We start from the raw sequence: 141,745 nt of genomic DNA on the forward strand, positions 1-141,745 counted from the left end.
GTGGGGGGCGGAGGGGGGCAGGATTTGCCTGGGGAAGCTCCCTGCAGGGAAGGGCCTTTGAGATGCAGCAGGGGACTCCTTTTCCAGGAGGGACCTGGGGCACAGGTGGGCGAGTCCAAGCCGACCTCGGCGGCAGCCGGATCTCCATCCACCAGGCTGGAGCAGAGGCGCAGGAAGAGGCCTCCCCCGGGCCTGCCCCAGGCTGCCCGGGGAGAGCGGCCCCCGCCGAGGCAAGAGGAAGGAGGCCGGCCACCTCGCCGGGCTCAGAGGCCGAGAGGCGCAGCGGGGCCTGGGGCCCGGGTGGGGGCGGGGCGGGCGGGGCGGGGCGAGCCCGGGCCCCGCCCCCGGCGTCACGGCCTCCCAGAGGGCGTCACCCCCGCCCCGCGCTCCAGGTAGCGGCGGCCGCCGAGCCCGCCGCGGCCCGGGGGCCGGGGCGGGGGCGGGGCGGGGGCGTTCCCGGGCCCCCGCCCCGCGGCCCGCCGCCCGTGATGATGTCACAATCGCGGCGGGCCCCGGCGTTCCCGGGTCGGCTTCGGGCGCCGATCGGAGCGGGCAGCGGGCTCCTGAGTCATGGACTTCCCCTGGCCCCTCCTCTACCACTCCCACCGCCGCGCCGGGCCCCCCCGCAGGGGCTAGCGCTCGCGCGGCGGCTCCGAGGGGGTGGGGCTGCTGGGAATGGCTGTGCCCCCTTCGGCTCCTCTGCCGTGCTCGCCCTTTTACCTGCGGCGGCAGGCGCCGTGCCCGCAGTGCTCATGGGGCATGGAGGAGAAGGCGGCGGCCAGCGCGGGCTGCCGGGAGCCGCCGGGCGCCCCGAGGGCCGCCGCCGTCCCTTGCTTCGGCATATCCGTGGACCAGGACGACATCCTCCCGGGCGCCCTGCGCCTCATCCAGGAGCTGCGGCCGCATTGGAAGCCCGAGCAAGTTCGGACCAAGGTAGCCGAGCGGGCGCGGGGCCGGCCTGGGGCCCTGTCGGGGCTGGAGCGGGGATGCGTGGACGTCTGTCCGTGCATCCTTCCGGGTGGCGGTCCCACGGGTGCGCAGGGCAGGGTTGCAATGGTGGTTTGGGTGTGTATTTTGCTTCGTCTGTTCTGGCCCCGAAGCAGAGCCAGGCTCCCACCTCCCTCGGCCCCCACAGCCCCCCTCCCCGGCCCCCACAGCCCCCTCCTCCCGGGGCTCGCGGGCCGCCGGAGGTCCACCTGCCCACCGTCAGCAAGCTGCGCGCGCGGGCCCCACCCCCTGTCGCCGCCCGGAGGAGCGCGCGCGGCCGGCGCTGAAACCTGAGCAGGCAGGAACTTTTAAGGGAGCCCCCCACCTCCACACACACACATCCCTGCCCCTTCTCCAGCCGGCGGTGGGAGCAAAGTCTCCAGGCTCTGAGCGGTTCCTGCCGGTCCCAGGAGCCACCGTGTGGCATTCCGGCTAGCCCAGGGCCCCCGCGCTGGGTGGAAACCCTCCCCGTCGCCCCAGGCTCAGGCTCAGCACCCCCACACAGGGGGCCTCCCCACCCTCAGCTGGGCACGTTCTCGGGGACACAGGTGTGGGCAGAGCCGCCCACGGAGGAGCCTCAGGCAGACTCCCCAGCTGATCTGCATCCTCTGAAGAGGCTTCACCTGCTCACCCTCCCCCGCCAGCCCCTCTGGGAGCTGCGTGCTGAGGAAGGAGTCCTGAGCCGGGCACCTGCAGCTAGTGCTGGAATGGCGGGGGCTCGGTGCTGCCAGGGCCTTCTGGGTGGGGAAAGGCCGTCCCCCGACTCAGTGCGGAGGCTAACAGACACCTCTTGGGAGAATGATGGGTGGATAGCATTTTCAAAATAAAAGACCCACTTTGGTTGAAGACCCACAAGGGATCCAGCAGGTCTGAAGTTAATTCCAGCACTGATGAACGCGCTACCTGCCAGTCTCTCCCCTCTCTGGGCCTCAGTTTCCCCACCTAGAATTGGTTCAGATGTCCTCTAAAGCCCCTACCAGCTCTGTCACACTGTGCCCTATAAATTCCATGGTTCATTCCTCCTTGTCACCGTACCCAGAGAGTCTGTTTTCCCCAGCCCATGGCCTACTGTCTCTTCTGGTTTGAAACTCAGAGGCCCTAAGGAGCTCTGACCACCAAAGCCCTCGGCTGGGTGCCAACCTCCGCACCTCTGCTGCTGGATGGGGCGTGAGGTGCAGCAAAGAGTCCCCGGCTGGGCAGATGGTGAGAGGCAGCTGGGTCAGAATGTACTTGTCCTGGGCAACTCCTGCTCCTCCCTGGCCACATTCTGGTCCATGGAGGTTTCTTTCAGGGATGGAGACGTAAGAAGGGGGGAGGGGGCTTCTCCCACCAAGGAGTGTGGAAATTCTTCCACTGCCAAGTCCCATCTGCCAGACCCAGGAGAGGTGAGGGTGCCTGAGCCGAGGTTTTGTTCTCGAACTCAGGCTATCCCAACCACTGAGGAGGGTAGGGCATTAGGAACAGTGCTGAGCTCCTCTTAAGTTAGAGGGCCAAAGAATGGGGGGGTTCTGCGTGGTTGTGCTGGGCATGCAAATGAGCACCCCATGCTGGAGCTGGGGAGCCATGGGGCAAGAGCAGAGACCCTGCCCCACACGCTCTTGTGTTCCCCCTCCGCATGCCAGCGCTTCACCGATGGCATCACCAACAAGCTGGTGGCCTGCTACGTGGAGGAGGACATGCGGGACTGCGTGCTGGTCCGGGTGTACGGGGAGCGTACCGAGCTGCTGGTGGACCGGGAGAATGAGGTCAGGAACTTCCAGCTGCTGCGAGCACATGGCTGTGCCCCCAAACTCTACTGCACCTTCCAGAATGGGCTGTGCTACGAGTACATGAGGGGCATGGCCCTGGGACCCGAGCACATCCGGGAGCCCCGGCTCTTCAGGTGAGAAGGTGGCCCGGGGTACCATTCATTCCTACGATTCCTCAGGCCTTGGCCAGCTTCCTCGGCATAGAGTGGAGTCCATGAATGAGTCATAAGGTCTGTGAACTTCATTGCATGAAAAGTGTGTGTGTGTGTGTGTGTGTGTGCGCGTGCGCGCACGTGCATTGCTCTGCAGAGAGGGGCCATTGCTTTGAATGGATTTTCAGTGTCATCTGCTAGAAGGAGGACCTGCCTCTTAGGGAGGCAAGTGAGAATTTGGTGAACCTGAGACCAAAGGACCTGGTTCCCTAAATGCAGCAGGGCTCCGCTTCCTGGCCTCATGCCTCAGCCCTTTTGCCCACCCCATGTCTGACCTGGAAACCTCTCAGAGCCTTGGAAATGAAATCTGAGCCAAATCCCCAGAGCGCCCAGGATTTCCTGCCCCTCCCCTCCTGCCAGGAGCTCAAGCATGCTAGGAGAATGGGCCCTATCCAGGGTGAGCTTGGGTTTAGCAGCCCAGAGAGACACCAGCCCTCCCCCAGGCTGAGCTCCTTCCAGGTTCCCTGACAAATTGGGAGCCCAGGTTTGGGCAGCTGCCAGGCCTTCCTTCCAGAGGCCCACAAGAACCCATGACCCCCTGGGAGCCCCTCCCATTGAATGCCTGGGTGTGTAGGACCCAGGAAGTAGACTTAACCTTCAAGCACCGTGGATGGCTCTGTGGGGTCTGAAAGGGGGCGAACTAAAGAGGAGCCCAGAGTGCCTTTCTCTCTTCTAACCGTTCTGGGCAGGGATGTCAGGCAGAATCCCCCACCCCCACCCCCGTGCCGCACCTGCGTGTGGAGCCCTCCGACTATAGCGAGGTCCCAGGCAGGCTGAGGTTGACTCCTGACCCTGGACAGTAGCACAGGGGTTGGCCTGGGATCCTTGGGATCAGTCCTGTCCCACCCAAGGAGAAGGAGCCTTCCAAATACCCCCAAATACCCGAGGAGAAACAATAAAAGCCCATCTAGGGAGTAGACCAAGAAGTTTCTTTGCTTCCTTACCTGTTACCCAGTTAACCCCAAGTAAGTGCACCTGGCCCTATTTGCGGAGAACCCCTAACAGGCCCTCCAGGGACTTAGAAGGGACTCTGAGATGCCTTCCCCCCTAGTACTCCAGAGCACTGCTTCTGGCCTGGTCAGGCCCTAGGATATTTATGTTGAGCTGTATGTTGTGTGTGTGTGTGTGTCTGGAGTTAGGGGGACATACAAACCTGTTCAGTGGTCTTCTCAGGCTCCCGCTGAGTGCCCAGCCTGGAGGTAGGAGGTCAGAGGAGGGTGGGGGCCCGGGGAACCGTGGCCTGGCTTCTCCCACGCTATGCTCCTAGTTCTCCTTCAAGTCTTTGTAAATAAGCTCAAATATTGGCAGGTCCTCCCCAGGTCACTCCCAGTCTCCGGCCACCTCTGTGAATATGGTGCTGTTCCTTGTTCTCTCGTGGAAACAGCACTGTCAGGAAGATTGAAGATGGATGTAGGTTCGATAACAACTTTACATTTGGGGGAGAGCCAGAAACTGGGATAGGTGTAGGAGGTAGGCTCTTCCCTGATGATTTTCCAAGGATAGACCATTATCTTTCTCGGGTGAAGGTGGATCTCTGAGGGAAAGGCAAGGAGGAGGCCTTGGGGAGCCACGTCCTCATGTTCCCCTGAACCCCACCTCCCAACCTCTGCCTGCTGAGGCTTTGCAGCATAAAAATGCTGAGTGTTGAGGTTACTTTCATTGCTTTTCCAGACAACAGCCCTATTGATATTCAAGGAAACGCTCTGTTCATGCTCTAGTCAGAATCTTCCTTTGGGAAGGGAAGGCCTGGGTCTCAGGTCTATTTCCCTGCCTCGCCTAAAACCCTGGCGGGTTCCCTCCTGCCCCGGGGCCTCTAGCCTCTGAAAGCACAGCCTTCATCGCTCACCCTCTCGGTGGCTGCCACACCCCCTGCCCCCTCCACCCTTCAGGAGGTGGGAGCCTGGGGGGCTTCCGGAGGAGACCCTAGACTGCCCTGCTATCCTGTTGGGTGATGGCCTGCCCCTTCCCAGGACCTGGCAAGGGGAGGGGTGTCCCTGGAACAGCTCAGTAACAAGGTTTCAAACAGCCAGTGCCTTTGTTGTCTTTCCCAGTGATTATTATTCGAGCAACAGGCAGAGGCGAAGGAAGCGTGAATGTTGGAGGCTTGGCAGCCAGGCTGGGGGTGGGGCCCCAGCAGGGACAGCTGCCAGAGGACTGGGGGAGCCCAGCTGGGACGCAGGGCCTCAGACGCTGGGGTCCTTATCAAGGCCCTCCCTCTCTGACCGGTCAGTCCTCCATCCGCCCCCGCCCTCTCCCAGCCCCCTTCCCCACCGCCCCCTCCTTTTCTCCCGGGACCTTGGATAATGTCCACAGGAGGACTTGAAAATAGAACGCTGGTTTGTTTTGCGTCCTTGGCGCCCAGCCGCCAGCATCAACTCCCTGCCGCAGAGGAAGGGGCTGCCCTGGGCCGGCCTGCTTCCCTCCCCACCTTGGCCAGGCTGATAAGAGGCGGGCATTTCTTTCCAGCCTGGCATCACCACCCCCCTGATCCCTCGGTGCCCTGCGTTCACCTCCCCCTGGCGGCATGGATCAGAGTCCAAGGAGGGAGGAGGGCCCCTGCCCCCATCCCCAGGTGACCCCTCTGTCCTCAGGGGTTGCTGTGGGTACACGACCTTGGGGTGGGGCAGGGTCACTGACCTGTGGCCGGCGGCCTACTGCTTTGCCTTCCTGCTCCCTGAAGCAGCCCCAGCTCTGGTTCTGGAAAGGTCACTGCTGGGCTAAAGGCCTTACGTCATTTTCATGCCTTCTGCTAAGACCTTCCTGCTGCAGGAGCGAGAATCCCTAAAAGAGCTGTCCCACACTCAGTCCTCTAACTGGCCCGCAGTCCTCACCCTGTAGGACCCCTTTCTGGTCAGGAGGGGCTGAGCTGGGACGGGCCTGCCCCACACTGATGTTCTACTCTTCTGTTTTCTGTTTAGGCTCATCGCCTTAGAAATGGCAAAGATTCACACCATCCACGCCAACGGCAGCCTGCCCAAGCCCACCCTGTGGCACAAGATGCACAATTACTTCACCCTTGTGAAGAACGAGATCAACCCCAGGTACAAAGATCTGGGAGGGTTCAAAGCTGCCATGGTCTCTGCTGCCTCCATGTTATCCCGCCTCCATTCTTTGGGCTCTGTCCCCCACCCCACCCAGAGGCTGAGGGGCTCCAGTCCTGACTGCTGAGTCTCTGTCTCCAAGCAGAGTTGGGCCGATCGACTGAATCTCAGGAACTTAGATCCACAGCTTTAAGCTTATGTGCTTATTTCACTTTGAGTCTTCTGGTTGTGGTAGAGACGAGGGTTGGGGACTGCGTCTCCCCCTTTACTTAAAGGAGACTGAGGCTCAGAGTCTAAGCTTTACCCAGTGTTGGGGGCTCATCAGAGGCAGGGTCCTGTTTCCTAGCCCAGGGCCCTTTCTACCTAAGCTGCTTTCTGAGCAACCAGAAGGGAGAGCCTGGCCTCTGAGAATGGGGTGAGGCCGACCGAGTTCAGTCAGTCAGAACTCAGCTTGTCAGTTGACAAGCCCTTGGGACATCAAGACTCCTGCTACTTGCCTAGACGCCTCTCGTCCACACATGCCCCTGAGGACCCTGCTCCTCACCTTGTTCACACTGACAGCTTAACAGTTTCCTCACTGGCACTCCACCCATCCTGACAGTGCCTTTCCCCAGGGAAGCCGGGGCTCCCAGACAGCTAGGCTCTCTGGCCAGCAACCTGAGAGTCCTTCTGGCCTTCAGCTGCCTGGCTCCCCAGCATAGCGTTGAGGCATAGAGAGTTGGAGAGAAGAGTGGGTCACCCCTGTCCCCTCCAGGGGAAGGCAGTAGTGAGTCTCTGATCCCTCCATGTTCCCTGCTGGGTTGAACATCTCCCTTGTTCCAAAGGTTCATGGGAGTAGGGTATCTCCTTCCCTCCTCTAAGATGACAAGACAATAATTAACTCTGTCTCAAATGTGTGTGTCTGTCTGTCTCTCACACACACACACACGCACGCACGCGTGACTTTATCTGGATCCTCCCACTTAATGATTATCAAGCACTGCTTTAGGACTATTTGTCCAGGATGGCCCACATTCAGACCTTCGATGCCAAATGTTATCTCTGGGACAAGGACTGCCTATCGCTTAGGGCTAAAACAACACATGGAGAGCAGGACCCTGGGGTGTCTGAGTCAACAGGACCCTCTGATCATGCAGCCCACCACTTTCATTTGGTAGATGGAAAAACTGAGGCCTGGAGAGGGGGTGGGACTTGCCCAAGGTCGGTGGCAGCTCGAGGGCTAGAGTCCAAACCTGCTGCTCAGGCATGACCCTTGCTACTTTAGCTTCCTTTGTACTGTCACTGTGTAACCTTCAGGGGTGACCTTGTTGGGAGCGGAGTGGTCCCTGGAGAAGAGCTGACCGACTACCTTTGCTCTTGTCATACATTTGACCTTGGCAAATCAAGTTGTTTAACTTTTCGGAGCCTCTTTAGGGGACGGTGCCTGCCCTAAACTGCCTAACCTTCCCCAAGCGGGGCTGTGATGAGCAGTCACCTGGATGAGATGAAACTCTTGAGCTCTAGTCGCAGTCTAATAACCCTGATTTAGTCAATCCTGCATTTCACAAACATCAACTGCGATTTAAAACAATGAAAAATACGGACGTGACATTGGCCCTGCCCTCAAGGAGCTTAGGAACCATCTGGGTAAATAGGACCTGCCCATGCGAAGCGACAAAAGAAGGCAGGGCGTGTAATGCATGTGGCGGTGGGAGAACCAGGGCCAGTCTTCCTGGCAGAGGTAGAGGGGCAGAGCTGGGAAGGGAGGCCGCTCAGGCTGGCGGAGACGGTGTGAACACACTTGGCTCATGGTGGCCAGTGGATGAGGGTGGCCGGAGTGGGCCTTCAGGAGCGATTGGGAAGGGCTGTGGGAAGTGGTTTGGAGCTAGACTGGAAGGACCCTTCCAAGTCAGGTTAAGGAGCCAACATTTCATTTAGCAGTCATTGTGGAGGCCTCTGAGCAAGGGACCATGACTGTGGTTTAGGGAGAAAGCTCTCTGGCATTGTAAAGGACAGAATCAGGTGGGATTTGGGGAAGTGGGGGTAGGGATTGGAGGTAGGGCGACCAGCTCAGGGAGTGTTGTAACTGAATGGGCAGGATCCACGGGCAGCTTCATGGTGGTGGTGGTGGATGGAGTGGGGGGCACGGAGAGTGGGGGATGCATCAGGCACCCTGTGGAAATAGATTTTGGTGGCCTTGGTGTTTGGTTGGGCATAGAGGGTGGGGGGTGATCGCTGCTTTGGGGGCATCAGGAGGAGATGGGGATGGGTTGAGTGGTTTAAGGGTGGAGGTGATGAGCCAGGAAGCTCCAACGCTCAGTCCACTGTGGGAGAAGGTACTTCCCTCCACCCAGATCCGGCGAGCTGAGTGGGTATTTGGCAGGCAGGCAGAAGTGTTTTCATCAGGAGGAACCCCCAGGTTTCCGGGGGGGGGGGTGTGACAGCTTCTGTGACACGGTGGTGGCCGCTCTTCTGCCAACTGCACAGCCCTGAGAAAGTCTAGTGGGCTCAGGGCTGAAGGTAGCGAAGCTGGCGGGGTTTCAAGTGCTCAGGGGAGGGAGGCTGCCCAGGGAGATAGAAGGCCTGGACCGCTCCCACAGTAACCATCTGTGTGGCCTTGGGGTGGGTAAGGTGGGGGTCAGGGCCTGGGCAGCAGGTATCTTAGATGTCAAAGGCATGTTTTTCAGGCTGAGACCAGAGCAAACCAAAGGAGCCCTCCTAATTCTTATCTTTAGATGGTCTTGGACCAAGAAAAGAAAAAATCTTGAAAGGTATCTTCTTAAGGAGAGCCGAGACTGAAGTGCGTTTATGCAGACCGGTTGACAGAGATAAACTCCAGTGAGGCTAAAGGAAGCCCCCCTCCCCCCAGATCCACCCCCCTTGTTAGACTCTCCCCAGTTCAGAGTGGCCTGTGCAGAGCCTCTGAGGGGCACCGAGGCCCTCACAGTTAGGAGGTTCCGCTTGATTTTGCATCCATGGACAGGCTGAGGACTGCTTCCCTTGGGTGAGGGGGAAGAGGGTCCAGCTGTGCAAGAAACATCTGGAAGCTGGAAGGCCTCTGCCCTCTTCCTTGAGCCTCCATTTCCCCAAAGATTTGCACTAGAGGCCTAAGATCCTCTCTAGCTTTGACCTTCTCAAAGCCTGGGAGGGAGCCTGCCGCTCATCCTTTCCCAGGGGGAGAGGGGGATGCCTTAGTTGCCGAACGCTCTTTGCCATGTTTTGGCCTCTGGGCCGCGTGAGGGGCTGACGGGGCATCCTTCGGGAGGGTCGGGAGGACGGATCTCACGCTCATCCTCCTGCATGTACTCTGGCTGCCTCGGATAAGAAAGCAAACAGGAGCTACATGGAGACAGACGAGAGATAAAACCCCAGCCTCCTCCCCTCCACCCATTGGTGGTTCTGGGGTTTTAAGGGCTGTGCTATTTGGCTTTTCAATGTACACAGTCCTGTGTGCTTCCTGGGGACCAAAGTTCAGAGCATCCCAGCACAGCGTGCCCTCACCAACTTCCACATGGCCTTTGCTACCAGCACCGATTGACCCGTCCATTCATTCATTCCTCAACGTGGGTTTCTTTCAGCAGCAAGGCCTTAGGTGCTGCGGGATGGGGCAGGGCAGAAAGAGGGCTGGCCTTTGTCATCTGTGTTCCTGCCTGCAAGTTGCCCACACATGTGCGGTCTGGGACAAGGACACACATGCCCCTAGTTCAGGGTGGAGGAGACAAGTCACCAGGGAGCTTCAGAGCAAATGCTTGATTGAAAGGCCTTAATAGTTCCTTGGTCTTGTAGGAGTGAGCCCAAGAAGCAGTTTGTTTGCTTTCTTAAGTGGGCCTGAGTGGTCTCTCTGTGAGATGAGAAGTTAGGCTTTATGAGCTCTCTGGTCCTTTCCACCTGTGACACCAGCTGCTAGAAGGGGAGGGGGACCGGCCAGGAGTGTCCGTGCCCTCTGCAGGGCACTGTGATGCCTCCGCCAGCCAGTCTTGGAACATACCTCCTTGCAGGCATCTTCCCCAGCGCCCTGAAAGCGGCTCTGTTCACAGCCCTCCCCTCTGCCCTTGTTCTCGTGTGGATGCACATTCCCCCCTCCTGTCCTCTCTCTGTGCCTCCTTCCTTACCTTCCTCCCCCTTTCGTGAAGTGGCAGGGATGCCATTGGATCGGGGACATACAAGCTTTGCAAAATGCTTTTACGCCCGTGTTTTAATAAGCTGCTTAGGGTGACTGCAGGAAGTCAGGAGATCAGGACGCGTTAGCGCCAGAGGACAAAAGTGAGGGTCTGAAGGGCGGGCCCTTTGTCCAGGGGTCCTCTGCAGGAGCAGGAGGTGACAGGGCCAGAGCTCAGGGCTCCAGAGGCCCAGTGGCGGCCTGTCTTACTGTCAGCCTCCATTCTGGCCGCTGCCCAGCCTTTCCGCAGATGTCCCCCAGGTGGAGGTGTTGGAACAGGAGCTGGCCTGGCTGAAGGAGCACCTGTCCCTGTTGGACTCCCCTGTGGTCTTCTGTCACAATGACCTGCTCTGCAAGAACATTATCTACGACAGCACCAAAGGTACGGCTTCCCGGGCTCTGGCTGGGCTGCAGCTGGGCCGGGCCTGAGTGATCAGCTGCCTTCCGGGTGCCGGTCCTCACACTGGCCCTTGAACAAGCAAAAGGCGACCTTCCAGTTTAGATCTCAAGTTAATTTAAGAGAGAAAGGGAGGGGCACCTGGGTGGCTCAGTCGTTAAGCGTCTGCCTTCAGCTCAGGTCATGGTCCCAGGGTCCTGGGATCGAGCCCCGCATCGGGCTCCCTGCTCGGCGGGGAGCCTGCTTCTCCCTCTCCCACTCCCCCCGCTTGTGTTCCCTCTCTCGCTGTGTCTCTCTCTGTCAAATAAATAAAGTCTTTAAAAAAAAAAAAAGAGCGAGAAAGGGAAAAGGAAATAAAATTCCACTTAGAAAAACCTATGCCCAGAAAGAACTCAAAACTGGTTTGTGGAGGTCCTTGATGTGAGGCCACCTGACCCATTCCCCGCCGACAACATTTTGGGCTTCTGAGGGCATCTGGGGTGGCCCAGGCCCTCCTAGAGACAGAACCTTCCTGTGTGCCTAATGAGAGCTCCAGCCCCAGGGAGCCCTGGCCTTTATTTCTGGTCCTCGGCCATGCTGAGGACAGACGTCTGTAGATGAGCGGAGCTTGAGCATCCACCTGTGTGAGGGACAGCCGGAGGGCAGATGGACAAAAGAACAGTGTCGAAGGCGGCCACTGGGGAGGGTGGGGGCTGGGTTGCCACCAGAGGCCAGCCAGAGTCCGTGCGTGCATTCCGGAGGTCTGTGGGGACTTGACCAGGCCATTCCCCTATCTCCGGGGACCGACCCTCATCCCTCTCTCCTGCCTCGCAGGTCACGTAAGGTTCATTGACTATGAGTACGCCGGCTACAACTACCAGGCCTTTGACATTGGCAACCATTTCAATGAGTTTGCAGGTGAGAAGGGTATTGCTGTTTGGTCTTTGTTCAAGATACTTTCCTCGTGATGGATGGCCAGGTCCAGGGTGAGGATGAGAGGGGGTTCTGGCCTCGCTGGGTAGAGACCTGACAGGCCCTGGCCTCCACAATCTCACGACTTATGGAGGAAGGCACAGCTTGCCTTGAGGGAGCACCAAGTCTCATGGGGGAGGCTGGACCCACACACACACACAGCTGACCCCTGCTAGCCCATCTGGCAGTTTGGTACAAATCAGGAGAATGTGCCCTCCATAGGACCCCTAAGGACACTAGGCTTGGCATGTGAGTTAGAAAAAGACCCCGGAGTGCCTGGCTGGCTCAAGAGCGTGCGGCTCTTGATCTTGGGGCTGTGAGTTCAAGCCCCACATAGGGTGATTACCTTAGAAAATTAAAAAATCTTAAGAAAAAGGCCCCTTCCCCTGGGCAGACGTAGCTTCTGCCTGCCCCTTCACCCAGGCTGCCTTCTCCCAGCATCACCTGCACGATCGTGAGTAAGGGTCCTGCATGCAGAGCAGGAGCAGAACGAGCTAGTGGCCTGATGAGAATCATCTAGGAGGAACTCGTGAAAAGCATATACTCTGCAACTGGACTGTCCAAGTTCAAATCCTGGCTTTGTAGCTTACTAGCTGTGTGACCCTTGGGCTGGTCACTTAGCTTCTCTAGGCCTCTGGAAAGTGGAGATATTAATAGTACCTACTTCTTCCCATCAACGTGAGACACACACACACACACACACGTAGCACATGCTAAGCCTCATGCTGGTGTTTGCTGGTACTAGGCAGGGAAGCCAGCCGGTAGCTAAGGGAGACCGGCGCCGGAGCGGATGGGGTTGGATGAGGGCTGTTGTGTTGCGCTAGCCAGCTCAGCAAAGGCCCAGGATCTACAATAGAATCATTTGTGTGAGGAAGCTGGGCAGGTTTTTCCAGCTTGAGGGCTTCATTGTTAAACAATGTGATGGGACCAGAGAGGCAACCCATGGATGAAGCTGGACCCCGGGGCTGGAGGGACATCATCCGACTGGCAGTGTGGGGTGCTCAGCGTGACGGGGCCAGCCCCTGGGATGCAGGACAGGTGAGACACACCCAGACCAGCTCCAAAACTGCCACCTGGCCCAGCCTCAGCCACTCCCCAGCCCAAGCCTGGCCAGTTGTGCCCCTTCAAGAACCCCAGGTGATCAAGTCTGGCAAGCGCTCATTGCACCTGAAGGTATGACTGCCCAGGGTGGCCAGCAGCTGCATCTAGGAACCCATAGGACGGTGGGGCCTCAGCTGGGCAGAGCCGTGATGCTGTGGGGCGTGGCACCGAGCAGAGGCCGTGGGCCTCTGAGCGCGCAGCTGCCAGACCCGCTGGCCTTTCCAGAAGGGATCAGTCTGAAGCATTTTAAGCCCTCCTCACCCACCACATAGAGCAAGGTCCAGCTGGAATTTCTCCAAAGAGGCAGATTGCATCCTGCTCCCAGGTTGCGAAGGAAGGAGGAAGGCAGGGAAGGAGATTGGGAACTGGGGAGGGAGAACGCCTGGGTTCTCGGGAGCAGGGAGACCCCGTTCTGGGAGGCAGGGGTAAGAGTTCTAACCGTGACCTCACCTCTACCTGGCTGACCGGGAGCGAGCTTCTGCTCTCTGGGCCTGAGTTTCTACACCTGCACCAGGGGATTCTTGGGGCCCCAGGAGACTGTGTTTCTCCAGGAGTATGAGGGAAGCTTGGAAAGGAGAGGGAGGAAGAGACCACGGGCAAGGTGGCCAGGTCCTGGTCCTGTCTTAAGTGAACTACGACTCTCCATCCCAGCTCGAAGGCAAGCCGCTGTCACAGGGCCCGGGATGTGGCTGGTGCGCGTTGGGCTGGCAGCTCGAGGACTCAAGGAAGGGCAGGACCGGAAGGAATCGAAGCCACCCGGTCCAGGGGTTCCAAGCCTGGCTGCATTTCCGAATCATCTGGAGAATTGGACAGGGGGCTAGAGGTGCCTGGGAACCTGTGTTTTTAGCAAGCTCTGCAGGCGAGGTTTTGAAGGAGCCAGCTCAACACTGGTCCAGGAGGCAGAGTCGGAGACCCCACGCTTCTAAATGAGAGACTCCAGGCAGTGGGAGGGAAGGCCTTGTGCAGGGCTCACTGGTCAGCATCCCACCAAAGGGGAGGCCCCTGACGTGGTGCTGTGACAGAGCACCTCCTGTGGGCCGTAGTTCCTATAAAGGGCACGGGGGTACAGTGATGCTGTCTTAGGGGTCCCTGTCACATCCAAGACCATGCCTCGCCCTACAACCAGTCTGCCTCTGTGCTTTCCTCCAGCCCACGGAAAGCAGCGCCCCCAGCTCCACACATAGGGTAAGTTTGGTGGGCAGGAGGCTGTATTCCTAGGCACAGCCCGGCAGGATGTACGTGGAGGTTTTGAGGGGAGCGGGGAACCCCCGATGAGCTGGAGGAGCCCCCTCCCCAGGTGGGCCCACCTCCCAGCAACTGCCCCGTGGCTGCTTCCCATCAGGTGTGAACGAGGTGGATTATTGCCGGTACCCGGGCCGGGACACCCAGCTTCGGTGGTTGCGCTATTACCTGCAGGCACAGAAGGGCATGGCCGTGACCCCCAGGGAGGTGGAGAGGCTCTATGTGCAAGTCAACAAGTTTGCCCTGGTAAGTGTGAGCCGGGAGGGGCCGGCAGGAGGGGCCCACCCCAGCTCCTCCGCTCCCACAGCCCAGGGTGGAGGAAGCAGAGGCCGGGGTGAGGCGTGAGGTCCTGGGACCCCAGGACCCGAGGTGAGGTCTGGGAAGAGCCCTCTTGGGCATCCCCAGAATACTGAGATGCCCTGTTGCCTGCTTTTCCGTACCCTGTCAAGTCTCTTTCTCCTTTCTAGGAAAAGACTTCCAAGAAAGAGCCCAGCTTCCTGTTTTAGCAGTTCTCTCATTTGGACAAGCAGTTCTCTCTAGCATCTAACTTTAGCCTTTCATGCTGCAGTTAAACGCCTTTTTTTTTTTTTTTTTTTTAAGCCTTTGGAGGAGATAAAGAATGTCAGTTCTAATCCTCCTTGTTAGCTACCTTCACTGACTCAACTCCATGTAAGCCTCTCCCATCAGGCTCTTCCTGCTCAAGTTACTGAGCTGTCAGTTCTTGATTTTGAGTGCCATTTATCCAGGGTACCCGGTTCATGCCCAGTCTCCTCCGGTGTGTGTCCAGGGGCTTGCTAACTAGTCTTACTAATGTCAGGCAAGAAGACAAGTCCACTGCCCTGGATTTCACAATACATCATGGAGCTTAAGTAGAATCTTTACTTACGTGTCATTTTGGATTACCTCTCCTGGTTTCCCTCATTGGCACAAAACCGATTCTCCATCAGGTTCTTCCCCTTAGCTCTTCCACTTATGCCTTCCTCTTGCTAAAGGTTTCCATGTAATCATTGACATGTGGCTAATTGATCTATGCCCCTTGAAATCCTGAAAAGTGGGGGGAGGTGCTATGCAGCCAACCCCAGGGCGAGCAGGATGTGGGGTGGGGGGGCCCTGGCCTGGGATAGTCATGATGTCACTGCTGTTTGCCCATGGACAGCTGAGAGCAGGCTCTGGTTTCTTGAGCCTGGGGTGGGGTGGTCTGGCCCCGAGGGCGCCTCTGGCCAGAGGGAGAGCAGTTGAAGGCTTAGTCAAAGCCCAGACTCGGGGCTTCTTGCTCCCACATCTACACTCCTTTCTCAACCCAACCCATCTCTGGACAGAAGAGGGAAAAGGGGTGGAGGAGGTCAGTTAAAGGGCTCCTCCTGATGACCGTGGGACTGGGCCTGTGCTCTGGGGCAGGGGTTCATCTTATCCTGGTACCTTGGCCTTGAAGGCCCCAGGAGATTCCCCTGGGCAGGGGAGAAGCCAGGGATGGAGCTATGCTCAGGCTGGGGAACAAGCTGAAAGTTCTAGAACCATTACGCTGACCCCTACCTGGAGCAGGTAGAACTCTGCCTTTTTCTCAAGGGAGTGAAGCCCCCAAGTGCAGTCCAGTGACTTGACCTCCAGAATTCCCCTGACTTGTGCCAGGGAGACCCCGTTGTGTCTCGGCCAGTGTCCTAGTTCTGTGTCTTCCAGGGTGACCGTTTCCTCTAGCTCCATGGGGTTCGTGACAGGCATGAGTGGTTGCCTTGCTAACTCATTTTGGTCCCTTTCCAGGCATCTCACTTCTTCTGGGCACTCTGGGCCCTCATCCAGAGCCAGTTCTCCACCATCGACTTTGATTTCCTCAGGTGAGTGCAGGGGGTGAGTTGGGGTGGTGGGGAGGGGGGAAAGGAGTAGCTTGAGCCAAGGGTGTGGGGGCAAAGGACAGCCCAGGGAGAACATCCAAAGTCCCTTCCTCTGCTCTGCTAACTTGTCCCCATTCCAGCCACCCCGTATCCAGGGGAGTCACCACTCTCGGGGAAACATCTGAGCCCAGAGCACCACTCTGAAAGTAGTCAAAAGTTCTTGAACCCTCCCCTTGTGCCTTGTAGGAGATTTGCTTTCCCTCCTCCATCTTACGACCTAGGCCATTGCTCTTAGCCACAGAACCTGGTGGTGAAAAACCTGTTCATTTTATAGCAGAGAGGACAGAGTTCTTCCAGAGAGCAAAAGTGACTCCCTGAGGTCACTCAGGTGGTTGAGCGCTTACCATGTGCAATATTGGGCCCGGCTCCTCCTTCAGTGAGGTACTAGGGTCCGCACCGAGACCGTACCGGATTACTGACTCCTGGCTCCATCATCAAATACACATGTCCTTAAGGACCAGGAATCGTTTTGTCTAGCGTTTCTCCATACTGGTCTAGTCGTCTTGCCCTGTCCCCCTCCCTCAGCTGGAAAGGAGTCACTACCCTGACTTCACAGTGTTCACAGCGACTGGAGAGATCCAAGTCAAAGGCACAGTGAGATCTCACTCACACCTAGGATGGCTATTAGCAGATAAACAGAAAACAAGGGTTGGGAAGGATGTAGAAAATCAGAACCCTTGGACGCCACTGGTGGGAACGTAAAATGGCGCAGCTGCTGGGGAAAACAATACCGTGCTTCCTCAAATAGTTAAAAATAGAATTCCTGGGCGATCCAGTATTCTTGCCGCTGGGTGTGTAGCCAGAGTTGAAAGCAGGGGGTCAGAGAGCTATTTGCACACCCACGTTGATAGCATTATTCACAACAGCCAAGAGGCGGAGCAACACCATGTCCATGGATGGCTGAATGGGGAAACAAAGTGTGGTCTACACACAGTGGAATATTACTCAGCCTTTTAAAGAGAAGAAGCCATGTCACATGCTACAACATACGAACTCTGAGGACAGGCTAAGTGAAAGAAGCCAGTCACAGAAAGACCAATACTGTAGGATTCCACTTATATAACTAAATTAGTCAAGTTCATAGAAACAGAGAGTAGGGGGGCACCTGACTGGCTCAGTCAGTAGAGCATACGACTCTTGACCTTGGGCTCATGAATTTGAGCCCCACATGTGGTGTGTTTACTTAAACTTTTTTTTTTAAAAAGACAACAGTAGAGTGGTTTTTGCCAAGCCTGCACCGCGGGGAGGGAGATACGGGAAATTGCTGTTTAATGGGTACAGAGTTTCAGTTTTGCTAACTGAAAAAGTCTTGGAGAGCTTTAAAGGGATTTAAAGAACAAAACAACAACAACAAAAGCATTTGGGGAAGGGCTGCTCCAGTCCAATCTAAGAAGAAAAATAAAGTTAAAAAAACAAACTTCCGCCTGCCCTGGGGTTGAGCTGGTGAGACTTGCTCACGGTGAGAGTCCCCCGGGTCGGGCCCACCTGGCTTTCCTTCTTAGCCGGGCTCCTGTTCTCGTCCTCCGGCAGGTACGCAGTGATCCGATTCCACCAGTACTTCAAGGTGAAGCCTCAAGTGTCAGCCTTGGAGATGCCAAAGTGACCAGCTTCCCCATCTCTCCCTTACCCATCTGCCCGGCCAGACCTGTTCTCCAGGGCTCTGTCCTGCTCTGGGGGCCACACACTTGGACAAGGTGGGAGAGGGGACAGGTGGGTGTCCAGGAAGAAGGCTCCACCCCTGCCGCCAGCCCCCAGTGGATGCTGCTGGAGACCACATGCTTTTGTTTGGAGGGGCTGATAGGACCCAGCTCTGGGGGGTCCCCTTCACCTTGCCAGACTTGGGGGGAGGGGGCTGGGGGGCTTGGGGAAGTGCCTGTAGTCAGCCAGGGCCTGGACCACAACCACCCCTGGGAAGCCCAGTATTCCTGGCCTCAGGCCAGGCTGGAATCGGGGCTGCCTTAGATGTGTCTTTGACATTCCTGGCTTGGGGAAAGGGGGAGGTGGGAGGGCTCCTTTCTACCTCCAGTGCCCTGAGCCTCCAGCCCATCTCCCCCTGCATGCCTCACGTGGGAGGTGCTGATGAACCCAAACCAGCATCATGCCAACTCTGACAGATGGATGTACATATCTTGGGGGGGATGGTCTAGAACTGGGTTTAACGGCTCCCCCCAAAGCCGCCTCATCTGAGATCCCTCCCTTTCTCCAAGCCAGATCCAATCAAACCACCCCTTCCCAGACCTCTGCCCCAGGCCCTGTGCTCCTTCACCTCCCGTGCCCTTTTTGCTCTGTGCTTGTGTTCTGTCTCTCTGCCACCTGCTGGGAGGGAAGGCAAGGGGGTGGTGCCCTCCTGGGCCTCCAGAGCCCAGCTCTGCTTCGTGTTTGGCCGGAGGGGGACGGAACCCAGAGGGGGGTGGCCAATAGCAGCCAGCAGCTTCCTGCCTTGTTCCCTGCCCTGCCCTCCAGGGCCTCAGTTCTAAGGATTTGTCTCCCCCTCTCCACCTTCTGTCCTGAAGTTGACCCAAGCACTTCCCACTAGGAAATGAGTAGTGGGAGTCAAGGGGCCGGGGCTAGGGACTTCGGGGCTCACCGGGCATCCAAGAGCCTGGGTAGGATGGGTCGTGAAGGTGCTGAGCTCATGGCCCCGGACTCTCAATGGCCTCCACCTTCTCTCTGCCCTCACAGCCTCCTGGCTCTGGCCCAAAAAAAGTGATTCATTTGTAAATTATCATGGTTTTCTGCATTAAAATGGCCATTTCTGGACCACTCTGTGTCTGAGTGCCTACAGTGAGGATTTGACTTTGACATAGAGGGGATGATGGATTAGTTCCCCCACAGTGGGGTGGGGGGTTGCTGCAGCCCGTGCCTCCAAGGGTCCCTGAGGCTGCACGCTTCCTACCCCACCCTCCGTGCACCTGGCTCGCAAGGCCTGGGCTCCTGGTTTGGGATAGGTCTGGACCGGTCTAGTGCCTCCACCACTCTTCTGCCTTTGACCGTCTTGCTAGAATAAGGGGAGCCCAGGAGGACACTGCTACTGGGGAAGGGAGCTAGGCTGGGGCCTCACCAGGCGGGAAACCGGTGAGACCCTGCGGGGACGCATTCAGGACCTTCTTCCTGGGCCGGTTTTGGCTCCTAGCCGCTGAGGGGGCGGGGGTGCTGCTCTGCTGGAGAGCAGGCAACGATGATTTCTGGAATGAATCGGTTACTCTCTCAGATGGCCAGAGGGAAGGGAGAGCAGAAGCTCAAAGGAGAGCCGGGGTACCCCTCTCGGCAGCCCGGGCTGCTGAGGCAGCGCTGCCTCCAGGGCCCCCCGGAAGGTGCCCAAGGCCCCCCAGAAGGTGCCCGGTGCCCTGAAGAGCGGGGAGAGCAGTGGCTGCCTGCCAGGTAGACTCTGGCTGTTTGGCTTTTGCCGGCGAAAGTACCGGCTGCCATGGAAACCGCTGGAGGAGAGCTAGCCCCAGCAGCTGGGGCCTTCAAGGTCATGGTGATCCAGTATGGCCAGGGGCCCTCGGGGGTAGCCGTACCAAGCCCAGGAAGGGTACGGGAGAGGACGTGGGGGAAAAGGTGGGCCCCGGCCTAGGGACCGTGCTGGGGCTGGGCAGGCAGGGCCCCTCAGGGGTACCATGGGGTCAGGTGCTCGTGGGCAGGGCCTTCTTGTGGACTAAAGGGCAGTGCCCACCCTGCTTGTTCCTCTCAGATCCACCTCTGGAGCTGAGGGGAGAAATAACCACTGGGAAGGCAGCTTCGTTTCCAGCCTCCTGGGGCCTTGATGTCACAGCGTTGGAGACGGTGTTGCAGTGGTGAGCAGGGAATGGCTGGGACGGGGCCCCCCAGGTACCATCCTGTGCCCCTACGGCCCCGGCCACCACCTGCACCAAAGGAGAGAACCTGCAGGCACCATCCCACTGCCTTTGAGAAAACATCCTCATTCCTCCAGTGCTCCCGGAGAGGGGGCAGGTGGGGGCAGGGGTGTGTGGGGGGGTAGTTTAGGAGGCCCCTCTCCCTCAAAGCCTGGAGTCCTGTCTCTCCTTTCACTGCCACCCGAGACTAACCAGCACCCCTGCCCCCCTGGTTCCAAGCACCAGGCCGTGGCAACTCCCGGGGGCGCTGGGCTCTACTCTCTCAGACCTTTGCTGGACACACAGCAGGAGCTCCGGGCAAAGCACACCAGGGCAGAGGTTGCTCTCGGCTGGGCTCTGACCCTCGGCCTGTGCCTCCTGCAAAGAGAGGGCAGAGAAGGCCCCAGCCTTCTGGTAATGACCAGGACCTTCTGTTCCTGGCCTCACTGCCTACCTGACCGTATCCTGCCTATCCTGGGACAGGAGGGATCGGGCTCCAGGGTACCAACCAGAGGTCCTCGTGGAGGGCACTGTCCATCTTAAAAGCATGCAGGGCATGTGATTCCATCCCAGCAGCTGGAATGAGGGCAGGACAAGGGTTCCTAGAGTGGGAGGACGACAGTATTGGCCCCAGGCTCCCCTGAAGCCACAGAGGACCTGGGAATAGGGAAGTGAGAACTCAGGACTGGCAGGGAATGAGGGTGAGCCTGGCTGGGAGGGTCCAGACAGACTGCCCTGATTTGGTTAGGAACACAGTGTGGGAGGTAGTGGAGTCTGAAGTTCGGGAGGACAGTGCCAAGTTAAAATGAGCAATTCTCCCCACGACCACTAGAGGGCAGGCGCCGCAGTCAGCCATGCTCCTCAAGGACCACCTGGGTCTTTTCCTGGGGGGCCAGGGAGGCTGGGCTGTGTTTGTACCCTGCCTGAGATAAGATGAGGAGGCCTAAAGCTCTGGGAAGAACCCGCAAAGGCCAGCAGCCAAAATGCCAGGACCTAATTCCTGGGGAGGGGGGGGGTCTTCACTCCCCAGTTAGAGGCCCTGGAATGAACCACACCTAACTTCTCTCACCCCCACCCTCTCCTATCTCCCTGGTTGTGAACACACGACCTCTATTAATCCAACCCAAGTCTCACTCTTCCACTAGAATTACCCTTCAGCTTTGCTGCCCCCATTCCATACAATGGGATTAATGTTTGATAAGAGTTGGTCCTTTTGTTGATCACTGTTAAAAGGGCTGATGACGAACTAAAACTTAAGTCTAAGGGGCTGTTATTTCTCTTAGTGTGGTCCGCCTTTGAAATCCTCATTCAAAACAAAGGTCATCGAGCCCTGAAGCACATCGTTAGCGACCTTGCTTCATTACTCAGTAGCCCGGAGGGCTCCTAAATGGGCTCAGGGCACCCATGGGAGTCCTTTCCTGGGAGGAGGGTCCACCACCTCCCTTAGGTATTCACTGGGCTCCTATCTCCAAAAGGAGATAAGAACTACGGTGAAGGCTTAACCGACGTGTTTTCAGAGGAGGACGAAGCCCAGAGGGGAGACCTGACACCCACCTCCCAGCAGAGGCCATGGGGCTAGTCCTGGCCTCCTGACTGCTTCCGGGCTCTCACTACTGCCGTCTTTCTTAGGACGGGGGTAGACAATGTGTGGTGAAGTCTAGCTTACCTCATGGAGGCAGGGGCAGGGTCTTCTCTGGGGTGCAGGCTCTCTGGGTGGCATCTGTCACTCCAAAGGCTTGGCCTGGGCTTCACTGGCCTCCGAGGTTTGCTCCCAGATCCCATGCCCGAAGCTCCCCGGAGTTGCCACAAGGGGGCAGTGGTGCCCGGGCTGGCGGCACATTTAGGAATTCAGGCTCCAGGCCAGCCTCCCCGCTCCCCCCGACCCCCCACCACCACCGAAGTAAGAACCAGATTCTGAAATGGTCTGTCTTTATTATGCCAACAGAAAACAAAAAAATTCCCCAAGTGTAAACAGGAGAAAGGTGCTGGTTAAGTTACTCATCATTATCTTATTATTAACAAAATAAAGCACTATCTATGTTTACAGTCATAAAAAAAAGAAACAGCCTGGAGAGAAGTTGGGCTTGAGGGAAGGGGGGGATGGAGAGGAAGGGGAGATTGGGGGGGGGTTAGGCACAGATGCCACATCTGCCCCTGTGGGTTTGGGGTTCCCTTCCCACCCTGACCCAAGGGCTGTTCAGGATCTTTGTGGAGTCAGGTGCCAGTGGGATTTTTCTTAGGGAAATAATTTGTCCATGTGAGCAGGAGCTGAGGCAAGTTCCCCAGTGTGAGTGGGGGAGGGGAAAGGAGCAGGCAGAGGGGCAGTCTTATCCTCACCAACCCAAGAATGGGGAGCCCCCCCCACTTCCACTCCCTACTCACCAGCTGCCATGAGGAGCCCTGGCTCTCCAGGGCTTCTGTCAACTGTCAGGAAGGGGGGCACCATCAGTCCTCCTGTCCCCAACTCCCGGCACTCAGGCTGGGACCAGGGGCTGGGGCACGAAGACCGAGCCCCTTGGAGGCTGAGCACATTCCCCTGTTGCTCTGAGCTAAAAATGGCTCTGTGGGAACGGCCCGGCAGGGGAGAGTCAGGGAGGGAGTGAAGGGACAGGCAGGGGAGGTCAGGGCGGCTGGTGGGCCCCGGGGCTGACCAGGGGCCTCACAGAAACCCAGACTGGCCAGCGGTATCAAAAGGGCAGAGGCGCAGACCCCAAGAAAGGGAGACCAAAGAACAGCCCTGCAGAGAAACGAGGACAGAAACACACACGAGGACACACAGAACCTGAGACACCCAGACTGACAAAGAGGTAGCAATTTGGGGACAGTGAAGCACGGAGAGGCCCCCAGAGAAGCAAGAGTGGTATCAAGAGACACCCACAGGAACTCAGCAACAGTGCCTGGCACGGAGCAGGTGCTCAATAAAGACCTTGCGCGATGAGTGAACAGATGGAAACACGCGTGTGCACGCACGCACACACACACACAAACACACGCGCACACATCTATACTCCGCAGCCAGAGGCACGACAGGCTGGGCAGAAGATCAAGACAGCGAGGGACAGCCAGACCTTTTTGCACAAAGTGATCCTGTGATAGAGGAGCGATGGGGGGGGGGGGGGGGGGGGGGGGGGGGGTTGGTCCTACAGGGGCTGGTCCAGCCAGGACAAGAATGGAAACAAAGCATGTGGCCCCAGGGCGACAGGTCTGGAGCTGCCATACCCCGGGGGTGAGGAGACCTGCAGGAGGGGAGGGTCATACAGTGTCTGCTGGCCATGGGCCCCATGGGCCAAGGCGCTCAGCCCCCGACCACTCTACAGGTCCTGCCCGGTGAGGCCAGCAGCTCCCTGGGCGTGGCCGCAGGGCTGGTGGGGGGGCATCTCCCCCCAGGAGGCTATCTACAAGTGCACAGCTGTGCCCCTCTCCCGGGCAGGCCCAAGTCCAAGTACCAACAGAGTCCAGGCCGGCTGGCTGCGCCCATGGGCTGGGGGCCGGGTCTTCCCCGGGAGGAGGCCGGGCCCACCCCGCTCGGATCAGTCTGTGAGCACCACCAGCTCCCCGTCGCTCTTCTCGTCGCCCTCCGAGTCCTCGTCCTCGCTGTACCGGTACAGCTCACCCTCTGCCACCGAGTGCCTGTCTTCCGTGGCCTCCCCCTCCTCCCTGAGGCTGCAAGTGTTGACGATGACAGGCATGTTGGGGTCCAGGCTCCGGGGCACGTAATGCTCCACCAGGGGCTGAGCCAGGGGCATGCCTGCCACCCGAGGGTACAGGACGTCGGGAGAGCTCATCTGCAGGTGGCCGGCCTGGGGACTGCAGGGTAGAGAAGAGGCACGTTGCAGAAGGACCCTCACTTTGCACCCCCATAAAGCTCCCCGCACCCGCTTTGGGGTTGTGCCCTCCCACCCCACCACCACGCTTTCGGCTCTGACACACACACACACACACACACACACACACACACTCCACCCCCCCCACCACCCCCCAGCTGCCTTCTGATGGCCACATTCACGGTCAGCCACAGCCCAGCACACACGTGCGGCCTCAGGGCCGGGAGCGTGTTCCACAGATACTCCCGGGGGAACGTGTGGGACTCAGCATTAGGAAGCGATAGACTTAAATGCCCCAGGGGGGTTCCCGTTTACATGAATCCACGAAAGTGCTTGCTTCTGACAAGTCAGGCACCCCCTATATGAGAAGCACCTTTGTTTTTAGTAGCCCTGAATTTTTTCACGGAGTTTGTAACTCACAGGCACGTTTTCCTCCAGGTACACGTGGCCAGCGCCCCCCAGTCAGGTACAACCCCTACCCTACACCCCTGCAGCCCCACGGGTGGGCCCCGGGAGACACACACGACGCCCACGCACACGTGCGCTCCAGGCCAGACAGCACCCCCGGAGACCCCGACGAAGGCCGCCACACACCAGCATCAGCCTGCGCAGCGCAGGGACGCGTGCACGGTCCCCACCACCCAGGGAGGCGCAACTCACGGGGTCACGTAGCTCTGGCGGGCGTCCTGGCGCCGGGTCCTCATCAGGGCTTTGTACTCGCCCACCCGGAGCCGCTTGCCCTCCACGATGCAGGTGCGCTTGGGCCGGGGCTTATACTTGTAATCGGGGTACTTTTCCAGGTGCTGCCGGCTCAGCCTCGCCTGCTCCTCGTAGTACGGCTGCTTCTCCTGGTTGGTCATGGACTTCCAGCGGGAGCCTGGCCCGGGCCCCGGGGTGGGCGGTCAGTGTGGGGTTTTGCCCACCATCCCCAGCCCCCCTGCAGGCCCCAAGACTTGGGTCCCCAGGTGAGTCCATGAGGTGATCTATGTGCCGACATTTAGCAAGGAGCTGGCCCAACACAGGTGCTCCTTGGAGGTCCCTTGAGCAAATGAATGAATGAAGCTGGCACGTGCTACCACGTCCCAGACTACCCAGCAACTTCTGGGAGGCCTCTGGTCTGCATGATTTGCATAAACAAAAGAACAGCCCCCCTGGCCTCCTGCTTAAGACAAAATACCTTGTCAACTGTCTCGGCTGACAAGAGACAAGAGCCTCCATCTTGAAGACAACGGCCAGCTTCTAGCCCCACCTGCCCTACATCCCTCCTTGACCTCCAGTCAGGACATAGAATTTAAAAAAAAAATCTTTCTACTGGGGCAGTGGCTGGCTCAGTCGGAAGAGCATCTGACTCTTATTTATGAGTCTGAGCCCCATGTTGGGTGTAGAGATTAAATTAACACTTATTTAAAAATATCTAAAAAATATTAATTTTTATATATATGTAATATATATATATATATAAAACCTTTCTAAGGATAGCCCGAGAACACCAGTCCTTCCTCTTTCTTGCCAGAGCCAGAGTTCCAAGGGTCTGGACCAACAGCAGAATAGGTTAGGGAGAGATCAGGGGCTAAAGAACGCACGCACGCACGCACGCCTGAGTTCTTAGGTGCAGGTGCTAACCAAAGAGCCCTATGACGATACAAAACCCCAGGACCCAGCCTCCGCACATCCGGCCTGACCCCTGTACCCCAGACTCCTCTGAAGGTCATCCTGACAGCTGTCTCCTGGAGCCCTGAGAGCTCCCAGACACCCCACCACTGGCCCTTACCCAGGATCTTGCTGATGCTCGAGTTGTGCATGTCCGGGAAGGCTTGGAGGATCTTCCGTCGCTCATCCTTGGCCCACACCATGAAGGCATTCATGGGCCTCTTGATGTGGCTGCTGCTGCGGGACTCAGGAAAGTGGCGGGAGCCTGGGGGACAGGAGTGGAGTCAGCCAGGCGGGGCGGCTCCTCTGGGGTAAGGAAGGAGAGGCCTCCGCGGCTGGCAGTCATCTCCTACTTGATCCCTAGGGGGCGATGGCGGGGCTCCCACAGCCGCCATTGGACACCAGCAGCAAGACCTCCGCAGAGGCCCAGCCGGGGACTGACAAGGGACAGACACACGAGGGGACTCCAGAGACAGACTATGGGAGAAAAGGCATTAGGGATAGAGACGACCTGACCCACCCTGGGCCCCGTGGGAAGCAGAGGCGGGCCCTCCTGCCCACCAGCCTGGGGTCCTACCGTCCATGTCGCAGCCCAACATGGCTTCTTCCAGGGGGTGCACACAACTCTCCTCCAGCCGCTCCTTGGCCGGGGACGTGTCCAGACTGATGAGGTCCTGGGGTTGACAGAGGAAATCTACATCGGCCTCTCTGCATCACCCCACTGCCCTCCTTCCACCCCTCCCTCTGATGGCTTTAGACTTGAGTCTTCCACCCCAGCCACTGTCTGTTGGTGGTTCCCTGCGCCCCGGTGCAGGGGAGTGGGGGGCCCATACCTTGCGGAAAGGAGCGTTGGGGGAGCTCTCTAACGCCCCACTGTGGCCATGCAGCAGCTGTCGAGCATCCTGAATGGCTTTGGTGACAGCGTCCCCTTCACCAAGGAAGCCTATGGGAGAAGCGGGGAGGCTGAGGGTTCGTAGAGAGGTAACCCTGTTCACGGGGGGTTGGCATCCCCTCTCACCCCTCTGCACTGCACATCCCCAAGGGGGCGCTGTTTACACTGGCTGTTTCCCCGTGTGCCAACGGACTAGAATGCAGACTGGCACTCCCTGAAATTGTGCGACTCCGTGGCCTGGATCCCTGACGTGGGGGTGCCCAGTCAGATCTGGGGGCGGGCAGGAGGTAAGGGAGCTTCTGAGGCACTGAGTGTGGAAACAAAGAGGCCAAAGACAGCAGGTCTAACCCTTGTTTTCCAGAAACCTGTAACCCCACAGAAGGGAAGGACATGCCCAAGGTCATAAGACGCCCTCCTGGCAGGAAGCTTACCCAGTGGCAGGCTGGGCGGGCTGGCCTGCAGGTCCCGCGTGGGGGCCCCATGGCTGGGGGGGCGGGGCCCACAGTTGTTCATCTTCAGGCTGGGGGAACTGGAGGCATTGGGCAGCTCGGGGGCCTTGGGCTTGGCCGTGAGGTTCAGAGGCTGGGAGGGCTCCTGAGGGAGACCCAGAGATCAGAGGCTGAGAGAGACACCGAAGGAGACCCCCCCCCACGGACGGACAGAGGGGACACGTGGTAACAGCGAGAAAGACAGGCGTACCGGGAACAGACAAGGAGACGCAGGAACAGGTGAACAAGGACGGAGGGCCCCACCACCCGCTAGGCAGGCAGCCCCAGCCATCCCAGGCGAGGGGTGGAGCAGTACCTGCAGGGGGTGGTGGGCAGCCACGGCCCCGGGCCTCTTCACCACGGGGGCAGGGGGACTGTGCAGCAGCGGTAAGGGGTACTCCACTACGGAAAAGGCGGCAAGGAGAAAAGTCCTGGATGAGCACAGAACAGCAGACGGCCTGCTTGACGAGGTCCCAGCAGCACCAAGGGGACAGAAGCTCGAAGCTGGCCCAGTCGGCTTTCAGCCACGGCTTTCCCCAGCCCCAGAGTGCCAAGGCTTCCCATGCCCTCATCCCCCACTGCCCCGCCCGCTGGTCCGCATCTTCACCTTTGTCCTGCCCTTTCCAACCCCCGGAGCCTCGGGGTCCAACACAATGGTGACCCGAGGCCAGGTACACCTCTGCTCACTCTACGGATACTCGTGGTCCGTACCTACTACGTGCAGGTCTGAAAGCCGCTCCCCGCGTGTTAGCCTGTCTCCTGCGGTAGCTCACAGTAATCCCTAGTGAGTGGCATACAACAGGGGCTCGGTACATCACCCCGTTTTGCAGAGAAGCGGAGACTAAGCAGATGAAAAATGGGTTGCCCACATAGCTCAGAAATGGGAACAAGGACCTGTGAACCTAGGTCCTCGAGACTCCATAGCCCATGCTTTCCCCTTTACGTGGCACCCACCTTCATTCTCCATCCTACCGGGCCCACCTCACTCGCCCTCAACCCAGCCCAGCATCACGGAGCTGGCCGTTCAGGTGGAGAGCTAAGCTGCGGACACAAATCACTAACCACATGGCCGGTAGGGATACAGGCTGCATGGGTGGCATGCCAGAGAACCTGGTTCCAGCTGGGGTGCCCGCAGCAGGCTTCCTGGGGAGAGCGGCAAGAGGTGGGCTAGTGGCTATGGGTGGGCAGGCGGAGGGCGAGCACTGAGGTGAGAGCCAAGGCGTGGGAAAGGAAACTGGCCGGGACAGGCAACCTTGGGAGTTTGTGGACTCCATGCTGTAGGTGACAGGGCACCATCTAGGGCTTGTGAGCTAAGGAGGCGTGATGCACTCAGCTTGGGGAAGGGCCCTCTGGAAGCCTCCAGGCCCCCTGGTTACTAGGATTCTGGAGCCAACAAAGCGGGTGGCAGTCTGGCCAGCTGAGGTCTTCCACAGCTTGTTTCCTGCCTCCCTTGTCCAGAAGGCACGGGCTCAGATGCACCCCAACGCCCCCACCAGGCCCTGCCCTCCACATTCCAGCAGCTCTATTCACCCAGAGCTGCAGTGGGTTTGTGCTGCTGGCCTGCTCCCCCTTCCTAAACTCCCTACCTCCCCAGGTGGAAAATTCCTGGAAGGCAGGGCCTAACTTTTTCAGTCCTTTGTGTCCCCCCACCCAGAGTGCCTGGTGTAGAATGAGGCAGGAGCAGAGTCCGTGACCCACGAACTGTGCCCATAGCCCAAAGGCCTTGGTGGCAGGCCCACAGGAACTCACCTGCCTGCTCTCGCACACGGAACAGGGACGGTGGACCAGAGGGGCTCGACCTAAAAGCTGTCCCCACTCCTGGGGCAGCTATGGGCAACATCCCTGCCCTGTCCCATGACCCTTCACCAGGAATCCATGATCACGGCCTACATATTCCATCTGTGCCTCTGTCCCACCACCTCTGCCCAAGTGCAGGCTGTCATGCTGTCCCCAGAAGCCCCTCAGCAGCCCCCCACTGGTCCCCGCTCCAGCTGGTACCCCATCCCTCTCTGTTCCCCATCACCCAGTCGGTGTGACAACACACCCTCCGTTCAATCGTTCAAGCATGATTGCATTCTACAAAATAAATTCCCTCACCGGCCTGTCCCACGACCACCCAGTCATGCGCTCCCCTCAACTCCAACCCCCTGCAGCTTCTGGCAGCAGGCTCCAGGCCCTCTGCCTCAGACTGCCTTCCACCCTCAGCTCCCAGCTTCACCCCCCCAGTCTACCTCCTGGGCACCAACTAATTTCTGACCTCCTTAGAAAGCCTTCCCAGATTCCCCAGTTACTGGCATCCTTTCTCCCTGCTGAGACCATAAATTCCTGGAGCTCAATGTCCATTTTTATCATCACCCTTCCCCCACCCCGTGGCCACCTGACAACACAGCGTCTGACAGGTGGTTGGTGCTCAGTCTGTGTTCGCTGAATTTCGGGGGCGGGGCAGAAGGGGCACGGTTGGGGTAGAGACAAGAGTGAGAGTCTGGGAAATGTAGACACCTCAGTGAATGTCCAAGATGTTACTATTCTGGTCCAGTAAAGGGACCAGAGCTGGGGACACTGCATCTAAATCGGCCACATCCGCTTACATCTGCCAAGTACTTCATGGTGTTCAAGTGCTATTGCTGTTCATTCTCCCAGTGAAGTTCAGAAAGAAGGGATTCTTCTTCCACTGGACAGATCCAAAAGCGAGGCCCAGGAAGGCCACATAGTAAAGGAATGCATGAGCACGGTCCGGGGCTCCTTCAGGGACCTTAGGACAGCCTCTGCTAATGGCTGCACCCCCCCCCCCCCACTCACCTGGTTTGCAGGGGATGGGCTGAATGGGCAAGGCCAGCTGGGAATCGGGGGTGACAGGTAGAGGCTGGTGGCTCGGGGGAAAGGCCGGGATCATGACATAAGGCATGTTGACCTGCTGAGAGCAAAGAAACCCTGTGTGAGTCCCTGGGGGCCCACACAGCTCAGCCCAGGACACGGCATGGGGACCCAGACACAGGAGGCATGCAGACCAGTACAGGACCAGTCTTCGAAAGGCTCCACCAGACCCCACATCACCTCCCGCTACCTGCCCTCAGCTCAGCCCCAGTTGGGGACGAAGGTACTCTGGCCCCTCCCTGAAAACAGAGGAAGACGACGGGGGCACGGGGGCACGGGGCCAGAGTGGAAATGAGCCCCCTCCTCGGGGCCATGCCCGAGTGATTCTGCTTACTCTGCACCCCGTCCCTCCATCCCTGGCGTCACCTGCTGCGCCTCTGGCCACCCCGCTCTTTACCTGGATCTGCTGCTGGAGGAGGTTGATCTTATGTTGCTGCTGAATCAGCTGCTGCTGCTGTTTGGCGATCTGGCAGCAGGGAAGAGCAGGGGAGGGGGGAGGTCACGGACATTAGCCCCAGCCCGGGGCCTGCCGCGCCGTGCCCTCCGTGCCCTGAGCGGGGCAAGCACCAGGACAGTCCACCTTCAGAGTGTGTTCTCCCTTTGCAGGGAGCTCACTCTCCTCTGAGGCCGCCACGGGAGGTGAGCGGGAGGTGAGCGGGAGGTGAGCGGGAGGCGAGGCGGGTGCTCCCTCGCAGAGCCCCGCAGGCCCCTTTCACCCCCTGGCTCCCCCCAGGGCCGAGTCACAGCCAGCCTGGGGCCCCTGCCCATGGCCCCTCCCCTCCCAGGCCTGCCCCCGCCCCCAGCCTCGCTCGGCCTGCACTACCAGGTCTACCCCCACAGTGCTCCCCTCCAGGCCCCGATGGACCCCCTCTCCCCTAGCAAGGGACCTACCTGCTCCTGCTGCTGCCGGGCCAGCTCCATCTGCTGCTGTTGCTTCTCGAACAGCATGGCAGCCATGTTCTTCTGCTCCGAGTGCGCCGTCAGGAGCTGGTCCCGCAGTGTGGACAGTTGGTGGATCATGACCAGGAGCTGGAGCTCCTTCTCTGCCAGGCTCTCCTGGGTTCCTGCTCCACGATGAAACGGCCACCGGTGAGAATTGTTGTTTTTCTGTCCATCTGTCCACCCACGCATCCACCCACCCATCTGACGTTCATTGGGCAACTGCTACCTCCCAGGCCCCTGTGAGGGGCCGAGTGACAGAGGATGGAGACACGATCCTTGCCCCAGAGGGGGCTTGCTTGCCTTCTGATGACCACCTGCCCTAGAAGGTCCCCACCCGCTGCTTCCAGCCCCTGGAAATGCAGACAGTGGGACACATCTCAGTCCCACATCACTTCTCAGAGGTCCTCAAGTGCCCCGAGCTGCAGGGTCAGCGTGGATGACTGTCCCACAGGAGGCTGTCCCGGGGCTGTGGGACAAGTAACCGACTTCTCTGCACTTCGTCTTTTTTAGTCTATCAATGAGCACAAGAACGGTCCCTTCACAGGGGTGCCGTGAGGCTAAGATAATGAAGGTAAGGCTTAGTCCAGAATCTGGCACACGGCCCTCACCCAAAAGGACCACTGCTTCCTGCCCTCCCGCTGAGCTCATGACAGCGCAGCCGGGCCAGGCTGCAGGCCACTCGCCTCAGAATCACTCAGGGAGCCTTCGACAAATACACAGGTCCAGTGCCCAGCCCCTGGGGTTCACATTCAGCAGGTGGAATGGAGCCTGGGCATTGGCACGATCTTAAAGCTCCCCCTGGGGGTGTGACTGACCACACTGGGAAAACAGCGACACTCACGAACCAAGCAGCAGCCCTTGAATTCAGTTAGTGAGGTCCCGGTGGCCTAGAATTAATTTTCAGCAGTGAAAGGGCACGTCCAGCTTGTTTGATATAGTTAGATACAGTTAGATCTGGGAAGTGGCAGTGACCTGCCTGAGGTCACAAGGGTCCCTGTACGAGTCCAAATTCAGGGGCGCCTGGGTGGCTCTGTCGGTTAGGTGGCTGCCTTTGGCTCAGGTCATGATCCTGAGGTCCTGGGATTGAGCCCTACATTGGGGTCTCTGCTCAGCAGAGAGCCTGCTTCTCCCTCTCCCTCTGCCTGCCACTCTGCCTACTTGTGCTCTGTCAAATAAATAAATAAAATCTTATTAAAAAAAAAGAGTCCAAATCCATACTCATGGAACGGGATTCCCACCAGGCCTCTCCTGCCAAGAGGCCAGACTGAACACTCAGTCCCCAGGGGAGGGATGGTGCTGACCGCCAGGGCCAGGTAGGAGCCAGGAGGGCATAGGCCAGGTAGGAGGGGACTAAGAGCCCCCCAAACTGCCGTATAGGCCCAGACCGCATCGCCCAGCTAGGAGAAGGGAAAGGGTTCAGACATCCTCCCCTGCCTACCCACATGGGCCTTCACCTTTGACATCTTTGGTTTCCACAGAGCTCCTTCCCAGAAACCTCTCCTTCCAGTCACTGGACAGCAGCTTCTCGATGGCCGGCACGACTAGAAGATACCAAAGGGATGAAGAGCAGAAGTCCTAGCACCTCCCACCCCACGCCCACCTTCAACCTGGGCAGACATCTTACCCTGCTTTTTTATTTTTTCCCCCCAAGATTTTATTTGAGAGCAAGAGCGAGAGAGCAAGCATGAGTGGGGGGAGGGGCAGAGGGAGCAGCAGACTCCCCGCTGAGCAGGGAGCCTGATACGGAGCTCGATCCCAGGACCCTGGGATCATGACCCGAGCTGAAGGCAGACGCTTAACGACTGAGCCACCCAGGCACCCCTAGACTAATCTTACCTTCTTTTAAATGTTGGTTGAAGTCTAGCTTCTCCTGGCTTCCAGAGGCGGCCTCAGAAGCTCCTGGTCTCTTGGGTTCCGGGGACCCATTGCTCTCAGGGGAGCTGCAATCCTACAATATACACTGAATGTCACTGTCACCCTCAAGAGAAGGGGGCAGATTGCAGGGGGAATCGAGTAGCCCGGGGACGCACACCCAGCCCCCTGGGTGGGGCCCCCCCCCCCCCACCTTCCCAACCTTTGGCTTAGCCAGATATAGCGAAGGCACAGAAGGTTTGCAGACCAGAGACCTGGATCTCAGTCCCGGCTCAGTGACTCACGAGGCGCTTGATCCCACATGAGACTCTGAACTTCTCTGAACCTGACTTACTTCCCTCTTCTGAAAATGGAAATACTAATACCTCCCCTGTCAGGACTGTTGCTGGGATCAAGGACGTGAACGCACGTGAATGAGGTTCGCTGCTGCAGTCGAGGCCAGCGAGCTATTAATCACCACTTCCTTGCACACAGCCTTATCTGCAGCTGGGTGGGTGACTCCTGGGACCCCCCCACCCCTCCTTAGGACACCACCCCCGCCAATTCTCCTCACCAGAGTCCTCTCCATTCTTTAAGGCCTAATTCGGGGCGCTACTCCTCCAGGAAGTCTCCCTCATCACTACCCCGACCCCCTAACCCCTCCCACGGACCCCTCCAGGCTGGATCCTTCCTCAGGGCCCTAAAATTCTCATTTTCATTCTTTTGGTTTTAGTTACATATTATCCTTTCTGCAGCTCTTGCATGGAATCGGGATTTTTAAGAACTGCAAGAATCCTTCTTGCTCATGTTCAGATCGCCTTCATCTTAAGGATGAGGAATTGTATTGTCTTTAACAGTGGTTGATCTCAGGCTTGGGTAATAAGGCTGATTTTCTCAAATCATATGGTAGATAAACTCTGAGCAGATGTATCCTGTCTCTCCAACTAGTCCTCAGAGGTAAGGACTGGTCACACACGGGGGAGCAAGCACAGGAGCGAGGCCACGTACCACTCAGACAGGTGGCCTGACTGAACTTGGCAGCCCCTCCCCACCCGCCAAAGTCTTGCCCCAGAGACAGACGGTGCTTCTCCTGTCTGCCCAGCTTGGTAAGTGGGTGCCCGCCCAGCCTCAAGGAGAGGCCGGGTATGGCACGTCGGTGTGGGCTACGGAGGCAAAGCGGGGACACTGACCCAGGAGCCCCGGGGAAAGTGCCGGGCACCTGGGCTGGAGCTTGGGAGTCAGCACTGTCCTGGGGAGCCCGGGCTGGGTCTCCGGGCTGGGGTTCAGCTGCGGTGGCCGAGCCCTGGAGGGCCTCATGGCAGGGCTCCTTCTTCCCTTCGGACTTGATGGTGCAGTTCACCATGGTGCCCACGCCATCCGGGGCCAGCTGGGCAGAGCCAGGGCTCCTCATGGACATCCTGAGGGAGAAGGAGCAGAGGGAAACTGATGGTGGATACGGCAACTCCACCCTCACCAAATGCAAACTTCCATTTGGAACCCACAGTGAAAAAAATCAAAAAATATTCTTCAGTCCTGTGCTTTTTTTTTTTTTCTTAAATGGTAAGGTCTACAGCCAACTGGGCCCAGCCTTCAGCAGGCCCTGCCTACTGCCATGTTGGAGCTGGTTGGCTGAATGGTCCACCAAAGGAGGGCAGAGATTTTCAACTGGCAGTTTCTGAGCCCAGCAAAGTCAAAATCATATATATGTGTGTCTATTTGTGTGTGTGTGTGTGTGTTTGTAATTAGCTAACAAAATTTAAAAATCACGAGACCTCACATAATCTGGATTTGAACTTCTCTAGTAGTTGGTCTGGGGTAACAACTGGCTGGAATTAAGTAGCAGGTGCTCCTTATGGACAGGCCAGTTTTCCTTAGTCCCTACCATTCCCTACTGACCCCCAAAAGGGGAACCAAGTGTCATCTACCCTATATATATATATATATATTTATCCTTTTTTTCCTCTTAGAGAAAAGATAAAAGTGAACTGTTTTTTATATTCATGTATCTACCAAAAGTAGGAAACTAACAGGCTGAGATGTAGGGCTTGAAGAAAGATGTTTTCCTTCAGCTAGCTAGAGTCCCTCATTTAGAGTCTCTCTCATTGGCCCCTGTAGGCATTTGCAATCCCTGCTGTAAGCAGCCTTTGCACCCACTGCTCCCATCACGGCATCCCCCAGCATCCCCCAGCATCCCCCCCCTCCGTGTCATTGTCACCACTGCCTGGGACACCAGGAGTAGCTGGGCGAGCTGAGGATCCTGGGGGGTGAGTGCTGGTGGTCAAGCCAGGCTCACAGCCAAAGCAGCAGTGGCCCCCAGCTCACCTGCTCCCTATCCAAAATCACTGGGACAAGACCAGCGGGGACACCCAGCAGCAAGTTCTAGGTATCCGTAGGTCCTACACCCACTACGTGACCTTAGGTAAGTTACTGAACCTCTCCACACCTGTCTCCTCATCTGTAAAATGGGCAGTTCTGAGGACTAGGAATTGCTAAAATTTACCTGTTTAGAATGTTTCGCGGCACTAGTAAACACCCCTTATTAAAACACCGTAGAAATGCAGTCCCTACAAGGGACCCACAGTCCAAACATGGCCTGGGGGCTTGCGTGGGAGTTAGTCAAGGGTCACTTGCAAATCAGAAACTCCGTGGGTAGAGCAGGAATCTATTTTAACAAACCCTTCAGGTGATTCTGATACCCACCAGTTTGAGAAGCACTGTTAAATAAAAATTTAAACATTTTTGCATGGGCATCACATTTTGGGGGGGGAGTGTAAGGCAAAAATCAGATACAGCAAAACAGCCCTTAAAACTGAATTGTGGGTGTAGCATATTGTATATCATGTCAACTCCCTACAACAAAATGTTTCTTGTAACATAGGAGTGAGGCCCTGTGCTGGAAACAGGAGTCCCTGTGCACTATTTTACATTAAACAACTGAACGGACATTATAGTTGAATAAGGTGTATTTGATATGACCCCATCTAAACCAGAACAGACCTCTCCCGCCACTTTCAAAGGGCGGGGTGCCCTGGGGACCGACGTGGGAGCCGGGACAGGCCCTGCAGGGTGAGGAGAGTGGGGCAGACCGGACCCGAAGAACGCTGGCCCGGGAGAAGAGGCTCCGGGGTCCGGCCCCGGGGTCCCCTCTCACCACGCAGGGGCCTGGCCAGCGTCCAGGAAGCCGGCGGCTCGGCCCATCCGGGCACAGGGAGGGGCGCCCAGCCAGGCCCCGGGCAGGGGTGGGGGGTGGGGGGCGTAGGGGCGGGGCGGGCGGGGAGGGGGGTATTATCCCGAAGCTGAGGGCAGCAATTACATAACAAACAAACCCCGGGCTCAAGCTGTGAATTAATCAAACCGCTGAAAATAAAACCTTCCTCTCAGGAACTTCAGACAAAAGAAATGAAAACAACCAGGCTGGCTGGAAAATAAAAGGCAGCGGGGCTGAAAGGGGGACAAAAGGAAACCAGACAATAGGGTGTTGGACAAAGGCAATAAAGCCAGAGGAAGTGTGACAGGCGAACAATGCGGGCCTGTGCGCTTGTGATCCCGGGCCGCTCCGCGCCACCTCGTCCCACACCCACCGCTCCGCCGGGCGTGGGCAGGCCACCAGGGCACCTCCTCACTCCCCACTCGGGTCCTAAGGGGTTTTCGCCTCCATCCTGTCCCCAACTTCAGGGCCTTCCAGCTCCTACCTCAAAGCCTTTCTCCCATTGCAGCCCAAGACCCCGGCCGCGCAGTAGGGCGCACGGGAGCGGTCCGCGGACCCGAGGCCCCGGTGGTCCGGGCCGCTGCGTCCCCAGGGCAACAGGCTGAGCCACCATCCACCTCCCCCCCGCCGCCCCGGGCTGAAGGGGAAGGCAGAGGAGGTGATTAACAGCCCTAATTGACTCTAGGACTGCACTGCCCACCACCATGGCCACGCACCATCTGCGGTCACGGAGCCGGTCATCGGCCAGTTCCCGGAAGTGTCAACTGCACCCCAGTTTCCAAGGCTTGGGATGAAAACCAGAATGCAACCTAGCTCATTAATAAATGGTTATTGATTAGATGTTGAAATTACAATGTTTTGGATACATGGAGTTAAATAAAATAATACTGTTTTCACTTGTTTCTTTTTACACTTCTTCATGTGGTTACTGGAGAATTTAAAATTACGCATGAGGCTCACGTTGTATTTCTGTTGGAAAGGGCTGCATTAGGACATCTCCCTTTGAGCTCTGATGGCCTTTTTACCCACACTTAACCCCCAAGAGTACCTCCAGCTAGGCACTGGGGATTATCTTTATACTGGGGAGCTTGCCTCCTGGGGCTCCCAATGGCACAGCCCCCGCCCCGCCCCCAACAAAGAAAAGGACTCCCAGTGACCAGCCAAGCTGGCTTGGAGGTGTCCGTCTGTTCACCAGGGCATGGTGCCCACCAAATAACCCGGCCAGATCCTGCTGCCCAGACAAGGCCCCTTCCATTTCCACAGGCGTCTGCCTCAACTTCGGGCACTGGGCCCTGGCTCTCGGTTGGTCTCTCGGGACCCATTTGTTGATGGAGAAGCAACAGCCTAGACCTGAGGGGCTCCTCCCAGGGTCTCACGTTTCGGGGCGGGGGGGCGGGGAGAGGGTCCTTGGGCAGCTCCTTCCCTCCCTCCCGAGTTCCTAGAGCACAGGCCTGCTCAAAGAGCAGCCCCTTTCCCTGCCCACAGAGATGGGAGTCCCTCGGAGAGTGTCAGCGCCAAGCTCTGGACCCTAACCACGCTGCTCTCTTTTCTCTGTGTGGACAGCAAAAGCTGCATGTGATAAACTAAATGAGGAGAGAACGGAGAACCAGGTGGCAGTACGAAGTTGATATGCAGTCCCCGCTCTGCCACTCTGCAGAACATGTCCCTGCACGGGTGACTTCACCTCTGCAGGCTCTGCTGGGAGGACAAGGGTATTTGGGGGACGATGGTGGGTGGTCCAATTTTGGGTTCCCCAACCTCGGTTCAAATTCCTGCTCTGCCACCAGCTGATGTGTGTCACCTTAAGCACGTTAATTAACTCTGAGCTTCCTCGGTCTCATTTGTATAATGGGTATAAGAATCCCTATCTCACCAGTGCCCGTGAAGATTAATTAACAGAGGGTATCCATTAAGTTGTCATATAGCCCAGGATGCTCCTAGAGTCAGGTGGTTGAGAGAAAAAGTTATCAGGGGTGAGACAGACCTGGGCACATCTAAAAGCCAACTCTGTCCAATCAATTGCTGTGCTATCTGGAGCAAGTGACTTAACCTCTCTGAACTCATTTCCTCCTCAGTAAAATAAGAAAACCCAATATGAAGGGATGAGTCTTCCACTAACACTCCAGACTTTATAATATGTGCCTGTTTTGCATTCTTAGGACACCATAAACTTGGCCTTTGGGGTACTTATCACAGTTGGTAAAGATACCTTTACATGCTTCATTAATTTCTGACTGGCCCAGTAGCGTGAGAACCCACCCACACCCCACACCCCAGGGCACTGTGGAAACATACCCGTTTTTGCTCATCAATGTAGCCCCTGAGTCTAGCACAGAGCCTGGAGCACAGCAGGTGCTCAATAAATAGTCATACAATCCGAGTATAATACAGTTCGGCAAAATAGCACAAGGCAGATCCGGGCACATAATAAAGCAACAGCTATTACAAATCTTCCTCGACTTATGATGGGGTTATGTCCCAAAAAACCCATCGTGAGTTGAAAATATCGTTAAGCCGAAAATGCATGTACTCCACCTAACCCACCCAACGGCACGGGCTTAGCCTAGCCCACCTTGAACGCGAACACTTACACTAGCCTACAGTGGGCAAGGTCATCTAAACCAAGCCTATCGTATAAAAGTGTTCAGTATCTCATGTAATTTACCGAACACTGTCCTGAATGTGGAAGACAGGCACAGTCATTGTGTGTCTCGTGGCTGCCTGGGAACCACCGCCGCCCACCATCACGAGGGAGCACCGTGCGGCGTAACCGCCAGCCCGGGGAAAAGATAAAAATTCCGAGTATGGTTTCTACTGAATGCCTATGGCTTCCTGACCATCATAGAGTCAAAAAACCGTAAGTTGAACCGTCATCGGTCAGACCGTCTGCGTTATTACGCTCGAGAAGCTGCTCTCTGCGGCACACGGCCCACCCCCACCCGAACTCAGCCACCTCTTCCTTCCATCTAAGCTCTTCCTAGGAGCGACTTAAACCCCCCAGCACCAAAGCCGGTCCATTTCCCTTTGCCTTTACCTTGGGACAGGTAAGAAACACTTCCCACACCTTTTGGAGCTTATTGGAGTCTTCCCTAAAGTCTCTTCTTTTCCGAGACTAAAAAACCCCTCCCATTCCTTTACCCTTTCCTCAAAAAAGCACGCTCCATGCTTCCCTTACCCACGTGGTTTTTCAGGAGGTCTGAGGTCAGCAACCACACCTAACCCCTCTCTCCAGAGGCCTAGAAGCCCAAGGACCCCAGGCGCACAGGAGCTCTGAGTTACTGGGCTCCCCCAGCTCCCCCCCAGGTCCAGGTCAGAGGCCACAAGCCCACAGGACACTGGGGTCAGCCGCCCAGCCAGGTGGAAGTGCTCCTGGGAACCCAGTCTTCTTCCTCTTGCCCAGCCTTACTCGTATTTTATAAATGGAGAAACTGAGGCTCAGGGAGGACCAGTTTCAACAGTCCTGCTTCGGAGCTAGAGGCATGGGGACACGAAACCAGCTGGGCTACGAATCAGCACCCCTGCTCTGCCCACCCTTCCCTTCTAGGGCGCCCACTCCCCAGGCCCCCTGCCGCCTTCCCTCTTGGCCTTATCTCTCACCTGAGCATCCGTAAGAGGCGAAGGCCTCATAGGGGGAGACGGTTCAAGCCATCCTCACCCCTGATGGGGCAGAGCCTTGAGTCTGTGAGCTGGTGGCAGAGAGGCCCTGGGCTCCCCAAACCCTGTGCCCAGCGCAAGGCACAGAGAGGCACCCGTGCTCCCGAGGACCAGCGGCTCAGAACACGGCTCTTCCAGGGCAAAGCTGACTGCAGGTGCCGGTCCTCTCCCTTTTCTCCTCCCCGCAGCCAACCCTCTCCTGGGCCCTCCGACCCCCACCCACAGGAGCACGGCGCACAGGCCCCCTTCTACCCAAAACAAATCACCAGCCGCTTCCTCTCCCAATCAGCCAACGACCTGGCCCAGCTGGACTGGAATCAAAGAAGTTTTCACCCTTAGCCCTTCCTCCCTCTATAACGACAGCCCCCTCCCCCCGCAAATATCTAGATGCAGATAAAGATAGAGATAAATTCCAGTCATCGGAGCATGACGGGTGACTCAGACCCTGGGGTACAGGAAGACAGCCTGAGCAGACAGGCAGACCCCCCGAGGAGGGCCATGACCACACTTCCCCACAGGGCCCACACCAAACGTACACTCTACTGCAGGCTCCCACTCCCAGGCTCGCCGAGTGGGTGGTGCCAACGGGCACCGCCAGGGAGAGAGAGCCCCACGGCAGGGGTGGGGCAGGGCCTGAGTCCCTGGGGAATGTCACTTCCTCTCAAAGCCCCAGAGGGTGGCGAGCCTCAGGCAGCCCCGAACAATAGCCCGAGGCGTGGGTGCCCAGAACGGTGCCCCGGTGCCACATCCTGCCATTCTTCTCCCTGGCCGCACCCTGCCACCCTTCCTGGCTACGCCCGATCCTATCTCTGATGTTTACTCAGCGCTGGGAGCTGGGCTGGCTACAGGCTTGGGGAAAAGCTTTCCTGAGAGGCCCCGCTCACCCTCTCCAGCCTCTGCGGGCCCCAGGGGTACCCGATCCAGGGCGTGTGCTGGTCTGGTCTACCCCAGCTCAGGAGAGGGCCACGGCCAATACCCCCCGCCCCTGGGCTGTGCTGGGTAGGCCAAAATGGTATTCACCTGGCAGAGCAGCCGATACCAGCCAGTGTAAACTCTGTGAGCAACCGGAGCGTCTGCCCTCCAGCCTGCGAGAGCCGGCAGCCTCCCCCGGAACCTCCGGCCCAGAAGCCCAGATCCGGCCTGAGTTCCACCGACTGCCAGTTTGAGCTGTGCCCCGGTCCAAGGGCACAGCAGACTGAAGGAGCCAGGGAGAGACTGGAGCTGTGATGGTCCCATCCATGGCCCCACGTGGTTGTCCCTATGTCTCTGAGGCACCCGAGTCTTCTCCCAGGCCAGGAGGAGAGGCCAGGAAAAGACAGCAGGGATAGACTGCAAGTGCTGTTGAGGCTCCCAGTGGGATGCACGCCTGCCCCACCGTCCTGGGTAAAACGGAGTTTACCAGGTGTTTCCTGGAGTCCTTTCTCTGGGGCCCCTCCTGCCTTTAGGACCGCATTCGGTCTCCAGCCCACCCACAGTGCAAGGGGGCCCCTGCAGTGTTCTTGTCTCCCAGTGACCACGTCGAAGGCCATGTCCTGGACAGCGGAATGGGTCTGGGCTTCTGCACCAGCCAGGCCCAGCCCAGGGCCAGCGCACAGCAGAAATGCTGCAGCCGAGGCTGACTGGCTTGTCAAAGGCCTTCTTTTGGGGATAGCCCCGAACATGAACCAAAGGAAGGAGAGGCCAAAAGAGCATTCAAGGGCAGAGCACTCGCTTGGCTTGTAGGCACCAAGTCAGGGGCTTGCCATGCATTTCCCCCGTCTTCCCCAAGGCCCCGCTGAAGCCAGGCTTCCGTGATGCCCAAAGCAAGGTCTTTTCCCGTGGGCTGATCCACCGTCGCTCTCCCTCTACCCCAGACACCAGGTCCCAGTCTAGCACAGAAAGATCTGTCACTGTCTTCCCCGCTCACAGGATTCTAGTTGGTTTTGCCTTGAGTCATGGCCAAGGAAAAATTAGTCAAAAGAAATCAAGGCTGATTTGGACTTGGAGAAAAGACTTGACCTCTCAATAACTTCGTTTCTTCGTGTGTAAATGGAGATCCCAATACCTGCTTTGATTAGAAACTAGCAGATACTCAGAGAACCTGGCACAGAACAGAAGCTCAGCGAAAGCAGGAGGGAGAGGCCTAAAGCAGGAAGGAGGGGCCCCCCTCCCCACGCTGCTTCCCTCCCCGGCCGGCCTGGCAGGTCCCAGGCTCTCGGGCCCCCAGCTCTCTGGGAGAAAGGAGGGCAGGGGTGCCCCTCCGGCGTTGCTGGGAAGTGTGCTGCTTGGCACAGCCAAAAGAAAATGGTTTCTGTGGCCCCCCGGACCTGTGTTTGAAGCCTGGCTCCATCGCATACTACTAGCTGCTAGCTGTGGGACCACAGCGAGGTTTCCGTTTCTCCATCTCCAAACTGGAACAAATAATAACTGTCTTGTAGAATTATTCAGAGGACCCAGTGTGATGTTTGTAAAAAGCAAAAAAAAAAAAAGGGGCGCCTGGGTGGCTCAGTCGTTAAGCGGCTGTCTGCCTTTGGCTCAGGTCATGATCCCAGGGTCCTGGGATCGAGCCCCGCATCGGGCTCCCGGCTCTGCGAGGAGCCTGCCTCTCCCTCTCCCACTCCCCCTGCTCGTGTTCCCTCTCTCGCTGTGTCTCTGTCAAATAAATAAATAAAATCTTAAAAAAAAAAAAGAGTTTGCTCCCTGAACGCTCCCCATCGCCCTTGGGGAAGCCTCCCCCACCCCTGCGTGGCCAAACACACAGAAGACCCACAACCCGAAAGGACAGTGAGGCGTGTCACCCTCCTCCTTCTCCATCTGCTCCCTGTAGGTCTCCCTCCCTCTGGCCCTGTCTCAGCACCCTGCCTGGGCCGTCCCCAGCTACCCTGGAATCTCCGCCAGCCAGTGCCCACCCTGCATCAGGCACCAAGGCCCCAGTGTGGACAGGCTGAAAGCACCCCGAATGTGCCAAGGCAACCCCACGTCCCCAGCGCCACTGTTTATCTGTCCATGCCACCGTGCCTGCCCTTCCCCAGCCGACGACACAGCAGCTCTGCAGCCCTGAGGAGCTCCCTCATTTCCTCCAGAGCCCAAGCGGGTGAAGTGTTGTTCCTATGAACCCCTGCAGTCCCCTGCCAACCCCAGGAGGGGACAGGGGCAAGTGGGACCGGCCTGAACACAACCGAGTTCTCCCACCAGGCTAGATGAAGTCTCATTTGGGCCAGGAATGCCCCCAACTGGGGCCGGGGTGGACTGGGCAGCTCTCGGCTCTTGCTTGGTGTCAAGGCTAAGCCACCTGGACAGAGTTCTCATGGTATAGAGTGACATGGAGGCTCAGGAGCCTCATACAGTCGGTTCAAACCCAAGCATCCCTCTCACAAGTGGCCAAATCAGGCCAATCACACCACCTTCGAAGTCTTCTACTTTGCTTACCTACAAATGGACTAGTAATATACAGCCCATAGAGTGCTGGCAAGGAGTAAGGAGGCGATACAGGAAGCCGAGCCAAACCACTCATCAGAATCTGAAGCTGGAGGGTGAGAAGCAGATGCACCCGGTTCCCACTGCTCCACGGAGGAGCCCAGTGGATGCCTGAGACTTAACCTCTTTACAGCTCAGATTCTTCACCTGTCAAGGGGGCCAACAAGACCCAACTCTCATGGTTGCTGGAGAATTAATAAGTAATGTATAGGAGCGGCCCCCGGCTAGCTCAGTTGGAACAGCATGCAACTCTTGATCTTGGGGTCATGAGTTCGAGCCCCATGTCGGGTGTAGAGATGCCTTAAAAAATAAAATCTTAAACAAAAATAAGTAGTGTATATGAAATACTCAGCAGGATGCCTAGCACCAAGCAGATGGGTACCTCATCTTGTTGCGGTTGAATGAATGAATGAATGAGCCTCCAGGGAACCTCCGCCAGGCAGAGTGCTCAGCCCAAACCAGTATAGATTTCAAGCACCCTTCTTAAAAGTCATTTCAAATATCAGCCTCCACACATCCATAAGCCCACAGTCCCCTCTCCAAGTGGGCACCTGCACATCGCCTCCTGAGATCCCGGGGGGCTCAGGAAAGATATCTGATTCTTTTCCCTCTTCCTGCCTCAGCCACTCACTGCAGGGGCAGAAAAATGGGTCCGTGATCAAGATGGGTAGTTCGCACAAGAAAGAGGATTCCACAAATGCCGGTCACCTAGAAGGCCACCAACCAGGCAGTGTTGACAGGAAGATAGCCTTGTACCCAGAAGGCCGGCTTGCAAATAATCAGCAAATCCAGTTCGGCCTCATCCTCTCCTCCCTGGGATGTGCCTCCCCGCCAAGGCTCCACAGTAGATACACCTTGAGAGAAGGTCTGGGGGCTTCCAGAGCAGCTCAAGCATCTAGCTCCCCAGCTTGAGCAGAAAGTGGAGAAACAAGGTGCCCGCAGCGCTGCAGTGATGGGGGAGGGGGGCCCACGGGCCGGACCTGGACACATCGGCCTCACCTTTTTGCACTGGCTCAGGTCTGCCGCCTCCCCCATTACCTCCCCTTCCCCCACCCCAGGCTTAGGGTGGGTGGCCACCTGCACCTGGGGTAAACCTAATCACCACCATCTCCCCCAAGACAAGCTCACTCATCGGAAACCCCAATTCAGCAGCTCCTGCTCAAGCAGCATTCATTCTGCAAGCGAACAAAGTGTTCCGTTCTTTTTCTCTGCAAAGGCCGTGTTTCCTCTCCCATTATCTACCCCATCGGCAGCCAAGCCTGCCACAAAAGCAAGATTTCTTCTTTCTTTTTGTTATTTTCGTGGTCCCCTTTATTTATGGGTGGTTGTTCTTTCTTGGCTTTGGCTCCTTTTCAAAAAGGCAGGGAAGCAAGGGGAGGAGAGGGGTATGATAGTGAGTCTCTGATTTCATCCAAAATGCTCATCAAGTGATCCCCACACGGTAGCCTGCACCCCAGTCTGCCCGGGACCCCACCTGGCAGCACCAGCACCCTTTGGAAATGGAAGCCGGACCACCTCAACCAGAGTCGTATCTGGCAAAGGGATGGGAGGAGGTAGGATTCTGGTAAGGATCCTGATGTCTGGAGCTCACAGTGCTAACAATAAAATAATAAGGGGGATATTCAAAATACCTGACAAGTGATGGGCATTGACCCATTAGATGGGACTCCTGGGACAATCAGATGAGTTGGCAGATGCCAGCCACCACCAACTGGCTGACACGCTGGTGCAGATCTGCTAAAGACCCCCTCTGATCACAGCTAACATTTACTGAGCCTCTGCTATGTGCCAAGCACTGCTGGATGCTGGAGACACCCTCACTTACATTAATTTATTTAGTCTTCACAGTAACCATCTGGGGCACACCCATTTTACGGATGGAGAAGCTGAGGGACGGAGGTCATCTGAGCCCAGCAGTCCAGTGTCTGAACCCAGCTCTCAATCAGACAATAGGAAGCAAGCAGACAACATGCCAAGTGTCATCCTTGGGGATGAGCCCTTTTAATTTTCAACAATCCCGTGAAATAGTTACTATTACAATCTGTTTTACTGATGAGGGGACAGAGGCTTAAGGAGGTTTAAGCAACTGCCCAAACAATTACTGTTTTCTCTGCTGCGGGCCTGAGGATTCAAGAACCACGGAAAGCCATCTCCTGATGAGAGCCAGAATTGCCTGTCCTCCACCCCCAACTTCTGCTGTTCCCATGATGGAGGTCAAGGGACCCAGGCAAGTTCTAGTTCAGCTGATATGAGATAAGTCAAAGGCAAACTTGGGGCTGATGAAGCCCTGGTTTCACGGGTTTGCAGGCCTCTCTCCCTCCTGCCAGTTGCATCAGGAGACCAGGTCAAAGCATGGGGGGGGGGGGGGGGGGGGCGGGCTCTGCTCAATGCAGCCTCCCCACACCACTTACAGACATAAAATGATTCAAAGCCACTGTCCTACCAGGTATCTTCCAAGGAAACAAGGGGCAGCACTGAGGAAGGCATGGGGCTGCTCCAGCCCGTGAGCTCCCTTGTAGCCACCACTTCTTTGTTTGCCAGCCACCTCTCCAGGCCACCTACCCCCATGCCTCCACACCTGCTCCCTTCACTTCCCATTCAAGTCTGACTTCACGGCATCGAGCAGAACCGTGTGCTCCGAAGTCCCTTGCAACACATATGCCTAAAGAATGGTTGCACTCATTCTTATTTTCTTATCATTTTTTTCCCCTGAATGTAAAAGGAATGTGTGCTCATTGTAGGAAATCTGCAAAATTTAGGATAACACAGAGAAATGTGAAAGCCACCATTTCCCGTCAATCTGGAGGTGGCCACTGATCAGAATTTGGCAGATTTCTATCAAATCTTTTTTCTATGCATAGTTTTCTTTTCCACTATTGACCTCACAAGCAAGTTTTAGACTATTCCCCGCCCCCTTAACAGTCTATCCGAGGGAGTTTTCATGTTCCTAAAAATCAGAAATTATTGGAAACGCTTTATAAGATCAATTGTAATGTTTGTACATCTTCCCTTCTAATGACAGCACCGTGATCTCTGTACCCAGTGCACAGGGTTGAAATGGTCCAATTCTTAAGAAATTTCGTATCACTGAAACCTTCTCTTCACCCTCAAGGTCAGGCACCTTCCAGACACCTCCGGTGGGTCACAGCCATTCCGTTCCTGCGACAGATGGGAAGGAAAGCACCCTGACAATCAGCGGACAGAGCAAGGCAGCAGAAGGACCTCACCTGCCTCCTCTTCATGGGCTGGGGACAGAGTAGCAAAGGAAGTACAAGATGGAGGGTGGAGGCCAAGATGGGGGCCCGGAAGCTTGGGCCCAGGGTCTGACTGCTTCTACTACAGAGAGGGCCTGTCTCAGCATTTCTCAGGGCTTTGACTTCCCCTTAAAAAGATGGGAAAACTACAATGAGATACCACTTCACACCCACTATGATGGAATTTTTTAATTTATTTTTTTTTAAGATTTTATTTATTTATTTGACAGAGAGAAAGCACGAGCAGAGGGAGCAGCAGAGGGAGAAGCAGACTCCCCGCTGAGCAGGGAGGCCGATGCGGGACTTGATCCCAGGACCCCGGGATCACGACCTGAGCTGAAGGCAGATGCTTAACCAACTGAGCCACCTAGGCGCCCCAATTTTTTTTTTTTTAAAGATGGAGGATGCAAGGATGTGGACAGTTGCTGGCCGGGATGTAACACGGTGTGGCTGGCGTGGAAAACAACATGGCAGTTCTGCCCAGAATTAAACATACAATAACTGTATCACCCAGCTATTCCACTTTTGGAATATACCCAAAAGATTTGAAAGCAGGGCCTTGAAGGAATACTGGACACCCACGTTCATAAGCATCATTCACAACAGCCCAATGGTGGAAATAACCCAAATGTCTATGGAAGGATGAATGGATCAAGTGTGGTGTGTGTGTGGATAGAATATATATTTTACATATATGTATATATATATATGTCAGACTGTTATCAGCCTTAAAAGGAAGCGAATTCTGACACATGGTACAACGTGGGCGAACCTGGAAAACATGATGCTAAGGGAAATAAGCCGGACACAAAAGGACTAATATCTGATTCTGCTTATAGGAGGCACTTGGAAAATTAAATTCATAGACACAGAAAGTAGAATAGACGGTACCAGGGGCAGGGAGAGGGGGAAGGGCGAGCTGTTGTTTAATGGCAACAGAATTGCAGTTCGGGATGATGCAAAATTCCGGAGGGACGGTGGGATGTATACTGTGAATGCACTTCCTGCCCCTGAACCATACAATTAGAAATGGTTAAAATGATAAATTTTGTTATTGCATCTTTCACCACAAAAAAAAAAAAAAAAAAGACGAGATGAAGCTGCTAATAATTTATACTTTCCCGGCACCTTTAATCTTGCGGATGGGCAGAGGCAAGAGCAATAAGCACAGCCTCACAGACTGGGGACTCATGTCCGAACGGGCGTCGGGGGAGCGGCGGGCTAGAGACAGGCTGCCTTTGGAGAACCCCATGCTCACAAAGCCATAATTAACATCACTAATTGAAGGGTCTAGAAAAGGCCAGAGCCAGACAGTGCCAGACCTGCCCCACCAGCTAGAAGGCCTTCCCCTCCATGCCTCCCTCGCCGCCAGGAACAATCAAAGGCTTCCACCTGGGCGCCTGGGTGGCTCAGTCGGTTGGGTGACTGCCTTCGGCTCAGGTCATGATCCTGGAGTCCCGGGATCGAGTCCCGCATCGGGCTCCCTGCTCGGCAGGGAGTCTGCTTCTCCCTCTGACCCTCCTCCCTCTCATGCTCTCTGTCTCTCATTCTCTCTGTCTCAAATAAATAAATAAAAAAAATCTTAAAAAAAAAAAAAAAAAAGGCTTCCACCTGCCAGGCAGAGACAGGTGTATGGAGGACCCCTCAGCAGGGAGGGAAAGGGATCTGGGGGCAGGAAGAGGGGGAGAGGGGAAGAGATTAGGTTCCCTTAAAGTCGGGTCCCTGGCCTTCCTGGAAATCCTTTCCGCCAGTGTCCTTCTTAGGGGTGCAGTTTCAAGGAAAGCACTGGGCCGGGCACTGGTTTCCCGAACAGAGCTGCCCCGACTTGTGGTCCGCACCGGGGCGACTCATCCTACTGCTCAGGCCCTCTCTCAGCATCCATGTGGAGAGGACACAGCGCCGACAGGGGTCCAGATAGAAGCTCTATATATACCAGAAAGTCTGAGCTAACAAAGGCAGGGGACTGGGGGACGGACAGGACAGACGGGACAGACAGACCTGGGAGAGGAGGGAAATGAGCAAGGACTCATCCCCTTATTCCAGATGCTGGCTTGAGGGCCACCCGTGTCGTCCTTTCCTCCTGGATGAGGGACAGACTGGGACCAAAGTCCCATCCAGCCCTAAGACTGATTTGCTATTTCCCTTTTCTATTACTGGTGCCTTTCTTGGTGAAAATATCCCAGTCCCCACTTAATCAAGAATACATCCCAGGATCCCAGTGTCTCCAAAACCTGCCTGCGCTCTCTGGCCACGCTGACTGACAGCCCACCCCAAGGGGCCCTTGGGGACTTCCTATGGAAACCAAAAGGCCACCCGGCATCTTTGTCCAAGGAGGAAGAGAGATGAGCTTCCCCTCCCTGCCCTTGCCCCCCAGGCCCTCCCTCAGCCCCCACTGGACCATCAGAGCCACTGTTTCCCCTCCCCCACAGCCTGCTGCCCTGACCCAGGAGGTGGGGGTCAATGATGGGGTCACTGGAGGCGCCCAGCTCAAAACCAGCTCTGGTGCTTAGGAAGAATTTAACCCTCTCCTTCCCGGCCCATGACTATCCACCCTAACAGATCTACTTTATGGAGGGAAGCATCATTGCAGAGGGGGTCCAGACAGGCCCAGGTGAGAGTTCTGAGTGCACAGTGGAAACGGAACTGGATTTGGAGGCCGAGGGTCTTGAGCTGGAGCCCTAGCTCTGATGCAAATTCAGGATGCAATCCTGGGCAAGTCCTAATTCTCTAAGCCTCAGTTTTCCTATCTGTAAATTGGGAGTCAAAATACACACACCAGATTGCGAGGGTCCTCAGCACAGTGACTTTCTAAAGCTGTCAAAACGCTTCATACACCTGGATGGTTTATAAAACCCCGTACAAGGCAAAGGGATCTGGAGGCTTTTGATTCACCGTGGGGCCCGGACACACCACCCACCTTCCCAAGGTCTCAATTCTTCCATTTGCACATGGAGTGAATTATTACTTCTTCTCCCAGAGATAAAATTTTAAGTGGGGGAGAGCTCCAAGGTCTTTGATGCCCTGGAAATACAAGAGCCGCTAAGGCCCTGGTTTCCACTTGCCGGCTGCAGCCCAGATCAGCAGAAAGATAATCACAGAGTGATCGCAACAAGCTCAGCACTTCACAGGTATTTTCAGCGGCCACAAGACCCATTTTATAGATGAGGCAGCTGAAGAGAAGGGGAAGCGGCAGAATCCTATTTAAGATCCGCCTGACTCCACGTCCAAAACCATAGCCCAAGGAACCTGGAAAAGAGGCCGCTGCCCACAGGCCCGCCAAGCCCAATTAACCCTCTCCAGCAGGAGGGCTGGGTGGTGGGAGGACAGCCTTCACCTCCCGCCAGGTCCTTGCAGGCAGCTCCTGAGCCGCCCAGAGTCCAAAGGTTGGTAGCCGGTTGTTTATTACTATGACTCATTACAACTCACCAGCAGCTGGGGTTTGTGACCGCGCTGGTTTCACACCCCGGGGCCATCCCAACTACATGTGAATTTCATAGGTTCGACAAAAATCCATCCTACTTGGGGCAGAAGTGTCCCCCCTCAGTGACCAGTTTAAGGGACGACACCGGGCCGAGGACGAAGAGCAGTTGGCTCTGAGCAGGGCAGTCATTTCCGCTACACCGGACAACGCCCCACCTCTGCTAGTGCGTGACGCACCGCTCATTCCCTTTCCTGGGCTGCTCCTCTGCACCAGCATGGGGGGTCCACGCCCCACCCCTGCTCCAAACTTCTGGAACACCTGGGCCAGCGGAGTGAATGGGTCCCGCAAGTAACAGAATAACCACAGCAACAATAAGAGCAGCAAACACGGGGGTAAGATTCCCGCTGCTCTAACACTTCCCACCTCGTCAATCCTTTCAACTGAAGCCTTCCAACACGCAGGCATGGTGGTGAGCAGCCGGTCACAGTGGCGGAAGCTGAAGCACAGAGAGGCGAAGCAACCTGGCCAGGGCTGCACAGCAAGTGCATCTGCGTGTCGCTTGTGAAGAAGGAAAACTGTGGAAGGCCGAGGGAGGTGTCGGGGCCAACAATCCATCCCCACCACACTGTGGAGAGGGGCTTCTCCCCCTTTCCCAGATCCCACAGGCCTTGCTCAAGACCCAAGGGAGGGCTGTCCGCACATTCAGGCAGGCCAGGACCTCTCCCACCCTAGCATGAGCCCCCAAAGCACCACCACAATGGCCACCTACCAGCTCCCACTTACTGGAGCCTTCTATACTCGTGGCCCTGTACGAAGGCCTATAATAGGTACATCACTTGATTGAATCCTTTTAACCTTGTGAAGTAGGTATTTAATCTCTGCCTGCTTTGTAGGTGAGAAAACTCGGCTCTGAGAAAGTTCTAGTATTTGCCGGAAATCACACAGCTCAGAAGAAGCAGAGCCAGCACTCAAACCTGGGTCTATCTGACTCCACCTCACAGCCTTCCAACTCGAGGCTGTGGAGGCAGAAATGGCTCCGTCAGTCCTGGAGCTCTGGCCAACTCGGCTGAAACGTGTTATTCCCACAGTGCCACTGTTTCCTAGGATTCCCTGCCTCACCTCCCCAGACAGATTTCAGCTTCCCTGTGGGCAGGGTCTGGTCTCTTCTCTCCACACCTCACCCAATCCCTTCACATGGGAGGGCTTGGTAATGCTTATCCATCCCCTGAGGATCACATTTGTTCAAAAATATATCACACCAGACCGTTGCCTTTTAAAAAGACCTCTAGAGATTAATAATTCTTAATCCTGGCACGCCTGGGTGGCTCAGTCAGTTAAGCATCTTCCTTTGGCTCAGGTCGTGATCCTGGGGTCCTGGGACTGATCCCAGCCCCAAGTTGGGTTCCCTGCTCAGCGGGGAGCCTGCTTCTCCCCCTCCCCCTGCTTGTACTCCTCTCTCTCTCCCAAATAAATACAATCTTTAAAAAAGATAATTTTCAATCCTGAACAATGTCAATTTGCCCATTTGTCAAGAAATGGCACATGCTGGCTTTCCCAGGAACGTTGGCCGCACTTATTGACTTGGGACCTGGCAGGACCGAAGCCGAGGGCAGCAGCATGGGTCTGGGCAGACCAAGAAAAGCAATACCCCTCCCCCCTCGCTCCCCCAGGGCCGCCAGCCTCAGCCCCACACCCTGGGAGCCCACTAGCCCTGGCAGGGAGATGCAAAGTTGTCTCGATCACCAGATGGTTCAGCATGATTTGAGGAAGCAAAAATGTCTTTGAATGGAAAGCAAAAGAACAGGGTTCTGTTGGAATGTTTCATAGAACAATGAGAGAGAAGTTTCAGTCTGAATGAATGAGCTAGCCATTCTGAAAGTTCTCTGAAACCCATTCTCTGGTTCCTCATTGTCAACCAAGTCCTAGCTCCCTGACCGGCTCTGGCCTTGGCGGTCTTTGCCTAACTGCGATCTAAGCTGATGTGCCCCCTTTGCCACGCCGTAAGGCTCAGGGCGGGTAGCTCAGCCACCGTCGCTCCTTACAGCCCCTGGCACAGAGGTGCCCGGTGAAGAGTCGCCCTAGCAGGACACAGGGGTGCCAATGAACCCCCGTGTCGGGTGCTGGGCCCAGAGTATGTGCTCCAGACACACTTACTGAACTTCCCTGCGCAAAATCCAATCTTGTAGCTCATCCTTTCGGGAACCCTGGAAAGAGCCTGGAGCTAGCTGGGGAGGAGGAGATCAAGTCAGAGAACAGAGGACAAGTCACCCGTCTCGGGAATGAGCGGCCTGGCCGTCAGCTGTGTGAGGAAGATAATAAGATAATCGCCCAAACCTCACAGCTGGAAACCAGGCCCATTCTCTCACTGCCCAGCGCACACAATCTCGGCCCTGGCTCTTTCCAGAGTCCCACAGAAGCTTCTCTCCTTCCAGCAAATCTGCCCTTCAACAACCATCCAGTGGCACCAAGCAAGCACCTGGCTGGGAGGCAAGGAACTCGCTCGAGTGGTTCGCTCTCCCCAAAGCAGCCTGGACCCCTCCCAGCCGTGAGGCAGAGGCCAGAGGAGGGGGCACCCCCGTCCGCCCCTGCCCTTCGGCACCAGGGACCCCCCGGAAGACGCTGACCCTCTGAAGCATGGATACTGCGGCTCCGTTCTCATCAGAGGCCACAGCTGGGGGGAGAATGAGGGGAAGTCAGCGGAAGAACGGGACCAGCTTACGTGCACGCGCGGAGCAAGGGGACTTGCTTCCAGGACTGGGGCCCAGTGATGAGCCCCGGGGGGCTGGAGGCCAGCCTGGGGGAGAAGGCGCCACAGGTGCAGCCCTGCCCTCCGCATCGGCTTCCGGGACCCCCCCACAGCACAAAGCCCGGGCACCCACAGAGCTCTATCTGCGGCTCGATCTCGTGGCCACCAGGCTCAATTCCATCAGCTCAGCACTTCCGCAGAAAGGCTGGGTTGTTTTGCTTGTGCACCACTTTCCACAGGTCATCGTGCCCGCTCCCCGCCTTCCGGGGTCCTCTCAGACCTCCTCTCTTGAGAAACTCGGCGGTGGCTCTGTTCCGAGCGTCCCAGCCATGACCCCACTTCACAGAGAGAAATCTGGAGCCCAAGGCCCAGCGAGCATGCGAGTGGGAGGCGGGCCCATTCGCCCGGCTTACAAGAGCCATTTGGGCTCCCGCGGGGACGCCATGCCGTCTGGAAGGGCTTCTCCCCACGCAGGCCTGGGCTCAAGTTGGCCCCATGCTAAAGCTATCCCCTAGCACAGGCCAGGACGCCACACAGTCAACCATAAATTGTTGACCTGCTCCTCTTTCCTGTCTGGCCTCGCGACGTGGCCCTTAAGAGTCTTCCCCCAACCGTGGAGAACAGAATGTGCTTGGCTGGAGACCTGGGTGTCATAAATTGCTAATAACAGATTCTCAATCTGAAAAACAAAATAATAGAAGGCCTGGCCCTTCCTTTCTGCTCCCCTCACCCTCAACACTTTCCTGCAAGGCCACGAAGAGGAAAGAAATGCCTCCTTTGGCCACCGAGTGGGAAACCAATTCCCCCCTCCCCGGGACCCCCAGGGTATCAGTCACCCCACCAGCCTCGCCCTTCACGGGCACAAAAGCCAGGCCTAAAGGAGCCTGTTCTGTGAATGTCTTCGTTTCCCAACGTCCCCTCTTGTCTCTAACCTCACTTTATCCTCAGATTAGCTGAGCACCTGTTAAGTGCCAAGCACTGTGCAGCAGGCAGGAAGGTGCCCCAAAACCCACTCACAGCTGAGGGGTGGCCGCTGGGGAGCAGTAGGGGTCTGGGTGGCGCTAAAGAGCAGTGGTGTTGAGGCTGGTGCAGCCCTCTGGACTCACCCCAGGGAGGACCCATAGCCAGACTATGGAGGCTGACTCTGTTCCCAATCACCTGCCCTGTGGAAAGCCGTCTGGGGGTAAATGGGACAGGAGTGGGGAGGCAAAGACAAGAGCAAAAGCCAGAAGCTGCCATCTTTGGAAAGAACAATAATAAAAGACAAATCTGAATGTTCCCAGGGAGAGATTATAAAATTCTGTTCAGGGTAGAGGTTATATGCAAATTGCACGTAAATATGTACATGGTCCTTGGATAGACCCACATGTTTGCTGCTCTTTCTGCCCCCCCCCACCCTCTGCTCTGACTCAGGCAGTCTCCAGGCTACCGGGCCACCTCGCCAGGGCATCCCAGACCTTTGCCCCCAATCCTGTCTCCCAGCACTTCCCTCTCTACCACCTTCTCTCCCAGCCGCTCCTCACCTGAGTAACACGAGTGCAGAGGATGAGGAGGAGAGACAATGGGGGGGTGGGCAATGCCCTCACTGGGCACAGCCCCAGGTAGCAGGTGAGGGAGGAGAGGTGGAGAATGGTAGCCTCTGCCAAGCTGGACATCCTTCCAGATCTGGTCTCGGGACGGGCTCCCTGTGACTGTCAGGAGACCCCATGGGCTCCAGACATTCATCGATGCCCCAGCCCTTCCCATCACCCATTCCTCAAAACCAGTGGCAGGAGGCCAGGGGGCTCTGCAGCAAGATCCCAGAGTGGGTTTCCACTTGAGTCTGCACGGGCTCAGACACGCCACACGGGCCAGCCTCGTCCCTGCAGACCCACAGCCAGCGTGGGACTGGGACGCCCTACCACTTGGATGAGTCCCCGTCCCTAAAGCTCAAATTCCTCATCCACAAAATGGGGGGTCAGATACTCTCTGCCCTCCCCAATTCACAAGGCTTCTCAGGCACCCGAAGGTGAGCCACCGGCAAAGAGACGCAGAGCGCAGATGCTGGGCTGTGACCAAGCATCTGACTCCACATCTGGATTCTGAAACTGCAACAAACATTACCCGAGTGGCCGTCACTGTCCTCATCTGACTCTTCCTCGCGTTCCCCCAGGAGGGGTCAACACAGTCCTTCCCAAGCTGCAGATGGGAGAAGTTGCGTTTCCAAGAGATGAAGTGACAGGCCTGAGGGCACAAGGGCTGTACCAGGGAGGGCCTTGGCCCCAGCTGCGCGAAGACCCTCAAACCTCAAACACCAGCAAAGCAGAGGAAGAGGTGAGCAGGCCCCTGGAGGGCTTGTCCCCGTCGGAAAGGCAGGACAGGGACCCCACTGCCTGATCCACAGGGAGCCACAGCCCCTGTATGGCCGGGTCCCCCCTTCGGCCCGGCAGGCTTGGATGGGGCCCCGGGAAGGCTACCATGGGTCCTGGGCCTCCCGGCCTGACTGATCTGCCCAGGAAAGGGGCAGCCTGGCCCGTGTCCAACTTGACAATCATGGAAGGAAGATGACAGACTGCTATTTCCACATGACAGATACAGAAACCGAAGTCCAGCAAGGCTTATGACCTGGACAAGACAGAGAATCATCCTAACAGTTCCCTTCACCGTGCAATTGCTGGGCATCAGCACGTGACACACCTTTTTCTAGAATCCTCTCAATAGGTTGCCACAGGGGAGACACCATTACCCCATTTTACAGATAAGAAAAATGCAGCTCCAAGAAATTAGACAAACAGCCCAATATCGAGACTCAAAATCCAAAAGCTTCAATTCTAGAACTTTCTGACTGTACAACTCCATGGTATTTTCACTGAACTATCCTGCTTTTAAATTGAAGAATGTTCTAGAGCGAGACTGAAGTTATTCATGATGTATTGGTGTGGGGAGGAGGAGGAAGAAGGAAACAAAGTGATGGCCAGAATTGGCACCTGACCCTGCAGCAAGCTAGGGATGAGGCTGCACTCCTTCGCCTGCCATGCAGGCCCTTCTCTGCCTGGCCCAGGCCACCCCCCCAGCTGCCATCCTCACACACCTGTAATGCAGGCACAAACGTGCACTTTCACACCACTGGGCTCTCTGGCTAGAAGGCCCTTCCTACATTCTTGACCAGAAAACTCCTATACTTCCCTCAAAGCCCTACCCGATATTGCCCTTTCTCTAAAAATCACTCCCTGATAATCCTAGAAGAGTTGATTGCTCCTCCAGGGAATGCCAGAGTCTTTGGACATCCCTGATCCCTGGTACTTGACTGGACTCCAATTCTTTGTTTACCTGTGTATTCCTCGGGCTCTGGCTAGATTTGAGGCCCAGAACAGGGACAATGAACAGCCTTCTCTAATCAGCCCTCGCAAGACCACAGATAGCACACCAGGCATCTCTTCACACACCTGACAATCACACAGCCCCGTGAGGCAGCGACTCTTATCACCCCCACGTTACAGATCAGGAAACTGAGCCTCAGACAGGCTTAAGTCACTAGACCACATAGGCAGTCTGGCTCCAGGGCCTGCCTGCCCATGCTGGTCCTGTATTACTCTTCCTTGCCTCCCCGTCCCCAGTGCAGTGCCTGCCACATGGTGGGTGCTCAGTAAAGGTTTGTTTCCTAGAAAGGTATGGAGGGAGGAGGGTGTTGTCTCACCCCACCCACCTCCAGCCCCAAATCCCATCTGGAATTCTTTTTTTTAAGAGAGACTGAGAGAGAGCTGGAGCATGCAGAGTGGGAAGGGAGGGGCAGAGGGAAGAGACAGAATCCCAACCAGGCTCCTCGCTGGGCGTGGGGCTCGATCCTACAACCCTGAAATCATGAGCTGAGCCGAAATCAAGAGTCGGACGCCCAACCAACTGAGCCACCCAGGCACCCCCCCACGAAATTCTTTGGTCCAGGTCTTCCTACTTCTGGTCCCACCTTCCATCACTCCTGACATTCAGCGCTTCTTTCTTCCAAACACTTCCAGGTGCTTTTCCAATTTCCCATCCATTTCTTCCTTGGGTGCCCCAGCAGGGGTGCGGCGTCTTGCTGTCTTTCCAGTGGGAAACTGAGACCCACAGAGGCCTCCTGGCCAGGGGATCTGTTCAGAGGCAGGTCTCCTGCCTACGGGGCTAGAGCCTCCTATGGACTGGTTTTACCTCTGCCTCAAGCAGAAAAACAAGCACCAAGTTGTGGTGGGGGGGGGGGGGGGGGGGGGGGGGGTGTCTGGAGGTCAGCACCTGCCCTTCCCTCCATGCCAGCACCCCCTGGCTGACCTGGCCACTGGTCTCTGGCTGGGCCTGAGAGCCAAGTGGGGGGGTGGGGGGCTGTTCCCCGGGCTACAGAGGAGGAGACAAGAGGCCCTTTGTGTCTGCAGAGCTCCTGAGACACCTGTTCTCCCTCCTGGCCAGCCTGTGTGCGGCCTTGTTTATCCTACAGGCCTGGCAGCCAGGCCCGGCCCGCTCCCAGCATGGGGCTCCGGCAGCCCCTGCTAGCACCTGCCCGGGCCTGGCAGCCCCGCGGGCCACGGGCCAAGCACAAGCCCTGCTGTTGACACAGTTGTTGATTTTCGGGAGGGCAGGGAGGAACGGGAGAGGAGGGGAGAAGCAGCAAAGGCATTTGACACCAGCCCGGCTAATTTGCAGTTGGTCCTTGCAACCCTGCGCCCCTCCCGGCCCCAGCTGCCTGAGAGAGGCTTGGGCCTCCAACCCCGGGGCCGCTTGGGCCTCCAACCCCGGGGTCGTTGGGCCACACAGCACAGTGTGCCCGAGTCCCGCATGACCTGCGGCACCACACCCCAGGCAGCCCCCGCACCGCCCCCCACCCCCCGCCGCGTGTCCGTGCACCTCCAGGCTGGCAAACACAACTCAGAGCCGGGCGAGGCCTCTGGGTGCCAGGAGCCCCTAGCTACCCTGTCTTCAAGCGCCTACTGCTCCCCCTGCCTCCAAAGTCCTGAGGCTTATACCTTATACCAATACCTCCCTATTTATTCTCCACTCCCCTCACCCCACCTGCATTGTAAGGGATCTGTCCTTACAATCTTCTCTTCTCTTTGACTTGGGTCTTGCGGAGCCATCTCCTCCTCACCCTCCAGGTCTTTAGGTTTCCTCTTACAGGGAGCCCTCCCTGACTGCCCAACTCTGGTTGCGGTGCCCTCCTCAGTCCTCCCAAAGCACTACACCCTGAACCTCCCCACCTCCACTTCCATCAGCGTCGAACTGATGACTTACTTCCTTCCCTTCACCTTCCTCACTGCCGTGTCAGGGGCTGTGCTGGTCTCAGCCCCAGCGTAGCAGGGACGGGGATCCGCTGAGGGGCTGCGTGGCCGCTGGAATGGAGCAGGCTCCCTCAGGCCTGAACACCCACTCGACCTCCACCCCAAGCTCCCACTCTGACAGTCACCTCCTGGATGAAGAAGGCCCTGTGGCTGGTTAAAAGGCTTCGGGAATGACCCACCAAGCACATGAACTTAGATTGGTAGATCCGCTTTGCCAGTGATCTCAGAGATCAAAGAACAGGATCTTGAAGGACAGGGATGGGTGAGTTTTGAGCATGAAAGGGGCAGAGAGGAGGGCAAGGGTGCAAGGAAGACCCTGTGGGTCAGAGGCCAGCAAGGAGAGGCTGCTGTCAGGCCGGGCAGGAACTCCCTTGCCTCCTCCCCATATGCATCCCCCACACCCGGCAGTCTGTCCTGCCCCTTCCTTTCCGGAGCTCCTAAATCCATCAGGAGGTCCCTCACTCCTGCCCGTGGCCAACTGTCCCAACAGGACTCGGGTGGTAGCAGTCCAGCTCCACAGACCCTCACTAAACTGCCAACCACACACCCACGCTCACAGACAAGCCCTCCCCTCAATTCTGTTTCCCCAAACTCCAAGTCAATCGATGCCCAGAAAGGGGTAACAAATAGCCCAATCATTTCCAAATTTGGGATGTCATGTTGAGGAGAATGGCTCTCAGGCCAGACAGAGCTGGTAGAGAGAAGGGAACTTACATTACAGAAACCATAGGTCCCTGTGTTCTGAGCCAGTTCCAACAGGGTCACCATGTACAGTGTGCAGACCGTGCACTGCACAACACTAAGAGCCCCATTCATCCAGACTTGTATACTTATCACAACTTAGATGGCAATCAAGTTCATCCCTTGACTTCCTCACAGACCAAAGAGAAAGTTCTCCTGCTACCCAACTCTACTCCAGGCACGAGGTGACACAGATCCCCTTCCTCTGTTCTTTGACCTGTGTCCTGGCTAGGAGACCTGTTGAGTGAAGGCTGAGCCCATCACCCCAAGTAAGAGGAGAGGCCTCCCTCTCCCTGCCCCACCAGCCTCAGCTAGGGGACCCCATGACTCCACCAGTCTTTCCCTACACACTTGGCTTTCTCCAGCCCCTCACCCTGGCTAGACTCCCCAACATCAACCACTCCTGGTGAGAGGGTATGACTGCAGATCCATGCTCCCGATGACAGAGCTACAGGAGGGAAGGAGGGTCACTACCCACAGCCCTGCCCCTCCCCAGGTAGAATGGAACTGAAAGCCCAGTCCTGTCGGCACCTGAGGCTCTGGAGAATTGGAGGTCATGGAGGAGAGAGAGGAGGGCCTCCCTCTGGCTCCCCTGGGCCTTCCAGTACACTCTCTCCTTTCCTTCTTGATGTTGGTCTCATGTCCCCAGTATCCCTGGGGCTCTCAGAGGCACTGCCTGGTCTCCCAGAGGCCAGAGGGGCTGACCAAGTTCTCTAGAATACAGCACCGCCAGCCTGGCTGCTCATGCAGAAGCGCACGCCCACACACACGCACGCACGCATGTACACACACATGCACGCACGTAAGCACAGCAGGCCCTTGCCAACCAGCCAGGGAAAGGGGAGCCGGGCCATCCAGAAGAATGGCAGGGGCTGGAGGGGCCACTCCCTCTGCTTTCAATACCTCCCTATTTATTCTCCACTCCCCTCACCCCACCTGCCTCTGACAGCCTGCTCTACCTGCACCCAGGCCTCCTTCCAGCCCCTCCTCATTAACCTTTGATTCGCCCCTCCTTGCCCTTCCTTTCCCACCGGACCCACCCCTCCAGGGACAGGCCTGGAACCAAAGCCTCACAGGGATAAAGGAATGACTTCAGCTCCTTCAAGAGCTTCACACCCCACAGGCAGAAAACTCCTCTCCCTCCATTCTGAGGAGTGCACAGGGCCTGCCTCGGAGGGCCTGCCTTGTATAGCCTGTGTGGCCAGGCAAGAGTTAACTCTTTGGCGTCAGGGTGAGGGCAGCTCAAGGCAGGATTTACTTCCTTTGCTGCCTCCTGCCAGGTGCCAGGGCGAACAGGAGGGCATGGGCCAGGGCGCACAAGCCCACTCCACTGTCAGCCTGAAAGGGCACCAGTCCAGCCTTACAGGATTCTTCTCATACTCCCACTACTACCCCTCCTGCCAGGGACCCCTCTTTCTGCAGAATATTCTAGCATGGGTCCCCACTCCTCTCTGTCTGCCAGAGAAACACTGACTTTTCTGTTGCTCTGCGTATCTGTTCTAGATATATTTTAAATCCTTTCCGTTCTGCTTACAAAAGTAATGCACATTGTGATACTACTTTGGGGGAACTACAGAAACACAGAATAAAATATGAGCCATAATTTTTTAAAAAAGAAGTCAACAAAGGGTGTCGGTCTAGGGTGGGGGTGGGTCTGTCTGGCCTGCTACCCACTGGCCTCTAAATGCCCCCCCCCATCTTGGACTTCCAAGGAAATCCCGCCCCCCCACAGCTGCTCCTTCAAATGGCAGGACCTGGACCCCCTGAATGGGCAGCGGGACAGGTCTAGAGTGCCAAGAAGCAGGACCCGGCCCCGAAGTGCCCCACACCCTTTGTGGGGGGAAGGGAGAAGGCCTGGACCAAGGCCCTCTGGGAACTAGTTCTCACCCCATCCAGTTCCACAGGCTGCACATTCCATTCTGAGTCAAGCAGGGGGCGGGGACTGGGGGAGGTAAGGCCGAGGGGAGGAGAACAGTCTGGCCTCCTCTGGGGCGGATCCCCCAGGGAGCTCCAGGCCTGGCAGGGATCAGACCTAAACCACCAGGGGGGGAAGGGAGCCTAAGGATTCCGGTCCAGTCCGTGGCCCCTTCCCATTCTCCTCTCCTCAAACCAAAACACCGAAACCCTCCCTTGGATATGTTCCCAGAAGATACAGGGGACAATGTGGGGATAACACTAAACCTCTCCCCACTCCCAACCTGGCCACAATGCCCAGGGATACTTATGGGGCTTCAGGCCAAGGCCATTTGGATGCTAAGGTACTGTGGTGGGGCGAGTCTGATACGTGTGTGTCTAGGGAACTGAATTCAGGTTTGATGGCGTGCCTCAGGCTTCTCAGAGTGACCGAAAGGGCCTGGGTAGAGGATGCTATTTAGGAAAAAAGGGGGAAGCTGGAGCTATTGTTCCCACTTCTTCCTCTACCACCCCAAACACACCTCTCCCCTCAAAACACACTCCAGGACACCTCAACCTCCAGACACACATCTCAACCCCGGCTGCTTGCTCCCCCAGCTCATCCCTGTGTGTGCTGGGTGCTGAGATGCCAGCCCCCCCCCCCACACACACACACGTGCGTGCGCGCACGCACACACGTGCACACACACAGAGCACACATCCTAGGCCACACCCAGGCCTTGGATTTGCCTGCCGATGACCTTGGGAGGAGGTGGGGAAACCCCCGGCACTTCCTCCTCACCTCTCGGCCTCTTGGAGGTCTGACCACTGTCATTGTCCCATGTCTGGGTCCATCCAGCTCCTTCCTGACAGCACCCAGTGGGGGGACAGGGCTGGGCAAGGCCAGGGCCACAGGGCCCCTGGCTCCTCCCAAATGAGGCAGGTCACAGGAGCAGAGGATCTTCCTAAATACAGCAAGGGCTCCTGGAGTAGCAGGTGGTAACTGCCAGGTTCTATGCTGTGGGCCACGCAGGGCAGACGAAAACCTTTTCCTAGGGGAGTCCCAGGAGCCTTCACCACCATGAGGCTTGAGCAGGAATGGCCTCGGGGGTCTCTGGCAGGCCCAACTGGACACCCTATCCCGCTCCACCCGTTCTTAGGAGGAAGCCAGCATGTCACTGCTGCTCAGAGAATATTTGAATTTTGTAAAGGAACAGAGTCCCACTTGACCAGAGAAGCAAGCAGAGGTTGAAGTCGGCCCTGCTGAGCCGGCCTGCAACAGACTTCCTAAGCAAAGCTTCCCAAGGAGCTGGAAGGAGGACCCCAAGGAAGAGGCAACCAAAATGGAGGTGAGCCAAGCAAAGACCCCATCCAGGGCGTGCCCTCCTCCTTGGGAGCAGGGAGACAAGGAGATGACAGGAGCGGTGAAAGCCATCTTCCATGGGTCCTGGATCCCTGCCTGGTGACGGACACTGTGACAGCCTTCCCGGCTAACATAGCCAGGTTCCAGAAAGGAGACTAGCAAAGGGTGAGGACTGCAGCGAGTTTGGACAGGAGCGAGCCCTCTTAAGCAAACACTGAGCACAAAAATAATTCCCATTCAAAGCACGATTTGCTGTGGGCCTGGCTGGGCTTTCCCAGCAGAGTCCTTTTCAAAGGCTCCCCTTCACCTCTGACTGTGGCTGGGGGAGGGGCACGCAGGCCCAGCGGCATTTGAGTTCCACTTTTTCCAGAGGCTTCCTGGTGACCTACTGGGAGCTATCCGATAAGGCCAATCTCAAAGCAGCCCCAGAGAGGAGTAAACCCGTGAAAAGTGTCAGCTCCTCAAGGGCAGGAACGTAGATCCTCTGCAGGAGCGGGCCTCTCAAGCCAACACTTGTCTGGCAACGAGCACACCCAGACCCACACCATTCATGGGGCACCACTTCAGACTTAATCGGATGTGAGCCTCCCGAGTTGTAAGAGGTTAAGTACTGTTGCTGTTATTGTCCCATTTCACAGATGGAAAAACAGAGGCTCAGAACTGTTAAGTGGTGAACATCTCTCCCAGCTCTTACCGGATACAACATGTTGTCCCGAATCTGCTAATTATCAGAGTAGCAACATGTTCAGGCTGGGGCCCTCCCCACTAAGGAAAGAGGGGGTATGGATGAAGCTGGACCCCAAGATGTGGTCCTGGACCCAAGATTTCAAAGCCAAGGCAGCATTGGAAATCGCCCTTCACCAGTACTGACCCCCAACACTGCTGATCACAAAATCTGAGGTGGGGATAGAATGCCCTCTCTGACAAGAGCAAAGAGTGGTTAGTGAGAACCGCTGGCTCCATTTCCAGAACAATCTCCCGTCGGCCCACCCTACCTCCATTCTGAATCCAATGGGCCTCCTGGCTAGCCTCTTCCATTCTTGCTCCCCCTTCAAACTACCCTCTATTAGCCACCAAAGTGACCTCTCTTTTTCACATTTTTTCCCACTTATTAAAGTCATTCATGACCATTGTAGAAGACTGAAGAATCAACAGAAGAAGGAAATAAAAATCACCCGTTGTCCAGCATCTGGAATTAGCTCTGTAAACACTTCCAGGCAGCCTTAGTCTTCTCTTCACGTATGCGTGCAGGGTGGGCATGCACATACGTACGATTATCTGTACAAAATTAGTATATACCATAGAGCTTCATATAGGGTTTTACCCTTTTTATTAATATGTTTTCCAAATTAGAAGCTACTCTTTCTTTACCTACACTTTTTGGGGTTTGATTTCTTTGGCATAGTTCAGAGATGCACAAGGCACTTCATTCGGGCAGGACAAAAGGGTCCAGAGTGAAAACACCATCTTTCCTCCATCACAGCCCATCCCTCAGCCACCGTTTCCCTCCCCTGGGGCGACTCTGATTACCTGTTTCTTATATACTAAATCATCTTTTAAAATCATCCATCAGATCATGTCACTCCCCTCCTTAAAACTCTCCAATGGCTTCCCATCACACTGGCCATAAAATCCAAGCTCCTAACCAGTCCTACCAGGCCCTGTGTGACCAGGCTCTGGTCCTCCCCCCTCTGATTTCCTCCAGCCACACTGCTCTGCACAAACCCCGATCTGGCCTCAGGGATTTTTCATTCCCTCCGCCTGGAATCCTTTCTTCGCCTGGAATCCTTTCTTCGTCTTTGTGCAGCGGGCTCCTTCTCATCCCCCCCCCCCCCGGGGGGGGGGGGAGGCTTCAACTGGCCTCCAGTCTCCCACCACCCCTGCCTGCCTCCATGTGCACATTCTGTGTCACATCACCATGCTGTATTTCTGCCACATCACATGGAGTCTAATGTTGTCTTGGTTACTTCTTTCGAGGGCAGGCAGACTACCTGTCTTGTTCACCCCTCAAGCCACATTGCCTAGCACAGGGCCTGACACATAATAAGCGTTCCAACATATTTTTGTTTAAGGCATGAATGGGGGGAGTGGGACTGCGATGGTGGTTCTCATCCCTGAAAACAGCCCCCCAGCAGGATTTCCAAGCACCAAGCACCAACCTCCTGGCTGCCCTTCCCCATGCCCGGGGTGGGGGCTAGAGAATCAGAGAAAGGAAAGCGGAGCCCATTGTCCAAGGCAGTATCCACCTGCTCTTCCCTCCTGTCTCCCAGCTCACCCCTTACTGGCACTGTGCATTTGCAGAGTCCGGAATCAGACAAGGAGCTTGTGACAAACCCGATTTCCTAGAAAATACTCTTAACTGCAAGTGGAAAGTTGAAGGTGAAACTTTGCTTCCGGTCTACCCAGGCAGCTGGGCTATTCTGGGTTCCCGAGTGTGCCTCAGAAGCAGGTAACACAGATGCTGCCCAGGGAGCAGAGCTCCCCCAGGAACAGCCTCAGCCCTTCCCACTTGACGCCCCCTCCCCCACCCTCCCCCCCGCAAGGGCCACAGACACCTGGGCTCCTCTCTCCAGAAATTCACCCAGCCCCAGAGACACAAATGCGCATCCAATCCCGAGCCAGCAGCCCAAGCCAGGATACTCAAGGGACACCCTAGTGGAGACAGCTTCCTTCCTGGGGCCTGATTTCCACTGAGAGAAGACTGGCAGGTGGGCCAAGATTGATTTTTAAGAATGAGGGAAAGGAGGGAATAAAGTGCCTTTCAAAAAACTGTAAAATAATGGGGGGCAGCATGGGGGGGTGGCTAATGAAAGACTTCACAAGATGGAACTAGACAAGGACTAGGGAGAACCTGAGGAGCCAAAATCAGGAAAGGGTGGGAAGAAGTGTGAGGTTTCTTCCTTCCCAGAAGTGGACAATTGTTATAACTGATTAAAGGAGCACAATCCCAAAGTACCCTTCTGGGCTCTCTTCAAGGTCAGTTAATAATGGCAGTAACAGCTAACATTTCTCCAGCACTTACTATGTGCCAGGCACAGTTCTGTGAGCTGCAGATGAGCAAACTGAGGCACAGAGCAATAAGGCTGAATTGCTCAAGATCATGTCGCCAGTGGCAGGATCTAGGATCTAACTTCGGAGCCCTGGCTCTTAACCACTAAGCTATACGTACGTGGCTTTCAGTGGTCCCACCGGGGGGCGGGGGGTCCCTATCCTTCTGGAGTTCACGTCTTCCAAACCATTATCCCTTAACTGATCATTCCATGCCAGTTTCAAAGATGTGCGCATAATTCTGCCCATTCTGCGTAAGGGAAAAATCTGGAAAAGCTAAGGGACTCGCCCGAGCTGACGCTGCCCATAGGAGGGGAATTAGAACCAAAATGTGCTGAACCCCAGCCTGTGGAGCACCACTTCCTAAGGGAGCACGGTGGAAACGCGGATCTCGAAACTCCGCCCAAAGCAGCAGCATCTCCTCTGGCTTTGGCCAGACCCCTTCGCCAGAGCCAGCGCCGAGGCGCCCTGCCCGGAAATTCCCACAGAGTCACAGCGAACTTCCCAGGAAAACTCCTCGGCTTCCTCCGAGCCCCCGTCACGGAGGCGGCTGCCAAGAGCGCCGCTGGAGTCCTCGCAGCTGCCGTCGGCCCTCCAGGGCGGGAGCCGCCGCTCGTGCGCTCGGGGTCCTCCCGGAAAGGTCCAGGGCTGAAGTTCAAAATTCACTTCCCGCCCAGGCCCGGCTCGGGGCCCCGCCCGGGACTCTCCGGCAGCCCCCACGGCTGTCGCCTTCCCCAGCCCCAGATAAGTAATGGAGCCCCTGCAGCCTGGAAGGCCGGGCGGGCAGCTGGGAAAATCCCACGAGCGATCCCTGCGCGTCTGGGGACTCGCAGCAGCCGACGCGCGCGCACACACACGTGTGTGTGTGTGTGTGCGCGCGCGCGCGCGTGTCACAGCAGCCGGCGCGCACACGTGTGTGTGTGTGTGTGTGTGTGTGTGTTTACGTACGGAACGCGCGGGGTGGGAAAACAATGGCGAGCCGCTGGGAACAGAGCGACCGGCCCCCTCCCCACCTCCCCACCTCCCCGCCTCCCTACCCCCAGGCAAGATTTGCTTTGCAGTGAAATCGGGATGCAGAGATTCACCTCCGACTGCAAAGGCGCGAGGTGGGGGGTGGTAAGGAGGAGGCTAGGGTGGGAGGTGGGAGGTGGGAGGGGGTGAAACAGGAGCAGCCGGAGCAGAAAACAAACAGGATGCAGCGCCCGGCGGGTCCGCTGGGGTGCGAACCTGGCAGGGTGGGAAGGACTGCGTGGCCGGCCCCCCCGCACCACACCAACCCGGGAGGGGGTCGATCTGCGTCTGGGCGCCGGCACCCGAGCCCCCACGCGGGGCGCGCACAGGTCGCCCCAGCTTCCCTTTGGGAAATCCTTGAACTGGGCGCCTAGACAGACTGATGAGAAAGCCCTCGTGCCCCGGCCGGTCGGCGAGGGCGGGGGCGGGGCGGGGTGGGAGCACCCCAAGGCCGGCTAGCGTGGTGCGCACACAGACACACACAGCGCCCCCCACCCCCACGGCCTTACCGGGCTGCCACCCCTCTGCACAAGGACCCGGGTCAGCCCGCGAGGAGCCGCCACGGGCCGGCCTTGGGGGGGGGGGGGGGGGGGGGGGGGGTAGGTGGGGGTCCGTTCCTTCTCCTAAAACTTTGCAAAGGATGAAAAGTCGCGGAGATGAAAGCCGGCGTGTGCCCAGAAACGCGGGGGCGCGAGTGTCAAACTTCGCAGGGCCGGGGAGGGGGCGCAGCGGCGTGCTGCGGGAGCCGAGGGGGCGCACTTACTACTCAGCCGGGCGCCGGGCTCGGGGCTCGGGGCTCGGCGCTCCTGCTCCGGCTCCGGCTCCTCCTCCGAACGGGTCCTCGCGGCTGGCAGCCCGGGCTTCCCGCTCACATGCCCCGGCGACGCGGCTGACCGGCGCGCAGGGCTGGGGCGGCTGGGCTGGGAGGAGGCACGCCCCCCGCCGGGGGCCGCGGAGTCGCTCCGGACTCGTGGCCACCCTGGGTCCGCGCCCCAGCGCGGGCCGCCGTCCCGGGCGGAGAGCTCGGTTCCGGCCGGGCGGCGCCCTCCGCCGAGCCAGGCCGCTCTCTGCACTCTGCCCTCTGCCCTCTGCTTGCGGCCGTCTCCCTGCCTTCCGCGGTCCTGCTCCCTGACTCGCCCGGACGCTGCGCCGGCCCGCCCGCCCGGCTCTCCGGCTCTCCCGCTCCGCGCCTCGGCTCGGTCCCGAACCGGGGCCTCGGCGGCTGGCCGCTGCGCCCCGGGCTCAGACCTGGGCTCGCCGCTCCTGGGCCGGGGTTCCAGGACCCGCCACTTGCACAGTTCAGTTCAAGCCGGGACTGGGAGCAGGGCGCTCGCAGCTCGCTGCTGCGAGGCGACTCCACCGCCTCAGAGGAGAAAGAGGGAGGGAGACAGAGAGCGGGCAGGGGGAGGAGGAAGGAGGAAGGGTGGGGAGATGGAGAAGGAGGGAGGGACAGAGAGTTCCCTCCTCCTCCCTGCAGCCAGGTCCATCCAGGCATCCACAGCTGGAAACCTCGGTTGGGAAAGGGAGAGCGGCGGGGGCGGGTGAGGATAGAAGAAAGAGGTGGATTCTGCCCACTCCCACTGCCCAGGTATGAGGGTCGCTACCGAGAGGCTTCGCTCCTTAGAGCAAGACCCAAGAAGTTGTCCACCCAACTCCCGGCCTCCTAACCCTCCAGACAGCCCAGATTTAATGTTTCAGACCCTATTTCAGAACCTCGCTGAGGAGCCTCAACCCACCTGCAGCCAGACTGCTTCCCAATGCCTCAGACCACTCTCTCCAAGCCTGGCATTTAGCACTCTCTCGAGTGTCTGGTGTTCGGTGTTTTCCTGAGCTGGTTCTAGAGAAAGGGACGGATTCCTTTAATTCGGGGTATTTATTAAATGCCTACAATATGCCTGGCCCAACAGGGTGCTGGGGACACCAGGATGAATGAGAGGGTGCCCTGCCCTTTCTAGAGTCCCCTTTTGTGACGGAGACAGATGAGTGAACGTGTCATTCTGGGGAAGTGGGAGAGTGCCAAGGTCAGACCAGCGCGGGGGGGGGGGGGGGGGGGGGGGGGGGGGACCACCAAGGGCACTCTGGCGTGAGGACAGGAATCAGAGTCTTCTTGGGGGAGGTGTTATCTGAACTGGGTCTCAGGAAGTAGAGCAGGTGAAAGGAGGGGCAATGGTGAAACGCTAATAAGGTGCCAACAGTGTAGGTGGCCTGTCTTCTCAGCAGGTGATGGCCAGCCAGGCTCCTAGGACCTTCTGGAGGCCTTGGATTTCATCACTCCCCACGGCCTTTCTTACCCAACCCGTTTTATTCATCTTTTAGTTCTCAGCCCAGATATCAATTCTTCCAGAAGCATGTCTTTTTTTTTTTTTTTAAGATTTTATTTATTTATTTGACAGAGAGACACAGCGAGAGAGGGAACACAAGCAGGGGGAGTGGGGGAGGGACAAGCAGGCTCCCCGCTGAGCAGGGAGCCCGATGCGGGGCTCGATCCCAGGACCCGGGGATCATGACCTGAGCCGAAGGCAGACGCTTAACGACTGAGCCACCCAGGTGCCCCAGAAGCATGTCTTGACAGTCCAATCTGGGTCAGGTGCCCCATCTACTGGGTGGGCTCCAGAAGCCCTCCCCCACCCCTACCCCCACACGCCCCTCCCTGCCCAGGGTTGTAGATATTTGTATGCTCCCCCACTGGACTGCAAGCTCCCCAAGAGCAGGGATGTCTCTCTGGCTCACTGTTACATCCCTCGTGCCTAGTGAGGGCTTGGCAAAGAGCAGGCCTTTGATAAATACTTGTTGATCCATGAGTTGATTGAAGAGAATGGGGAGTCCCTGAGGGATTCTAAGGAGGGCCTCTGATGAGATCAGTCTAGCTGGAGGCAGGGAGGCCCGTGACCGGACAGTGGTAGTCACCGGGGTAGAAATGACAAAGGCCTGGGGTAAGCTAGGTACAGGGAGGATGGAAAGAAGGGAGCAGGGGGTTGGAGGTGGGACAAGTCAATATTAACTCTGAAGCAAATGGCTTTTGGATGACTGAATGAAGCCATTTCAGAAACCATGAAAGAGTTACCTACGTGCCACCAAGCCTTTCCTCCTCCTGGCCAGCATGCCTGTGTTTTCTGTGTAGCTGGTTGTTTTTCTCTGGCCCCTGATCAGCTTCAGTGGGCACCTTCTTTATGGGTCCCTCCCTGTAGCTGTCTTCAGCCACAACAGAGTGAGAGAGGAAGAACAGAGAGATGGGACATGGGCTCTCCTCTTTCCAACGGCCCCCATCCACTGTATTGCACTTCATTGGCGAACACCCTTCCCAATCACTGCCACTACACTGAAACATTTTTTTGTTCTGTTTTTGTTTTTAGTAATCTCTACACCCAACTGATGACCCCGAGATCAAGAGTCACACGCTCTTCTGACTGAGCCAGCCAGGTGCCCCTGAAAGATTTTTAAGTATCTGCCTACTATGTCTTACACACAGTAAGACAATATACATATACGAGTCTATTTTCAAATACAATATCCATTTGTACCTTATCCCAGTTCTGTGAGGTTGGTATCATTATCCCCATTTTAGAGGCAAGAAGAATGTGAACCTCAGGGTCATGGCCAGTAAGTGATGGAAGGAAGTTGTTTGAAGATTCTAGGTCTGTCTCTACTACCACGCCATTTCCTGGGAACACCCATCAAAATGGCACTATTTAACCTAGTGGACCACTCCCTCCTCGAAATGCTCACTTCATGACTCTGCACCACCCTGAGTTTCTTCTGACCTCACTGGTTGTCCTTTTTTAGCTTCCCTTATTTATATTTCTTCCTCCACCTTTTCTCCAGGTGGGTGTTTCCCAGGGGCTCCCTTCACCCCATTTTCTTCTCTCTCACTTCTCACCGTAAATGAAATGTTGTATTTCCATAGCTTTATTTTTTTTTAAGATTTTATTTATTTATCTGAGAAAGAGAGAGAGAGAGAACGAGCGGTGGGGAGGGGCAGAGGGGGAGAGAGAGAGAATGAAGCAGACTCCCTGCTGAGCAGAAGCCTGATGCCAAGCTCCATCCCAGGACCCAGAGATCATGACCTGAGCTGAGGGCAGACGCTTAACAGACTGAGCCACCCAGCCGCCCCTGTCTTCATAGTTTTAAATACCAACTATTGGGACACCTGGGTGGCACAGTCGATTAATTATCCAACTCTTGATTTCAGCTCAGGTCGTGATCTCAGGGTCGTGAGACTGAGCCCCGTGTCTGGCTCTGAGGCAAGTCTGCTTAAGACTCTCTCTCCTTCTGCCCCTCCCACCCCCGTCTCTCTCAAATAAATAAATAAATACCAACTATGTGCTGATGATTCTTCCAATTTTTTCTGTAACTCTCCAAGGCTGCTTGGTGCACCTCAGACTCATGTATCCGACCACACACTTGATGTTTCTACCCAAGGATCTCACAGACATCCTAAATTTCACATGTTCCAGGATGGAGCTTTAACCACCACCCCCAAGTCTCCGGACACCCTGTACTGCCTTTCCCATCTCAGGAAATGGTACCACTGGGAGGTTCGAGCCTAAAACCTAGGAGTCATCCTCGATTCTTCCTTTCCATCCACCCAAAGTAGCGAGTGCTATTGATCTATCTCCACAAATACATCCCAGTCCTCCTCTCCTCTGTCCTTGCTGTGGCCACCCTGGCCCAGGTCATCATCATCTGTCAGCTAGACCACGACAGCCTCACTGCTTCAGAGAACCGAGACCACCTGCAGTCACATCATTTCACTAAGGCTGCTTACATCGCCATGACTTTAATATTTGTTCCAGAAATTTCTTGCCCAGGAAGATAAGCCCGTAAACTAGTAAATAATTTCATTATTTGCTCCAGGAACTTCCTGAAAATCAATTTATCTGAACAATAGACTGCTCAAACAGCCCCCTTCTCAGGACAATAGTTTGCTTAACCTGGCAAGCCACTAGCTTATCAAACAATTGTTTATTTTTCAAGACCCTCCCCTCGCTGTATCCTCCAATCCTGAAATGTTATTTTACAAACTGCCCAATCCCAATCGGATCTCCATATTGAAAGATCTGCCTTCAAGCCCTAGAAATACCTCTTTACCTGGAAAGCACTTCCCCAAACCCTGTTCTTCCCAGAGCAGGCTCCCCTTCATCCTCTGGTCTGGACATAAATGTTCCTTTCTTTATCTTCCCTTCCCCAACTCCCCCACCCCACCCCCAAGATCATCCTCCACACCTTATTCTCCTGCTTCATAGCACTCACCACAACTGGTACTTACTTTATCTGTTTTCTTGTTTGTTTGGGTTTTTTTCCTGTTTTCCCTTTAGACTGTGGGCTCTATTTTCCATTTAATTTCCAGAACCCCTTGTAGATGCTCAAAAAATATGCTTTGCTGAAGGAAAGACTTTGGCTTCAGTGAGGTGATCCCCAACACACTTCATGTGGCTGCCGTTTCCTGAGACCCCAGTGGGGGCTGCGGTGCCCAGGGGTGCTGGGGTTCCCCACTCTCCCTTTAAACTCCAAGGTTAGAGACAAAGGGGCAAGTGGGAGAAGTAGTAAAAGGGGGGCACCTGGGTGGCTCAGTCGTTAAGCATCTGCCTTCGGCTCAGGTCATGATCCCAGGTCCAGGGATCGAGCCCCGCATCGGGCTCCCTGCTCCGCGGGAAGGCTGCTTCTCTCTCTCCCACTCCCCCTGCTTGTGTTCCCTCTCTCGCTGTGTCTCTCTCTGTCAAAAAAAAAAAAGGAAGAAGAAGAAGCAGTAAAAGGATTAAATTCACAGAATGGTGTGAATCACTTTCTTCAGTGTTACAGGAGCAGGTGAGAGGGAGAAAGCTTCAGAAAGTAAGCTGAGGAGCTGGGAGAAGGAAAGAGCATCGAGAAATCCTTGTCCTGCTTTGCCTCAGGTCTTTCCTGCTTTTCCCTAGGCCTCGGGACCTAGCGAAGGGCCATTTTCTCTGTGAAGCATAGAGGAGGTGCTTGTTGGTTGGATCAGGTCAGGGTAGGCCCAGCCTAGTGGAGTTTATCTGGGCACCAACTCTTCATCCTATGACTGAGCAAGTGCTTTTCTAGATACCTACAGCCAGACTCGCCAGTCAGAAATGCTGAGCTCAGATGGCCTTGCACCGTGGCGGATACCACAGGAACCACCTTTCAGAGTCAGGCACTCCCATCAGGCTGAGCTTGGTGGGCCTCTACTCAGTTCTACTTGAGTTTCTCCCAAGAGTCCCACTTGGGTATGGAAGTGAATCAAGAAGATAACAGGTTGGTTCACAGAATGTTTCATTTGCCTATCAGGATCTGAACCTATAAGATCTGGAAGCAATCAGCCTTCCAGAACCATCTCCTCCATCTCCTCTCTTTGTGAACAGACAGGAGAGGTATCTTGCCCATGGCTGACTCTTAACACACATGACCTCTTTTAATCTATTAACAGTTCTGTGAAGATGGGGACTGTTCCATTTTACAGAGGAGGAAAATCACACTCCAAGGTGGGAAGAAAAGTTTCCAAGACTGCATGGTGAAGGGGTGAGGGCTGATATTTGAACCCAGGTTTTCTGGCCCTCAAGTCCCTGCTTTTTCTGCTATACCATCCTGTCTTGCTTCTTATGGGGTTTTATGGTCCTTAGAATCGAAACCATATAAACAAGTACTGGAATATTATTCCACAGCCCAGATTCTAGCCTAGGCCCTAGAACTAGAAACAGCTCGGGGCACCTGGGTGGCTCAGTCGATTGGGTGTCTGACTCTTGATCTCAGCTCAGGTCTTGATCTCAGGGTGGTGAGTTAAAGCCCCACCTTGGGCTCCATGCTGGACGTGGAACCTACTTTAAAAAAATAAATAAATAAAAAGAAACAGCTCTCTGCTTCTTATGTGACAGTTGGTCACCTGTCCCCCAACTGGAGGACCGTCTCCCAAGGACAGAGGACTCAACCCATACCCCCACCCCCAACATACTTGCATGCACACACACAGGGACCTCACTGAGGACGTGGGCTTCCCTAATGCCAGTGACGTGAGTCCTTTCTACACACACACACACACACACACACACACACTCTCTTCCAAAACTTCTCCAGTCCATTCTTCCCATGTCTAGCTACCATGGGGAACTCAGCTTGGGGAAGAGGACTGGAGTATCACGTCTCACCTCCAGACCTAGCAAATATTCTCTCCCTGCAAATTTAACCATTAGTAGTCCTAAACCCTGGGGGCAAAAATCAGGCCCCTTGTCTTACTGATCAATTTGGAATGGGTGCAAAGGCAGAGTAACCTCCCTCTGAGGGCACCCACACAGTACGGCCCTGCACAATGGGGGTTTTCTTCTCTCCTCCTTTCTTCTCTCCCGGTCCTTCCCACAGAGGGGGGCCTTGGGCCCCACCTGAACCGGCAGCTGATGGAGGGAGGGAGGGAAGGAAAGAAGTGAAGAGGGTTGTTCCCTTCCCAGCAGCCCCAGGAATTTAGGAAATCCTGAGGTGGCCTCCTCATTCCCCTCCCCCGACCTCCACCTGGTTTCTAGTGCCCCACCCCCACCACCTAACTTTTTTTAACCCTCTTTCCTGTCTTGAGGAGACCTAGATCCTCATCCTGGGAGGGACTGGCAACAATTAACAAAGGCACCATGGAGTAAAGACAATTAACAATCCAGAAAAGAGGGGAAAGAGAGGCTTTGTTCTGGTCTCCACGGCAACGGGCGGGGGGGGGTGAGGAGGAGGAGGAGGAGAAGAGGCCATCCAGAGAGGCTGATACTTTCACTTTCCTTTCATCCCTCCCCTGTCCCGCCCCCTTGGGTTTCTGCCAGAGAGACGGGGGATCTTGGAGAACACAGGACTGGGACAGGCCCAGTCTCCAGGCTGGAGATTCTAGGTGGGTGACTGTGAGGTTCACACCCTAGCTAAGAACTCACTGGGGAATTAAGGCTTGAGAGAGTGCCTTGGGGCCTGAAGCAAAGGCATCCTCCCCTTCCTTCTTCTTTTCTGAAGGGCTTATCTTGTGCCAAGAACTGTAAGCAAGCCTCTGCTCTGGACAGCTTGTGGTCAAAAGGAGCTTGAGTGGCTGGTGTTTCCTTCCTGATCAGAGTCAGGGGGTAGGACTGGCCTCTGCAGCTTGCAGGGCCCACTGCAGCACCCCCTTGTTGCAAAGTTATTAAGAATTCAAGATGGCGGCCGCAGAGCATTAAGTCAAGCAGAGGGCTCTTCTGAGCACAGCGCCCTATGCAACCGTGCAGGGTGAAAGCCCGTGATGCCAACCTGGACAGAAGCAGTCTGGGGGCTGGGCTCTGTCTACCTGCTCAGTGTGCATGCCAGTAGGCGTGTGCGTGTGCGTGCACAAGAGAGAGAACACTTGTGGGCAAATCTCTCCTTCCTGGATTTCTGTTTCCTCAACTTTTTTTTTTTTTTTTAAAGATTTTATTTATTTATTTGACAGAGAGAGAGAGTACACAAGTAGGCAGAGAGGCAGGCAGAGGGAAAGGGAGAAACAGACTCTCCACTGAGCAGGGAGCCCGACGTGGGGCTCGATCCCAGGACCCTGAGATCATGACCTGAGCCGAAGGCAGCCGCTTAACCAACTGAGCCACCCAGGCGCCCCTATTTCCTCAACTGTTAACGAGGCTATTGAACTAGGTGATCTTTGCCTTGCCTCCTCTATGGGTCTGTGTTTCCTCTTCTCCGGGATAAGGAGAGAGGGATTTTCCAGGCTTCTCTCTACACAGTTCTGAACTCCACCTCTGAACAAGGGAGAAACCAAGTACAGAAAACTCATTCCCAAGTGTTCTGGTCCAACTCTCCCAGGCTTCCCTGTTTGGAAAAGGCAGAAGACAATGAAATACAAACTTGAAACCCCTGCTAGAGTGTGTGCTGTTGGTTTGGGGGGAATTGGAAGGCACCTGCCATTTCACAAGTGCTTCTAGCCAGAGCGGAAGTTTCTTGGCATAAGAGGCCAGGAGCCCCAGCCCCACCTCCCACATGGGTCTCTGCATTAGCCGTAGGAGTCTGTCTGCCAGGACATGTCTTGCTCCCAGCGACCCTAACATCATGAGAGAATATGGGTTAGGGACTTCAGAACCTTATCTTTCTAGGACTCAGCCTTATTGCCCTGTGGGCCTGAGTGAAATGAAGAATATTAATCAGAAACTAAAATCAAGAGCACCTGGGTGGCTCAGTCGGTTAACCCTTTGCCTTCAGCTCAGGTAATGATCCTAGGGTCCTGGGATGGCGTCCCCTGTGGGGCTCCCTGCCCTGCAGGGAGTCTGAGTCTCCCTCTGCCTCCCCCCCCCCACTTGTTCTCTCAATCTCTCTCTCTCTATATATAAATAAATAAAATCTTGAAAGAGAGAAAGATGGAAAGAAAAGGAAACTAAAATCGAGAAAAAAATCAGTTCTGTCAGAGGCCCTAAACCAGGCAAGAGGTCAAAGGTCCTGCTCTCTGCCTTCATCTCTCTGCCTGGAGGGTATCCTGCCAGAGACTCCTCGAAGGGATGCTGTTTTGGGCTGAACCGTGTCTCCAAATTCATATGTCCTAACCCCCAGTACCTCAGAAGGTGTACTTGGAGACAGGGCCTTTAAGAGGTAATTTCGTTAAAATGAAGTCTTTAGGGTGGGCCATAATCCAACATGATTGGTGTACTTCTAAGAAGATGACATTTTTATACAGACACAGGGGGAAAAGAGGAAGCGAAGACACACAGGGAGAGAAGATGGCCGTCTGCAAGCCAAGGAGAGAGACCTGAAACAGATCCTTCCCTCAGAGCCCTCAGAAGAAGCCTCCCTTCTTGGACCTCTAGCCTCCAGACCTGTGAGAAGCTACGTTTCTGCTGTTTAAGCCCCGCATCCACGGAGCTTTTAAAGAGCAGCTCTAGCAAATGAATAGGGATGCTTAGAGGTTGGGAGGTCTGCACAAGCTTGGAGCTGCCGGGACTCCGAGAATGTGTCTGCCCAAGGCGGGCAGGCTTTTGTACTAGCCCTGCTGTGTTATTGTAATTTGAAACAAAATTGATCTATTCTCTCTTCCCCCATAGCCTAGTCTTCTAAATTTTTTATTTCTTCTGGTATTGGTTTAACACATTTTATTGTTTTAATCTCTTTTGTCTTTTATTTTTCTGGTTTTAATGATTTTACTTATCTCTGTCATTTTTAATCTCTGTTTCGTCTTTGTTCTAGCTATTTCATACTATTTGCTTTTATCTCATCTTATCTTCTCGATTTATTGTTATTGTATTATCTTTTTATTCTCCATCTTTTATTTCTAACCTTTGCCTTATCGTGTCTTTGTTCTATCTTTTCATTTCTTTTTAGTTTATTTGGTTTATTTTTAGTTTGTATTATCACTTTGCCCGCTGCCTTTTTTTTTCCTTTTTTTTTTTTTTTTACTGTTTTTACCATCTTTTTATTTCTTCTTAGTTTACTTTATCTTTTTATTGACTGGTATATTATCTTCCATATTTTACTGTTTTCAATTCTCTCAGCTTATTAAATGCGGGGGCTGGAAACACAGCCCTCAGGGGAGAGCTGCAAGGCTAACCCAGGCCCCAAGCTGAGGAGGCTGGATGCTCTGCCTCCTGGAGCCGGCCCGCCCAACAACTCCCAACAGATGCCCCATTTGCTCCAAAGCGGGCCCCGGCCCCTCCTAGCTGTAAGAATTAATCTGTGTAATACAGGAGACCTTGGGATAAAATTCTCTCAGGAAGATACCAGGTTTGCTCACAGTAATAACACATCAGAGCTGTGGAGGAGCCCAGCTTTCTCATATCATATGCCATCGAGCTGCTCTGGGAGCACAACATCATCTCAAGTTCATCATCAGCAGACATCAGACCAAGGGTATAAAGAAACCACACCACTTGGCAGGGTGGGTATGGAGGGCAGGAAATTTCACTTTGTGAAAAACTCTCAACAGACTTCCTCAGGTTTCATTTTAACAAGAAACCAAGTGGTCTTGATCCTTGCAAAAAAGTTCTTGGGAGGGGCACCTGGGTGGCTCAGGTCATGATCCCAGAGTCCTGGGATCAAGCCCGGCCATCGGGCTCCCTGCTCAGTGGGGAGCCTTCTTCTCCCTCTTCCACTCCCCCTGCTTGTGTTCCTGCTTTTGCTAACTCTGTCTCTGTCAAATAAATAAACAAAATCTTAAAAAAAAAAGTTCTTGGGAAAAGGCACATGAAGGATCTTCTGGAATTTTGACATCTAGCTGCCTCTCATTCATCCATTTATTTCATAAATTTGTATTGAGAAGCTACTATGTACCAGGAATTATGCTAAGAAATGAGGATAAATTGAAGAGCAAAAAGAGCTACGGTCCTTGCTGTCATCCAGTTTATAGTCTCGTGGAAAGGTATGATATTTACCTGGCGATGACTGATCTGATTTGCCTTCCTTGTAGACAAGATTACAGGAGGTTGTAACATCTGAGACTGCTAGTTGTTCCCCCGGTATGTTTCTCCGTTCTAGAGTAATACAAATTTTAGCTGAGAAAATGATTGCCAATCAAAAGACTGCATTTTCCCAGGCTCCCTTGCAGCGAAATCTAGCCATGCACCTAGGTTCTGCCGGATAGAACCTACGCAGAAGTGAAACATACAACTTCCTGGTTCTGTCCCACAGGATGTACACGGAGTGGTATATGCAACTTCCTGGTCATATCCTCAACACTAAAGAGTGAGTATTCTTTCTTTCTTTCTTTCTTTTTTTTTTTAAAGATTATTTATTTATTTATCTGAGAGAGAGAATGGGAGACAGAGAGCATGAGAGGGGTAGGATCAGAGGGAGAAGCAGACTCCCCGCTGAGCAAGGGAGCCCGAGGCGGGACTCGATCCAGGGACTCCAGGATCATGACCTGAGCCGAAGGCAGTTGCTTAACCAACTGAGCCACCCAGGCACCCGTGAGTATTCTTTCCATTCTCTCTTTCTCCCTTCTGCTGGCTGGAATGTGGGTATGGTAGCAGGAGCTCTTATAGTTATGGAATAGTCTGGAAGGCCATGAGATGAACGAAGAACATTGAAAAAGGAGTATGGGTCTCTGATACCACGGAGCCCCCAAAAAGTTCTGTACTGCCTATTGTTGGACAATTGTAGGAGAGACTAATAAACTCCTGTCTGGTATAAGCCATGGTGACATTGGCCTTTGTCATGGCAGCTGAATCAGTTCTCTTTAGCATGTAGGTCTCCCCCAAAACTTGCCCTGATTTTGACTCAAGCCTAGAATCATCTCTTTCCAAGCACTCTTGGAAAAGAATTGGATATATCCCAGCTGGGTTACTCCTGTACGCAAGAAAGAGAAATTTCTTGTCACCAGGGTGCCTGAGGATGAGCAATCTGCTGCATTTTGTGGCTGGACTCTGATGCTATACAAGCTTCTATACAAGAATCTCTTGAGTCTCAGAAAAGTAAACTAGGTCTTAGCACTTATTCCCACTTTAAGTATCTTTTTCATGACAAACTATATGTAAATGGAAGAATATTCTGTTAAAAACAATATTTCATCAGTGCAATCTCCACCAGTGACCAGAGGACCCTACCCCTCTGTCAACAGTGTGATTCCTCTCCAAATATTGTACTATTGGCTTAGCACTCCGGCCCTCTAAGTGTTTACATCCGTGCTCCCCAGTCACATTCTCAGTAACTTCTTCAACTATTGGAGTTCCTTTCCATCAGCCCTGCCCCTCTACAGACAGACACTGTCATGAAACCTGCAGATTCTTCTACCACTGAACACCCTGTAGAACCCTAACACTGCGAGTTTAGTATTGCTTCTACTCAATCGGGCGACAGTAGTGCCTTATGTGAGTCTGCTTAAGCTGCTATAACAAGATGCCACAGACTGGGTGTCTTACACAACAGAAATTCATTTCCCACAGTTCTAGAAGCTGGGAGTCCAAGATCAAGGTGCCAGCCATTTGGGTTCCTGATGACAACTCTCTTCCTAGCTTATAGAGGGCCACCTTCTCCCTGTATCTTCACTTGGTAAAGAGAGAGCGCGCTCATCTCTCTTCCTCTTCATGTAAGAAACTAATCCCAATCATGGGGTCCCCACTCTCATGACTTCATCCAATCAACTACCAATGGTCCCATCTTCAAAAACCATCACACTGAGTATTTGGGCTTCAACATATGAATTGGGGGGGGTACACAAACATTCGATCTGTAACATCATCCCCACTCCCCTCCTCTCTGTCTTAACTGTTGCATCCTCAGTCCCTAGGATAAATAAAGTCATAATCCTGCATAATTCTAAACTGCCAAAGGATAATGACTATATCCTAGAAGATTCCTAAAAGTTGCCTCCTGATATCTAAGGTATTTCTCCCAGCATGGGGCTGAACACAGCTCTCAGTAAAACTATAACTAACATTTTATCTTGGGATGTAATAATATAATAACCACAAAGAGGACTAGATTCTACAAAATAATTTCATCTCTAAGAATTAGGCCCTTTTCGGGGTGCCTGGGTGGCTCAGTTGGTTAAGCAACTGCCTTCGGCTCAGGTCGTGATCCTGGAGTCCCGGGATCGAGTCCCACATCGGGCTCCTTGCTCAGCGGGGGGTCTGCTGCTCCCTCTGACCCTCTTCCCTCTCGTGCTCTCTGTCTTTAATTCTCTCTCTCTCAAATAAATAAATAAAATCTTAAAAAAAAAAAAAGAATTAGGCCCTTTTCTTTAAAGTTCCATGTGGAGGGCACCTGGGTGCTCAGTCAGTTGAGCGCCCAACTCTTGGTTTTGGTTCAGATCATGATCTCAGGGTCGTGGGCTCGAGCCCCGTGATTGAGTTGCTTGAGATTCTCTCCCTCTGCCCCTCTCTGCATGTGCATGTAAGCTCTATCTCTCTCTCAAAAAATAAATAAATCTTTAAAGTTCCATGTGGAAAATGAGGCAAAGGTGAATTGGCCATTTCAATCTCAGTGCCACTAAACTTACAGATTGTTAATATCGTAGTCAATGTATGAGGGTATCTGTAACAGTAAGTCTCTAAGATGGCATCCAGTGATCCCCACTTTTTGGTGTGCATGCCCTTGCCCTGATGTAATCCCTTCCCATTGAGTATGGGCTAGACTTAGTGACACTTCCTTTTTTATTATTTTTTAAAGTGATCTCTACACCCAACGTGGAACTTGAATTCATGACCCCAAGATCAAGAGTTATATGTTCTTCTGGCTGAGTGAGTCAGGCACTTCCAAACTTAGTGACACTTTTTTTTTAAGATTTTATTTATTTATTTATTTATTTTTTAAAGATTTTATTTATTTATTTGAGACAGAGAGAATGAGAGAGAGCATGAGAGGGAGGAGGGTCAGAGGGAGAAGCAGACTCCTCGCTGAGCAGGGAGCCCGATGCGGAACTCGATCCCGGGACTCCAGGATCATGACCTGAGCCGAAGGCAGTCGCCTCACCAACTGAGCCACCCAGGCGCCCTTAAGATTTTATTTTTAAGTAATCTCTACACCCAACATGGGGCTCAAACTTAAGACCCTGAGATCAACAGTTGCATTCTCTACTGACTGAGCCAACCAGGGGCCCCTAGTAACACTGTGTGATCTGGAGGCAAAGGTGACAGTGTGTGATTTGGAGACCAGCTCCTAAAAGGCAGATTGGCATTTGGATTATTTGCTCTGGGGGAAGACACCTGCATGTCAAGAGGTGTCTGGTAAGGGCCCACGTGCTGAGGCCTCCCGCCCGCAGCCTGGTGAGTGAGCTTGGAAGCACAGCCTCCAGCCCCAGTTAAGTCTTCAGAGACTGTAGCCTGCTGCTAACTTCCTTAGAGACCTTCTGAGACCCTGAGCCAGAAGCATTCAGCTAAGCTACTCCTGGACTCCCAACTCTCAGAAACTGTGAGATGAGAAATACTTATTAAGTTGCTAAGTTTGGGGATAATTTGTTATGCAGCAATAGGTAAGAAGATAATAGATTAGGATGTCAATATCAGGGCGCCTGGGTGGCTCAGATGGTTAAGCATCTGCCTTCGGCTCAGGTCATGATCCCAGGGTCCTGGGATCGAGTCCTGCATCAGGCTCCCTGCTCCTTGGGAGCCTGCTTCTCTCTCTCTCTCTTTCTCTCCCTCTCATGAATAAATAAATAAAATCTTAAAAAAAAAAAAAGGATGTCAATATCAATAAGATAATCCTATAGCTTCTAAATATATTTGTCTTCTATGGATGGGATCAGCCATCTGCAAAGAAGAAAATTAGTAAGTGGGAATCTGAGAGAATATTTATTCTCTAGAAAGCATGATTGAATCATCTGCATAATCTGTGTTTTCCCAAACCTCTTAGCATGATGCTAGACACAAAATTAGCTAATGGATTAATTGATGACTTCTTATTGAAACTTGCATTGTTTTCTATTTGCCTTATTTAAACAAATATTTAGCAGATTCACAAAGCTCTTTCTGGAGTGAACAAGAGTTATTTTGGGGTGCCTGGATAGCTCAGTTGGTTTGGCGACTGCCTTCAGCTCAGTTCATGATCTTGGGGTCCTGGGATCAAGTCCCACATTGGGCTCCCCGCTTAGTGGGGAGCCTGCTTCTCCCTCTTCCACTCCCCCTGCTTGTGCTCTCTCTCTTTCTCTCTGTCAAATAAATAAATAAAATCTAAAAAAAAAAAAAAGAAGAAGAGTTATTTTGCCTGCAAAATCCATTTTAAAAGTTTTTTTTTGAAGTCTTCCATGACCAACCTCCATCCCCATCCTCACACCAGTGATTAGAGTTTGTCCTTCTTTCCTCCATGCCCTCATGCACCTTGAGAACACTTCTGTGATGGCACTTGGCACTGATGACTTGCTATCTCCCTCATTAGGCTGGGAGATTTTTGAAGGCAGAGGCTATGACTTATTCATCTTTGTTCTTAGAACAGAACACAGTCTCTGGCCCGTAATATAAGTTCAACAAATATGCCTTACATAAGTGAATAAGACTATATTAATGAAGGAAGGAATAAATAAATACATGAGTTGGCTTTGAAAGAAAACTAAGTGGCCTGAGGAAAAGATTTCCCCTACCCTTGGATTTCTGTTTGCCTATAAAATGAAGGGGTTGGACAAGATTACTTCTAAGACCCCTTTCCATTTAAACCTTCCAAGATTTATGATTGAAGGTGGGATAGGGAACCCATGCCCTTCTACAACCTTCAAAAAGCGATGTTAGGAAGAGAATAATAAAGATAAGACTGGAAATCAGTGAAATAGGAAACAGACCAACAATGAAGAAAATCAATGAAAGCAAAGACTGGTTCTTGGAAAAGATCAATAAAATTGATAAACCTCTAGCTAGATTGATCAACAACCAAAGAGAAAAGACACAAATGACCAATATCAAAAATGAAAGGGAGGGAGCATCACTTCAGATCCTACAGACATTAAAAGGATAAGAAGGGAGTATTATTAACAACTTTATAGAACAAATTTGGCAACTTACACGAAATGGACAAATTACTTGAAAGACACATATATTAGAAAAACTGGCCCAAGAAGAAATAGAAAATCTGAATAGCTATCTATTAAAGACAAGAATTCAGAATTTGTTTAAAAATTGGCAAAATTCTATCAATCGTTTAAGGATGAAATAATACTAACCATACATTTGTTGTTCAGAATACAGAAGAAGAAGGAATATTTCCCGACTCATTTTATGAGTCCAGCATCGCCCAGATGCCACAGCCAAAGATGTTTCAAGGAAAAAAACCTACAGATTAATATCTCTCCTGAACAATAGACACAAAAATCTATTGTTAACAAAATCTTTGCAAGTAGAAACCAATAATATACAAAGTGGGGTAATTCCCAGGAATGCAGGGCATACAGAGAGTAAAGGAAGAATTTAAACTGTCTTTATTCACGGCTATAATGATATGTATGCAGAAAGCTCTAAGCAACTTATAAAAAAACTACTACAGCTAATAAGTCAATTGAGCAAGGCTGTAGAATACAAGGTCAATATACAAAAAAAAATCACTCATATTTATATATACTTGTAACGAACTATTGGAAAATGGAATGAAAAGGTGTCATTTACAGTAGTAGCAACAAACATGAAATACTTAGAGATCAATTTAATGAAAGATATGTAAGACATTTACATGGAAAACTTTAAAACATTGCTGAGAGAAATTAAACATCTAAATGAATGAAGAGATATGCCATGTTCATGGATGAGAAGACTCAGTATTGTTAAAATGTTAATTTTCCCCAAATTGATCAACAGATTCAGTGTCATCCCAATCATAATCACTGCTGTAGACTGAATGTTTATGTCCCACCCCCCACCTCCAAGTTCATATGCTGAAACCTTAATCCCGGTGTGATTATATTGGGAAATGGGGCCTTTGGGGCGCCTGAGCGGCTCAGTCAGTTAAGCTCCAGACTTTTGATTTCGGCTCAGGTCATGACCTCAGGGTTTTGAGATCGAGCCCTGCATGGAGCCCCAAGTCAGGCTCTGTGCTGGAAGCCTGCTTGAGATTCTCTCTCCGCCTCCCCTCCCAGGCCCCAACCCCTGCTTGCCTACTATCTCTCTCTCTCTCTCTTTTTTTTAAAGATTTTATTTATTTATCTGACACAGAGAGAGACACAGAGAGAGAAGGAACACAAGCAGGGGGGAGGGGTAGAGGGAGAAGCAGACTCGTCACTGAGCAGGGAGCCCAATGCGGGGCTTGATCCCAGGACCCTGGGATCATGACCTGAGCCGGAGGCAGATGCTTAATGACTGAGCCACCCAGGCGCCCCTCTGTCTCTCTCTTAAGAATAAAAAAGAAAAGAAAAGAAATGGGGCCTTTGGGGGGTGATTAGGTCATGGAGACAAAGCCCTCACAAATGGGATTAGTACCCTTGTAAAAAAAGTCCCCAGGGGCTCCTGGGTGGCTCTGTCAGTTAAGCATCTGCCTTTGGCTCAGGTATGATCCCGGGGTCCTGGGATCGAGCCCCGTGTCAGGCTCCCTGCTTGGCGGGGAGTATACTTCTCCGGCTCTCTCTGCCCCTCCCCCCTGCTTGTGTGCTTTCTCTCTCTCTCTCTCAAATTAATTAATTAATTAATTATTTACAAAATTAAAAATTAAAATTAAAAAATCCCCAGAAAGATCCCTTCCACCTTCTGCCATGTGAGGACACAGCAAGAAGACAGCCATCTATGAACCAGGAATAGGCTCTTTCCACACACCAAATCTGCCAGTCCCTTACTCTTAGATTTCCCAGCCTCCAGAACTGTGAGGAATAAATTTCTGTTGTTTAAGCCAATGGTAAGTCTATGGAATTCTGTTACAGCAGCCCAAACAGATTAAGACAATCATCCAGTAATTTTTGCAGAAATTGACAAACCTGTTCTAAAATTTATGTGGAAATTCAAAGGACCTAGAATAGCCAAAGCAATCTTGAAAAAGAAGAGCAAGGTAGGATTTATATTATTTGACTTCAAGACCTACTCTAAAGCTATAGTAATCAAGTCTTCAGTGTAAGGATGGACATAGATATATCAGTGAAACAAAATAGGGAGTCCAGAAATAGACCTCCACATGTTTTGTCAATTGATTGTTGACAAGGGTGCCACAGTAATGTAAAGAGGAAAGGATATCTTTTCGACAAATGGTGTTAGAAAAACTATACAGTCTTATGGAAAAAAATATACCTTGACCCCAACCTCATAATACATACCAAAATAAACTAGAAATGGATCATAGACCTAAACGTAAAAGTTAAAATGATAAAATTCTAAAAGAAAACAGGCGAGGGGAGCCTGGATGGCTCAGTTGGTTAAGCGGCTGCCTTCAGCTTGGGTCGTGATCCTAAGGTCTGGGGATCGAGTCCCGCATTGGGCTCCCTGCTCAGCGGGGAGTCTGCTTCTCCCTCTGACCCTTCCCCCTATCATGTGCTTTCTCTCTCTCACTTTCTTCCTCTCTCTCTCTCAGATAAATAAAATAAAATCTTAAAAAAAAAATAGGAGAAAATCCTCGTGCCCTTGGGATAAGAAAGATTTCTAAAGACACCAAAAAAGAAACAATAAATTTCACTCCATTGAAATTAGAAACTTCTGCTCATCAAAGGACACTTTTGGAAAACGAAAAAAGATGTTATAGGTGATAGCCTGGGAGGAAGTACCTGCCAAGACTTGTATTCAGAATATATAATTTTTTAAAGATTTTATTTCTAAGTAATCTCTACACTCAACATGGGGCTTGAACCCACAACCCCAAGATCAAGAGTCGCATGCTCCACTGACTGAACCAGCCAGGTGCCCCCAGAATATATAATTAAAGTATAATATATATATTCTTACAATTCAATAATAAGATAAACAACCCAACATATTTTTTTAAATGGACAAAAGATTTGAAAAATCACTTCACCAAGAAAACGTAGAAATGGCCAATGGGCACGTTCAACATCATTTGTTCACAAGGAAATGCAAATTAAAACCACAACGAGCAGTTACCACACTCCTCTTGGGGTGGCTAAAAGGAACAAAGGTGGACAATACAAGTGTGAGCAAGGATGCAGAGCAACTAGAACTCAGAACTCAGAACTCTCTTGTATCTCTGGTGGGTGTGTAAAACGCTACAACCACTTTGGAAAATAGTTTGGCAATTTCTTATAAAGCTAACATACACCCACATATAACCCAACAATTCCCCTACTAAGTAAAATACCCAAGAGAAATGAAAAAATACATCCATAAAGACTTTTACATTAACGTTAACAGAAGTCTTACTCATCACAGCCCCAAACTGGAAATAATCCACATGTCCATTAATAAGTGAATGGATCAACAAAGTGTGGTAAAATCCCCCAATGGAATACTACTCAGCAATGACAAGAAACAAACTACTTATGGGGCACCTGGGTGGCTCAGTCGTTGGGCGTCTGCCTTTGGCTCAGGTCATAATCCCAGGGTCCTGGGATCAAGCCTGCTTCTCCCTCTCCCCCTCCCCTTGCTTGTGTCCCCTCTCTTGCTGTCTCTCTCTGTCAAATAAAGAAATAAAATCTTTAAAAAAAAAAAAGGAAACAAACAAACAAATTACTTATGCATGGAACAACTGGGAGAAGGGTCCATACTCTATGGTTCTGTTTATAGGAAAATCTTGTATTAGCAAAATTCTTCTATAGTGACAGAAACCAGAGCGGTGGTTGCCTGGGGCCAAAGGCTGGAGGGAGACTGGCTACAAGGGGGCACAGGGGAACTTTTGGGGGGTGATGAAAATGTTCTATATCTTGATTGGGGGGTGGTGGTTACATGGGTTTAAATATTTGTCAAACCTCATTGAACTGTACCCTTAAAAACGGAGTGTTTTAAGTAAGTTATATCTCTATAAAGTTAATTTAAAAAGAAACCAAAAAGGCTACATTGCTGTGTGCTCCATTGGAAGCCGGGCTCGGTCTCCATCTTACCACCCCCTTCGGTGTATTTCCAACATCTCTACCCCAAAGCCATCCTCCAGCAGGGCCTCCTTTCTCTGTGATGGGTCTCTTTCCCAGCATGTCCTTCCCACTGGCCTCCCCCAGCCAAGAGCTTTCTTCATCAGCCTCCAGCATCCAGAGCCTCCGTACCTGCTACAGCCAGCTCCCCCGAGGAGCGTCAGTGCTACCCCAGGTAAGGGCTCTGGGCCAAAGCTGAGCAGCCTGAGCAGACTGTATTCAGCTGATGCCGAGTTGGCCCTGGACTAAACACACCAGCCTCACCGGCTCCGGCTGGGGCTTGGCAAGGGCGAGAGACTGCACACAGAGTCTCTGGCACCTCCGCCGTCAGACCTCAGCACTTCTTATCCCGTGGACCCCCAGGGCCAGGCTCTCTGGTCTGCGTGTGAGGTTTCACAGTCCTGACCTAGGCTTCTTGGTGTTGTCCCCACCCCGCGTCTCATCTTCCTTTCAGATCCTAGTTCCCTCTGTCCCAGGTCCTCTCCTGTCCCTAAGATATCATTCCCAAGCAGAGCCGTTTAGAAGAAAGAAACCCAAAATTGGCAGTAATCGTGGCATAGACCCTACGGAGGACCCGTTCGGCCGCCTTGCGAAAGGGCACCCTGGGCTGGCGGGGCTCCTCTCCACCAGGCCGGGGACTCTCCGCAAGGCTGGATGACCTTGTTGCCCGCATTATTGATGGGCCCTATTCTGTGCCCCCATGCAGCCCCTCGTGGGGCTATATAGAAAAACACTTTGGGGACATAGGGAGCAATCCTAGCCAAACAGAGAGAGAAGAGGGTGCACTGGGGCCAAGCGCTAAATGTTCAGGGTGCCAGGAGGCCCGAGAAGCTTGGTTAGGGCTCCAGCCTGCGTTTGTTTCTAGGATCCTCTTTGTACCCCTGATCCAGGGAGAGGCTGAGGTATGGGATCCAAATGATCACTGGGGGCCATAGGCCTCCTGGCCAGGGACTGTGGGGATTGGGAGCGATGGGGAACTGTGGCTCTTTGGCCCCTGGCCCCTTGCCCTCCTACTCTTGGACGGCGGAGAGGATGCAATTTCCCTGGTCATGGGAATGGCTGGACCCGGCCGTCTTGGACACAATGGTTTGGCCAGAGCACGTGGGCGAGCCCAGGAGACTGGCTCGGGTCTGCGGCTTCCTGGGAGGAAGTGAGGCATTGTTTCGGAGGTTGTGTGGGCTCGCTGGAACTCCGCACAATGCAAGGGACGGTGGGTGCCAGGTCCAGCCCACCGACAATCGGGAACTTGTTTATTGCTTTAATGACCCCACGGTGGATCCACCTGGAAACAGACCTGCTAATGAGCTGGCACAGCCCCAAGGGAAGCCTGTCGGGCCAGCTCCCCTGGAGGCGCTAAGGGTGTGTGGTCTGAGACTGGGAGAGCTGTGAAGTAAGGCCTGGGATCTGTCTGGGAAAACCACAGCAAGATCTTCTGCTTCTCCATCCCCATCCGCCTCCTCTGTGGGGTCATGAGAAGGCAGAGTGGGGGAAGGAGCCGTGAGGGTGAGAATGGAAGGCATGATGGAGCTGCCCATTCTAGCCTCTGTTCCAAACTGCTGGTGACCTTGACCAAACTGTCAAAGCTTTCTGGGCCTCAGGGTCCCCATCTTTCAGGAAAGGATACCCAGATCATTCCTGCCGTCTCCCCACTTTCCCAGGGTGTTGGGAGGATAAGGTAAGATCAGACACAGCAACTGCTTTGAACTTCTTGGAAGAAAAACCCTTTTAGACATCAAGGCTTTACACTGTTTGCTTCTTTCCCCTGTGGCTGGAACCTGGGAGCTTGGGGAGATGTACCGTCTGGGACTTAGTTTTCCTAGACTGTTTGTCAGACACCTGCCAGGGACTGAGACAAAATTAAAAAACTGCCCCTGCATCAAGGACATCTGGGAGCCAAAGGTAGGCAGCAGAGGAAGGGGTGATGCTATGCTGGGGCCAGCTCGGCTGGCTCACAAGAGCCAAGCGCTAAATGCTCAGGAATGTTAAATCCATGGGTAGCTTGCAATCGGCCACTGTAGGAGTTTTTACACCATAAAAATTAGCGGTCTCTGCAAACAGGGCCTTTTTTTTTTTTTCTTAAGAGCTAGTTTTCCAGCCAGAGTCTGCAGAAGGCCCGCTCAGTGCTGCCCTGACCCCCCTAAACTCCCCACCCCAGTCTCACCAAGCAGGTGCAGCTCCTTTGCTCTGGGGACACAGACCCCCCCCCAATGCCCCCCGGGGACCGGAGGCCTGAGCAGGTACAAAAATGGCCCCAGGGCAGGCAGCAGTGGGGCAGGGTGACCAGTGAGACGGAGGACCATCGTCTGTCCTGTCCTATACCCAGATCTCAGGGGCTGGGAGCCAAACCAAAGCTCCAGTTGAGTGCTGAGACCTGCTGGTGCTCTGGGTGTCTCTTTGCCCTCGTTCAAACACAACAGGGGTGGGGATGGGGATGGAGACCACATGAGCCTTTCATCTCAGGCATTTATGAGGACACTCACGGGAGCATAACTGAGATCTCATTAATTATTTGAGGAGTTGTTTGTTTGCTGGCTTGTGTTTTGGGGCCTAATTTTTTTTTTTTTTTAAAGATTTTATTTATTTATTTATTTGAGAGAGAGAGAGAGAAAAACAGCATGAGAGGGGAGAGGGTCAGAGGGAGAAGCAGGCTCCCCGCTGAGCCGGGAGCCCGACGTGGGACTCGATCCCAGGACTCTGGGACCATGACATGAGCCGAAGGCAGTCGCTTAACCAATTGAGCCACCCAGGCGCCCTTGGGGCCTAATTTTAACCCAAGAAGTTTCTTTAGTGGCCGAAAAGGGGCGATGACCATGGATTCTGCCGACGGCCCTGGACATGGCGGGCAGTGGAGAGTAAAGCTACGAAACAGAAGAAGGAAGCTACCAGTGACCTGGGGTGGGTCAAGGGCACAGCTCGGGGCCTGCAAGCCAGGATACCTGGGTACCAATTCTGGCTCTGCCTTTCGGGCCAGGGCACATCACTCGGTCCCTGGGGGCCCTCCCTTCCTGGCCTGCACTCTGCGGTCACCAGCAGGCCATCTGGAGGGGCCCTGGGGGCACGCACATCTTCTGACCTGAATTCATCTCTGCTGCCCTTTGGTTTCTCTTACCGATGTCCGTAAGCGGGTGGCACATAAGCTCGAGACGGGCTCCCTTTCAGCGAGGAGCTATGTGTGTCATCAGGGGTCTTTCACAATGATGGCATTTGCTTCAGAGTCCAGGAGGCCCTGGGCTTAAATCTTGGCTCTCGCCTCTCACTGACTGTGTGACCTTAGGGCAGGTTCTTCTCTGATCCCACCACCTCGTCCGAGAGATAAAACTGATCAGAGACGGGGCGCCTGGGTGGCTCAGTTGGTTGGGCGACTGCCTTCGGCTCAGGTCATGATCCTGGAGTCCCTGGATCGAGTCCCGCATCGGGCTCCCTGCTCAGCAGGGAGCCTGCTTCTCCCTCTGACCCTCCTCCCTCTCATGCTCTCTGTCTCTCATTCTCTCTGTCTCTAAATAAATAAATAAAAATCTTAAAAAAAAAAAAAAAACTGATCAGAGAGCCCTCTACTTAAACTTACTGGGGGAATTAAATGGGGTAATTCGTGTAAACTCTCAGCACAGACCCCGGCACACACTGGGCATGGAGGAATGGTAGCTGCGGTCGGCCCTTCACTCAGAGGGGGTACCTCCCTCTTGAGCCGGACCCTGGTGGGCCCAGGAGGGACCTGCCACTTAAAAAAGGTGGGAGACCTTGAGTCTCCTGTCGGGGTAACTCTGCAGCACCCCACAATCTTACTAGGGGATTTCAACTCAGCGAGTGAAAGTCACAACCTCCCAGAGGAGACCCCTGTATTGTCACAAGGAAATGCTTGATTGATCGGAGGTGGAGAGGCAGGGCACTTGGGTTCTGGTTTTGACTTGTCCTCAGCTCCCTTGTTTATGACATGTTGCTCATCTCTGCCCTCCCTCATTGCTCTGGACAAATGAGGTCATGCTGATGAGCAAAATGAAATCAGTAAAAATGTTTTAGAGTATGCCATAAAATGTATTGTTATCACAAATAATAATATAATTAATCTCCACGGCCCAGGACAGCCCTGAGAGATTTATTTGTGGGTAGAATTTTCTTTTTCCCATTCTTTTCCAGGGAGGTTTTTTTTCCCCCAGCAGGAATCTCTGTGCCTCGGCGTATGTCCAGTGTAGCTCCCAGTCCTGCCGTCCACCCTCCCACTCGTCCCTCCACTGGGAAATCTAAATATATTTTTAGGGAACCTCATTCCTCCCGCCCCGGTTTCCTTTCCAGGGCATGCCTGGGAAAGCTCTCAGAACTTGGGAGTGAAGGCTACTGTAGGGACACGCCTGAGCACTCCTCTCTGACCCTGGGCTTTGGTCCCCAGGAGGGCTGATCACGGTTGGGAAATCCGGGGCTGAGATGGCCCAGAGAGACAAAAGGTGTGGCAGTGACAAGGAGGGTGAGAAAGGCAATAAAAGTCGTTGGTTGCATGGGGGGTGGGGACAAAACTGTCGAGACCCCTGAGGAGAGAAAGAGAGTAAAAGGCCCAGCCACTGTCCCCAGGTCCAGCTTGGATGAGGCTGAAGGCAGGGCTCCAGGCTCCAGGGCAGGTCAGCTTCTGCTTGGGCAAGCTGGGGGTGGGGCAGGCAGTGACACAGGCCTACTGGGAGCGGGATAAATAATCTTCAGCCGCAACAATAAAGATCAATTATGACCTGATCGCCCAGCCCGATTCCAAAGGCCCAGGGGGTGGGTCTCTTTCTGCCCGTCCCTCCAGGTTTAATTATCTGAAGAGTCTTTGGACTTTGGGAGACCCAAAAGGGAAAGAAGATCTGCAAATAATTAAGCCAGGGAATGGCCTTCACTAAAGAAGTGTCTGGGGGCGTGGGGCAGGGGGCAGAGGATACGGCAGGTCCCCCCTGGGTGCATCTGTGTGGGCTGGGCGGGGACAGAAGCGGAGCAGAGGAAGGGAGCAGCTGAGGCTGACAAGAGCTCTGTGGTCAGGAAGGATGCGGGAGTGAACCCCGAGAGCCATCCCCTGCCCGGTAAAGCAGACACGTGGGGAAGCTGCGCCCTGAGGACCATTCTCACCCGGGAGTTCCCCTCAGTGTTCGTGGCACCTTTGCAAACACTAGAATTATTGGCAGTATCCTTGAAGGGCCTGAAAGAACTCAGACTAATACAAAGCAAACTAGCGTGATTATTGGTCGCATTGGCCATTGCAGCACAGAGACGCAGAGACCAGAAAGCACGTGCCCTTGTGTCCCACTCACCCTGACTTATCACCGGTGGGGTATGGCTGTCTCTCTCTGACGCCAGCCCGGCCAAGTTCCACCTGGCGACAGGGCTGTCCCCCCGCTTGGTACCGTCTCACACACGTGCTCCACGTTCTGCAGGACCCACATCACTGAAACATACATATACCCACAGTGGGGGCAAAGATCAGTTTCGCACATGATGGAAACCGGCGAAGGAATCGTGGCGCACAGGTTACACACTCTCGCTAGGACTTGGGACCGGCCTACCAGTTCTCCCTAGAGGCGTTTTGAGGTTGTGATTCCTTTGGCCTGGTTCTTTGCTTCTAACAGAGGTACCCATAAGGTCCCTCATGCGATCCGCGTATCTCTTCCACCATGTTTGCCCCTGGATTCCTGACTAACCCCTTTGGAATCACAGCCTATTAGCACCTGAAAGAATAGTAGAAGCCATCAAATCCATTTTACAGATGGGGAAAATGAGTCTTCTTTCTCTATCCCCCAAAGCTGGCTCTCTGGACTCCCATTTGCTTTCTAAGTGAATTTTCACATTGTTTTTTGTTAGTTGGGCATATCTTTATTAATGATAGTTTTACATGTGCACCCTCTGGTCCTGTGGCTTATTAACATGATGATGAAGGCTCAGCCTGGATTAACCTGTGTGCCCAAGCATCCCACTGGGCAGGGAAGACAGAACACAGGTTGCCTGTGAGCATGAGGCCCATCCTCCACTCTAGCATTGAGGTGCTACTGTGTTTTAAAATCACTTCGGTATATTTATATATTAGTGTTCTTTTCTATTTTAAAAATGCTTTCCCATTGTGCTTTGGCTCACTGGGGCAATGCTGTTCTCCTGGTTGTGCCGATAGGCTTTTCAATCAAAAACAAACAAAAAAATCCACGTTTCTATTTCTTTATATATCTCTGCTTTTTCAGGAAACTAAATATTTGTTGAATTGAAGTAGAAAAATTTTTGAGAAAAATGTTTTTGTACCTAGTGTATTTTGCTGTTATTGTTGTTAAATAAGTGCTTGTGGTGACAGGGCTTTTGTTCTGAGAAAGGGCTTTTTATGTTGGGGGTAGGGGGATGTTGTGCACTGGGGGGCTGTGTTGGGAATTTCAAAGTAGGAGAGTCTTAAATCATACAAGCCAGCAGTAGCCCTTCTTCTTTCTCTTCTCCTCCACTTTGTTTCTGCCTCCTAATTCATATATTCCCTCCTCTCACCAATGCCACCCCCCACCCTCCGCATCTTGGCCTTCCAGCCACTATATGGTAGGAGAGCAAGGCAGACAGTAATGTAGTTTGTCAGTCTGCATTACAGACTAACGAAGGGGAGCAGAGGTCCCATTACCACTGGAAGCTCCAGAGAACTCATCTGTTCCACTGTCCCACCTTGAGATGAATCGAGTTGTTCTGGGGTTCAAGTGCTTGACAGCTGAGGTCCTTCCTTCCACCCCCAAGATGATTTCCAGGTACCCACAATTCACCAGGCTCTCTCAAGGATCTATTCACACATTGGGTTTGACTTAGGTGCAAAAACTAATGTATAGGGGGGGTACAGAACAAATCCCAGCCCGTCCTCGGTGAGCAGGGAGCAAGGCCCTAGGGGCGAGGACACAGTGTGGCTCCATGCCAATCCCAGCCACCTGTCACAGGGCCTTCCCCTGTCTCATGACTCACCTTGCTGACAGCCACAGGGCCAGCGCTCTGACAAGTCTTTGGGGATGCAACAGTGAAAGAAACATAGCCCAGGACCTCCAGAGTCCAGCATCTGGGAGGGAATAGACACTTAGAAGATCAATCACACCAATGGATGGCAAATGTTATGGTGGGAGAAGCTCTGGATTCTTAAAAGATGTATAGGTCTTGGGAAACCTGGATGGCTCAGTCTGTTGAGCATCCGACTCTTGATTTCAGCTCAGGTCATGATCTTATGGTCGTGAGATGGAGCCCCGCGTCAGGGTCCAGGCTCAGTGGGGGTCTGCTTGAGATTCTCTCTCTTGCTCTGTGCCCCCTTGCGCACTCACACGCACTCTCTCTCAAATAAATAAATAAATCTTAAAAAAAAATGGGGGTGCCTGGGTGGCTCAGTCGTTAAGCGTCTGCCTTCGGCTCGGGTCATGATCCCAGGGTCCTGGGATAGAGCCCCGCATCAGGCTCCCTGCTTGGAGGGAAGCCTGCTTCTCCCTCTGCCACTCCCCCTGCTTGTGTTCCCTCTCTCGCTGTCTCTCTCTCTGTCAAATAAATAAATAAAATCTTAAAAAAAAAAAAAGATGTAAAGGCCTTCACCAAGAGAGGAAGAAGGGAAAAAAGCATTCTAGGGAAGGAACAATGTGTGAAACAGGGGGACTGAAAAGAACTTCAAGTAGTTTGGTAAGACAGGAGGGACAGTTGTCGAGAAGTGCTGGCAGGAAATGAGAGCTCTTTGGGCTCATGTATTTATGCCAAGCATGGGTTTTAGGTGTCGAGCAAGAGACAAGCTCCCTCTCTCATGGAGCTTCCATTCTAGTGGGGTGGACAGATAACAAAGACCAAACAAACATATCAGAGCGAGAAAGGCTAAGCAGAGAATTACTGCAGGAAGGCATGAAAATGAGTCACAGAGGCACCACTTTAGGTTGGGTGGCCAGAAGAAACTTTCTGGAGGGAGCTGGATGAGGATGTTGGCCATGTGAAAATCAGGCATCCAGGGCAGAGGGAACAGCTACCAAAGAGGCTCTGGTCAGCAGAGCTGTTTAAGGACATTTGAACAGTGAGATTGCTTTAAGAGATGCCCTCCGTCATGCCTCTCCAGCCTCTTGAAATAGATATTGCTGCATAACAAATTACCCCAAACATTAGTAACATAAAACAATGAACATATCTCACCAAGTTTCTGAGGGTCAGGATTCTGGAGGCGGCTTCTCGGGATGTTTCTGGCTCTCGGTCTCTCTTCCTCACCATGTGGGCTTCTCCATAGGGTTACTCACAACACAGCAGCTTGCTTCCCCCACAGAGAGAGACTGAGAGAGAACGCACCACAAACAGTGGCCATAGTCTTTGATGAGCTGCCCCAGAAGTGGCGTGGCATCACTGTTGCCGGGGGCTCCTGGAACGGCGTGCAAGGGACCCTGCAGAGGTGTGATTCGTGGAAGTCGCAAGCCCCGGGGGCCATCTTGGAAGCCGGCTATCTCTGCCCTCTGGCCCCTAAGGTTTACATCCCCAACCCCGCAAAACCCAAAAGTCTTGCCTCATAGCAGCACCAGCTGTACCTCATCATCTAAAGCAAGTACAGGTGCAAATAAGCCTCCTCAGGTGTAGTTTCTTTTCTTTTTAAAAAAAAAACTTATTTATTTATTTTAGAGAGAGATAACAAGCAGGAGGAGCAGAGGGAGAGAACCTCAAGCACACTACACACTGAGCCAGGAGCCCAACTTGGGGCTCAATCCCATGACCCTGAGGCCATGACCTGAGCTGAAACCAAGAGTTAGGCACTTAACTGACTGAGCCACCCCAGTGCCCACAGGTGTAGTTTCTTAAATAGACTCCCATGAAAGGTTCCTCTTGACCAGTTAAGCGGAGATGAGTTATCTGCTCCCACCACAGCCTGTATACAATGTAGGAGAGGCATAAGATAGCTGCTAAATACATTCCTGTTCAAAAGGGGGGAAAGTGGTCCATAACAATTCTGAAATCCAACCAGGCAGATGGAATAATTTTCCATGGCTCTTCTTGGCTCTCTCCTCTGAACTCTTGCTTCTGACCTCTGTGTCCTCCCTCCCTTTTCATGAAAGTTAGCCTGTGTTTTCTCAGCTTGCCTCCTGCCAATAGAATTTTGAGAGTCCAGAGGGCTCTTTTCATTTTGTATTGTCTCAATAGTGCATAGAACACTTAGGAAAAAAACATCAGCCCAGAGCCTAGACTATAAAACATGTTCAGTAATGGTAGCAATTATTACTAATGGGAGGTGTGGTATGTAGAACAATGGCCCCTAAGGATGTTGTGTCCTAGTCCCTGGAAACTAAGAATAGGTTTCCTACATGGCAAAAGGGACTTTGCAGATGTGACTGAAGTAAGGATCTTGGGATGGGGAGATAATCTTAGATTACCCAGGTGGGCCCAATGTAATCACAAGAATTCTTATAAGTGAAAGAAGGAGGGGGCGCCTGGCTGGCTCAGTCAGAAAAGCATGTGACTCTTGATCTCGGGGTCATGAGTTCAAGCCCCACACTGGGCGTAGAGATCACTTAAGTAAATAAATAATTTAAAAAAGAGAGAGAGAGAGAAAGAAAGAAGGAGGCAGGATGTTTAGAGAAGGAGATAGTGAGGACACTGCAGAGCTTGAGTGATGCGACTGCTGGTCACAAGGGGCTACGAGCCAAGGAATGCAGGTGGCCTTGGGAGACGGGAAAAGACAAGCAAATGGAGCATTCCAGAAGGACTACAGCCCTGCCAACATCTTGATTTTAGCCTAGTAAGAGCCATTTTGGATTTCTGGACTCCAGAACTGTAAGATAATAAATTTGTGATGTTACAAGCCACTGGGTGGTAATTTGTTTTAGCAGCAATGGGAAACTAACAGAGGGGGCAATGGTGCCATGGAGGGACAAAGGGGTTGGAACAGCTTGGGGGGAAAGATTTATGTTAGGGCCATGTTAAGCTTTAGAGCCCAGGTGCAGATGTGCAAGGAAGAGCAGATGTGCAAGTATTTGAGGCTGGAGCCCAGTTTGGGCTGGGGAAAGAAACCAGGGTTTCAGGAGATATGGAAGCCGTAAAAGTGAATGAAGGATGAGAGGGAGAAGAGGTGGAGGATAGAGGATGCCTGGAGGGCAGGCCAAGGAGGAAAAGCAGGGGAGCCCTTGAAGGAGAGAGAGAAAGAGCACTTAGCAAGGATTAGCAAGGGGATTAGCATCCCCTTACAAGGTAGTAAAATGATAACATAGTGAAGACTCTAGTTTCCTTCTGCTTATCCCCTGGGGTCTGCTCTTTATTTTTTGTGTTGTGTGAATCAGCAGAATTCGTCTGGAAAACCTCATGAGATGGGCTCGCATAGCTCCCAGGATCCCAGGGAAGAAGGATGGGGGAAGAGCAGACAAAAGCATGCCTCTGCAGCTGCCGTACCATCGTCCTGGGAGTGAGGCCCAGGACCTGGCTTGTGTCTCAGGAGCACGCTTTGGGATCCTCAGGGAATAGAGGGGCCTAGGGACCGTCAGAGCAAAGCTGTCTTTTTTGACTTCTTTGGCACTCTGCCCAGGGGCCTAGATTTATCCTGAACTGAGCGAACAATACAGGGTGCTTCATTTGGAGGCCAGATGAGGCCGACACGGGGCAACGTGCACAGAGCTAGGAGGTCCAGGTCATGCTGGGGAGGGAGAGAGGTTGTCCCAGATACTTCCGTTCCTAAATGGAGGGCCTTGGTGACACATCTCCCCTGTTCAACTGGAAAGGCTGAGGGGCCCCTTTAAGCCTTCTTGCTTTGAAAACATCCATAAACAAGTTTATCACTTAGGAATGTTTTTCAATGACAAGAAACAGAAAAGCCAACTAACAAGGGCTTACGTGAATTGAGATTTATTTTCCTTCCATAACAAGAAGTCTGGAGGTTGTCAGTAGCTGGCATTGGTTTAGGGCACTGTACCAGTAGCGATAACATCTTATATTTTCCTTGGCCTTTCTCCCAGAGTCACACTATGGATGCCACAGCCCCAGGTATCACATCCCCATTCCAGGTGGGCAACAGGAGGAAGGGATGGTGCCAGATACATCTGTCCCAGTTATTAAAACAACAACAACAACAACACAAGTGTTTCCCAAAAGCCAAACAGGTTTTTGCTTATGTCTAACTGGCCAGGACATTGTCAAAAGTCACCTACAGCTGCAGAAGACAGAGTGGTTTTCGTGTTCCCGGGCTCTGGAGTGGAGACTGCTAAGGGAGGGGGGTTTGGAGTGGGTGTGGGGTAAGCTGTTCTATAATAACGGGATGCTCGTTGACTCCAGTTGCCTCTCCTTGAAGGAGATGTTTTGCTCCATTTGAGGGCAGCTGGAGTATGTGGGACCCCATACCCACTACCACCAGGCAGACCCCAGGTGGCCAGGCGCTTGGCACCATAGGCTGCGGCCCACTTATACCTCCTTCTCGGGGTGTGGCGGCGGGGGGTGGTTCCTATTGTAGAACCACCACTGAAAGAGAAGGAGGAGATGGTGTCTGTCTTAACTTCCAAGTCATAAAAAACTTAGGGCTGTTATTTTTGAGGTCAAAGATAACTAACTGTTCAGTTAACTCAGAGAGGAAGAAGTCAAACCGATTGTCTGGGATGGTGACTAGTTCTCACCTTCCAATCAGCTGCTAGGCCTTGGCCAGATAGCTGGCACCCAGGCCAGAGGGTGGGGGGGAAGAGGGGGACCTGAGGGGGGTACACCCCTGGCAGCCAGCTCTGCTCCTTTCCCACTTCCTTCACCCCGGCCTCCTTTCCGCCTGGTCTCAGTTGTTTACCCTTAGTTAGGGCCGCCCTCCCATTCGTCTCTCTCACCTGCAGATGGACTATCTCTGAAGCTATGTTGACACCCACCCCCTGCCTGCCCACCCACATACTGCCCACCCCACCGCAGCGGGCTGCCAGGGAGACCCACCTTCCTAACCGCAGCCCCTTGCCCGGCGCACACGCGATCCTGGGAAGATTCCCCCGAGCGATGGAAGCTATTAGATGTGGTGGGAGGGTGTGGAGGGGAAGGCTCTGCCCACTCCCTCTGGGAGAGGATCAGGATTTGGGAAAAATCCAGACGGACCTTCAGGCGTGACTCACACTTGGTGCTCAGTGGGTGTCTGCGCACATGAATAGGAAGAGAGGCACCCGCCCATTGTCAAGGGTGCCTGGGGGTCTCCCGCTGCTTCTGCGGAGCTATCCTTGCCACAGGCTTCCGAAGCTGGACCTCCGCGGGGACGGTACCCAGCCGGCCTGGGGGTGGAGCCAGAGCCGGAGCTTTGTCCAGCAAGGACGTTGCATCCCCTCGTGATTAATGGACAAAGGTCACCCACATCAACCCCATTTCCTGAATCCAGAGAGCCCGGGAACGGGGGCGGGGCGGGGGGGGGGGGTGCAGGACAGGGGCAGGCTGCTACAGGAAGAATTTTGGAGAGGTCCGCTTTCGACCCTCTGCTGGGCGGACGAGGGCGTAGGCAAAGGGGGAGAGGGGCCCTCTGCTGAGCTGTGGGTAGGGATAAAAATTGGCTTAGCATTTTTTGGTGGACAGTTGGGCCTTACCCACCAAATGTTAAACGTGCCTGTGTCATATGTATGCTACAGATAATATTTCCATACACGTATTATGTTAACAAGGTTGCTCTGAGTCCGGAGCAGGATTTCGGGGAGGTGAGGGACGTTTGCGTTTTACGTCATGCACCTCTGTATTTGCGTTTCTGGCTGATGAGCATGTATTACCTTTCTACTTACGAAAATAGCGTTACCACCATGTGCCTGGTTCAAATATGTTATCAGTATAGGTAAATACATCAGGCCCCGGGGGAGAATTCTGGCCTGGGGGCTCCCGAGTTCCACAGGTAGGAGTCTCTCAGAGTCCTGAGGGTCACTGGGGACAAGATGCGACTGGCAAGGGGACTTGGGGGTCCAGTCACAGAGGGCAGTGTCCCTCCTTTTCTGCTTGGGCTGCCTCCGGACTCTCCCCTGAGCTCAGGCCCCCCAGCACCCAGTTTATTAAGGTGAAGAAATAGGCAACAGGAAGAGAAAAAAATATATATAGCCGCCCATAAAAAAAGATAAATTAAAAGAAATAAAAAGATAATTAAAATGATATAAAAAGCAGTGTGCAGCTAACTGATGAAAGGGACTAAACTAAGCCCCAGCTCAGCCCACGGCTCTCCTGCAGCCGCATAGCCCTGAGGTTGCGGGGGCATAGCCCCTGGTCCCCTGGTGGGGCGGGTGTCCCAACTGCACTGACCTGGGAGGCCAGCCTGGCCGGGCAGGCGGGCCCCCCATCTGCTGCTCTGTGCTATGGTTGCGGCAGGGGGAGGCAGGCTTGTACTGTTCAGATAAAACCTGTGGGAAGGCTTGGGACCCTCGGTGGGGGACACTGGGATGTGGGAAAACAGGACTTTAAACAAGCTCCAGACTCTGAGTCCCCCAAAGCCCCATTCTCACCTGCTTCCCAGGCCTGCCTTCCTCTTCCTCAAAGAAGGGGGTATCCAAGCCTTCTTCCAGGGGGTCCTCAGGGCCCCAAAGCACTCTCACGCCTACTTCTCCCAGGTCTCCCTTCTCTCTGGGGGTCTGCCCCTTCCTAGGGCAATTGACCGAATGAGCACCCCTTTAGGACAAAAGGGCGAGTCTAGGACTTGGCCTGGATCTGAGTAGAGGGTGTAACCAGCCACTCTCCCCTTTCTGTGCGTTTCCCAAAGTCGGGGTTCTTCCGTCTGGTGAAATCCCATGAGGAGAGCGCAACCTTCCCCCCAGCTGGGTCTAAGGCGATGTCAGTTGGCTGTGGAAGGCCACTCCGCCCAGGGAAGGGTGGGTAGAGAGCTCTCCGTGCCCCACGTAGCAACAACTAGCACAGGGTCACACCCTCACTCATCGCTGACTCACGGGAACAAGGCCTTCTCCGTCCCTCTTAGAAATCTCTGCGGCTGGTGGAAAGCTTAAACACACGTCACTGCATCCTCAGCATGGAGCATTCTTGAGGATGTAGAAGGATAAGGAGTACCTACCTGCAGGTGGGGACAGGGAAGGGCATCTCTGCCAGGTTAAGGACGCGGAGGCTCTGGTCTCCCAGAACAAAGAAATATTTAACCAGAAATAAATCCCCACCACTTAGAACAGCCTCCTGCTTTGAGACTGGGTGTTTTCCAAGGCTTCAAGAGCCCCAGGACCAATTCTTGGTTAGGGCTTGAGCTTAAATTTCGAGGACTCCCCACCACCCAGAAATCTCCTCAGGGAAAGAAACTCTCCCGAGGACCGAGCAATCGGGCTCGGAGGGCGGGGTGGGGGCAGACGCTCACCGCTTTCTCCTCCAAACTACAGGGCCTTTTCTCAGTCACTACAAAATAGCACAATAAGAATAAAAACAGGAAGATGAGCTAAAAGAATGTAATATCAAATTATAAAGGACAAAAGAGAGATAAGGAATAATCAAGATAAGTAAAACAGAACTAGAGTACCAACAGATTAAAAGGATAAAAGAAAGAAATGAGCTTTAAAATGATACAAAAAATATAATCAACAATTTTAAGATTAGGAATTGAGGTTATAAAAACAAAGAGGGTTTACAATGCTCACATGGGACAGGGCAAACAGGGAGCGAGGTAGCCAGCCTGTGTCGGGAGTCCTCTCAGTCTCATGCATTCAGGGTTTGAGCCCCCTTCAACCGACTCCAACATCCCTTCTGGACTGTGTCTCATTGCTTAAACATTGTTGGACCTTTGTTTTTTATTTTTGCGGATACCCATTCCGGGGTATTGAACCCCTCTTTCTGCCAGGGTTTCCCGAAGCAAATTTTATTGGGAACGAGTACACGATAGGTCCACCACGCCAAGTTCTGAATTCTCAAACAACAAAAGCCCTGAAAACCAAAAATGTCATCTTTTTTTGTTGTTATTGTTAAATATTTTATTTATTCATTTGAGACACAGAGATACAGAGAGAGAGCATGAGTGGGGGAGAGGCAGAGGGAGAGGGAAAAGCAGACTCTCCACTGAGCCAGGAGCCTGATGCAGGGCTCGATCCCAGGACCCTGATATCATGACCTGAGCTGAAGGCAGATGCTTAACCATCTGAACCACCCAGACGCCCCTAAAAATGTCATCTTTTATTTGGAGGCATAACACAATCTGGCCTGAACTCATTTGGTGGCAAAACCTGGCCAACGTGAAGCTATTTCTAGGATGAGCATTCATGCATTTCCTTGCAGAAACATTCACGCATCTGACTACAGGGGACTTCCGCACACCGAGCATACGGTGTTGGGTAAATACAGTGTTTGTGCCCCACATCTTTGTTTACCATCTTTCTAAAATTCTGAAACACATCTGGTTCCAAGGGTTCAGATAAGAGATTGTGGACCTGATGAAAAGTCTCTGCGCTGAGCACCTTCCATGGTATAGAATGGCTATATATAGGTATAAGAATGGCCATATATATATATATATATATATTTACATCATGGAATATTATAGAGCAATGACAAGGACTTATCTACACCGCATTGTTGAGAGAAAGAAGCCAGACACAAAAGCATACGTGTTGGAAGGCTCATGACCACATGATTTTTGTGTGTTCATCTCTTAAGTTCTATTTATAGGAAGTTCAAATCCAAGAAAGCTGCTCAGGTAGGATTCTCTCATCAGATATAGACCGGTACCCTGATTCTCCCTCCCCCCTCGGAGCCTTGGCTGAGCCCTGTGGAGAACGCACCACTGAGTCCCCCATGCTCACGGCCCTGTCACCAGCACAGGACCAGTTGGCTGTGCCCCCTCCCTTTCCGCCTTCCCCTCTCTGCCTTTGTCTCCAGCCCCTCTTTGCTTTCCCTGGGTGGAGGGCTCATGGGATGGTAGCAATCTTGTCTTTTCATGCTTTTGTCCCAACTCCACTTGGGGTCCCGGTCCACCCTCTTCCCTGGCCATTCACACTGGTGTTTCATCTTCCTTCACTCCCTCTCCTCCTTGGCTGACAGGGCTGCTGATCCCCACGCGGTCTGCTCTCTTCCTGTCCCTGTGTCTCCACCGTCTGATCCTTGGGATCAGCTGGCTTTGGGCTTTTGTTTGGGCCGCAGGGCTTTCTCTCTGCCTCTGCCTCTCTGTCCCACCACCCTCCCTTCCTTCCCCCTCATCTCGATGTCCTTTGTGGGACATGCACTTTTATCTCCCTTTGATTTGCTCTCTCCTCTTTGTAGAAGAAGAATGAAAGGCTCAGCTAATTGTAGCAGGAGGACAGTGACGCCCCATTCCCCTTCCCAGAGTCTTCCCCACCAGGCCGAGCAAGAAGGGAAATGAGGGCAATTCAGACTCCCACCTGCTCCCGAGTCGGCTCCTGGTCTCTCTCCCCCATGGGCTCTTCTTCCCCAGTTTTCTCAAGGAGACATGACACAGTGCTGGAGCCCCTCACCACCGCCTCCAGCAAGTCTCTGTAGACCCACCACTCATCCATGGATGTCATCACTGCACACTGGTGTGGGCCAGCCGTCGTGGAATGTGCTCGGCGCAGAGTGGTGAACAAGACAGATGTGCAGTCTCTGAGTTCACAAGTCATAGCAATAAAGTGGGTCAGGGGTGTGACAGGGAAATGACTTTAGCGTCTCTAACAGAGGACCTGAACTCAGAATGGGGGCAGGGACGATCACTGAGGAAGTGATATCTAAATGACTTGCAGGCGTTAGTCAGGTGGGAGAGGGAAGATCAACAGGTCCTACAAGAACAAAACATTTTGTCTAATGGAGGGACAACATAATGGGAAATTCACTGTATGAATTTATGGGGCATAAACTGCTGGGGATCGTGATGGAGTCTTGCAAGGAGCTGGGAATTTATCCTAAGGATGCAGGGAAGTCAGGGAAGTGTTTTGAATGGGGATGTGACAGATTGTATTTGTGTTTGGGGTGGGGCGGAGAATAGAGCAAGATTGGAGGGCGAGGAGGTGTATTCATTTTCTATTGCTGCCGTAACAAGTGACCACATCTTTGGGGGCCTAAAACAACACAGCTGTATCATCTTACAGTTCTGGAGGCTGGAAGACCAAAGTCAGGCTCGACTCCTGGGCTAAAGCTAAGATGCTGGGAGGGCTGGTATCTTCTGGAGGTTCGAGTTCGAAATCCATTTCCTTGTCTTTTCCAACTTTCAGAGGCCACCTGCATTCTTGGGTTTGTAGCCCCTTCCACCACCTTCAAAGGGCACCTTGCAAATCTCTGCTTCCATTGGCACATTCCCTCCCATGTCTGACCTTCTTGCCTTTCTCTTATAAGGAACCTTGTGATTATATCAGGTCAATTTGGATAATCCAGGATAATCTTCCCATTTCAAGAGCCCTAATTTACTCACATCTGCAAAGTCCCTTATGCCATGTAAGGTGGCATATTCACAGGCTCTGGGGATTAGGATGTGGACATCTTTGGGGGCCACTGTTCACCGAAGCTCTTGGGGTACTTCGGGAAGGACACGATGAGAGCTTAAACTGAGTCGTAGCGGTGGAAATAGAGCCAAGGGATAACTTTAGGAAGTAGACCAAAGGTTGACTGACTGGATGTGGGAGATGAGAGAGAGGGATGAACAGGAGTCACTTCTAGCTCTCAGGCTCCAGCAACTGACCAAATGGCAATGTCACTTACGAGACAGAGAACACAAGCGAAAACTGGGTTCAATACAGGGAGCACAGCACGGGAAGAGAGGAGTTTGAGCTACGTCTGAGGCATCCAAGAAGAAACATCCCGAGGGCAGGTGGGCATTTATCTGGAGCCCAGAGGAAGGGTCTGTGAGGGCGAAAGAAGTTAGAAAAAGGGTCAGCAAAGTATGGCCAGCAGAATGGCAGCCAGTTGTACAAATAAAGTATTATTGGAACACAGTCAGGCCCATTCATTTACACATTGTCCACGGATGCTTTTGCGCAATAGCAACAAAGTTGGATATTTGCAATAGAGAACATTTGGCCTACTAAGCCATATGGCCCTTTCATAAAACATATGCCAACCCCTGGGTTGGAGAATCACCAGCTGGAAGGTGGTACTGTGAGCATCGGGTGGCCCAGAGCAAACAGGTGGAAGGAGAAGAACAGAGGCCCAGGAAACCCAGTATTCAAGAAACAGGAATAATACGAAGGGCCATAGATGGACATTGAGCATGAGTGGCTAGAGACAGAGAGAGACAACTAGGAGTGCTGTGCTGTTCTTCTTGCTGCAGAAGACAAGTGTGGCAGTTCTAAAATATGTCCACAGGTTCTTCGATACTGTAGGGGATCAGAATATGCCACCCCAAAATATGCCACTTTGGCGTAAGGATTATTTTGAGGGGAAGACAACTGAGAAACAGCAAACACCAAAAAAAAAAAAAAAAGAAAGAAAGAAAGAAAAGAAAAGAAAAAAAAAGCGAGAAAGCAAGCTCTCAGCCCTCCCCCACTATTTGCCAAGAAGCAGGCTTAGGCTCTTAATCACCAGAGACTCTTATCAGCCCAGAGACAGCACAGACAGGAATCTGCATAACAAACCTCACTGAAATAACCCTTATCTGCCATGAGTTTTCCCCATATATGTTCCTTCTCACAGTTTGCCACTCTTGGAAGCCTGAAACCCTTTTCCTTTGGCTTGTCATTTCTCTACAAATTTTTTGGGTTTTGTTAGGATGCTAGAAGCCTAAATTCATCACTGTTCACCATTTTTCCCTCATGTATGAGCTCTACATGGGTTAATAAACTTTTTCTCTTCATCTGTCTTTTGTCAGTCTAATTGGCAGGGCCCCACATAATAAACCTAAGAGGGTAGAGGGAAAAGTTTTTTTTTTTTTCCTCCCCTACAATACTTCTCCCTTTAAAAGATGGAGTCTAGGGGCATCTAGGTGGCTCAGTCAGTTGGGTGTCCGACTTTTGATTTTGGCTCTGGTCATGATCTCAGGGTCATGAGATGGAGCCCCACATCGAGACCCATGCTCAGTGGGGAGTCTGCTTGAGATTTTCTCCTTCTGCCCCTCTTCTCCTGTTAAGTGTGCTCTCTTTCTCTAAAATAAATAAATCTTTTAAAAAAAACAAAAATAATGAAACTAAAAGATGGAGTCTGAGTCTCCCACCCTTTGTGGTGGGCTAGACTTAATGATCCACTTATCAGAAATAGAATCAAGCAAAAATGGCAATGTGTAAATTTGGAGACTAGGTCATAAAAGGACTACACATTCTTCCTCTTTCTTTCCAGAGGAAGTTAGGCCATATTGTGGGGACCCACAAAGAGCCTATGGAGACATCCACATGATGAGTGGCTGAGGCTTCCAGCTGAGAACCTGAGAGGAGCTGGGGCCACCTGCCAAAAGGCATATGAATGTGAATGAGCCATCTTGGTAAATCCCCAGCACTATGTAAGCCTTCAGACGACAGTGGCCTTGGCCAACATCCCAACTACAACTATATGAGAGACTCTGAACAAACCTACCCAGCTTGGGTGCTCTGGAATTCTTGACCTACAGAAAGCTTGAGCTAATAACTATTTGTTGTTTTAGGTGACTAAAGTTTTGGTGTAATCTGTTACATAACGGGTAACTAATACAACAAGGAAATAAGTGTTTTAAGGAAAGCACGATCGATGTCCGTGCAGCTTTGAAGTCAAGCAGAATTTAGCAGGCTGTGCCCCTTGTTACCTTCTGGAGTGTACTGCCTGTGGGATTGTAGGAGTCCCTTGGCCAGGATGCGGACAACTGTGTGAAGCTGGCAGTCATTTGTTTTTTCACTTACATAATGCTGGAGGGGAAGAAAAGAAAGGAGCATCTGGGAGCTGCTCTGGCATCAGTCCTCCCTTACAAGACAGTTTTGGCCCATCCCAATGTGAATTTGGAAAAGTCTTATTTTTTAAAAAAGGTACCAATCACAAGTCCTCCCTGGACCTTTGGCCAGGAGGCTTATGAAGTAAAATCAAATAAATGAATGTTCCCTGCTACCTCTCTGAATTCCTCTGGGTGAAGTCAAGACATCTGCCTTATTATTTTCAGTAAATGATCCAAAAGTGACTTCTGTTCTTCAGTCGGTTATCATGTGACCACGCAACTCTTCAGGAAGAAAATGTCCCAGGAGTCTGACTTCAGTTTCCACTTCTCACCTAAAACTTATTTCTCAAAAACATCACAGAACTGTGTCCCAAACTGACCAATCCTGTTTCGGTTGCATACTTTTTGACATAGATCATCTAGTTTGGTGAGAGAATGAAGCCCTAATGCTCCAGGCAACCACTGTGTACCCGAATTAACTTATTTTCTGTGCATATAAATGGTAGTAGCTATGTACCATTTGGGGGGAGCATGGAGCAAATAGTCACTCAAGTAATTTTTCTGTGTTCTGTGGTTCGGATGAGGAACCCTGGTTGAGAAACATGCTCACATACATGTGTTGGATTTTAGGGTTTCTTCAGCTCAAAGAATTCTGGCTAACTTAGCATGAGGTGGCGAGGCTTTCGGATTTGTTGCTCCATATTTAGACACATTTACTATGGCTCCTTACTTCCTTGGTTCTTACATTTTATTTACTTTTATTACTTTAGCTTTTAAAAGTTATTTGGTCCTTTTAATCATTGGCATGGTTTAATTGTTCTTTTTTTTTTTTTTAAGATTTTATTTATTTATTTGAGAGACCGTGAGAGTGAGAGAGATCACAGATAGAGAGGGAGAAGCAGACTTGCTGCTGAACAGAGAGCCCAACACAGAGCTCTATCCCAGAACCCTGAGATCACAACCCAAGCTGAAGGCAGACACTTAACTGACTGAGTGACCCAGGTGCCCCCAGTTTAATTGTTCTTAATGTGCTTTGTCTTTTCTATTTTATACCTCTTTCTTTTATTTTACTTAAGTGCTTGTTCTCAATATTTTTTGTTCCTCTTTATCACTTTTAATTTTATAGTTGCCCTCTTTTTATCTTCTTTTTTTCTTTATCTTTTCATTAATTGCTTTTTAAAAAATAACTTCTTTGCTAGTTTACTAACTGGGAGTCATGAGCACAGTTCTAGGGTGAGCTGAGCTCTACGTGACCCACACCGGAAGCTAAGGAGGCTGGAAGGTTCTTCCCTCTCCTTCACCTTTCCAGCTCCCTTTAAGGACACCACATCCCTTCCTGGTTCCAAAAACTTTAACCTGATTAATATAGGAGACCCACAGTCCAGAAGTTCCCCTCAAGATCAAGGGTGATGGCCCCTGAGAGTCCCATCCCCCAGAGTACATGACCGTATAATCAGTCCCCCGTGCTTGAGTGTGGTGGGATCGTGCGTTGGATGGATTTCACTCCCAGTATTAGGTTATCATCTGACAATGTGAAGGGATTCTGCAGATGTATTTAAGTTTTCAGATTAGTTGACTTTGAGTTTTTGGGTTTTTTTAAAAAAGATTTTATTTCTTTATTTGACAGAGAGAGAGCAGGCACGCACACAAGCAGGGAGAGTAGGAGAGGGAGAAGCAGGCTTCCTGCTGAGCAGGGAGCCTGATGCGGGGCTCGACCCCAGGACCTTGGGATTGTGACCTGAGCCAGAGGCAGAGGCTAAGCCAACTGAGCCACCCAGGCGCCCCGGCTGACTTTGAGTTAATTGGAATGGAGATTATTCTGGATGGGCCTGACCTAATTACGGGAGCCCTTACAAGAGAGAGGGCCTGGCCTGAGGTCAGAGATGCGAGGTATGAGGGAGACTCTGCGGCCGGCCTTGAAAAGGGAGGCCGCTGTGTTTGTTTGCTTGTTTGCTTATCGTGGCTGAAATGGTTTTCTTTTTTCCTTTTTTTAATGATACCTGGCATTTATTGAACTTTTATAGTGTGCCACCATTAGTCTGGGTAGTTTTGTATCGATATATATGAGTAGAGTCGGCACACAATGGGACACTGGTTTCAGGTATACAACATGGTGACCCCACCACTCTGCACCTTACGCTGTGCTCACCCCACACCAGCACAACGCCATTGACGAGATTCCCTGTGCTGTGCCTTTCATTCCGCGGGGCTTATCCATTCCATAACTGGAAGCCTGTACCTCCCACTCCTCTTTCCCCAATTTACCCATCCCCCCACCCTCTCCCCTCTGGCGACCACCAGTTTGCTCTCTGTGTTCATGGGTTAGGCTACGCTGTTTAAATGGCCTGTGAAGGCTACATGGCCACGGGCGTGACACCTAGCTGCCGACAGGAGTCCCCAGCTAACAGCTAGCGAGGACACGAGGACTCCAGTCAGGCAAGGGCAAGGAAATGAACTCTGCCAACAACTGAGTGAGCTTGGAAATGGACCCTTCTGTACGCGAGCCTCCAGGTGAAAACAAACCAGCCGACACATTGATTTCTGCCTTGTGACACAATGAGCAGAGGACCTGTCTAAAACATGCCAGACTCCTGACCCGTGGAAATGGTGAGGTAACAACTGTGTGTTATGTTAAAGCCACTAAATTTGTGGTCATTTGTTCCACATTAATAAAACCTAATGTGTCGGGGCGCCTGGGTGGCTCAGTCGTTAAGCGTCTGCCTTCGGCTCAGGTCATGATCCCAGGGTCCTGGGATCGAGCCCCGCATCAGGCTCCCTGCTCGGCGGGAAGCCTGCTTCTCCCTCTCCCACTCCCCCTGCTTGTGTTCCCTCTCTTGCTGTCTCTCTCTGTCAAATAAATAAAATCTAAAAAAAACAAAAACAAAAACAACAACCTAATGTGTCATGCGATGTCATATTGATAACTTTTTTGAACTGCTGAAATGGAGCAGTTTGTTCACATCATACTGTCAAGCTTCTCTCTGAGGAGGTACAGCCTACAATCTCCATCCTCCTCTAAACCCTTTGGACATTGAGTAAATCCTTTACACACATCACCACATATCAGGAAGGGGAGCTAGGCAAGAAGTTCCATTTGGGAAGGATCTTCAACATAAAAATGGTTAAAGGTAACAAAAAAAAGCATGAGGTCTTCAGCCTTCCAACAAGACTCCTTGGAAGGAAGGAAGGTAGAAGAACCCAAACTTAGTGTCACAATTATATTTTCCAAAAATGGGCCAAACAATATTGCCCTCCCATGTGATCTTATAAAGTGACTCTGATATTCCTCCCCTTGAGAAATGATTTCTATGTCCTCTTCCTTTGACACTGAGCAGATTTAGGACAGAAGTAACACTGTGACTTCCAAGCTAAATCACGAGGACATTCATCCTGGAAGTTTTCAGCCACCATGGAAGCAGTCTGGTTACCCTGAGGCCACCATACTAGGAGCTACCTGAAATCAGCCTGAGCAGGAGACCACGAGGAAAGGCCCTATGACTACATGAAGAGAGTGAGATGTCTCACCAGCCTCCAAACTCTTCAGATCCCCCACTGTTCCAGCTCTAGCCAGTAGACTGCAACCATAAAAGAGATCCCAAGCCACAACTGTGCAACCAACCTCCTGGAAATTCCTGACCCACAGCAACAGTGAGAGATAGTGAAACTATTGCTGATGTTTTAAGTCATTAAATTTTAGGGTGATTTGTTGGTTTTTTTTTTTTTAAGATTTTATTTATTTATTTGACAGAGAGAGACACAGTGAGAGAGGGAACACAAGCAGGGGGAGTGGGAGAGGGAGAAGCAGGCTTCCCGCTGAGCAGGGAGCCCGATGCGGGGCTCGATCCCAGGACTCTGGGATCATGACCTGAGCCGAAAGCAGATGCTTAGCCAACTGAGCCACCCAGGCGCCCCTTAGGGTGATTTGTTACACAGCAACAGATAACCAGAACATTTGAGCTTGAAATCCTTCCTTAGGTCAGCCTGCCCCCTGCATAGTTCTCAGTCTTGACTGGCCTCCTTTCTACTCTTACCTACTTTGCTCCCATAATCCTCCTGAGCAGGATTATGAAAGGTCCTTTTAGAGTGTAAATTGCTTCCCTCCCCTTTGAGATTGAGGAGAGCTTGCCTAAAATTGGGATTATCCTCAATGGCTCTTCTAGTCCTGAGTCATCTGTGTTTTTGCTGGGTTAACTGAGAGACAAGAAGGCCACAGATGAAAGTTATGCTAGCTATGGGGGACAGAAGGCATGAAACATGACACTGACCTCAAGGAATTTACAATCTATTCAGTGTTTTTTTTAAAAGTCAAACAATGATGTATGCTCTGTTGAGAAAACCCCAGTGGCTCCTTGTTGCTCTAGGTAGAACGATCATTTCATTTGTTACCCAAATCAAAACAGTTTTGGAAAGTGAAAGGGAGCACTATTACTAATCACCTTGGGAAACCAGGCATAAACTAGCACGATCCTGGGCAAACCAGCACATGTGGTCTCCGAGCGAGCCACAGGAACATCAATCAGGGAGCCATACCAGCTCTTACTGATTGGCAAACCTCAACTTTGTTTAAACCCAACCTCTTCTCCCACACTGCACCTGTTCCCACACAGCTGACCATGGCTGGGAACAATACACAGCTATGCTGACTGGTTGGCTTTAAATCCATGGCCATGTATCACACACGACTCTTTTTTTTTTTTTTTAAGATTTTATTTATTTATTTGAGAGAGAGAGAATGAGAGACAGAGAGCATGAGAGGGAGGAGGGTCAGAGGGAGAAGCAGACTCCCCGCCGAGCAGGGAGCCCGATGCGGGACTCGATCCCGGGACTCCGGGATCATGACCTGAGCCGAAGGCAGTCGCTTAACCAACTGAACCACCCAGGCGCCCCCACACACGACTCTTAATGCTGCATAGCGAACATGCCATATTTCCCACTCTCCTGGACAACGCTTTCACATCTCTCCCTCGTCCCTCCCAAACTCCAACTGCCCTCCTTCATCCTCACTCTGAGTTTAAGGCCTTACCCCATCCACCCACCTCCCTGCTCCTGTGCCCATGCACTCTGCCGCTGCCCCAGCTATGTGGATACGCTGTGCTCCTCGATGAGGACAACCCCCCCACTCATGCACCAGCTCCTATCGACTCTCACCTACTCAGGACTCTGCCCCAGCGGTTCTCCCCTCGTCTCTCCTGTTTCATTCATGTCTCCCTTCTCATCACTTCCATAGCACACAGACATGCTGTCTTTAAAAAACCCTTTCTTGAGACGCCTGGTTGGCTCAGTCGGTTAAGCATCTGCCTTTGGCTCAGGTCATGGTCCCAGGGTCCTGGGATGGAGCCCCGCGTCAGGCTCCTTGCTCAGCAGGAAACCTGCTTCTCCCTCTGCCTGCCGCTCTCCCTGCTTGTGCTCTCTCTCTCTCTAACAAATAAATAAATGAAAATATTTAATAAAAACAAAAACAAAACCCTTTCTTGGGGTGCCTGGGTGGCACAGCCGGTTAGGTGTTCAACTCTTGGTTTCCACTCAGGTCCTGATCTCAGGGTCGTGAGATGAAGCCCCGCATCAGGTCTCCCGTCAGCAGGGAGTCTGCTTGAAGATTCTCTCCCTCTGTCCCTCCCCCTGCTCTCTCTCTCTCAAATAAACAAATCTTTAAAAAACCGTCTCTTGACTCCATTTTCCCCTTCAGTTAAGACCGCAACTTACTTCCTCCCTTCACACAAAATTATTTGAAAGAATACTCAGTCTCCAATTTATCTCCTTTCATACTATCTTTAACCCACTCCAGGGAGGGTTTTGCCTCCACCACTCCATCAAAACTGCTCCGGTCATGGTAGCAAATGAACTCCACATACCACATCCAGGAGACATTTCTCATTCTCTCAGCAGCATTTGACAAAGAGCATCTTCCGAGTCTTCCTTGAAAGACATCTTCACTTGGCTTCACATACACTTACCTAGCTTGACTCCTACTTCTCTGGCCACTCTTTCACAGTCCTCTTTGCTACCCCCTCTCCTAAATGCTGGGGTGCTCTGGGGTACTCAGCTTTCTATCTGTATTCACTCCTTAGGGGATTTTATTCAACTCAGGACTTTATTTTATTATTATTTTATTAATTTTTTAAAAAATTTTTATTTATTTATTTGACAGAGAGAGTGAGCAAGAGAGGGAACACAAGCAGGGGGAGAGGGAGAAGCAGGCTTCCTGCTGAGCAGGGAGCCCGATGCGGGGCTCAATCCCAGGACCCTGGGATCATGACTTGAGCCGAAGGCAGATGCTTAACAACTGAGCTACCCAGGCACCCCTCAACCTCAGGACTTTAAATTCCATCTATCTCTGATGATTCCTCAACTTGTATCTCTAACCTAAATCTCTTGCCAGAATTCCAGTCTTGATTATCCAATTGTCTATGCAACATCTCCACCTGGATGTCTAACAGGCATTTCAAATTTAACATGTCCGAAATTGAATTGCTGTGTTTACCCTAACACAGCTCCTTCTTAAGTCTTACCAAACATAGATAAATGGCAACTCCATTCTTCCTGTTACTTGAAAAAAAAGTTTATCTTTGGCTCCTCTTCCTCTTAAATCCCATAGCCAACCCATTAGCAAATCCTGAGTATTCCACCTTCAACATGTTTCCAGAATTAGACCACCATCACCTCTCACCTCCTAACCATCACTTCTTACCACCATCTCTCACCTCCTAACTTACCTTCTTGCTCCTGCTCTTGCTTCCCTTTGGTCTATTCTCAAAACAGCAACCAGATATACTCTGTTAAATCCTAAGTCAGATCCTATCACTTCTCTACTCAAAACTTGTATTTCATTCAGGGTAAAGATGAAAGCATTCCCCTTCCCTGTCACCTCTTTGACATTCTCTTCCTCTCCCTTTCATCCACTCTGCTGCAGCTCATTGAACATGCTGTCCTTCCAACACACCAACTGTGTGTATTTGTTCATGCTGTTTCACCTACATAGAATGACCTTCCCCTGGATATCCTAATGGCTACCTCCCTCACTTCCTTCAGGGATAATCAATCCAAAGGTCATTTTCTTTTTCTTTCTTTCTCTTCCTTTCTTTCTTTCTTTCTTTCTTTCTTTCTTTCTTTCTTTCTTTCTTTCTTTCTTTCTTTCTTTCTTCCTTCCTTCTTTTTTTTTTTTTTAAGAGATTTCACTTATTTATTTGACAGAGAGAGAGAGGTAGCAGCAAAGGGAGAGGGGAGAAGCAGCCTCCTTGATGAGCAGGGAGCCCAGCGTGGGACCCGATCCCAGGACCCCGAGATCATGACCTGAGCCGAAGGCATACACTTAACTGACTGAGTCACCCAGGGACCTCAAAGGTCATTTTCTTAATGAGTACTTTCTTGGTCACTATGATAGTCAGCCTCCAAAATGGCCCCTAATGATCACATCTTCATACTCATACTCTTGTGTTTTCCTGTTGTCCCCTCCCACAAAGTACTAGGGTTGGTTTGTGTGGCGGCAGAAGTGATGGTATGCCACTTCTGAGGTTAGGTTATAAAAACCTGCAACTTCCACCTTGGGCATGCAATCTCTCTCTTGAATCACTCTTTCTAGGTAAAGCAAGCTGCCCCGTCACGAGCAGTCCTATGGAGAGAGGCAAGGAACTGAGGCTTCTTGCCAAGAGCCATGCGGGTTGAGCATGGAAGCTGATAGCTCATACCTCGACTGTGATTTCATTAAAGATCCTGAGCCAGAATCACTCTAGTTAAGCTACTCTTGACTTTCTTACGCTCAGAGACTATGTGAGACAGTAAATGTTTATTGTCTTTGGCTGTTAAGGTTGGAGATAATTTGTTATACAGCAGTAAATAATATTGACACCATATCCAAACCCAGCCCCTGAGACATTATATCAACTTTCCTGTTTTATTTTTTTTCTTCTTAGCATTGATTGCTATCTAACATACTATATATTTTATTTATTTATCTTGTGTTTGTCTCCCTCCTCAACTAGGATGTAAACCTGGCAGGCAGGGATTTTTGTCCCTTTTTCTTCACTGCCATAACTGCAACACCAAGAACAGTGTCTGGCATATAGTAGGCTCTCAACAAATATTTGTCAGCTGAATGCATAAAAGAATGAATGAGTCTGACATCAACTTTCTGTCTGAAATTCTCCTCCACAAATGCAGTTATGGGTGCCTGGGTGGCTCAGGTCTTCACCCCGGGATCCTGGGATCGAGTCCTGCGTCAGGCTCCCTACTCATCGGGGAGTCTGCTTCTCCCTCTGTCCCTCTCCCACCCCCGCTTATGTTCACTCTCTCTTTATCTCTCTCTCTCTCTCAATCTCGCAAAAATAAATAAATCAAACCTTTTAAAAATATAAAACAAATGCAGTTATAATCCTAATCATTTGTTCACAATTTTCCAAGTATTATTTTTATTACCAAAACCTGTACAGTCAGTTCTGCTATAACACATCTGCTACTAAAAATAACCACACTACGCAAAAGCTGTGCAATGAAAACCAGGGGCTTATGGGAAAAATAAGGTTAGAGGTCACAATACTCAAACACATTGTTAATAACAACAAAAGACAGGAGCCTAATAAGATGGTAGCATAGTTTATACATGTTAAATAGTTGAGAAATATGTAAACACTACAATAATTACAGCATCATACCCCGAAACAGATTTGAATTTTGCATATGGAATTGGATGTTGGAAGGGGCGTAACTTCTGAGTTACTGTGAAGTGGTGGAAGGGGGCGTTATCCAAGACTGGAAAGAAAATTATAACCCCAGGTGTAAATGGGTATGTTTGACAACACTATGCACTCTGCTCACTTCAGCAGCACATGGACTGAACTCTACCACTGTGAACCCAGGTGGGGGTACACGTTTGACCGGCGTGTTTGTGTACGTTTTGTGTATTCCCACCCTGCGTGGGTTCAGCTGGGTGCATTTTCCTCCACCTCATGTTTTCCAGGGCAAAATCAAGCATAAGCAAATCCAAAAATCACATTATGTTCAAGTTGCTCCCTAATATATGAATCAGATTGGAACGATTCGTGTTTTCAAAACAAGCCTCACAGCAGAACTGACTGTATCTTTGTTTCTATCATTTTCTAAGGTCATTCTTTCTCCTTTTGGCCAGACCAATTCCACCTTCACTTCAAGCCTTATTTTCCTTTGACTCTTTTATTACCTGTATTGACTTTATCTTCTTTGAACAGTCTTACGCTTCCTTCTCAATTCTATCTTATTGTCATCTTGAAATCTCCTATCAGTTCACTCTACGTATGATTGTGTCTCTTTCTCCAGCTAGCTGTAAACTACTTGAGGGCAGGGGTAGCCTCCAACTCATTGCATCCTTTTGCTCATCTTCCAGTACTCATCCTAGAACTGTGTCTTGCGTACAATGGGTACTGAAAAACTTTGTTGATTCGATCCCCAGGCAGGGCTACATGAGGCCTTTTTCGTCTCATAGCTTGATGCCTAATGAAAGCAGTAGGGTCACGTATGGAGAAAACTCAGACCAAGAATGAGTACGAGAAACCAAAGCCTGAGAGCAAAGATGAATGTGCTAAGTAGGTAATGAATCCCAAGAAAGGGGCAGTGTTCAATGACCACAGCTTGGCTGGTTTGATCAGGAACTTAATCCTGGAATGCCTGTGTTTTGAACAGAAATTTTAAGAAACAAAGGACAATTTTGACTAAGAATTTATTATTTTTTAAAATATTTTATTTATTTATTTGACAGAGAGAGACACAGCGACAGAAGGAATACAAGCAAGGGGAGTGAGAGAAGGAGAAGCAGACTTCCCGCTGAGCAAGGAGCCCAATGTGGAACTCAATCCCAGGACCCTGGGATCATGACCTCAGCTGAAGGCAGACGCTTAAGGACTGAGCCACCCAGGCGCCCCTTGACTAGGACTTTAAAATGTCTTACCTAGAAGGCAAGTCGCCCTTGATATTGGACACCTAGTCCACTAGCACAGACTAAATTAGTGCCTCCTGAAAAGTGAAGGATGGGTTGAGATTATATTTCTCTCCAAAGATAGCAGGCAGAGCCATGGAATGGGTGAGAGTGATCTAGGTCCCCAAGGTTAGGCACTGGGAAAGGGAGGGGGGTGACTTTGGTGCCTCACTGATGGGGCACGGACTTAGGAAGCAAAAATGGATTGAGCCACATCATTGCTCATTCCAGAGGCATCATTCAGAGGGCAGTCTCTGTGAACTAACCTTCTTTATTTTAAGTTTATTTAAGTAATCTCTACACCCAACGTGGGGCTCAAACTCACAATCCTGAGATCAAGAGTCATGTGCTCTTCCAACTGAGCCAGCCAGGTGCCCCTCTGTAAACTTTCTGTGTGCCAACTGGAAATGAGTCTTTAAAAGAGAGACTGAGGGCACCTGGGTGGCTCAGTCGTTAAGCGTCTGCCTTCCGCTCAGGTCATGATCCCAGGGTCCTGGGATCAAGCCCCGCATCAGGCTCCCTGCTCGGCAGGAAGCCTGCCTCTCCCTCTGCCACTCCCCCTGCTTGTGTTCCCTCTCTCGCTGTGTCTCTGTCAAATAAATAAAATCTTTAAAAAAATAAAATAAAATAAAAGAGACTGACAATCCCCCTGCTTCCAAGTATGCCTCAGGCTGGGGGAAGATATGGGGACAGGGAGTGGCGCAGAAAGTGCAGAATGCTATAACCTGTTCTAGGGGTCTAATTAGGGTCTATGGCAAGATAATAAAAACCCTGCATTATTTACTCCAAAACAAGGGCTCAAGTTTACAGTTATTTTACATGTGCCTTACATATTCATCAGCAAAAGCTGAAATCCCTTCTTCAATTTCCACAACCCAGAATGCTTTCTCAGGGGGTCATCCTCCCCTCATCTTCCTAAGCAGCCCAGAGGCCCTTGCGCTTCCCTAACATAGGGGAGGAAAAACTGTTTTCCCTCCACCCATATTAGGTTCACTGGCTGGTCTCTGTAATTAGACTGATAAAAGACAGATTAATAAGAGAAAAACAGAAGTTTATTAACACGTGCATCGTGCATACACACAGGAGTACCCAATGATGAGTAACTCAAACAGGTGGTTAGCATCTTAACAATAAATTTTTAGGGAAGTGGCAAGACAAAGGAAAAGGACTCTGAGTCTCTAAGACAGCAACGGGTGGGAAGGTAAATATATGAGAGAACTAATGGCTGACAGGGGTTACTTCAGTAAAGTTTGTTAAGTAGATTTCTCAGGTGCCATCTCTGGGCTGATAAGGGTCTAGAGTTGTCTCCAGTGATTGAACTCTGTTCTTCCTGGTAGAGCAGGGAGCGGGGACACCTTTACAGATTTATGCCCTGCTTTTAGGTAAATAAGGGGAAGTCAGAGAGCTTTTCTTGTGTCTGCTTCTTCTCAATTGCCTTCAGCTCAATATAGTGGCATATTTTGGGGTTGCATGTTCTGCTACCCTTCGTTCACATTCTGTGAGTAGGCTCCCCAACTCCCCATCCCAGATCATGTCTGCAATAACCTAAATTCTACTTTGTTGAACCTCTTTGGAACTCTGAGCCATTGCCCAGCACTAGCTGCCTGGATCCTATAGATTATTCTTTGACTCTGGAAAATGGTCCCATCCTTGATGCCCACACCTTGTGATGTATGTTATGTATTGGCCAGGGGACCTTCCCATATAGCAGGGGTAGCTGGTGGAGGATGATTAGGTCATGTCAGAAGACACACAGGAAGATGCCGAAGTGGTGGGAGATCATGTAAGGCTCTTGTTATCCCAGTCTTGTCCAATGGCTGTGCCTTGTGGATTAGGAGAGCTAAGAACACAGCTGGTGCTGGGGCTGCTTCTTGCTGAGTGTTTAAAAAACACATAATACCTCCGTCCCTGTCCTCTGTTGCTGAGAACTCAGAACTAATTACAAATAGGCTCAATGGTATTCCATCCCAAACCCTAATATTTTTTCTCTCCTCTGTCTTCCCCTAATCTGGGGAGTGGAGGTGAAGGATAATCTAAGATAAATGGGCCGGGGAGGAGTCGGGAGGAAACTTCTGAAAAGCTGATTTTCCAGTTTGGCTGGCCAGTAGGTTGCCAGCCCCAGATACTCTCCCCACCTCCCAGACACTGCCCTCAGATCAGAAATTATACTGCTATTCATTTCACTGGAGAGAATGGACTGGTTTGATAAGGGAAGATTGTCAAATAAACCCTGCAATGGTTTATAAATTTGTATAGATTGGTTGAGTACTTGGGAGTCATGATGATCTTTATAGAAGCTGATGAAATTGAACATATTAGGATTAAAACAACCACATGAATAAAGCTTTTTATAAGTAAGCACCAACAAAGGTACTTTGTTGTTTTTTTTTAACCTCTGGGAAAAATAAATTTCATTGTAATTGTAAAATTTTGACTCTATTCATTTATAACATCCCCCCCATACAGTTGGGAAGATAGCACCATTGTCTGAACAATAGCAGCAAAATCTTTCAGTCCAAGAAAAGAGTTTTGAATTGGTATAATCATAACAACCTTGAGTGCCCATCCCTGCCTGGGAATGGCTTGGAGTTATAGGGCAGGCAGCAGCCCTACCCCCAGCCCCCATTTGCACCAAGGACATCAGAAGAAAGGAGGAGATGTTACCATCTCTACTTTGGAAGAATAATGAGATTCTGTGTCCTGTACTCTCAGGCCCTTCCAGAACCCTTCAGGCCACGCTGTGCAGGCCTAGAGACCTCTCCTTCTCTCTAGCATGCATGTCAAAAATCTGCCCCCCTTTGCCCACTTCCCAGTTCTAAACCCACTCCCACACGTTTGGGTATTTGTTAGAGCAGCACTTCCGCTTCTTGGTACCAAAATCTATATTAGTCAGGGTTCTCTAGAGAAACAGAACCATAAACACAAGGAGATTTATCATAAGGAATTGGCTCACATGATTATAAGCCCCAAGATCCACAGTCAGCAAGCTGGAGACCCAGGAGAGCTGATATAGTATGATATAGTACCAATCCAAGTCTGAAGGCCTGAGAACTAGGAGAGCCAATGATGTAAATTTCAGTTCAAAAGCTACTAGGCTTAAGACCCAAGAAGAGCTGTTGTTTCAGTCTGACTCCCGAGACAGAAGACCGATGTCTCAGCCTATCAGTCAGGCAGGCAAAACTCCCTCTTAGCCAGCCTTTTTTGTTCTATTCAGGTCTTCAGTTGATTGGATAAGGCTCACCCACATTAGGGGCAGCAAGCTGCTTTACTCAGTCTACCAATTCAAATGTTAATCTCATTCAGAAATACTCTCACAGACACACCCAGAATAATGTTTGACCAAATGTCTGGGTATCCTTGTCCCAGTCAACTTGACCCATAAAATTACTCATCACAGCGATCATCCAGGGAGGTTATAACAGGTGATTTAAACCTTTCTCTCAACATGCCTTGAATGACCATATGCTAAGTGCAAGGTCCCACTCCTAAGCTCTTTGAAAGTCAATGTAATTCTGTTCAATTTGATTTGATTCCAACTATGGCACTCACAGGTGGTGAGTTCATCCCTACACAGATCTTCTTGTAGATGCTCACTGAATGACCTGGTCTAGCTCACAGAATCTAGGCTATGAATGGCAGTACTATCATGAAATGGGCGGGGGTATGGGGAGGCAGAAAGGGAAAAGCTATAGTAGATCCATGCTTCTCAAGGAGTATATGGATTACTTGAGGAGCTTGTTAAAATGCAGATTCTGATTCAGCAACTTTGAGGTAGAGCCTGAGATTTTGCATTTCTAAAAAATCTCCCAGGTGATGCTAATGCTGTTGGTCCAGGAACAACACTTTGAATAGCAAAGTACTAACTAGATGAGCTTTAAGGTTCCTTCTGAGTCTCTAAATTTGGTCCAATTCAGCAAGTGTTCATTGAAAACCAATTATGTGCCATGATGCCATGAGGTAGCCAACAGAGGTATGAAATGTGTTTCCATCCTTTAATGAGCTAACTTATATTGAGAAAGGTGGACAAATAGCCACAAGTCCCACAAGTTAAGTGATCGCTCAACCTTCTGGGTGAACCTCTGAGTGTCTAGTTTCTTAGGAAGGCATTCTCCCTGAAAATTTTTTTTTAAGATTTTATTTATATTTTTGAGAGAGACAGAGTGAGAGAGAGAATCTGAGCAGGGGGAACGTCAGAGGGAGAGGGAGAAGCAGACTCTTCACTGAGCAGGGAGCCTGGTGTGGGACTCGATCCCAGGACCCTGAGATCACAACCTGGGCCAAAGGCAGACGACTAACCGACTGGGCCACCCAGGCACCCCTCTCCCTGAAATTTTTATAGCAATGCCTTACCAAGAAGTTTGGTCTCAATTTTTTTGTAGAAGCCAGAGACCTAAAATGTAGTAGTTTAGCCACCTAAAAAAAAATTAGCCTGAATAGAAGAATATGAACAATAACAAAAAGATCAGTTAGTTGAAAAAGTGGTTCTTCCTAAGCCCGTGGGTTACAACCCTGAGAAAACTAAGAGTGAAACAGTGTCATGCACAAGGTGGCCCTGAGAAAGGACAGCTCTGACCCAATAGTCTAGGGTCAGAGTTCTTCTAGGAAGGAAAATGGTGGAGACACTTAGTGGGGAATGGCTACCACTGGGGTCATGGGGGCCCTGATGGGGATTGCCATTGGGCCTATAAAAGGGCCCATGCTACCAAACAATCTTTTCCCAATCTAGGACTAGTTACCCTGATCTTTCGGTTCAACTGGGAGTGGCAGAGGTGTTGGGGGGTACAGGGGGAGTTGGGAGCTAGTCGAGGAACTGCTAAAACTATACACCGAGATGGATGAAAGCAATAGCTCTTGGAGGAAGGGGGCAGAAGGCCGGATAGGATCCCTTATGGCCTTGGCTATTAAATGAAGAGCCACCCACAACAGGCAAAATACTTGCTGAGCAGATCTTTTTACAATGAATAGCTCGGGCTAGTCTTATGACTGTTGGTGAAGGCCGAATCCACTACCCTAAACAATCCTCCTCGTACACCTGGTTCTCTAGCCCCTACTTGCCCAGTCCTAACCTCCTCTTTCTTCCTTCCATGCAGATCCTAGTAAGACTGAGAGCCACTGAAAGGCCTGAAAGAGACCCTCCCTGCTGGGTCCCTTGGTCCCCTTCTAACACACACGCACAGACACACACACATGCGCACACGCACACGCACGCAAGCACACACGCACGCACACACCCCTAACCAGGCCAGTGACTTGAGCTCAGAATGGCTGGAGCTGGTGGGGGTTGGAAAAGGGGCAAGGGGGAGGGAAGGAAGAGGAGAATCAAACAGAAACCTTCTCATCTTTCTATCAGCAGCCATGCAAGGAATATTGTTCAGCATGGCACAAAAGCGACACTGAAAATAGCTACAGCCAGAGCGGGGCTGCCAACCACTGCCTGAGATAACGTCTACTTGGAGACACTGGTGTCTTTGTGGGGCTGTCAGTGTCCCTATTGTTCCTGAGCCTATTGCCTGGGGAATATTGTTCCCAGCTTTTGTCTCCCCCGGTTCACTTTTGTTTGCCTTTACTTACCATTTCATTCCTCGCTCCCTTTGTGCTCTCCCATTCCCTCCTTTGTCTCTCCCTCTCGAAGCCTGCCCGTGGCTGTGGATTGGTGCCCAGGGAGACAATAGGCCCTACCCCCTCCCAACGAACGGTCCCACCCTGAACCTCACACAACCACAGCGCCATTCCTTCTCTCCCCCTCCCAAGGGCACCCAACGGGTCCCAAAGGCGAGACAGCCCTGAGGGAGGGTGGAGTCCAAGCTACCACTCCCCTCCCAGAACAACAAGAAAGGGCCAATGGAATATATGGACCGCAAAAGAAGTCTGAGATGCTTGAAGTGCGTTCCTGCTTCTTTCTAGATCCCCCCGCTTTTTTAATAGGTTTTCTGTCCGCTCAAAAGAATAAGGACAACTCACGCTCCACAACCCCCAAACCCTCTTTCAAGTGCCCAGCATGCACTTCTCTGACCAGGGCACTTAGTTTTCTTCTCCCTCCCTCTCAGCCTGGCGGATCAAAGCCACTTCTGTTTATTTGCACATTCAAATCCAGACTGCCTCCAGTAACCCGATCCCGTCAGGCGCCAGGATGGTGCAAGAAAAGCCCGCCTGCACCCCCTCCCCCATCTAACAGCCCTTTTGGCAGAACTGGGCAAGGAAGGGGACAGGGGTCTCCTAGGGTCAGAGTTGGGAGTGGAAGAGGAGCCACGCAGTGACAAAGAAGCAGACCGCCAATCCCTTTAGAATGGCCTCTGGTCCTCTCACCTCAATGGCAGGGGGAAACCAAGGCATCAAGAGATTTAGAAAATACAGGAATCAAGCCCTGAGCTTTTCTGCCCACCCCTAGCATATTCAGGTGCCCAACTGTAGTCCTAGGGAGAGATTCCTTCTTAGTTCTAGCCTGAGAGGGCAGGTCCCAGGTAGTACTTAGAGGTTGGGGCTCACTTTGGGTTTCAGTTGCAGTTAATAGAAAGTGCTTTTTCCACCTACCTCCCCCAACTTCCTGCCTCTAGACAGATGGGAACAGTGATTGGAGAGTTGAGGAAGCTTTTACTTTGGCGGGGAAGGCTGGGAGCAGGGATGTAGCCTGAAGCCAAGGAGGAGGCTCTACTCTCTCATTGTTCTAGTTCCAAGGACAATGGGAATAGTCTCCAGAGAGTCATTGTTTCAAAAGCTGGAAATTGGGTAGGGGATTTCCGGAAAGTTTGAATGGAAGCCAAGCTTGGCTGTGAGGAGACCGGAGGAGGAGGAAGGGGAAAAGGAAGGGGAGGGGGCAGTCTGGGGTTAGGGGAAACTACCATTAGGCCCTGAGGATAAATTCGCCCTCCTGATTTCACTGTTCTCAAACCCACACTGCTCATTTTGTTCTGATTCTTGCTCTGCTCTTTTCATCTATCCCCTTTTCCAGCTAAAATTAGCTCTAGATTCTTAATGCTCTTAAGCATAAAGGGAAGCCAAAATAATTTGTCCCTGCCTTGAGGGCAACAACTGAGTGTGTTCTACCTTTGCAACCCTAGTCCAGAGCCCAGAGCATAGTACAAGCTCAGGAAATGTGTGAAGAATAAATGAATGAAGACAGTGTTGACTCGACCCCAGAAAGTCACGTTGACTATTCCTGGGCTTCCAGGAGAGTAGGCATGTAATTGAAAGTTTGAGGTGAGAAAAATCTAAAGATGGGGGATCATGAGGATTTGGGGATAGACGAGGCACATGGAGGAGAAGGCGAGGTGTGGTTATTGGACAAAAAAGGCAGAGCAGGGGGGTGGGGTGGGAGGGATGGGGTGACTGGATGATAGACACTGGGGAGGGTATGTGCTCTGGTAAGCACTGTGAATTGTGCAAGACTGTTGAATCTCAGATCTGTACCTCTGAAACAAATAATGCAATATATGTTAAGAAAAAAAGAAGAAGAAGAAGAAGAAGGTAGCGGAGGGGAAGAATGAAGCGGGGGAAATCGGAGGGGTAGACGAACCATGAGAGACGATGGACTCTGAGAAACAAACTGAGGGTTCTAGAGGGGAGGGGGGTGGGAGGATGGGTTAGCCTGGTGATGGGTATTGAGGAGGGCACATTCTGCATGGAGCACTGGGTGTTATGCACAAACAATGAATCATGGAACACTACATCTAAAACTAATGATGTAGGGCGCCTGGGTGGCTCAGTCGTTAAGTGTCTGCCTTCGGCTCAGGTCATGATCCCAGGGTCCTGGGATCAAGTCCCACATCGGGCTCCCTGCTCAGCAGGAAGCCTGCTTCTCCCTCTCCCATTCCCCCTGCTTGTGTACCTGCTCTCGCCATCTCTCTCTCTGTCAAATAAATAAATAAAATCTTAAAAAAATAATAATAAAATAAATAAAACTAATGATGTAATGTATGGGGATTAACATAAGAGTAAAAAAAATTTAAAAAAAAATGGCAGAGCAATGTAGGGGCACCTGGCTGGCTCAATGGGTAGAGCATGTAACTCTTTATTTATTTATTTATTTGAGACAGAGAGAATGAGAGAGAGAGAGAGCACATGAGAGGGGGGCGGGTCAGAGGGAGAAGCAGACTCCCTGCCGAGCAGAGAGCCCGATGCGGGACTCAATCCCGGGACTCGAGGATCATGACCTGAGCCGAAGGCAGTTGCTTAACCAACTGAGCCACCCAGGCACCCAGAGCGTGTAACTCTTGATCTCAGGGTTGTGGGTTTGAGCCCCATGTTGGATGTAGAGATTACTTAAAAAAATAAAAATCTTTAGAATAACAAAAAAAGGCACAGCAATGCAGAATGATATTTGGCCTCCAGAGTGAAATTCTCTGCCTCAAGCGTCTTTTCCTGTTCATCCTACCTAGTCTGAGCTATCTTTCAGAAATACAGATGTGATCACATCTCTCTCTTGTGTAAAACCATTTGGTGGCTTCCCCCTGCCTCCAGGCACCTGTGAGTCAGTGAAATTGGAACTCCCCAAAGACAGGACCACGTTGATTGCTCCCAGTACCCACCACAGGTAACTGGCACCTAGCCAGCACAGAAGCCACCCAGTAAACATGGAACTGAATTAACCAGTAATTGTGTGAGATAATTCTGCCAATTCTGCAGTGCTCCCTGGATGGTATTTCAAGGTTGGTACAGTCGATGATTTTGACACTTAATGTTTTATCCATTTTATAGCTATTGATTGGATCTTTGAGAATAGTCAAGGGCCATGAAAATCAAAACATGTATATTTATTTTAAATATTGAATCATATTCCATCTAACTAGAATATAATTGAGAACCAGGAAGTAAGCTAACGTACAGTGTAGAGCAACACCGAAAGTGATGGCATAACAGCGATATAGTCCATTTGCCTTGTAGCTAGGGATGGCCAATGAAATAGAAGTGGAAGAGGTAGGGTGTCTGGGAGCTTCTAAGAGGGGGTTGACTCAAGTGGGGAGCATACCCTTTTGCCCTTCTCACCTTTTTCCTTGTCTTGGCTGGAATGTGGTTGTGATGGTTGGCAATCTAGCAACTATCTTGTGACCATAAAGGGACAATGAGTTTGAAAGCCTTATGTTAAGGATGGCCAAACAGAACAATAGGAAGTGCTTGGGTCCCTGAAGACCAAGGAGCCACAATACTAGCCTATCAAGCTTATATATGTGGAGTAAACAAAAAACCTTTTATTAGATCAAGTCCTTTAATTAGGATCTTTATTATTAGGAGTCAGACACAGTTCTCACTAATACAGTAGTATGATTTATATCAATAAAGAAGTAAATTTCTATACCATTTCTTTCTGTTTGCTGAACTGGTAGAAAAAAGAAAAGGAGTCAGAAGATATCTCCCACTGTGTACTAGAGCACATGAATAATCCTATGGGTTTTCAAAGAGGAGTTGCAAGCTGAGTTTGGAGGCAGGAGCTACAGAGAACACAATTGCTCTGCACAACAAAGCAGAAGGAATAAATCTGAGGTGGCTGGGGAGCAGGGAAGAGGCCAAGCAACATGCAGAAGATTGCTATGGATGGGTATATGGGCATTAGGATGAAGTGGCAGCTGATAGCCTGAAAGAAGAGAAGAAGGAGGGGCAAACCCTAAAAAAAGACACAGAGCTACAAAAACACAGAAGTTTATTAATAATACTTGAAGTAAATCCAAATAGTTCTGTAAGCTTCCTCAGATGCCTGAGGGGCATCAGGCTTTTGCAACATTATACAAAAAAGGACAATTCAAAATGATGAGTACATGTCATTAAAGCAAGTCATTTCCTAGTAATACAGAAGCCAAGTTCTGGGTCAAGACAGCAGGTGGAACAGATGCTAAAACCTCCTCCTCCTTCTCTGAATACATAAAATGAGGGAGAAAATAGATTTAAAAACTCATAGCCACACTTGAAAACAAGAAAGGGAAATATTGAAAGCTATCAAAGAGGGAAGATGGATTATGTACTAAGAAACAAGAATCAGATTGATCCCAGACTTTCTCTTATGTAACAGCAGATGCTAAGAGACAGTGGAATAAAATCTTCAAAATGGAGAAATAAAATAATGGTAAATATAAAATGCTATGCCCAGTGAGACTATTATTCCAGAGTAAGGGTAGAATAAAGACATCTTCAGGTATGCAAGAACTCAGAAATTTTAGTCACCAAAGACTTTTACTGAAAAAACTGTTTCAACAAGAAGAAAGGTGAATCCTGAAGGAGAAAATGTGGGGTGCAAAGTTCAACAGAGGGTTTGTAAAAAGGAAGTACATAGGTAGGTGATGGTACAGTAACAAACAACATCCTCAAATCCCAAAAGCTTATAATCCCAAAGGTGTATTTCTTGCTTATGTCAGCTCAGCTGTAGGCTAGCTAAGATTCTGCTCTATATGTCTTCTTTATTCTGGGATTTAAGTGGAAGCAAAGGCTTCTATTAGGAAGAAGCTATTTTCCTGGCAGATGGAAAAGAAAAGTGGAATGCCATGGCTCTCAAAGCATCAGCTAGGAAGTAGCAAATAGCCTTTCAACTCACAAAAATGTCAGGTGGCTAAGCCTGCCACCAATGGGATGTGTCCTGAAAATCATGTGGCAATGGGAGGAGGTATGTAGAATTCTTTCAGGAAAGGGCATGAATAATTTGGGAACAGTAATATAATCTACCAAACAGGACAAACTCATTTGTCTCCTGCTTTTTCAAGTTGAATATTAATATTGTGAGTGTACGGAAGGAAAACAAAATTCTCTGGCTGGGGCCCTGGGAATTAGACTGACAAAAGACAGAATGCATACACACAAGGGGAGGGCACCTAATGATGAGTAACTCAAAGGGATGGTTAAAACTTGGAGCTTGTATAGCATCTTTTTTTATTTAAGAATAGGGGAGGGGCAGAGGGCTAGAGAGAGAGAGAATCCTAAGCTGGCTCCATGCCCAGCACATGCCCAGCCCCGAGATCATGACCTGAGCCAAAATCAAGAGTCAGACACTTAACCAACAGAGCCAACCAGGCGCCCCAGAGCTTATATACTATCTTAACAGAACAATAAAATTGTAGAGAAGTGACAAGATAAAGGAAAACGAGTTTGAGCTTTTAGGGGTGGCAAACAGGGAAGGTGAATATAGAAGAGTAAACTAATAGAAGATAAGGGTTATTTCGGTAAGGTCTGTTTGCAGACCCCTGTCAGTGCTGACTTTCCCTCTTCTTCATGGCCATAAAACTCCCCCAAGAGAGGAGATTTATGGCAGTCCTCATTTCCCAGAAGTTTCTGCTGTCAGATAGGGAAGGCACTGAGGAGGCTTCTTTCTACAACTATTGATTCTCATTTGCCTCCAGCTCAAAATCATTCTTATGCTAAAATGGTATATTTTGGGGTGGCATATTCTGATCCTTTACAGGAGCATTTGCTCATATCATTAATAGTCCGCCCATTTTCTTTTATAAGAGGTTTAGAAAAACCAAGATGGTTGGGGCACCTGGGTGGCTCAGCTGGTTAAGCATCTGACTCTTGATCTCAGGGTCATGGGTCATGAATTCGGGTGCTGTGTTCAGCTCCATGCTCAGTGTGGAGCCTACTTAAAAACAAAAACAAAAAACAAAAATGGTTGAGATGATAGACTTTGGGGCTCAAAGATGTGAAACTTATGCAGGGGTGCATGGGTGGCTCAGTCTGTTAAGCATCCAAGTCTTGATTTCGGCTCAGGTCATGATCTCATGGGTCTTGAGATCAAGCCCCACATTGGGCTCCACACTCAGCTGGGAGTCTGCTTGGGATTCTCTCTCTCCCTCTGCCCCTCCCCACCACATGTGCCCTCTCTCTCACTCCCTCTCTTTCTCAAATAAATAAATAAATCTTAAAAAGAAAGAAAGAAAGAAAGAAATAGGGGCGCCTGGGTGGCTCAGTTGGTTAAGCATCTGCCTTTGGCTCAGGTCATGACCTCAGGGTCCTGGGATCAAGCCCCACGTCCGGCTCCCTGCTCAGCGGGGTGTCTGCTTCTCCCTTTCCCTCTGGCCCTCTCTCTGCTCATGCTCTCTCTCTGTCTCTCTCAAATAAATTAATAAAATCTTAAAAAAAAAAAAAAGAGAAATAAAACTTATGCACAGGTCCCAAGGAATCCGGATATCTGGTGTTTTATTGTGTGACTATGACCCTGAGTGCTATATAACTTTAAATAATTAAATATAAAACCTCATTTTAAAAAATGAAAAGGCACAAAATACTGAGCACATAAAAATATTGGACAGTGAGAGAATCATAAAGAAATGTGTTTACCAACAATTCAGGTTTTTTCAGTTATCAGGATAAATTGTGAAAGATTTTGAAATGGATCAAAAAATTACTGGGTATCTTCAATGGAAACCTATGCATTATCTACAGCACATCATCTAATTTACCTGAGTCTATGGGAGTTTCACTTTTCATCATCTATGAGCTATTTTACAACACTGTAAGATGTAGAGAACATAGGAATGCAAATAATTCTGTTTTATACACGTGCAAATGAATCCTGTGTAGTCAGTAAAGGGAAAACTGATCTCTCTGACCTCCCACCCCCCACCAAACAGCAACTAGTTTTGCATCTATTTGTAGATTATGACTACATATATGTATGGTCTTTGAATTCTCTTTTCACTTGCTTGAAACATCTTATCCCTTCATTAACTAATGAGTTAAATAAAATCTTTGATGTGTTCACTTTATATTTGTATGGGCATCATGATTTTATCCTCCACTTTCACACTGAATATGCCATAAAACTTCACTGGAACACTTACTGGGTATCAGCACCTGATGCTGTATGCTTTTGCAAACATATTTTATAAGACAATATTTTGAATTATTAACTGCTGCTTTTTCCTCATGATTTTTTCCTTGACTCACATCCCACTTAACCCAAACTTACTCTATCAGATTAGCTGTAGTGGGACCACTGTCTTTTGTAGGATTGTGGATGGAGACGCGGGAGAGGAGGCACGCTGGATGAGGGGGAGGAGGCAGACATGCACAGTGCCTGCAGCTTGGTTTCCACCTGCTGCCTGCTTCCTGACTCTCTCGGCAACTTTTAATTTCTGAAAATTATCCAGAATTCTTCCAAGAAATTTTCTTTTTTGATTTACCTAATGTGAGCTGATTTCAGTTATTTACAATCAAACAACTTTAACCAAAACAAAGTGACATCAAGAAGGAGAGTGTAAGACTATTACCCTGGTTAAATGCAAGTCTCTGTCTATCTGATCTGGATAAAAACACCCAGCTTTTGGGGTGCGTGGGTGGCTCAGTAGGTTAAGCATCTGCCTTCCACTCAGGTCATGATCCCAGGGTCATGGGATCGAGTTCCACATCGGGCTCCCTGCTCAGTGGGGAGCCTGCTTCTCCCTCTCCCTCTGCCTGCCACTCCCCCTGCTTGTGCTCTCTCTCTGTCAAAAAAAACAAAAAAACAAAACCCCAAAATAAGAAAACACCCAGCTTCACTGCCTTGTTCTCACTTTCAATTCATCATTGTCATTCTCTGAGTTTTCACACTGTCCAGCAATCATCCTTTACTTCCCTCCTCTGTTCTTTCTCCGGGTCTCACCTCTCTCTTATACCCCTATACCTCCTCCTATGTCCTCACCCTGGCAGTAAACCTGGCTTGTTTCCTCCTTGAGAAAACTGAAACTATTATAAGAAAATTTCTATAGATTATCACCACTTCACCCACATAGCTTCCAGGACACCATGGTGTCTTGTTTCCTTTCTACCTCACATATTCCTCCTTCCCATCACCTTTGCTAGTCTCTCTTCCAGACCTCTCCATCTGTGTTGTCCAACAGGTCGGCTGCCAGCCTCGGGTGGCTATAGAATCCTAGCAATGTGGCGAGCTCGAACTGAAATTGCTATGTGTTCAAAACATGTAAGGTTTCATTATTTTTTAAGATTTTATTTATTTATTTCACAGAGAGCGAGACACGCGAGAGAGGGAACACAGCAGGGGCAGAGGGAGAGGGAGAAACAGGCTTCCCGCTGAGCAGGGAGACCGATGCGGGGCTCGATCCCAGGACCCTGGGATCATGACCTGAGCCGAAGGCAGACGCTTAACGACTGAACCACCCAGGTGCCCCAAGTTTTCATTTTTTTAAAAGATTTTATTTATTTATTTGTCACAGAGAGAGAGAGTATAAGCAGGGGGAGCTGCAGGCAGAGGGAGAAGCAGGCTCCCCATTGAGCAAAGAGCTCAATGTGGGACTCGACCCCAGGACCCTGGGACCATGACCTGAGCGAAAGGCAGATGCTTAACCGACTGAGCCACACAGGCGTCCCAACACATATAAGGTTTCAAAGACTTCCTAGGAAAAAAAGAATATAAAATATTTCATTAATAATTTTTACACCATGTTGGGCTCTCTGCTGGGCAGGAGCCTGCTTCTCCCTCTCCCTTGCCACTCCCCCTGCTTGTACTCTCTCTCAAATAAATAAATAAAATTAAAAAAATAATAATTTTTATAGCGATCCCATGCTGAAATGATAACATTTTGGATATCTTAGTTAAATAAAATGTGGTTTCATATTAATTTCACCAGTTTCTTTGTCTTTCTCTCTTTTTTCATGTGGCTACAAAACAACTTAAAATTAATGTGCTCACATGATATTTCTATTGTCAGCACTCTAAATGTTGGCGTGCCCCAGGGCTCAGCCTTTGATGGTCTTTCTTTCTCTGCTCTCACTCTCTCATACAGTTTTACTGCTTTAAATACTTTATATATCCCAACAACTCACAGACCTGTGTATCCAACTGCCTGCTCAAGTTCCCCACTTAGAAGTCTGATATACATCTCAAGCCGGTCCACCCTTGGTCTTCTCAATCTCAGTGGACAACAACTCTACTTGTCCAGGAGGAAACCCTGGAGTCATCGACTCCTTTCTCTCAAATGACATAGACATTTCTTCCTGTGGGCTTATAGTCGAAGTATATCAGGAGTCTATTTTTCACTATGATGGGGCCCAGGACACACAATATGCTGCTTCGGCATACTGAATATTTCAAGCTGAAGGAGTTGGAAGAAAACAGCAGAAGCAGGAAGGTCACTAACCCTCCCCCTGACCTTCTCTCCTGAAGCAGGTCATAAGACCCTCATGTGAGAGGCACCCTCCCTATAACCAGAGGAAAAAAAAATAACCTTATCTCCAATAGAATGAACAAGCCTTGCTAAGTTTTCCCCACTTTACTACATTTAGCTCATACTCTTTCCCCTATCATATCTTTCCATGACTTTCCACTGCATCAAACCTAGCACTAAAACCACTCAGGTTTGGGGTTCCTGGCTAGCTCAGTCGAAAGAGTGTGTGACTCTTGATCTCGGGGTCGTGAGTTTGAGTCCCATGTTGGGTGTAGAGATTATTTAAAAACAAAATCTTTATTAAAAAAAATTAAACAGGGGTGCCTGGGTGGCTCAGTCGTTAAGTGTCTGCCTTTGGCTCAGGTCATGAATCTGGGGTCCTGGGGCGGGAAGCCTGCTTCTCCTTCTCCCACTCCCCCTGTTTGTGTTCCCTCTCAGGCTGTGTCTCTGTCAAATAAATAAATAAAATCTTAAAAATAAATAAATAAATAAAAAAGTAAAAACACTGAGGTTTAACCATTTGGGGGGTGGTTTTTCATTACCTTATGAAGGCTTTTACGACATGTAAAATAAATATGTATACTTTTCTCCTGTTAATCTTTATCAGTTTAATTTTCAGACCCAACCAGGGACCCTAAGAGAGTATAGGAAAACTTTCCTCCCCTACAATTATTTTCCCTTCTACGGCCATTATTTCTGGCCTGGATTACTGGAATAGTAAGTAACAGGTCTTCCTATTCGATGCTAACAGGTCTCTTAGCTTCTTTTTTTTTTTTTTTTTTAAGATTTTATTTATTTATTTGACAGAGAGAGACACAGCCAGAAAGGGAACACAAGCAGGGAGAGTGGGAGAGGGAGAAGCAGGCTTCCCGCCGAGCAGGGAGCCCAATGCGGTCCTGGATCATGACCTGAGCCGAAGGCAGAAGCTTAAGGACTGAGCCACCCAGGTGCCCCGGTCTCTTAGCTTCTACCCCTGTGTTGGTATAGTCTGTTTTCAACATAGGGCCTGAGGAAACCTTTTAAAATTTAAATGAGTGCTCCTCTGTAAAAATCCTGCCACGACTCCCATGTCACTCAGTAAAAACCGAAGTCCTTACAATGGCTAAAGGCCCTACACATTCTGACCCCCATCACATCTCTGGTTTTATCTCCTACCACTCCTATTCACCCTGCTCCAGCCACACAGCTATTCTTAAGATGCCAGACAGGTTCCTGCCTTAAGGCCCAAGAATTAGTTGCTTCCTTTGCCTGGAATGCCCTGCTCCTAGATATTCACATGACTGAATATCTTATTCGTCTCCTTCAACTTCTGTTCAGATGTCACATGCTAAAGGAGGTTCCCCTGTTTAAAACTGCAATCTACACCTCCCCTTCTCTTTACTCCCATTTACTTTTACTTTTCTCCAAAGTACTTACTTATCACATTCCAGTATCCTATAAAATTTAATGTTTATTGTTATCCCACCCACCATCCTTACCACTAGGGTGGAAGCTCCTCTAGGGCAAAGAACTTGTCTTTTATGTTTCCTAATGCATTCCAAGTGCTTACAACAGTGGTACATAGTGGACCCTCAATAAATATCTGTTGAATGAATGCTAGGCTAATCAGAGTAGGCTGATGCAATAAGACAAATTCCAGTTCCAGGTTGCCAAGCTGGAAGCAAAAAAGAAAAGCAGAGCCACAAATCACATTCTGAAATTCAGATCAATACATCAATTACGCACCAGGCCCAAATGCAGCCAACCAAAAGCTCTGCTGCTCCTTTTTCTCTGGGACAGGAGGATACACTTGTTTGGGAAAGAGTGGAATCCTGAAAATCTCACTGGGAATATGGGGAAAGTATCAAGAATTCCTGGAACCCTGACCCTGGCCCCCAAATAGCCTCTTTTCATGCATGCCTTTGCTGAAAGAGGGCTTCCATTCCAAGGCTAAAAATGGAATGCAGTTGGGGAGCATGGGCAACATTCCTTGGGAGATTAGAGAAGATAGGTTCATTGCAAACTCCTCTCTACCTCTTTGTTTTGGGTCTATGCCTGGAGGCTAAGGCCATTAAGCAGAAAACAATTGGGGATGCTAAGAAATGGAAGACCAGCAGTCCTGGCCCAGGACTGATTTTTCAGCACAGTAGGGATGGAAGTTCACATGGCAGGACTCAGCAATATTACAGACATTTCTTCATCCATAAACATATTGAACTCCTTTTATGTATTAGACACATTCTTGGCCTCAAGGAAACAGTGGTGATTAATATAAGGTCTCTCTTTTCATAGAGCTTATGTTCTGGTTGGGGAAACAGAAAATAATCAAGTGAAAAATGACTAAGATAATTTCAGATCATGGTACTCGGTAGGCACTAAGAAGAAAATAAAAGTGGAAATGTGGTGGGGCTGAGGTGCTTTAGACAGGGTAGGCAGGAAAGACCTCTAGGAGAAGGTAAGATTCCATATTGAAAGCTGGATATTGAAAGGGAGCCAGTCATGCAAAGAACATTCATGTAGGCAGAACAGCAAGCACCAAGGTGCTGGGTTGGGAAGGATGACCACAGGAAGCCTATGTGGCTCAAGAGTAGTGAGAGTGAGTAGAAAAGGAATAGAAGATGAAGTTGAAAAGACAGGATGAGGGGGTCCTGGGTGGCTCAGTTGGTTAGGCGTCTGCCTTTGGCTAGATCATGATCCCAGTGTCCTGGAATCAAGCCCCATGTTGGGCTCTCTGCTAGGCAGGGAGCCTGCTTCCCCCTCTCCCTCTGCCTGCCACTCCCCCTGCTTGTGTGCTCTCTCTGTCAAATAAATAAATAAAATCTTTTTAAAAAAACAAAAAAACATAAAAGACAGGATAAGGTCAGACCATGCAATGAACAGACACCAACAGTTATAAAGCAATGAACATTATTTTCTGATTTTAATTGCATAAATAGTACCATAAATTATAGGGATAATTTAAAAACTAGCTCAATAGTCCAGGTGAAAGATTATCACAGCTTAAGCAAGTGCGGTGATGACTGTGATAGAAATAAAAAGACATGAATGGATTCAGGAGATATTAGATATTTTGGAGTAGGAAGAACGAAATGCACTGGACAATTAACCAAAGTAATTTCTATTTGACAGAGAAAAGTAAGAGGTGGATAATTACATACTGTCAGTCACACAGCATTATACACTTTATAAGTATATAAATGAAACCCAAAGATACAGGGGCACCTGGGTGGCTCAGTTGGTTAAGAAGCCGATTCTCGATTTTGGCTCAGGCTCTGATCTCAGGGTTGTGAGATCAGAGCCTGAGAGCCCCACCTCAGGCTCTGTGCTCTGTGCTCCATGTTAGTGGGAGTCTGACTAGGATTCTCTCCCTCTTCCCTTCCCCCATGCACGTACATGCACTCTCACTCTCTCTCTCTAAAAAATAAATAAATAAATCTTTAAAAAAAAACCCCAAAGATATAGTCTTTCTGTAGCATATAACAATAAGAAGCATAAGAACTTAAATTTTACCAATCAGTACTTCAGTATTTTGTCTCAGAAATGATCTAGCTGTCTAATGAATATCCACTAAGTAACTCAATTTACTGTTCAAGGTTTTAATTACCCAAAGATCTTGAAAACTAATTTCAAATTGGATTTAAAAAAAAAGAAACTAACTTCAAATTAATTTTTGTTAAAATAAAGTTTGTTAGACTAATTATTCTATTTGGTTAAACACAAATTTACACTTTTTGTAATCCTAAACATTAAGTAGAAGTAATGCTAGCTTATTCAATCAGTAAACCAATTAAGTTTAAGTACATATCTAAGTAGAATAAAAATGTACACTAATATTTTACTTGATGTTTATAATTCAGAGATAAAAAAGATATTTTTATTAAACCAAAATTATTAAACTAGTTTCGTTTGTCAGAGATTTATCTAAATTATGTTAACTTGAAACCTTAAAATGTTTGAGTTAGTTTCTATAAAAATGTCCTTTTTTTCACATTGAAAGTATTAGAAGTTCAGTTTCCTTAATTTCTGGGTATTTTTAAGACTGCTTAATTTATATAAGTGCTTCTTTATCTCTAAGCCAATCAAAATGTTCTCCTCTAACAGATTTTATAATCTAATTTGGTAATACCATCTGAAGGTAGGAAAATATCTCACTTTTACACAAAGAGAGGTGAAGAGTTTCCTGAATTATAGACATAGAAACATACATACACACTGAAAGACAAAGTTTAAAATTTCAACTGTGGGTCAAGCATAGCCACGAAGTGGGCCACACAGCTAGAAAGCAGTAGAGCCAGGACTCCCAACGGATTAAGTAGTCAAATTAACCACCGTAGCAGTCCTGCTTTGCAGTATTGGAGAAAAACAGCAGAGCAATAATGTTCTCCTCCATGGAAAGGAGAATGAAGGAAACTTCCAAAACAGCTTCAGACATGGGTCACCAGTCAAGCATATGGCAGGTCCTGCTGGACAGGGATATTGAGGTGAAAGGTAACACATCTACATTCTCAATAGTATTGGGTCAAGTATTTGTTTCCTTGATTAGAGATTGGGTTTGAGTTTCTTGGTCAAAGAATTAAATAGCCAGAAATTCTGTCCTCTGAGAGGCTATACATTGTCCCGTTCCCTTCAGGCCATACTTGGTGGCCTGCTGCCTATGCATGTTAGTATCTTTTGGCTGGTAGAGCCAACCAATGGCTACAGAACTGCAAAAAGAATACTTCCTCCTTCGAAGAACTACTTTTGACCAACTCGTCTCAAAACTAGTTGACTTCAGGCTGACTTCTTAGGCTAAATCTCTACAAAATCTCCGAGTCTCTTCCTCAAGACAGAACATCTTTTTGGAATGGTTCTCATGCTGCAGCATTATGAATGAAGTCTGGTTTTTCACACTGTTCTAGTGTTCTGGCTGATCTTTTCCCAGTTTCTGGTACTGTGACCTGGACTCTCTGCTGCTCAGCCTGATCAATAAAGTAGAAACTTTGGCTATCTCCCCTCCTGCGGGTCTCAGTGACTGCACAGCTGAGTAGGTCCTGTGCCTAATAAATGCACCACTCTTTTCTCTCGAGCATCACTTAAGACTTTATTGTCCTTGGTATAAGCTTCTTGATTTGAATTTTGCATGATTCAAGGCTCTTGCAGACAAAGTGGGTATACTACTGAGGTTCTCTGGGCTGATTACTGTCTCCTGTTTGTTCTCATCATTTGAATATGGGCAATCAGTTATTTAATGAACTTCCAGGTCATTGTCCTACTTCTTACACATACATACATTATAGTGCCAATAGCACCTAATATATGAAGCTCTGACAGGATTCTATCACAATTTAAAATGTCAATGACTGCTTGGGAATGGATATGTAAACAAAATTATTTACATGCCTGGTGACTTAGAATTAAAGGATTCAAAAATTCCAAATGATTTGATGGTCCACATTCTTCTTCGTAAAAGGGCCTCTGAAAAGCAGAAAAAAATTTTAAATTGCTTTCCTTAAAGCTCAGTCCAAACTCTCCTGATGAACCTCAGATGCCTCTCTTTTGATCTCCTTCCTGTACCTTTACCTCCTCCACTTTGCTCTGCCTTCCCTCTCCTCCTTCTGTACCATCACTGGGACCCCTTTCTTTCCTTCACTGCTCTTTTCTTTTTTTTTAAAGATTCCATTTATTTATTTGACAGAGAAAGACACAGCGAGAGAGGGAACACAAACGGGGAGTGGGAGAGGGAGAAGTAGACTCCCTGTCGAGCAGGGAGCCCGATGCGGGACTTGATCCCGGGACTCCAGGATCATGACCTGAGCCGAAGGCAGTCGCTTAACCAACTGAGCCACCCAGGCGCCCTCACTGCTCTTTTCTAAACATATTCCTTTCAGTGACAATATCTCCTTACAATGGCTTATAATAAGGTGTGAATGAAATCACCCCCTACATCAATGGACTTATACATTTAAACCTTGGCCAAAATAAAATTTGTGTAATCCAGTTAAAGACTTCACTAATTTTCACACACACAAAAAAGATTAAAATTCACCAAGGATTTTAAGATTGTTCTAAAAATTTATAGTCTGGTTAATCCATTTCTTTCTGGGACCTAGAGATGCAAAACGTGGATAGAAAATGCAGGATGGAATTGCCACAAAATTAAATCATGTTAAATAGTATACACATCAAAATTTAAGCATAGATGGATATTTAAAAGTATAAAAATAAGACAAAATATCTTAGTAGCTTACTTTTTTTTTTTAAAGATTTTATTTATTTGAGAGAGAGAGAGGAGAGGGACAAGCAGACTTCACACTGAGCACAGAGCCTGATATAGGGCTCAATCGCACAACCCCATACCACAACCCGAGCTGAAGTCAAAAGTCAGAGGCCCTGGGGCACCTGGGTGGTTGAGCGTCTGTCTTCAGCTCAGGTCATGATCCCAGGGTCTTGGGATCAAGTCCCACATCAGGCTCCTTGCTCAGCGGGGAGCCTGCTTCTCCTTCTGCTTGCCACTCCTCCTGCTTGTGTGCTCTCTCTCTCTCTGACAAATAAATAAATAAAATCTCAAAAAAAAAAAAGAATAAACTCCAATTTTATCAGATCCAAGTGTATTATTTAGGCAATGACATCACACAAAGTGGAAAGTCTCTTTCTTCTCATATACAGGAAGCTATTTGGGACCTGCCCACCCAATTACCAAACAATAATGTCAAGGATTTCTCAGTCTCACAAGATACTGTAGACATTGGATTTCTAACTTTTCAGGATTGGCTTTTCCTTTATATGTTCTTCTTCTTTTTTTTCCTTAAGATTTTATTTATTTATTTGAAAAAGAGCAAGAGAGAGAGCACAAGCAGGGGAAGCAGTAGGCAGAGGGAGAAGCAGACTCTCTGCTGAGCAAGGAGCCTGACATGGGACTCGATCCCAGGACCCTGGGATATGACCTGAGTGGAAGGCAGACAACTGACTGAGCCACCTAGACATCCCAGGCCACATGAGATCTTAAGGTGGGTATGGCAACACACAATAGTCTTAGTTAGGGATGTTGGGTCATTCACTATCAGGCAACCTACAGACTGAATTCAACCATGTGAGCAATCAGTCATTGCTGTGCAATGAAGCCCCAACAAAAACTCTGGACACTGAAGCTCAGGTGAGCTTTTGTGGTTGGGAATGATTCTTTATGGATTGTCACACCAATGTCAGAAAAACAATGCATTCTGATTCTACAGGGAGAGGAAACTTGGAGCTCTGAATTTGGTACATATAGATTCTGCCCATTGAGTTTCTTCATTTGGCTGATCTTATTTTATTTATTTATTTAGATTTTATTTATTTATTTGACAGAGAGAGTGACAGAACACAAGCAGGGGGAACAGCCAAGGGAGAGGGAGAAGCAGGTTCCCCGCTGAGCAGGGAGCCCAATGAGGGGCTTGATCCAGGGACCCCTGGGATCACAACCTGAGCCAAAGCAGATGCTTAACCATCTGAGCCATCCAGGCACCCCCATTTGGCTGATTTTAGTCTGTATCATTTTCCCCTGATAAACTGTAACTGTGAATATAATTTCAGGGCATTCTAGCAAATTATCAAAACAGGGTCATTTTGGGAACACCATGAACTTACAGTTGGTGTCAGGTGAGAACATGTTGAGGACTGTGACTTCTATGTTGTTGACCCATTTCTCTCTCTCAGATAAATAAATAAATAAATCTTAACAAAAATCTGATGTGGCCGGGGTTCCTAAACAAAGACACTCCTATCAGGTACGGCAGATCACCTCCCAGAAGCTGAGGGCAAAAGCCAGACTTCTCTTTGAAAAAGGCCAAATTCTTTACTACACAAATCTGTTGTTGTGTTGGGTGTTCTATAAATGTCAGCTAGGTGAAATTGGTTAATAGTATGGGCCACATCTTCTATATATTACCTATTTTCTGTCTATGTGTATCAATCATTGGGAGACAGGTATTGAAATCTTTAGTTATAACTGTGGATTTGTCTATTTATAGTTGTATTTCTATCAGTTTTTTCTTCATAAATACTCTGCTATAATGTGATTAAGGTTATTATGTCCTTTCAGTAAATTGACATCTTTATCATTATGGAATGACTCCCTTTATCCTTGGTAATATAATTTTGTTTTCTTTTTTTGTTTTTTTAAAGATTTTATTTATTTGAGAGAGAGAGAGCACAGGAGTGGTGGGGAGGGCAGAGGGAGAGGGAGAAGTGACTCCCCACTGAGCAGGGAGCCCGATACAGGGCTTGATCCCAGGACCCCAAGATCATGACCTGAGCCGAAGTCAGATGTATAACCTACCGAGCCACCTAGGCATCCCTGAATTATATCAGTTTTTGTTTATATGGAAATGTCTCCTTAATTTCTCCTTCATTTTTTGAGGGATAGTTGTGCTGGATATAGAACTCTTGGTTGACAATAGCATGTTGAATAGATCATTCAACTGCTTTCTGGCCTCCATTGTTTCCAATGAGAAACCAGCTGTTACTTATTGAGGATCTCTTGTATGTGATGAGTCATGTTTCTCTTGCTTCTTTCAAAATTCTTGGTCTTTTGATTGTTTTTCTATGACATATCAAGGTGTGGATGCCATTTAGTTTACCCTGAGGGTTCATTGGGCCTCTTGGATGTGCCAACTAATGTTTTTCAGACATTTCTGGGTGCTCTTTCTTTCTTTTTTTTTAAACAATCTTTTTTTTTTTTTTTTTTAAGATTTTATTTATTTATTTGACAGAGACAGAGTGAGAGAGGAAACACAAGCAGGGGGAGTGGGAGAGGGAGAAGCAGGCTCTCCGCTAAGCAGGAGAGGACCCTAGGATCCTGGGGACCTGAGCTGAAGGCAGATGCCTAAAAACTGAGCCACCCAGGCGCCCTGGCTTTTATTTCTTTGAATATTCTTTCTGCCCATTTCCCTCTCCTCTTTCTGAGACGTCAGTTATGCTTGTGTTGGTTCACTTGATGGTGGTCCAGAGGTCTCAAATCTCAGTTCATTTTCTTCATTCTTTTTTATTTCAATCCTTCAGAATGGATAATCTCAATTGACTTTTCTCTATGTTCACTGATTCTTTCTTCTGCCTGTTGAAATCTACTCTTCAGTCCATCTAGTGAGACAGTTTTTGGTTTCTTTATATATCTCATAAATTCTCACATATCTACATAAATTTTTTGTTGAAAACTGGACATTTTATTTATTTTTAAAAGATTATTTATTTGTTTATTTGAGAGAGAGAGCGTGCACAAGTGGGGGGCAGAGACAGAGGGAGAGAGAGAGAAGCAGATGCCCTGCTGAGCAGGGAGCCCCATGCAGTGCTCAATCCCAGGACCCCAAGATCATGACTTGAGCCAAAAGCAGATGCTTATCCAACTGAGCCACCAAGCGCCCCATAAACTGTACATTTTATTTTATTTTTTTAAGATTTTATTTATTTATTTGACAGAGAGTGCACGCACGAGAGAGAGCACAAGAAGGGGGAGCGGCGGGCAGAGGAAAAGGGAGAAGCAGGCTCCCCACTGAGCAGGGAGCCCGATGTGGGGCTCAATCCCAGGACCCTGGGATCATGACCTGAGCTGAAAGCAGACACTTAACCAACTGAGCTACCCAGGTGCCCCTAAACTGTACATTTTAAATTATGCAATGTGGTGGGGTGCCTGGGTGGCTCAATCGGTTGAGCATCCAACTCTTGATTTCAGATCAGGTCATGATTTCAGGGTCATGTGATCAAGTCCCACGTCAGGCTCTATGCTCAGTGTGGAGTCTGCCTGTCCCTCTCAATTTGTTCCTCCCCCAGCCCTATCTCTTTCTCTCTAAAATAAATAAATGAAACAAATCTTTAAATTATACAATGTGGCAACTTTGTAAATCAGATACCCTCTCCTCAAGATTTGTTTAATGAGTTTCCTGGACTAATTCTGTACAGTGTATATTCTTGTTATATGAACTCTCTGCTGAGTTAGCTTAGTAGCCAATTTAATGATTGAATAGAGATTTACTCAAATATCTTAAAGAAATAAGTCTTCCAGGTTTTGCTAAATGACTCTGTGTGTATTGGGATATGGTTTCAATGATTTGTCAGGCAGTTTACACCTGTTATTAGCCTTCACTTGCTTGAGCAAAACCTTGAAGTCAGCCAGCATTGAGACATTATGGTCTTCTTAGGCCTTTCTTGGATGTGCATATACCATGCATATGGCATTACAAATTCCCAGGTTCCCAGGACTCTGTCAGATCTTCACAACTCTCCCTGTGGACATATTACTCTCCAACTTTTCCTTTTAAGATTTTTCATCAGCCTATTCTTAGCCACAGCTGTTAACACCTCTGGCAGCTTCAATGTTAAACAACTGCCACTGATTGTTTTTGATAAACTCCCTTTGGTTAGGACTATTCTTAAAGATTGAGTTCCGATTCAGGTCAAATAAAGAGAAGCTCTGAAAATGGCACTTTTAAATGAGCTGCCAGACAAGTCAAATAGTGACAATTCTCTGGGATTGGGGCTTTTGGGGAACTCTAAATCCATTTTCCCCTCTCCAACAGCTGCTAGCCTGCTGGTTTTCATAGCTACTGTAGTTGTGAGGTTATCAGCTTTAAATGGTACTTGGAAAGTGGGAGAAGAGGTATTGGATTAGGGAAAGTTAAGATGCCCCAAAGGTTATTGTTCTTACTGAGAGTCAGACATTTTTTGTGAATAAACACTCTTAGATTATCAAAAGACTTTGTTTAATTTCAAGGGTTTGAAAAAGTTGATTTTGGCAGTTTTTTTATCCAGATTTCTCATTGCCTTTATGGGGGAACTGATTTTTGGAGTTCCTTTTTTTTTTTTTTTATAAATTTCTTTCTTTCTTTTTTTTTTTAAGATTTTATTTATTTGACAGAGAGAGACACAGCAAGAGAGTGAACACAAGCAGGGGAAGTGGAAGAGGGAGAAGCAGACTTCCCGTGGAGCAGGGAGCCTGATGCAGGGCTCGATCCCAGGACCCCAGGATCACAACCTGAGCTGAAGGCAGATGCTTAACGACTGAGCCACCCAGGCGCCCCAGATTTTTGGAGTTCCTTAATGCCATCCTGAAAGTTAGATAGCTCTCCATCTTTCTTTTGTGTTAGCATGGTATATCATTTTACATCCTTTTACTTTTATTCTATTTGTGTCTTTATTATATATATAATATGTAATATATATTTATATATTATATATTTATATATTTATAATATATATTTATATATTATATATATTTATATATTTATAATATATTTATATATTATATATTTATATATTTATAATATATATATAAAGTTTTCATTAAATCCAGTTGATTTTTTTTTAAAGATTTTATTTATTTGACAGAGAGAGACACAGCGAGAGAGGGAACACTGGCAGGGGGAGTGGGAGAGGGAGAAGCAGGCTCCCTGCTGAGCAGGGAGCCTGATGCAGGGCTTGATCCCAGGACCCTGAGATCATAACCTGAGCCAAAAGCAACGCTTAACAACTGAGCCACCCAGGCACCCCTAAATCCAGTTGATTTTTTTTAAGTGAGCTCTATGCACAAGAGTCACAC

General features: G+C 51.0%; 2 protein-coding genes across 7 annotated transcripts; one reads left to right on the forward strand and one right to left on the reverse strand.

Moving 5' to 3' along the window:
- Nucleotides 1–501: 501 nt before the first annotated feature.
- ETNK2 (ethanolamine kinase 2) lies at nucleotides 502–21,408 on the forward strand. 3 transcript variants are annotated; one of them, XR_004680221.1, is made up of 10 exons: nucleotides 502–933; nucleotides 2,610–2,869; nucleotides 5,866–5,988; nucleotides 10,366–10,508; nucleotides 11,337–11,420; nucleotides 13,918–14,063; nucleotides 15,576–15,649; nucleotides 17,237–17,416; nucleotides 19,401–19,503; nucleotides 21,018–21,408. XR_004680221.1 is itself a non-coding variant. In XM_035010254.1 (8 exons), the coding sequence occupies exons 1-8, from the start codon at nucleotides 676–678 to the stop codon at nucleotides 17,307–17,309; spliced, it is 1,161 nt and encodes a 386-aa protein (XP_034866145.1). In that variant the 5' UTR covers nucleotides 502–675; the 3' UTR covers nucleotides 17,310–18,496. The 3 variants fall into 3 exon arrangements, 1 of the variants encoding a protein (XP_034866145.1); XR_004680220.1 differs by lacking the exon at nucleotides 21,018–21,408 and having other exon boundaries at nucleotides 19,401–19,667; XM_035010254.1 differs by lacking the exons at nucleotides 19,401–19,503; nucleotides 21,018–21,408 and having other exon boundaries at nucleotides 17,237–18,496.
- Nucleotides 21,409–21,454: 46 nt separating this feature from the next.
- Nucleotides 21,455–66,533, reverse strand: SOX13 (SRY-box transcription factor 13). 4 transcript variants are annotated; one of them, XM_035010253.1, is made up of 14 exons: nucleotides 66,389–66,533; nucleotides 33,283–33,481; nucleotides 32,049–32,160; nucleotides 31,667–31,753; nucleotides 30,162–30,334; nucleotides 29,668–29,736; nucleotides 29,196–29,310; nucleotides 26,713–26,798; nucleotides 26,340–26,502; nucleotides 25,850–25,959; nucleotides 25,594–25,690; nucleotides 25,138–25,281; nucleotides 24,027–24,243; nucleotides 21,455–23,349 (listed from the first exon to the last, which is right to left on the reverse strand). In XM_035010253.1, the coding sequence occupies exons 2-14, from the start codon at nucleotides 33,478–33,480 to the stop codon at nucleotides 23,073–23,075; spliced, it is 1,848 nt and encodes a 615-aa protein (XP_034866144.1). In that variant the 5' UTR covers nucleotide 33,481; nucleotides 66,389–66,533; the 3' UTR covers nucleotides 21,455–23,072. The 4 variants fall into 4 exon arrangements, with proteins under 4 accessions (XP_034866144.1, XP_034866143.1, XP_034866142.1 ...); XM_035010252.1 differs by having other exon boundaries at nucleotides 65,904–66,533; XM_035010251.1 differs by lacking the exon at nucleotides 66,389–66,533 and adding an exon at nucleotides 38,869–39,236 and having other exon boundaries at nucleotides 29,196–29,307.
- Nucleotides 66,534–141,745: the final 75,212 nt, after the last annotated feature.

The sequence above is a fragment of the Mirounga leonina genome, unplaced genomic scaffold (assembly GCF_011800145.1).
Source record: "Mirounga leonina isolate KUSES-001 unplaced genomic scaffold, KU_Mleo_1.0 Mir_154, whole genome shotgun sequence".
NCBI lineage: Eukaryota > Metazoa > Chordata > Mammalia > Carnivora > Phocidae > Mirounga > Mirounga leonina.

What these genes read in the sequence shown, in the direction of transcription:
- SOX13 (XM_035010250.1), bottom strand. An exon ending in CCCGGCAGCAGCAGGAGCAG is followed by an intron (nt 29,737 to 30,161) that starts GTAGGTCCCTTG and finishes CCCTGCTGCCAG; the next exon opens with ATCGCCAAACAGCAGCAGCA. An exon ending in GTTGGGCTGCGACATGGACG is followed by an intron (nt 25,282 to 25,593) that starts GTAGGACCCCAG and finishes CCTGTCCCCCAG; the next exon opens with GCTCCCGCCACTTTCCTGAG.
- ETNK2 (XM_035010254.1), top strand. Translation starts at nt 676, where the DNA reads ATGGCTGTGCCCCCTTCGGCTCCTCTGCCGTGCTCGCCCTTTTACCTG. An exon ending in CCGAGCAAGTTCGGACCAAG is followed by an intron (nt 934 to 2,609) that starts GTAGCCGAGCGG and finishes TCCGCATGCCAG; the next exon opens with CGCTTCACCGATGGCATCAC. An exon ending in ATCGACTTTGATTTCCTCAG is followed by an intron (nt 15,650 to 17,236) that starts GTGAGTGCAGGG and finishes GTCCTCCGGCAG; the next exon opens with GTACGCAGTGATCCGATTCC.